Source organism: Dendronephthya gigantea, unplaced genomic scaffold, assembly GCF_004324835.1.
Source record: "Dendronephthya gigantea isolate DGI-Jeju-01 unplaced genomic scaffold, DenGig_1.0 000081F, whole genome shotgun sequence".
Lineage (NCBI taxonomy): Eukaryota > Metazoa > Cnidaria > Anthozoa > Malacalcyonacea > Nephtheidae > Dendronephthya > Dendronephthya gigantea.
The window spans coordinates 751,213-874,598 of record NW_021163091.1 but is presented as its reverse complement, the minus strand read 5'-3'; the positions used below and the strand labels follow the sequence as shown (position 1 = coordinate 874,598).

The 123,386-nt window shown below is 37.4% G+C and overlaps 10 protein-coding genes, 4 long non-coding RNA genes and 1 other non-coding gene across 18 annotated transcripts; 11 read left to right on the top strand and 4 right to left on the bottom strand.

Annotated features, from left to right (window-relative positions):
• Window positions 1-5,752: 5,752 nt before the first annotated feature.
• On the top strand, window positions 5,753-6,823 carry LOC114532864. Its single transcript, XR_003687987.1, has 3 exons — window positions 5,753-5,905; window positions 6,348-6,653; window positions 6,739-6,823. It is a non-coding gene; the product is annotated as an uncharacterized LOC114532864 (long non-coding RNA).
• Window positions 6,824-11,285: 4,462 nt separating this feature from the next.
• On the top strand, window positions 11,286-19,249 carry LOC114532862 (luc7-like protein 3). Its single transcript, XM_028554459.1, has 9 exons — window positions 11,286-11,464; window positions 11,574-11,640; window positions 13,057-13,096; window positions 14,598-14,736; window positions 15,454-15,540; window positions 15,654-15,752; window positions 16,728-16,892; window positions 16,981-17,618; window positions 18,959-19,249. Exons 1-9 carry the CDS (start codon window positions 11,366-11,368, stop codon window positions 18,987-18,989), a joined length of 1,365 nt encoding a protein of 454 aa, XP_028410260.1. The 5' UTR covers window positions 11,286-11,365; the 3' UTR covers window positions 18,990-19,249.
• A 1,287-nt stretch (window positions 19,250-20,536) lies between these two features.
• Window positions 20,537-20,609, bottom strand: Trnaa-ugc. The gene has a single exon. It is a non-coding gene; the product is annotated as a tRNA-Ala (tRNA).
• A 21-nt stretch (window positions 20,610-20,630) lies between these two features.
• LOC114532874 lies at window positions 20,631-21,714 on the top strand. Its single transcript, XR_003687990.1, has 3 exons — window positions 20,631-20,962; window positions 21,343-21,373; window positions 21,645-21,714. It is a non-coding gene; the product is annotated as an uncharacterized LOC114532874 (long non-coding RNA).
• A 33,054-nt stretch (window positions 21,715-54,768) lies between these two features.
• Window positions 54,769-56,387, top strand: LOC114532831. Its single transcript, XM_028554424.1, has 3 exons — window positions 54,769-54,882; window positions 55,316-55,907; window positions 56,254-56,387. Exons 2-3 carry the CDS (start codon window positions 55,331-55,333, stop codon window positions 56,385-56,387), a joined length of 711 nt encoding a protein of 236 aa, XP_028410225.1. The 5' UTR covers window positions 54,769-54,882; window positions 55,316-55,330.
• A 6,236-nt stretch (window positions 56,388-62,623) lies between these two features.
• On the top strand, window positions 62,624-70,546 carry LOC114532829. The gene is made up of 4 exons (XM_028554423.1): window positions 62,624-62,750; window positions 64,292-65,800; window positions 68,202-69,280; window positions 69,567-70,546. The coding sequence occupies exons 3-4, from the start codon at window positions 68,305-68,307 to the stop codon at window positions 70,544-70,546; spliced, it is 1,956 nt and encodes a 651-aa protein (XP_028410224.1). The 5' UTR covers window positions 62,624-62,750; window positions 64,292-65,800; window positions 68,202-68,304.
• Window positions 70,547-74,643: 4,097 nt separating this feature from the next.
• Window positions 74,644-86,692, top strand: LOC114532842 (E3 ubiquitin-protein ligase RBBP6-like). 2 transcript variants are annotated; one of them, XM_028554436.1, is made up of 3 exons: window positions 74,644-74,778; window positions 81,340-81,401; window positions 81,483-86,692. In XM_028554436.1, exons 2-3 carry the CDS (start codon window positions 81,377-81,379, stop codon window positions 85,895-85,897), a joined length of 4,440 nt encoding a protein of 1,479 aa, XP_028410237.1. In that variant the 5' UTR covers window positions 74,644-74,778; window positions 81,340-81,376; the 3' UTR covers window positions 85,898-86,692. The 2 variants fall into 2 exon arrangements, with proteins under 2 accessions (XP_028410237.1, XP_028410236.1); XM_028554435.1 differs by having other exon boundaries at window positions 81,340-86,692.
• Window positions 86,693-86,701: 9 nt separating this feature from the next.
• Window positions 86,702-87,234, top strand: LOC114532828. The gene is made up of 2 exons (XM_028554422.1): window positions 86,702-87,083; window positions 87,165-87,234. Exons 1-2 carry the CDS (start codon window positions 86,839-86,841, stop codon window positions 87,232-87,234), a joined length of 315 nt encoding a protein of 104 aa, XP_028410223.1. The 5' UTR covers window positions 86,702-86,838.
• A 112-nt stretch (window positions 87,235-87,346) lies between these two features.
• LOC114532848 lies at window positions 87,347-88,569 on the top strand. Its single transcript, XR_003687982.1, has 3 exons — window positions 87,347-87,436; window positions 87,621-87,716; window positions 87,839-88,569. It is a non-coding gene; the product is annotated as an uncharacterized LOC114532848 (long non-coding RNA).
• Window positions 88,570-88,946: 377 nt separating this feature from the next.
• Window positions 88,947-90,035, bottom strand: LOC114532827. The gene is made up of 3 exons (XM_028554421.1): window positions 89,700-90,035; window positions 89,298-89,612; window positions 88,947-89,213 (listed from the first exon to the last, which is right to left on the bottom strand). The coding sequence occupies exons 1-3, from the start codon at window positions 89,949-89,951 to the stop codon at window positions 88,947-88,949; spliced, it is 834 nt and encodes a 277-aa protein (XP_028410222.1). The 5' UTR covers window positions 89,952-90,035.
• A 116-nt stretch (window positions 90,036-90,151) lies between these two features.
• Window positions 90,152-91,948, top strand: LOC114532826 (the record flags this gene model as incomplete). The annotated part of the gene is made up of 1 exon (XM_028554420.1): window positions 90,152-91,948. A coding segment is annotated over exon 1 (1,704 nt), but the record flags the coding sequence as incomplete, so codon positions are not given.
• A 35-nt stretch (window positions 91,949-91,983) lies between these two features.
• LOC114532853 (ubiquitin-like-specific protease 2) lies at window positions 91,984-93,849 on the top strand. The gene is made up of 10 exons (XM_028554451.1): window positions 91,984-92,065; window positions 92,161-92,241; window positions 92,356-92,542; window positions 92,638-92,724; window positions 92,831-92,914; window positions 93,008-93,040; window positions 93,128-93,199; window positions 93,273-93,345; window positions 93,453-93,524; window positions 93,596-93,849. Exons 1-10 carry the CDS (start codon window positions 91,984-91,986, stop codon window positions 93,737-93,739), a joined length of 915 nt encoding a protein of 304 aa, XP_028410252.1. The 3' UTR covers window positions 93,740-93,849.
• LOC114532825 lies at window positions 93,741-94,717 on the bottom strand. Its single transcript, XM_028554419.1, has one exon. The coding sequence runs from the start codon at window positions 94,650-94,652 to the stop codon at window positions 93,741-93,743; it is 912 nt and encodes a 303-aa protein (XP_028410220.1). The 5' UTR covers window positions 94,653-94,717.
• A 2,210-nt stretch (window positions 94,718-96,927) lies between these two features.
• Window positions 96,928-115,890, top strand: LOC114532867 (protein CIP2A homolog). 3 transcript variants are annotated; one of them, XM_028554462.1, is made up of 24 exons: window positions 96,928-97,152; window positions 98,587-98,746; window positions 99,425-99,480; window positions 100,669-100,763; window positions 101,247-101,343; window positions 101,752-101,874; window positions 102,967-103,112; window positions 104,201-104,276; window positions 104,561-104,761; window positions 105,144-105,300; window positions 105,776-105,914; window positions 107,111-107,186; window positions 107,450-107,473; window positions 107,607-107,725; window positions 107,938-108,199; window positions 108,399-108,461; window positions 108,784-108,894; window positions 109,211-109,273; window positions 111,594-111,635; window positions 111,801-111,892; window positions 112,197-112,310; window positions 112,876-112,958; window positions 113,521-113,660; window positions 115,083-115,890. In XM_028554462.1, exons 1-24 carry the CDS (start codon window positions 97,045-97,047, stop codon window positions 115,272-115,274), a joined length of 2,739 nt encoding a protein of 912 aa, XP_028410263.1. In that variant the 5' UTR covers window positions 96,928-97,044; the 3' UTR covers window positions 115,275-115,890. The 3 variants fall into 3 exon arrangements, with proteins under 3 accessions (XP_028410263.1, XP_028410262.1, XP_028410264.1); XM_028554461.1 differs by having other exon boundaries at window positions 99,362-99,480; XM_028554463.1 differs by lacking the exon at window positions 96,928-97,152 and adding an exon at window positions 97,826-97,886 and having other exon boundaries at window positions 99,362-99,480.
• LOC114532869 lies at window positions 112,137-116,266 on the bottom strand. Its single transcript, XR_003687989.1, has 3 exons — window positions 116,111-116,266; window positions 115,078-115,224; window positions 112,137-112,290 (listed from the first exon to the last, which is right to left on the bottom strand). It is a non-coding gene; the product is annotated as an uncharacterized LOC114532869 (long non-coding RNA).
• Between the last annotated feature and the right edge of the window lie 7,120 nt (window positions 116,267-123,386).

Here is a 123,386-nt window from a genome sequence, read left to right as displayed (position 1 = left end):
GCGAGCAAACTAATGCTATAGACCGTCGTATTCGAAAAAGAACAAGAGCGAAAACGAGGCTAGTCAGGTTTTCTTTTGCCAAAATTAGTCCAAAATTATTTGTTTTTTTCTAGATTATGATTGAAAGAAACATCGTTTTTGTAGCTTCTGACTGGTCCAGCGGAAATTCCGAAAATGAAAATCTGACTAGCCTCGCTTTTGTTCACCTCTTCACAGGCCTCTTGCTCTTTTTCGAATACGTCTATTCGTTGAGAATGTCTGCATGACACGGGGGTCACAGGGGTCTATATATATAGGGCCTGAGATCACCCGCGTCTACGATCATATGTATATATATAAGTTTGCGAAAGCCAAATTGAGATAAAATTGTATTAAAAATATCTCGTTACGGTTTACCTGTCCTTGGCCTTCATTTCTTGCTTTTGCAGCTGCTTTCTTGGTTCTGTAGTAAGAAACGTGTGACATTGCGTAGAAATAATTGGAAAAGACAAGATGTGTCTATATGTCAAATTGGACGTAATAACAAAGGTCGTCCTGACTTCAAATACAAAATTCTCACCGTATAGCGTCAGTGTCGTCGACCCCGGTTAGATCATGTTTTTTCACCCCCTCAGAGATATTTCCCAGCAACTTTGCTGACGCTATCTCCATTGCAACATTAGCAGTTTTCTTCAAAGCTGCTGCTATAGAGTTTGAGCGCTCGTGAGATTGCGGGGCTGATGCACCAGCTGACACATTTTTTGCCAATCCCCCCAAAGTCGTCCCAAACTTGGCGGCTCTGACAAATTTCGACACGGGTGTTTTTGGTTGCATCTCAAACCTGCCTTTGTTGCCAGAGGTTTTCTTCTTAGCGGCATATGCAGCGACCGCCATGTCGTATAACGCACGATACTGCGGCACTGGCATGTGTTCAAAATAAAGGAAACTACATTTAAGGCTAGTTTCCACTCAGGAAAATTCTCCTTTGGATCGGAAAAGACAGGAAAGTTTCCTTTGTATAAATGCCGCTTGAGAACTCACCGACAAAGGAAATTTTCCTGTCCGTTCCGATCCAAAGGAGATTTTTCCTGAGTGGAAACTAGCCTTTACTGGGTATTACTTTTCACAATCAGGAAATTCCGTTATCGACTGAGAAGGAATACGTTACACGTCTACTCACTTACTGCCTTATTACTCATAAGTGCGCATATATGAACAAAAGCCAGCGTAATGCCAGCCAGTGTGACATTTATATGAGTCACTATGACTTTTATATTGCTGAACTCATATTACTATAGACCAATCCATTAGTTTCCCAAACAGTAGTGTTCCCATTTAACAATTAGACAACGAGTCCGAGTTGTCCATGAGCGAATAGTCAACGAAGGCGAGTTGTCCATGAGCGAATAGTCAACGAAGGCGAAGCCTGAGTTGACTATTCGCTCATAGACAACTCGGACTCGTAGTTTAATTGTTTTAGTATACACCCTGTGCCTAGATATATTAATTTCGAGACACCGCAATTACACTGAAAAATGATTTAATTGATTTAATTTTATAAGGTCGCGCGAGTGAATTTTTCCCAAACGTTCACCATCACGAATAGACAATGGTTGAGTAACCAATCAGAATCTAGGAATGGAGGCACATAAATTATGATGATCATCTCTTCATTAACGTTTCCACGTTTTGTGTTTGGTAACCCCTTAGTGGTATGAGTACAGGGATACAGAACGTACCTTGCGTACAACGATCTGCTCTACTACCAAGCTTGCATAGAACAGTGTTAAAAAGAAAATCAGAAATCCCCCCATCTCGTTTCGCCATTAGTCGCTGTAACTCTCCCAGTTCCATATCCATGACCAATATTTCGGTATTCGCCAAAGCTGTAATATGATGTTTCGAGCGACCGAGCACAAATTCCACGTCACCAATTATTTCGCAAGCCCCTAAAGTGGCCACTGTCACATTTTTTTGCTTCAAAATTTCCTCAGCAGCTACATAACCTCGCTTCATAATTTCCCGCCGTTTTTGGATTATCGTAAGTGGTTTCTGGTCACCACCAAGTTCGTACTGCTGGTTCAACATTTTTGGATTCATTTTTAGCAAAGCCTCCCCCCGGCAGATAATGGTAATACTCTTCACAAGGTCCCCTTGGCGCACGATCGCACTCCCATAATGCAATCGTCTCGCTCGCATTTTCTCCAGAAGCGTGACGCGGTAGTCGTAGGGAAAACCTGTCGAGTAAAATGTGTAGTAAAAAGGCGGTGCCCCCACATCACAACATGTTTTCTAACTCACAATAGTCTTTGTATATTCGTGATTAGTTGACAAGCTCTCATGAAAGCCGTTAACTAGCCAGCCTTTAAAGTAGGATTTTCCTAACATTTTTGTTAAAAAATAGGATTAAGACCCTCATTCAGAAGAAAATGATCGCACTGAAAACCGCAGCACGAGCTCCATATAAGCTTCAATTAGTGTTCTATAAGTACCTTTAAATAACGGTGAAGTCTGCATGAATCGAAGTTGGTCTCTCATATCCAAATATCTATCCGCCAGTAACCCCTGGTATACCTTACAATCCACTATCAGCAGGTGTAATTCGTCAGCAATTACGGTTGCATTTCGTTCCTTGTTTGTCTTGTAGAAACACAGATCGCCAAATTTGTCGCCGCTTTTAGCACGGCAACTTCGGCGCCGAATTTTGAGCGCTCTTTGTGATTTTGACGATGGTTGTTCGCATGCCTGATTCGTCATGCACCAGGTTGTCCAAATCTTCTGTTCGTTTTGCATAAACTGACACAGTTCCCTTTAGTATAATGTAACAGCTAGGAATAGATTAATTCGTCATGCGTTGCAAGTAGTACCGACAACCAATATGTGTGGGGGAATTTTAAATTTTGATTAGTATTGAATACCACAAGTCTCACGTCAAGATTTTACCTATATAACCTTATAAAACCATTAATAGACTGACTTTTTTCTCATAATGACATCAAACGCCAGATGCAAACATCACACTCATACACAAAGTCTGTTTGGCACCAAAAAACTAACGTGCAATCAATTAAACTTTGTGTAACGTCAGGCTTTCTACGTTTGACATCATTATGCGAAAGGTCTATTATTAAGTTCAACTATCCATCAAGCTTATTATATGTAATTTAGCTTGTAGGTATACCCCACGTAAGTATATTTAATACTGCAGTATTAAATACTTAGGTGGTGTACCTATACAAGCTAAATCACTTATCGACTGCTAGTTGTCACCATGCAAAGTGCAAACATGCAAGAACATAACCTTCATTATAGTTAGATTTTTAGGTTCGCATTGGTTCCATTCTGTACAATGCACTTAATAATTCATGTATAAGCTAATAAAATTAAATCAATAGTTAGACAAGTATCGGCCCACGATCATCACGTTTAAATGCTGTCTTACCAGTCGCCAACATCGCCCTGCCGCACGATAACATGGTCCCTCTTAATTGGCGCATAGTCAGATTTCGTTATGATTTGCTTGACCGCCTCTACGAAAATCAATAACCAATGATCATAATGATCATAACGCCATCATGAAGATATTCAGTATTCCATGCAGTGTTCCATCAGCGCTAATTTAATGCATAAACCGCGGCTAGATCAGACTAAGAAAACCATTAAAACATGTATAACAGGTGGAATTCCTTCAAAATGACCACATTGAGTGTATTGATTTTATTTATCTTGGCTGCTTATTCAGAACAAGTAACAAATCATCATAATTATTGCTACTCTTATTTAATTATAATTAATCACCACACAAAGATTACATTGGGTCGTAAATGTATAATCAAAAGTAGCGATAATTGCGATGGATTATATACCTGGTTAACTTCATTAATTTCAATTCGTTGAACAAATCATGTTATAATCTTTCCAACTTTGTGGGTTTTAAACGAGCCCTTTCAAACTGTTGAATGTATTGATAATAGGAAAGCCATGGCAAATGATTAATCAATTTAATCGGGAGTTACGTCGCGATTTTACTGTTAAGCTGGTTTTCTACTAGCCATATTTTTCACGCGAAGCGACTTTATTCTTTTGTACTTGGGCAATTTGTTCTAGATGGTTGCAGTTGAGTTCTCTGAAACAAAAATAAAATGTCGCCTCGCGCGAAAAATATCGCTAGTGGAAAACCGTTCACGTTTTTGGGTTATGTTTTGACTAAGACTAAGTCAAAAGACCAGGAACCTCATTACATTATTTCATGTGTGAAATTTCTTTTCATTTTTATTGATCAAAAGTTAAAAAGTTAAAATCAAAAAACCGTTATTTTTTGTGAGTGTGTTGAAGAAAATTTTTTGACATCTTTGCACATAGGTCTAGAGAGTAAAACATGAAATCCATTTCCTTTCGCTTATTAGGTGGTTTTAGGTGGAAAAAAAGAAAAATTTAGTTTTGAATTTGTTTCGTAAATTTTCGACAATCTAAAATAATTGCTAGTGATAAATAATCAAAATTGGTAATGTACAGTATACTAAATAATATAGGAATATTGCAGATACGAAATAATGAATTTAAAAAAGCGATCCTGAATTCAGTTATTCGTGAAATAGACGCCGATGTTTAAATACTCGCCTTCTTTAACTTGTTTAAAACACTTCACATGTTCGTAAAACCAGGGCAGAATTCTTTCAAGCTCTTCATCGGATTTTTCCAACTGGCACAGCAAATTCTCGACATCTTCCCAAGTAGTCCTTTTCGAATAACTAGTTTTCATTTTGAACTTATATGATTTTCATCAGATTGGAGTAAGAACAATTATTGCAAAGTGGGGGCATAGTGATTAACGAGCGTTTGATCTAATTTGAATTAATTATGCGACGTAACAATGGGGAGTTTAATCTAATTGACACGTAGAAGCCCCTAGGGGCTTACGGGACTCGTTCCATCATTATACAGGGTGTCTCAAAAAAACGCAACCACTTAAATATGCAAGAACATTAATACAGCTCTAAAGTGCACCTCTGGGAATTGAAAATGGCTCTTAATCCTTCATTTACAATGCTAAAAGTCATTTTAGCTGATACCATAGATATCTCAAATATGTATCTATGGTGCATACCCGAACAATATTAATATTCTTGCATATTTAAGTGGTTGCGTTTTTTTTTAGACACCCTGTATGACTGTACGTGAATGTACCAAAGAGCACTGATGGTCTGAAAGCTGAAGCAAATAACCAGGCTTAGTAGCATTTTCGATCACAAAATTCGGTCAAAACCGGTCAAATTGACTGATTTGTTAGTTTTTTTCTCTTTCTTAGAATATTCACATTCGCCAGTACTGGCACTATGAAAAACTCTAGACATACTCGCAGAAAAACTCGATCCGTGAAAAAAGAAAATTAAGATGAAGTCTCCTTTAAAAGGTCAAGTTGCGCCGTTTTTAATTATGCGAATTTGAAAAAAAAAATAAAGTGTAATGAATTTATATTGTAATTAGACAGTGGTATATATTAAAGAACTCAACACAAAATTTTATAATGAGACTCATTCCGTTAGCTAAGAGAAAAGCTTTATTCTAAATAAAGCAAAAGGGAAGTTTGAGAGAATTTAAGCTTCTCAAGACAAGAAGAAGCTCTTCTCACAAAAAGCGTAACAATACGCTATAGTTGTATTAGATAAAGTACCTCTAGAAATTTGTAATTTCCGCTGGTCCGAGAAATGTAAGGATTGCTTTTTCATCTCGACTCGACACCCGTTTCGTCTGTTTCCATACGGCTATTAGCCGGTAAAAAACACCCCAAACGGACGGGCTGTCAGCCGTGTAACGTACGTCTGTTTGTACGCTGAGTTCTGCCAATTATAGTTTCTACAGAAATTCTTTACCTAAATCTGAAGTTAAACGAAAAATTACGTTTATAATTTTAAAGAATGAAGTGGTAAGATACTGAACTTTAGAAGTACATGAGATTCTGCTGGAAAATGCGAATATTTTTATTTGTTATGAATTTAATTCTGGAATAAACGACGCCATCTTTTACAATTACAAGATTCTAATAATGTTTCTTTGGGCTATGAGTCAGTCAATTGGAAAGAGTTTACTCTTATAACAGTTTTTAACAGTTTTATTGTGGTATTTTTCTTTAATTTTTCAAAGTAAGGCAATTTTGTTAGGCATCTGGCTTGATGATATAACTAGTATGGGTACATATTTATTTTGGTTTCTTATATCAATGGTTTATATGAATTATGCAACTTTGCAATGATTTTAGGTAAGGACTGCAGAAACTGTAGGTCAAATTATATCAAATATGTACCATCTAAGTGATATTTGCTGATATGTGTAAAAAGTTGCCTAATTCAAGCCTTCTGTTCCTGTAGTCATTCATCATCATGATGGTCTCACAGAAATGGAGAAGGTTGCTCAGCCTACAAGGTTTTTACAAGAAAGTAATGATGATGAGATACATGAGCAAATTATATTTTCTGAAATAGAGGATGAAGGATTAGACGAGAGGATCAGTGAAGTTGATAGCACAACTCCTTATCAAAAAGCCCAGAGAAAACAAAAAGGCTTAGGATGATATCAGAACAGAAATGTTCACTATAGAACTGATCATGGAAGTAGAGATACTTGTAGCATACTTCGTCATGCAAGAACCATGCATATGCAAAATAAAAGCTATGGTACTTGCATGTATATATATGTTATTGACATATATGTGTCAATAAATGTTGAGAAGTATTTTAATGATTTTATTTTTATCCACAGGCATTCTTAGTAATTGTAGTGTGGACTGTGCAATCTTCCTCAGATTGTTCACCTATTGCAGTTTGAAGATACAAGCAAAGAGAAATTTTAAATTAATGTCATATTTCTTTAATCCTATCCTTTCTGTTATGCAAAATATATGTAATAAATAAACCATTGGGTGTGTAGTGGTGGTATATTGTTGTCGATATTGTTCTTGAAAAAGCCTTTAATGCAACCATAACAAAACTCTATAGCTCTATAACATATACCTATGCTGTATGGTACATGGTGTATAAATGCTGATATTACATAGTTTGCAGCATGAAATCATATTCACGGCTGGAAGCCGTATAACGTACGTCTGCTGTATGGTATATGGTGGTTGAATGGTGATATCAGAGAGTTTGCAGCATGAAATCATATTCACGGCTGGCAGCCGTATAACGTACGTCCGCTGTATGGTATATGGTGGTTGAATGGTGATATTAGAGAGTTTGCACCATGAAATCATATTCACGGCTGGCAGCCGTATAACGTACGTCTGCTGTATGGTATATGGTGGTTGAATGGTGATATCAGAGAGTTTGCAGCATGAAATCATATTCACGGCTGGCAGCCGTATACGTACGTCCGCTGTATGGTATATGGTGGTTGAATGGTGATATTAGAGAGTTTGCACCATGAAATCATATTCACGGCTGGCAGCCGTATAACGTACGTCTGCTGTATGGTATATGGTAGTTGAATGGTGATATTAGAGAGTTTAAACCATGAAATCATATTCACGGCTGGCAGCCGTATAACGTACGTCTGCTGTATGGTATATGGTGTATGAATGCTGATATTAGAAAGTTTGCAGCATGAAATCATATTCACGGCTGGCAGCCGTATAACGTACGTCTGCTGTATGGTATATGGTGTATGAATGCTGATATTAGAAAGTTTGCAGCATGAAATCATATTCACGGCTGGCAGCCGTATAACGTACGTCTGCTGTATGGTATATGGTGGTTGAATGGTGATATTAGAGAGTTTGCAGCATGAAATCATATTCACGGCTGGCAGCCGTATAACGTACGTCTGCTGTATGGTATATGGTGGTTGAATGGTGATATTAGAGAGTTTAAACCATGAAATCATATTCACATCTGGCAGCCGTATAACGTACCTCTGCTGTATGGTATATGGTGGTTGTATGGTGATATTAGAGAGTTTGCAGCATGAAATCATATTCACGGCTGGCAGCCGTATAACGTACGTCTGCTGTATGGTATATGGTGGTTGAATGGTGATATTAGAGAGTTTGCAGTATGAAATCATATTCACGGCTGGCAGCCGTATAACGTACGTCTGCTGTATGGTATATGGTGGTTGAATGGTGATATTAGAGAGTTTGCAGAATGAAATCATATTCACGGCTGGCAGCCGTATAACGTACGTCTGCTGTATGGTATATGGTGGTTGAATGGTGATATTAGAGAGTTTGCAGAATGAAATCATATTCACGGCTGGCAGCCGTATAACGTACGTCTGCTGTATGGTATTGGTGGTTGAATGGTGATATTAGAGAGTTTAAACCATGAAATCATATTCACATCTGGCAGCCGTATAACGTACCTCTGCTGTATGGTATATGGTGGTTGTATGGTGATATTAGAGAGTTTGCAGCATGAAATCATATTCACGGCTGGCAGCCGTATAACGTACGTCTGCTGTATGGTATATGGTGGTTGAATGGTGATATTAGAGAGTTTGCAGCATGAAATCATATTCACGGCTGGCAGCCGTATAACGTACGTCTGCTGTATGGTATATGGTGGTTGAATGGTGATATTAGAGAGTTTGCAGTATGAAATCATATTCACGGCTGGCAGCCGTATAACGTACGTCTGCTGTATGGTATATGGTGGTTGAATGGTGATATTAGAGAGTTTGCAGCATGAAATCATATTCACAGCTGGCAGCCGTACAACGTACGTCTGCTGTATGGTATATGGTGGTTGAATGGTGATATTAGAGAGTTTGCAGCATGAAATCATATTCACGGCTGGCAGCCGTATAACGTACGTCTGCTGTATGGTATATGGTGGTTGAATAGTGATATTAGAGAGTTTGAAGCTATAAATCATACTCACGGCTGGCAGCCGTATAACGTACGTCTGCTGTATGGTATATGGTGGTTGAATGGTATATTAGAGAGTTTGCAGCATGAAATCATATTCACGGCTGGCAGCCGTATAACGTACGTCTGCTGTATGGTATATGGTGGTTGAATGGTGATATTAGAGAGTTTGCACCATGAAATCATATTCACGGCTGGCAGCCGTATAACGTACGTCTGCTGTATGGTATATGGCGGTTGAATGGTGATATTAGAGAGTTTGCAGAATGAAATCATATTCACGGCTGGCAGCCGTAAAACGTACGTCCGCTGTATGGTAATATATGGTGTCTCATTTTATTTAAACCAAAGGTGATGGTGGTAAACACTCATGGTGTGGATGTAGAAAATTTCGCCATTCATACACCATATGCCATACAGCGGACGTACGTTATACGGCTACCAGCCGTGAATATGATTTCATGTTGCAAACTCTCTGATATCACCATTCATACTCCATATACCATACAGCGGATTTACGTTATACGGCTGCCAGCCGTGAATATGATTTCATGGTGCAAACTCTCTAATATCACCATTCAACCACCAAATATCATACAGCGGACGTACGTTATACGGCTGCCAGCTGTGAATATGATTTCATGCTGCAAACTCTCTGATATCACCATTCAACCACCATATACCATACAGCAGACGTACGTTATACGGCTGCCAGCTGTGAATATGATTTCATGCTGCAAACTCTCTAATATCACCATTCAACCACCATATATCATACAGCAGACGTACGTTATACGGCTGCCAGCCGTGAATATGATTTCATGCTGCAAACTCTCTAATATCACCATTCAACCACCATATATCATACAGCAGACGTACGTTATACGGCTGCCAGCCGTGAATATGATTTCATGCTGCAAACTCTCTAATATCACCATTCATGCACCATATACTATACAGCGGACGTACGTTATACGGCTGCCAGCTGTGAATATGATTTCATTCTGCAAACTCTCTAATATCACCATTCAACCACCATATACTATACAGCGGACGTACGTTATACGGCTACCAGCCGTGAATATGATTTCATGGTGCAAACTCTCTAATATCACCATTCAACCACCATATACCATACAGCGGACGTACGTTATACGGCTGCCAGCCGTGGATATGGTTTCATGCTTCAAACTCTCTAATATCACCATTCAACCACCATATACCATACAGCCGACGTACGTTATACGGCTGCCAGCCGTGAATATGATTTCATGCTGCAAACTCTCTAATATCACCATTCAACCACCATATACCATACAGCCGACGTACGTTATACGGCTGCCAGCCGTGAATATGATTTATAGCTTCAAACTCTCTAATATCACCATTCAACCACCATATACCATACAGCAGACGTACAGTATAGGGCTGCCAGCCGTGAATATGATTTCATGGTGCAAACTCTCTAATATCACCATTCAACCACCATACATCATACAGCAGACGTACGTTATACGGCTGCCAGCCGTGAATATGGTTTCATGCTGCAAACTCTCTAATATCACCATTCAACCACCATATACCATACAGCGGACGTACGTTATACGGCTGCCAGCCGTGAATATGATTTTATGCTGCAAACTTTCTATCTTTCCGAAATAAATGCGATATCTGAGTTTTTCACCGGACGATTGTGCCATGTTGAGTAAAGCTCGTTGATAATTTGTCCCTTTGCCCCTGGTGATAAAAGGCTGCACGCAAAACTGGGTCTATTCTATACATGGGCGTAGGAGGCATCCAGAGATTTGGGGGGCTTCCAGGGGTCTTTTTTGTTAATAAAAGGGCCTTTAGGGATGGATTGATTGCCAAAACTTTAAGGACACTACTAGCTAGTGTGGTATATATTTATTCTCTATTTTCTTATATTTTCGGTGGGGGGAGGAGGGGTGTTTCCACCCGGTTCCTAGGTACATCTTTATAGCACGCGTATGATGTGAACAGTCTCAGTATCTCGGGGAAAAGCCCGCATATTTTCGTGTGTTGTGGCGCAATACTATTTGAATTATTTATCGATTATTAGATGCAAATATTTCGGAAATGAGCACTTTTTCTGTAACAAAATTCCCTCCAGATATTTCACCTGGATATCAGTGAAAAATTCCTTACAGCAAGCCAGACAACAGAGGCCAGACAAGGGAGAAATGCCGGACACAACAGCGCACAATTACAGATCAATTTAATATTGATAGCTAGTTCACTGTAGCTAGGGAAAGTGCCCCAGATTTTGCAGCCTAGTCCCAGGCCTTGTAAATGCGCGCTGCAGAATTTGAGCGCATCATGAAGTCTGGGGCGACCGGACAAACGGACGTACGTTACACGGCTGCCAGCCCGTCCGTTTTAGCCTTTAAACACGGCTATCAGCCGTATGACTTAGATGAACCGGGTGGACTCGAATCATCCAAATCAACATGAAATGAAAAGTATCGTTTGATCTGCACGTTTTTCCTTCTTCTTGGTTTAAAAATGCTTTCTCAAGCGCAATTACTGGACGAATTGATGGGCAGAGACCGAAATCTGGCCCCTCAAGAAAAGAAGTGCAGTCTTCATTGGTCCGATCCAAGTGTAAGTAAGAATTTCGTTAAGATTTACCCCGGTTATTGTGGTATATATTTAATAGCTTGGTTAATATATGGGCTAGTTTTGTATATACTGTTTTCGACAATTTTTGTAGGTTTGTAAAATGTACCTGGCTGGTTTTTGTCCACATGATTTGTTTACTAATACGAGATCTGATTTGGGTAAGTTTTTATCTTCTATTTATAAATAACGAGTTATATGCTTTCTAGCAGAGTCAAAGACTGATTGGACGTCAATCTAAGCTATGGTCTAAGGGATAGGGATTTGGGATGAAGATGAATCATGAATGTAGATTTTCTTGTCTATCAACAAGTGAAAAATTGTAGTCTAGTGGTTCTGGAGAACAAAATGCTGCCAAAAGTTTAGAAACAACATCACATTTTTTCAGTTTCTAAAAGAATTAGGTATCTATTTTACGAAAAAAGACAAGTTGTCATTGAAATATTTAGACAGGTTCCATAACTGGTGAAATTTAATATTGAATGAAAATTTCTTTGAATTTGTTACTGTGGAATTACCATGTGAAAATAACAGAACACTTAATGATTCACACTCATAAAATAGTGAGTTTTGTTTTTCCTTAAGTCCCATTCTTTCTTTTGATGCCAACCTTACAATAACTAGTTTATACATTTAACAAACACAATCACCTCGCAGTGATAGACAAATAGGATTTCATGAAATAATATATCTCATAATTTCTTGAACTACAAAGGTATACAACTTCAGAATGACTTTTGTTAGCTATTGTATAGCTAAAAAAGGACACAAATTTTGTGGTCTTCTATCAATATGGCCTGAAATAAAGTGTGTGTGGGTATCTGAAGGCTTTACCAGATAAAAAACTATGTTTTAAGGAGGAATTCTTTTGAAACTGTTGAAGCATTTTACTTTCAGGGAAGATGACACATTTTTCTAAGCTATTAAAAAAAAATGTTAAAGTTATATGAGTTTTATCAGTTCCAATTCATCCAATCAAATTTGTCATTATGACTTTTTAAGGTTTGACATTATCACCGTAAGGTGATAGGTTTATCACTGTAAGGTGAATGTTTATCACTGTAAGGTCAGTGGCGTAGCCAGAACAATAATTGGGGGGCCAATATTCATATATTCGTGATATGCAGGTTTAATTTCTTTTCAAATCAATTGTCTTTACAGTCTGTTAACATGAATATATGAATATGGGCCCCCCCAATTATCGATGCTGGCTACGCCACTGTGTAAGGTGAATGTTAACCGAATCCTTGTTTGGGTTAGCAAGATTTATTTTCAGTTTGCAGCCTGTCACTAAATATGTAACTAATTTAGGTACAAACATGTCATACAAATGTATACAAATTTTGCATGGATATTTTTTTCTGTACTTTGAAAACAACATTTTGTTCATTTGACTAAATTTAGCATGCTCTCTCTAGAAAATTTTTTTTATCACCAAAATAAAAAATATTTTCGTGCAAAGAAACAATAGTCACGTTGCAATTAAAGTGATTCAATAGTATACTCTTTACAGTATCCCTTCAATGTACCAATGAAGAAAAACTGTATCCTTGTTATTTATTGTTTTATATTTTTAGGTTTTTGTGAAAAACTGCATGATGACAAATTACGTGAAGAGTAAGTAATCTTACAAAATATTAATTGTGTATCAAAGTAATTCAGATCCAAATTTGGCTTCTAATAGTTATAACACAGAACTTTTTAAACAAATTCAGTTAGGTTTTACACCATTGTTATTGTCAAATATCTTGTTTTATTTGTCTTTAGTTGGTAAATGAGGAAGTATTGGTTTGCAAAATAGTTAATAAAAATAATTTCTGCCAATGGAGCCTTTTCTTTAACTGTTGCTTTGGAATGTTAATCATCACTGAAAATGAAAGCTAAAATTTAACGAATCTGTACTACTTTTATCCAAAACTATATTGTCAGTAAGAGGTTTGCTTCGTTTTTGGGGTGATACTAAAAAAGATCTGCTGCATTACCTGACCTACTAAAAAATCAGAACTTACTATTTTTACATCTTTTGGAAAGAAAATTATTTACTTCCAACAATGGTCTCATTCCTGTGTTATTCTGTGGTCCTCTGAGAAAAACGTAATCAGCTCAGAAAGAGATTTCTGGAGGCACTTAAGGTGGCTCCCTACAATTTTTTGAAATATTGAAAACTTGTGGTTTTGATTTAAAATTTTAGCACGAGATTTCTTGGTAAGGAAAAGAAATTTCCCAGATATATTAACCAACACTCTAACAGTCAGAAATTGCCCATAAGCATAACGTCATTACCGTTGTTATGGTAACAATGGCGATTCAATATGGCCGACATTTTACCTATTCATGCATTTTACTCGAAAACAAGTTCGGTTACCCCAATTTTTTATTTTATAAAAATTTTTCTTACAAAAAAATGGAAAATATGAACCAGTTAAAAAAAATTCTATAGAGCCAAAATTATTAAAAATGAAAAAACGTGATTTTTCATTATAGAAATTTTTTGGCTCCATAGAATTTTTTTAAACTTGCTCGAATTTCCCATTTTTTTGTAAGAAAACTTTTTATAAAATAAAAAATTGGGGTAACCGAACTTGTTTTCGAGTAAAATGCGTGAATAGGTTAAATGTCGGCCATATTGAATCGCCATTTTTACCATAACAACGGTGATGACGTCATGCTTATGGGCAATTTCTGACTGTTACAATGTTGGTTAATATATATGGGAAATTTCTTATACTTACCAAGAAATCTCGTGCTAAAATTTTAAATCAAAACAACAAGATTTCAATATTCTTAAAACTGTAGGGAGCCACCTTAATGTATTATCTTGTACTGTACGACCTGAAAACGTTTAAACAGAATGCTAGAATCCTAAATCGTAACAAGTGGGACTTGGTAGATTTGTTGCGGAAACTGCGGTTTTTGCATTTATTGCTACCACGCGATTCTTAAAAATATTAACAATGATGGATGTCTTTTATTACCTGTAGTACAAATTGTATTGTTTACGTTTTTGGTAGTGTATATTTTCAAACTTTCGTTCGAATTATTTTATTATACTCATTGTCTTTACGATCTGAAATAGAATTAAAGTATTTGTATTTACTATTCATTTCATTCATTTTAGATACAAAACTTCCAAAAGATTTGGTACCATGGGATATGAGGATGATTTCTTGCGTTATTTACAATCGCTTTTATCCGATGTTGATCGTAGAATAAGACGAGGTCATTCCAGACTTACAACCACGCAGGAACTTATGAAAGTATGCTTTACAAATATCAGAGACTTTTAATAAAATGTACAGCATTAACTTGTACAATGAAAAAACATTAGAGCTGCTCCCGATAAATCATTCATTTTTTTTACAAATGATTTTACCTCAGAGTTATCGGATAATATACAACACCATGCACAGTGCAGTATTGTTGCGGGAATGCAATTTCAGTCCGGATTTGAAATATTCTAAAAGATGTTTCGTCTAAGCTTGTAAGCTCTTTCTAAAAATACATTGGTAAAAAGACTTAATGATTTTTAAAAATCTTTGTAAAATGTAAACACCAAAATATAAAAGTAGGACCATTATGTTGAACTATATTTTTTCTGCCGTTTCATACATTTCTACAGTTTTGTTTAAGCGCAGGAGAGTGCGCGTAGAATCTACAGATGTGACAACGTTCATTTTCCACTCAGATTCAAAATGTTTGCACTGACTGGTATAACCCGCAAATATTTAGTAAAAACGTTAATTACAAACCACTATTGTGACATATAGGTCAGTGACGTCCTATTTCGTTGAATTATATAATAACACAATTAGATCGATTAGATCGATTTATGCCACGATTTGTTTTACACAACGATTAATCGATTTCGCTTTTAAATTGAATGGGGCAGCCCTAAAAAGACTTGTATATGGAGGTGGGCAAAAATTGGAAATCTCTTTTGTTGAAACTCACATTGCATCCATCAAAACGTTCAGGAAAAGCAATTAGGAAAGTTGAACACAGACACCGAAAGAGAAAAGGAGGCCCAACTTACAGAAAAAGTTAATTCTCTCGTGGAACAGGTAACGTATGCATGCGATTACTTTTAAATAGACTTTATTTAATTTTTGGAAGCCAAAATCAGCGTTAGTCAGTTATCAAGCTCTTTTTGAAACATCTTCATTTTATCATTCAGGCGGAAAAACTTGGTTGTGAGGGAAAAGTTGAAGAAGCACAGGGGGTGATGAAATTAGTGGATCAGTTGAAAGAAGAACGTGATCAGCTTACATCTAAGGTAAAGGTTTTGGGAATGTATTTTAGGAACTAAGTGTATTTTTTAGTATTATTTGAAATCAGTAATAACAGATTTTGATTGTTTGATATGCAATGCCACACCCGTGCACACAGCTAAAATGAAGCAGAACTGCACAATGTTGTATACTGCACCCTGGAGCATATAACAACGAAATAATTTATGTGTTTATGCGCTTAGCTGAGCCTGCACGTGGGTTCTTTTTTGCTGTACCAAGTGAACTGTATTAAATAACTGGAACGATACCTCCTCATTGATTTTGTGAAGCCAAAATTCGCGGGACTTTACTTCCAGACACTAGCAAAGACGACCGTCTTTCTCCGCATTTCCAAAAATAGGTCCATTGAATGCATTCTACTGACATCACGAATGTCTCAGCCGGCTGCGAGTACCAATAAAATAAGATCTTTATCTCCCTAAACATTTTTTTGTGAGTTTTTATCAGATTTTACGAAATAACAACAAAATCGTTTTGTTTTTGCCTTGTTTGTTTTTGCGTGTAAAGACTGGGGGTGACTTAGTTTCAACTTCCCGTCAGAAGGTAGTGTTCCAGTTAATTATTACAGTTCACTGGTTGTGCCAGAGTTCTCCTAATTGGTATTGGTGTACATGCATGGTGCATGTAAATATTAGTCACCTTCATGTCAGACCTTATTTGACCTCCGGAAGGAGTGAACCTACTTTCTGTACGATGCCGGTAAACTGCTCTGGCTACATTCAGTATTCACCCTCCGCGAGCAAGATTCATTTGTGACGCGCACCATCACAAAGATTTCCCATCAGTTTAACGTTGTAGTCTCGAATGATAACAAGTTTTAATGAATGTATCGGTGCATTTGTAAATATTACTGTTACCATTGCTTTTCGAAGTCTTTATATATACTTTGGGGCTAATACTGTTATCGGCGCAAATATCGCTAGTATCAACATTTTAACAATGTACATTTTAAATTACAGGTGAAAGATCCAAGCTTCAATGGTCAAGAAAAATTGATGGAAGTGTGTGAAGTTTGTGGTGCATTTCTTATCATCGGCGATGCTCAGATCCGTGTTGACGATCATCTGCAAGGAAAGCAACATAAGGGCTATGCACAGATAAAAGCCGCTGTTGAAGAACTTAAGGTAACTTGTGTTTCTAATAGCGATTGTGTAAAGTGCTATTGTAGGATTGACTTTATACTGTTTCTTTATCAGTGAAATGTCTGTTTAGAACCGTCCGTGGCTAAACAGAGCTAAATCTAAAGATTCAGCTGAGGGGGACAGGGAAAAGAATTCTGATCGTAAAGATGCGCGCTCCGACGATAAACGTTCAGATAGGGACCGCGAACGACGCCGGGAGCGTGACGGCGATCGCCGAGATCGCGATGGAAAGGATCGTGACGGTGATCGCCGGGTGACGGGTGACCGTGAACGAAGAGATCGTGACCGTGATAATGATCGTGATCGGAGAGATCGTGACCGCGATAGACGGGACAGGGATCGTGACCGACATCGAGACAGGGACCGCGATAGAGATCGCCGTCGTGATCGGAGCCGAAGTCGGGACCGTGACCGTGACCGGAAGCGAAGTAGTCGTGATGATGCCCGAAGTCGTAGCCGGGAGAAAGACGACAGTCGCCGACGAGGTGACGATAGTCGCCGAGACAGTGGGGAAAGTCGCCGGCGTGATGACGACAGCCGCCGAGAGTGTGACGAAAGTCGCCGAAGAGATGATTTTAAGGAAGAGAAGACTGAAGGTAATGAAATACAGGGTCAAGAAATAAGTTCTTCGAAAGATGAAAAAGTGGATAAAGGTGCATTAAAGATGGTGGAGGATAAGATCCCGCAAGGTAGTCAAGATGACACCGGGTAAGTTGGTTGTTGTGTTTAAACTTGTAGCCAACAGAGAGTTGAACAAGTCTGCTGGGGTCCGGTCTGCTCTTGGCAAATAAATCACTCATTAAAAAGAAGGTGCTGCAGGTATTACTTTTTCCATTTCTTTACTCATTGGATCATGCTCTCGAGGCCTTGGTCAGGAAAAATTGTAGAAAAATAAATTCCTCTTTTATTACTGGGGTTGACTAGTGATAACTCTATAGATACTATACGTATATGTATTATGTAAGCCAAGACGGCATAACTTCCAGTCTTCGAAATTAATTGCTGTATTCAAATTTGGAAGAGAAGGTGCTGAGTTTCACATGGAGAAACATCGAGTTGTTCAGCCGTTTGTTCTCCGAGAGGTACAAAATTTCCAAAACTTTTTTTTGGGTTTAATGTTTTAGGCTATATTTAGATGTTTACATGTAGTGCTATTTTTTCGACCTACGACATTAAATGTTCTTTTAATTCATGACAAGGTTGCGGAAAACACTTAGAACAGAACACCTTCTGATTCCGTGTCAAAAATTGGTTACAAGTATAAATGCAATCGGGATTACAAAATGTCCTGAATTTTTCTGCTATAATTTAGTTATACCATGATTTTTGAAATATTGATTGTGATAACATACTTAATGGTTATGACTAGCTTTATAATGGTAATCATGCAATGTTTAATTTCATACCAAACAGCATAATAAACCAGCAGTATTTTTCAAGTCAATGGAATACTCAGGTATCATAATTTTATAATATCACCTGATTGTTTACTACAGGAAACGGGAGGTTTTTTCTGTAGCGTATGAAACATTATATGTAGTTAAGCTGATGCTAGTAAAACTCCGGGGAATTATTTTACTCTGCTTATAGCTTTTCATCCCTTCCTTCAAGAGGAAGCATGCAGTTTCTCGTAGCTTCGTCTCTCTTCACTTGCAGTATTTTGTCCAACCACAATCTCCGTCAGGTTTGGTTGTTCAAAGTTGATAAGCAAACGGATAAGCAAAGTTCTAAGCAAACGGAAAATTTATCATAATTGAATTGACCCAAATTTCCTATATAGAGCCTTCATTTTTTTCGCATCTCTTTGTGATCTAACTGTTCTAACCTGTTGATTTATTTAAATCGCCATTTTAGTTTTCTTTAGTAATCAAATTGAAAAGAATGTCGGATATGAAAATATTCCTTAGCAAATGCTTGTAAACATTTGGAACAACCCAACTGAACTTGCATAGAAACTAGGAACACTTGAACAAAGAAATGAATAAAATCTGCTTCTAGGATTTACATGTAAAAACTAACTTAACCTCAGATATTTGTGTTTCATTTAGTGTACCAGAAGGGCCCAGCGACGACATGTAGAGATGACGCTTTGTGGTTCGATGATGTCTTTTTCTTGAAAACGTCGTTATATAATCCTCACAAAGTTTAAAGAACCTTAGAATGTTCGTGATTACTCTGTAGTCCCTAGGTTACCTTGATTTGCTGTAATCTGTCATTTAGATTTGGGAACCGGTTCGTTAAGTGATTTTAGAAAGGGACAAGCTTACCGCTCATTCAAACACCAAATGCATTTTAGTGTTTACATATTAATCATGTTTGCGAAAGTAATATCACGTTTATGGGTTTATTTTTTATTGTTTTCATATCTTCCACATCCGCGTAAAACAGCAATACAATCTTATTTGATTTTGACGTCACCGGATGTGAATTTGGAAAGAAACTCACAAAACGTGATATTACAAAGTATAATAACCGCCTATTTGATCCACGAGAGGCAGTATTATTAATAGTATAGACTGTTAGCATATGTACCTTGTTCGATGGTCTTGTGATTTCTATTAAATAAGAATTGTTCCTTAGTGGTGTTTACTAAATATCATATGCTTGGCGACCATTTTATAATGATGTATCTTCAAACACGCTTGAAATATTCTAGAACTTTCACCTTTAACTTGCGCGATGCGTAACATGTAATGATGGTAAACTCGAAGTGACTTTGATTATTTTCACAGTTGATGCAGTTGGTCTTTTAGAAGATTGAGCTGAACATAAGTTTTATAATTCGTACAGGTAATCATTCGATGGCGAGTACATGTCGGGATTCATAGTACGATCACGATTAAAATTTGTTTGTATCCACAAATGATTTTAATTACCAGTATTTACACTTTATAAATATGGATAGCAATATTTGAATTTGCAACTTATATAAGCACCTTCGACTGAAGTCCCTCTTCTATAGCAAATTTAAATTTTTTGTATTTAGCATTTTAATGGTTGTTGCGTTAAGTCCACTGAGCTATATAATCAGTGGTTAAGTCCGATTTCCACCAGGCGAATCTTTCGCCGCGAAGAAGTAGAATCGCTTCCTATACTTTTTATCTGTTCGTGCGAATATTAAAATTCGCCCAGTGGAAAACAGGCTTTAATCGTTTCTGAAAAGAACATTCTGAATTCTGAACACTCGACAGTCAACACTATTTATAAATGATCATTTGGTTATCGACTTATCGATACTATATATCTTTTCGATGGAATTGGGGCCGTGCAGGCAATCTCGTTTCCTGAGCCCGCGATTCCTCTGACGAGAAAACAAAGGCTCTGAGATAATCCAAATCGGAAGTTCCGGTTTGTAACGGTATTTTGTATTTCAAAACTGAAACGGCGTGAACGACCAATCAGATTTCGATCATCCCAGAGCCTTGGTTTCCACGGCAGAGGAATCGCGGGTTCGGGCAACGAGATTGCTTACTAGGTAGTTTTTGTCCCTGGGTACAAGCTTCGCTAACATTGGTTAGCATATAAATTTCTATAAAGACAGCGGTTTATGCTATAAAAAAAGGGTTTTTCTTGAAAAAAGACCCTATACTTCTGTGTTGAGGAAAATAAAGCAAAGTAATGAAATTTGGAGGATGCGGGCATCGATCCCGCTACCTCGCGCATGCAAAGCGCGCGCTCTACCATTTGAGCTAATCCCACTGAGCTATATAATAATTCCTGGAGGACCGGCTCGCCACCAAAAAGCGTACCAGAAAAGATGGCGGATTTTGAGCTTTGCTGACGCCACATGGTCCCCTTTGCCCATGGTAATTACCACTGACATACCGCGATACAAAGTCAAAAACGTGTCCATCACCCTCCCGATTTTTATGAAAATATTTTCGGTTTTCGGTATTGTTTTCGGCATATATTTTCTCCGCATTTCATCTAAAAAGACTCTTTTTCCCTGTTCAACAAGTTAAATGGAGAAGTGATTTCTTGTGGAGTTCAACAACTTAAATGGAGAAGTGAATGGCCTAATTCACCTATCGGGAGATTAATTTTTACCTCAGGTAAGCTAGTTTTCATAATATTTTTGTTTTTCGCCTTTGGTATAGACAACTACCAAAGCGTCTGTTGCAGTTATTTATTTTGAAATTAATGTTAAAAACGGCAAATATGCTGCAGAGTGCAGCCTTTTTGATCAATGGTACATGACTTAGTTACGCTATTAAAAACTATATTTTATGAAAAAGGATCAATAACTGATCTTTTGAGTTTTGGCTATGTTTTGGCTTTTGAATAGAACTCTTATGGGATTTGCACTGGAGCTTTCACTCATATTTAATGCCAATTCATGAGTATTTTCAGTCAAACAATTAAGATGAATCAATATTCAATCCTCCCAGTGAATCTACTAGTCTCTCTATTGATCCTTTTTACTCTATTGTAGATGAATTTAAAACATTAAACATGATGACTGTGTGAGTGCTGATACAAAATATTTTTCTGTCAGATTTCAACAGTGGTTGTTAAAAGTCTAGTATGTTATCTTGTTTGCCTTGTCAAATGCAAAGTCAATAATCATGGCTAATAGACTTCTTGGCATCTTGCACCTTGTTGATCAAGCTACAAGCTTGATTCAAGCTACAAGCTAGATTGTTAATTTGCAATGGTTTTTACTCCCCTCTGGCTCTGTCCTCTGGGTGTACTTTATAGAGTACAGTTAAACTTGGTCTGATCTCTCTTTTTTAGGATAAAGATAATATAGAATTTGGGGATGGCTTTTTGCAAATTACTGGAACTTTAAACTGTTAATTTTACCATTTTGACTTTGTTAGTTATAGTTACAATAGTATTTAAATGGAAAATAAATTTATATAAACAATGCATTGACTGAGCAGTTTGTTTTCAATTTGCAGCAACTTTTATAATTTTCTGGAAAGTTTTACCCTCCCTACCATTACAAGGAATATTATCATGGGGCTAATCAGGAATTGAAGGTTAATAGATTATAGACTAATACAGGAATGAATAGGCTCAGTTGCATTATCATGAATTCATGAGACATTTGTTTAATAGCACGACTAGTACCATAATCTTCTTGGTACCATATATAATCAAATTTTTGTTATTTACCATAGCCTTTCTTTGCATTATCTGGAATATGATTCCACTCAAATTCTTGAGTCAAGCAGGGAACTATTTGAAAGTGGAATAGTTGGGATACAGTAAGATATGGATAACTTATAGCTATAATGACCTAAATGAAAATATCCTATGCAAATATATCTTGAAGTACTATTACTAATCAGCTGCCAAGCATCTTGCATGAGGTTTGGCCTTTGTTTCCTTGAGTTATGCATGGGCTGATATGCAAAAGCATGATATTCTTTAAGGAAAACATCACATAGCCACATATTTTCTGCCGGTAACCTTTAGTCGGCGATTGATATCCGAAAGATAATCCAAATTTCTGACCAGACTCGAAAAATATTTTCAAAAATTTTATACAGAAATGTATGAATAATGAAAATAAATAAATAAATAAAATAACCTGTCAGCTAATCGTACATAACAATTTTTCGTCCACATTTTTTTTTACGTTTTAATATTAATTTTCTTTGGCATTGGCAAAACAGCATCCACGATTGTATAGAACTGAAATGAACGCCTTATTGCAACGCTTTGTAACACAAAAATAAATCGAAAAATACAAAACAACAAGGTTTCCAACATGTTTCACGGCAAAAAAGATATTCATAAAAAAACCAGGGGGGAAATACTGTTGTTTAGATAAACCAGGGGGGAGCATCTCTTGTAGCGGGCTCAGATTTGAGCCTGGTCAGTGGTAATTACCCTGGGCAAAGGGGACCATATGGCGTCAGCAAAACTTCTGCGCAGTGCGCAGAAGGCAAAGTCCGCCATGTTTTTTTCGACAAAAAGATGGCGGCGAAGTTACCGAAAAATGACGAGCCGGTCCTCCAGGAATTATTATATAGCTCAGTGGCTAATCCCCCTGACGGCTGTAAAGATGTCATATTCAATCAAAATAATTCTGAAGATGAAGTTTTAAGCCCTAGTCAAACGAGAATGAGAGTTGATGAGAAGCGAGAGTTCGCACGAGAGTTTTCCACACATTTTGAACTATTGTTCTGTCACAAGTCAGAGTCTAGTCTGCTACCAAATGCAAACCGCTGGCGGTTTTGCAACTCTCATCAACTCTCATGACCGATCAAACGCGCCCAAACTCTCATCAACTCTCATCAAAATTTGAACCAGTTCAAAGTCGATGAGAGTTGATAAGAGTGCACGAGAGTGTATGAGAGTTCGCGGTCAAACGCAAGCGAGAGTTGCAACGCTCATCAACTCTCATCAACTATCATTCTCGTTTGACCAGGGCTTTACATTAAGAGTACTTTACTGCAAATTCTAAAAGTCTTCTAAAGTCACAAGGAAAAATGTGGCTGCGGTGCTACAATCTCAAGATAGATAGATAGATAGATAGATTTAATTACGATAACACATGGCAGCCTATAAGGCTGAATTGCGTGCTATAATTTACATGGATTAATAAAAATAGTTAATTAATTTTTACTCTATTTACACATTTTTTTAAAATACATAATTGTAGGATAAAATTACGCTAATATAATAGTTAAAAAGATCTAAAAGTTAGATTTTATCATTAAAATGTCTAACGCATGAGGGTATAAAAGTGTTTTTAAATCTATTTGTCTTGGTTTTTTGAAGGACAAAAGTTCTTGAATGTCTTAGATTGTAACTTGAAAGGCATCTAGATGGTATGATATCGTGCACGTTAGCCTCAGGTGTTGTGCTGATTTCAGTAAAAAGTTTCTCGCATGCATCGACACGCCTGTCACTCAGAGTTTTGATGCCACATTTAGATAAGCTATCCGTATAACTTATCTGTGGATAGATTATGAATAGAACACGCTTTTGAATCCGTTCCAGGGAGTTTGACAAATAAGAGGGTAGAGCAAAGTGGAATACTTGGCAGCTAAATTCCATAACTGGTCTGATGCAGGTGGTGTAGAAGTTTAAAACCATTAGTTTCAGGGACGTGGGCCCGTTTCAATTGAATGATAAAATAGATACGTTTGTTGGCTTTCTTAATAATGTTGTTAATATGTTGGTTCCACTTTAGATCACTGGTTATTGTCAGTCCTAAGATTCTGGCATGCTTGACTACTTCGATATGACCTGAGTTAATCTTTAGGCGAGGGAATTCTTTCTCAACTTTAGTGAAACTGATTACGATTTCCTTGCACTTCGAAGTATTTAGTTGCATCTTATTTTCTACCGACCAGTTTTGAACGCAATCGACTGCATCTTGAATATTACTGGATGAGTCTCTATGAATAATTTCTGATGCAGTAGTATCGTCAATGTATTTCCAACGCTCGAAATGAGGAGGGCGGAGGTCATTTATCATAAGAATAAACATCCAGGGTCCCAGTTTGGTTCCCTGAGGGACACCGCGGAAGGGATATCAATCCATTCGGACTTACAATCTCTTGCTAATTTCACTCGTTGTTGTCTGTACATGAGGAAGTCGACCACCCATCGCTTGATGAAAGTTGGCATAGGTAAATTGATGACTTTTTTTGCTAGAATTTTGTGGTCAATCAGGTCAAAAGCCTTTTTGTAATCAAATAATACCACTCTTACTGCATTACCTGTTAAACAGTGGCTTGAGACCAAGAATGAATCATAGAAATTAAAGCTTTGGTAGCAGAAGATCGAGGGATGCCACCAAATTGAAAGGGATCTATTACCGTAAGCACAGCTGGGGCGAAGTATTTTTCCACGACAAATTCCTCCGCAAGCTTAGATAGGACAGGGGTTAACGATATAGGTCTAAGGTGTTTGTTTATGTCCTTAACAGGTTTCTCCTTTGGAAAGGGTGTTATATTAGCCTGTTTCCACGACAAGGGAAGCTTCTTTTGTTTGTAAGAGGAATTCAATAGGTTTGATATAGGGGGGCAAGGATTTCGGCATAATCTCGAAGAATCCAGTTTGGAATGTCATCGGGACCTGGGGCTTTGGATGGATTGAGGCGTTTTAATTTTTTAAACACCATTTCAGTATCAGTCAGGTTCATAACTAAATCTGGTGGATCGTCAGGGATTCCTTCGAACAGGATTTTTACGTCTGAGGCATCTAATGGACTGTAAAAATTCATTGGTTCTAATAGGCTATTGTTGATTAAATCTGAGAAACCTTTATGTGTTAGATGTTCTGTATCCTCGATATGAAGTTGATTCAGCAGGCAGCTGGTTACTGGTTTCATACCTGAAATACGTTTAACTTCCGACCACCATGATTTCGGGTTGGACTTTTTTAGATTGGCAACTCTGGTAGCAATATTTTCCCCTACAGGATTTCCTCATTCTGTTCACTCTATTCCGATAGAATTTAAAAAGTGAAGTGTTTTTAGACGAAAAAGCACGTTGTCTCAGTTTTATCAGTTGTTTCAATTTTTCTGTGATCCAAGGAGTGCCGTTGTGATGGAATTTTACCTGCTTCTCTGGCATTAGAGTATCATAAACAGATTTAATGATGGAACATAAAAAATTACATTTATCATCGCAGGATATGGTTGAGTTTACAATATGCCAGTCGATGTTACACAGGAAACGACCAAGTTCATTCTTACGTGACTGACGAGTGTCTCTTTTGATGACAGTTCTTCTACTTGAGACACCAACAGGTCTTCTAGTTTTGGGCTCAACAATTATAACATTATGGTCTGATAAACCTAGAGGAGGCAATACAATAGCTGATTTTGTATCATAAAATTTGTACATGTTCGTAAGTATGAGGTCTAGGGTATTGGTGCCTCGCGTTGGTTTGTTTACCAATTGCCTTAACTGAAAGTCACGACAGAGGTCTCTGGTATCGAACTGGTTAAAGTCACCGGCAATGATGATGCCACACCCTGGGAAAAGACTATCAATTCGTGTCAAAGATTCAGATAGATATTCAAAGAGATCTGCATTATTAGAACTTGGTGTGTGGTAAACACATGCTGAAACGATACAGTTTATTCCTCTTGGTAATCTAGGTGGCCTAACATGTGTCCATAATACCTCAAAGTCTGGTTGTTCGATGTCGGGTAGTCGTTTAAACATAATAGAGTTCTTTATGTACACGCAAACGCCGCCATGGGTGCCGAAGACGCGATCTCGCCTTAAAGCCTGGTTCACACTTGTCGTAAGAATCTGGGATTCCCTTTGTCTGAGGTCACTGATGTGCAAGAACCTTTGTCTATCGGAAAATAATACAATGGATCCCCGATTCTTAGGAGCTAGTGTGAATCAGGCTTAAGAGGTGGTAATCAGTTAAGGTCACATGATTGTCACAAATGGATTCTCGTAGCCAGGTTTCAGTAACAAAAATTAAATCGAAACTGTTTTCAGACGTTAGAATACGTAACTCGTCAATCTTGGGGACTAAGGACATAACGTTAGTCAATAAGATTCTTGGGGAAAATTCTGACTTTTGAGCCGGTAATAGATTCCTATTGTCTACATGTGAAGTAATACTGGAGTTTGAACTGCTGCCGATGCCACTTTCCAGGATGGGAGTATCAGCGGGAATACTCTGCCTCAATGTAGTTCCCGTCGAGGGTCAAATTTGTTTTCCGTTCTGTGGGATTCTTAACATGCAATTTCTCTCGGTCGCCATGGTTTACACCTAACGAATTTGGGCCAAAAGTTATCTTCTAGCACTTGTGAACTGACCGCTGAGGGAACATGGATCTTAAATTTCGCTTTCTATTGACTGCAATAAAGCCCTCGGGGTCGCAAGATGACTCAATGCTATTATTGATTTTACGTTGCGGAGTATCACCAGTTGTATTTATATTGTCCGTATTAGACTTTTCATTGATGTCTTTACAATTACGGGATGCCACTACATTTGCATAGGTCGGTTGATGTCCGTCTTTTGTTAATTGTTCAGCGCTGGTCGTGTTGTTATCCTCTGTTGACTCATTTAGCACTGAATATTTCACGCCCAATGTTCTCAATAGGGTTTGTGAATTCATTCGAGACAATAGAGCTGTCGAAAGCTGGCGTATTTGCATTAACACTTGACTTCACTAACATCAGCCGATTGCACGCTTGATTGCCGGGTGTCTGAGATAGGCGATTCGTCTTCGTCGAGTTTACAGATCTCCTTACACAGTTCTTTCATAATGACATTCGCTTTTCCACCATTAAAGTACAAAAGGTTCTTGTTCTTTCTCCATAAAATAGATGAGTCGTCAAACGTGAACAGCTTTTTGTCACTTGCGGGCTGCGACCAAATTCCTTCCAATTTTAGATTTTCACTTACAAACAGTTTTAATGATTCGAGGTCGCCCGTCCATGCGAAGCTCAACTTATCGCTTAATTTGTTATCCATAAGCAAATACAAGGCTTTTGAATAGTATAAGCCTATATTCTTGATTGGTATACAGACTTTATATGGTATATATTTGATAAAAACGAGGAGCTCGAAAACTCACGTCATGCTCTGCCGGTGGTTCGGCATTTAATGACTACTCGCCCCCATAATGACTACTCGCCCCATATCTATCTAATTGCAAATTTAAGCAACTGCCTATAAAAAGGTAGAAAAAAATAAACCAACAACACGAACAATCAACATCTGAACTTTCTCTGACATTACTCTCACCATCCTTCTGGTAATCACCCTGATCAAAGACACAGTGGTCTAGTTCTTTGTTATCAAAAGTTGATATGCACTCCTTCACTTTTTGACCACCTTCGCCCATGTTTATGGAATGGTTTAAATAATCTAAAACAACCACCATACAATTTAACTTGCACATGAAAGAATATTGCTGATAGCAATATTAGTAGGAGATGTTTGAATGGATTCTAACATTTCAAGTATCCACCGAACAGCGAAAGATTCTTGAACCTTTGCCAGGACACTATAGGCGATTGGTCTTAATTCCTCAACATGCGTGCATGGTACAGATTCAGGCATTCCAGATTCCTTTTTCCAGGTCTTATGTAAGACGCAAAATTTTTGAGATTTGCTCCCCCTACATCCCAGGCATTATAATACGGAATTTTTACAAGGACACACATTGTCTTTAGGTTCAATAATCACTTAGTCTTAGAAATTACAAAGTGAAATTACAACGCAAGAGACGGTCCGTCAGTCTCTAGCCTTTTTTAATATATAATATATTCAATAATGTCAACCAAAAGACGGTTTCAGATTGTGTCCCCTTTCTTCCGCTGAAGCGTCGATCTCGTCATCACCAACGCTGTTTTTGAAAAAGACACCATTAAACCATTTTTGAAAACGCGTCTCGGCCTCTAGATCATATAATTTTAAACCCCCAACTATCCAAGCGTTTTTATATACTTTAAAATAGAGACAATAATTATTTTAAATAGTCAAATTTTTAGTTACACACTTTTCCATTTACAAGGACACATTCGCCTTTTACAAGGACACAAAGTGTGTCAAAAACACGCGTATTATAATGCCTGCTACATCCTTGAAAATAGCAATTTCAGGGCTTTACCCCGGTTCTCAATAGTAAACATCGGCGAGACTTAACATGATAATCAATCTTTTATTGTACACTAGCGGTCAAAAAGAACTGTTTAGATACAAATTCATAAAAAAGAAGCGAATATAGTATTCTATTTCCCAATGCTCTCGCTTGCACTCATTGTTTGAGTATGGGATCAATGATCGAGCGCTCAGGTACAGGTGAGAACCTGTAAAAGGGTACCCCACGAATTTTCCACGAATCGGGTAGGGTGGGCGGGCCGTTCCGCCATCTCCCCGGGCGCTTGATCAAATTTGAAGTGTTGAATGCAGCGAGAACCACCTTATTTATAGCTATCCCATTTCCCAGGAGCCTACACGCTCCATTAAACCCTATTATTTACATCAATTAGTGGTATTTTTCATTCATGCTTTATTTCGAGCATTGTGAATAGTATTCTATTTCCCAATGCTCTCGCTTGCACTCATTGTTTGAGTATGGGATCAATGATCTCGACGCTCAGCTCTTCTGTTAACCCAAATAAACGGACAGCCGTATAACCGCAAGACAGGCTACATATCGCGATCTTTACCTCTCAACAATTCCCACAGCCTCCCCATTAAACCCCCACACTATACACCCCAAAACTGTTTACCCCAAATTGAACGAACCTAACTCCCAACCTCGAAATCAACCCCGAATCTACATTCCGCAAACTCAGGACACATTCAAATGTAACACATGAGGTTTCAGAATGAAATTTATTGGGAAACGGTATAACAGAATTAGTGTTCGAGCGAACGCTTGGATGAAGGGTGACTTGGGAAGGCCGACACAAACTGTCTCAGCTCATTGGCATTTTCCCACTCCTGCGAACGGTTGATAAGTCCACTTGAGCGAGCCGTGCCGAGGCGCCCGCAGGGTTAAGAACCTTGGCCAGCTTGAGGTAGTATAATGCCGTGTGTCTCTGAGTCCAACCTACATGGTCCATCACTTCTGAAAGCTCAACTCCGGATAAAGCGAGAGTTATGGCACACCCCGAGCGAAAACCATGAAGGGTTTCCCCAGTATCTTCACCCATCTCCTTGAGATAAGCCTTAAGTCTAGCTTCGGCAGCTGATGACGTAAAGGGTGCATTCACTATTGCACCTTGGGGATTGGTCGGCCTGAAGAGATATCCATCTTTCAAATTGACGTTCATTTGTTCTGCGATCGCTATATTGCTCTATGCCACGTACCGGACAAATACTAGTCTGAGGATTTCGTTTGATACCAAAAATATTAGAGCTGCCGTCGCGCAGCGTTTTACCCCAAATATGGTTAAATAGGAATCCGTCGTTATTGGGAAACCGAAGAATCTCCGGCACTTTAATTGGCCCATGTCCCCAGGTCTATCCCCACTGAAAAACACCGCTTTGAAATAAGCCTGATCTCTTGCGAAAATAAAACGCTGGGATGGGGTGATGTTAGGTGATTTCATGTGCTCTTTAATGTGGCAGACAAGTTTGTCCAGCTTATCAATGAAAAACGGGCTCGCCTGCTTTGGTTGTACGCGTGCTTGTAGTTGTTCCATTGTGAACACACGAAGGTAATCCTTCACCGATTGGTCTGCTGCGGGATTTCCCAAGCCAAGCCTCTGGTCCCATTCTCCATCCCGGCCAATAGTATGGAAAATCGATCTGAGCTTACCTATATACGAGTCAACGGTTTTGTGAGAAAGCCTCAAAGGGCAACCACATTCATGCAGTCCTTTCTCCCCCAGAAACGAGCATCCATTCTTATGAACTTGTGTCTTTCCATGTCTGTCTTTAAATACTAGAAACCTACATATATCGCGAGGGGTAGCATTGAAAAGACTCGGTGAACCAGGAAGGGTTCCGAGAAAGTGTTCTAATTCTCTTTAAGCGAATCCTTTTGCTTCGAATAACTAGTTGCTTGTGAAAATAGGGTAAGTTGGCGAAGCCGTTCATCAATTTCCTGCAATTTTCCGGGATCCATAGCAGTCGAGGAGTGTTTAAAAATGGATTTTCTTTTATATCCACAGCATTGACAAAAGCGAAAATCAATGTCATTGGCGTGGTGACAGGTGGGGCATCCAACGGAGGGAACGAAAAGCTTGGCCATGGCCGAAGGTGCTGCCGATACACAAAGAAAAACACACAAAGTATTATAACAGATCACACTGTAAATAAAAGAATCTTCACGTGAAGGTGAGGGAAATGCCCAGAGATCTCCCGGGATACGAGAGTGAGGGACCCAACCACTCCTTGATGGCACCAGTAGAACATTCTGTTGATCCTGACGTGCCAAACGCATCGATTTAGAAGAGTACTTGAGTATCAACGGCCACCAGTATTTCTTGGGATAGGTCACAAGAGTCACCAAAGTAGCATTCGTACGTGTATGCAGAAGAAATCGGAGAACCGACCCCACCAGGACGAGTGGCGGGAAAACATAGGGCCGTGTAAGGAATGTGACGTCATCACCAAGGTGTTGGGAAAACAGGTTAACTCCAGAGGAAGCTGGAGAGGGGAATGGTGTGAAATGGGGCAAAGGGTACCTTTCAAATCCCGCATAACGTTGCTGTCCAAGGCCATCAAATCACATGTGTGACCACCACTACCGCCAAATTCATTCTGGACAATCTGCCATATATCTGGATGCAACTGACTGTCCAAAACGGAGAGCCGGCGTGAAGGGAAATCTGCCGGATTCTGATCCGAAGGGACAAAATGTAGATGGAGAACGATATTCAGTTCAGCCGTTGTGAAAAACAGTGCCTTCATCACCTTGTTCAACGCTACACTCCTCGCTCCATTCGGCCAAGCAGATACAACGGCCATATTATCAACCTGTGCGTCGACCCAAGCATTACGTAACATGTGGGAAAAAGATATCAATGTCTTATGGAGAGCTAAAGCTTCTCTGACAACTATGTCGGAAGACCGTTCTTCGTCACTCCAATAATCCGAAATGGTAACCATTTCCTTGTTATGGACGGAAGCTCCCCAACCCGAACCGGATGCATCGGTGGCGAGAGATATTCTGACGTGACGTTCATCTCTCCAGGGTAGCGGTTGATCCCAGGTTTCAAGAAACAACCAATGGTGAAGTTCCTCTCGGAGGTTACGATCGATCTTAATAAGACGATGAGTACGCAATCCTCTGGCAATAGCATGGTTCATTTCTCTAGTGAACATTCGTGCTCCTGGGACCGCTAACGAGAATGAAACACATTTCCCCACTAACTTTTGGAGAGTCCTAACTGAGACAGTTGATTTTTCCAAAATGTCACGTACAAGCTGAAGAAATTTCTCTTTCTTGGCCGGAATGAGCAAAAACGCTTGGCGAGATGAATCCGAGAGAAAGCCCAAATATGAAACAATCTTAGCTGGGATCAATGTTGACTTAGAGAGGCCCAAAAAATAGCCTAAGTGCACTAAATAATATGCCACAAGAAAAATGGCTGAGTTGGCCGCAGCGAAATTACGAGCATCTGTCGTAGGTAATGCAGGATATGCTCCGGAGGTGAAATCTACCTGCAGTTGGCCGTTGTGACGGTCATCGATGTATAATGAGCACGGAACGCCAATGGTACGGAAGAAATTTGTGGCCATGAGACCTGTCGAATGATATACAAACGGAGATATCTTCCAGCCAAACGGGAGAGTGTTATACACAAAATACCACCCACCCCACTGGATACCAAAATACATCCGGCTTTCTTCGGTTAACAAAAGGTGATCATAACCAGACTTATCGTCCAAAACTGTTTGATAAGTATCTTTGCCCACATATCGAGGTAAATGAGTAAGATTATCTAAGTGAAATGGGGCATCTTGCATCCATAAGTTGAGAAAACGTGCGTCATGGCATAATCTAGGTTTATTTGGCTCAACCGTCAATGGTAAGACTAGATGTGGAGCAGAGGTCTCTCGTACACGTCCCACTAGTGAGATGGCGCCCGTTTGGATTCGTTCTAGTAGAGTTTTACGAATGAATTCTGTAAAGGGCGGCAAGAAGGGTTATTTGGAAATTGGGCAGGTGGAGGAAGAGCTGTATCATAAAATTGTCCCTTAAAGTTACCCCGAAAAGGACAAAAGTAGTCAGTAATGGAAACTTTTTCCCTTATCCATTTCAAAACTTGGACCTGTTGTGGGCTTGGGACCTGATCAAGTAACTTTTCCCATTCAGCAACATTGTTGTGTAATTCACCAGCACGAAAGTGAGTAGGGTCCCTAAATTGTAAATCGTCAAGTGATCCCACGCGCTCCCCATGAATGATCTCGTTGATCTTTATTTGGGACACAGTCATCGGCCCCCCACTGGTCTCAATGGGGCCCGCCAGCGAATCGACCCATCGCAGGCGGCGTGGTGGCAGCTGCGCCGTAGCTAGAAGATTTTCGTCAAAAGTAGGATCCAACTCCCACTCCCACGCTAACGACGAGGGAGCCTAAAGCAAACATGACAATAAGGATAATAAAGCAACGCAGCTGTGAAGTAAAACAACCAGGCAGCCCCACGGACCAGCAGAGGGCGACAACTGTGACCCAGCATGGCTAGGAGAGTTGATTTAGGTGCTCTGTTTTCGCAGTCGCCACACCCTGCAAGCCGTATAACCCGGGATAAAAAATATAATACAGCAGAGAAGAAAGCCATAAACGAGCGCAACGTATATGATATGTTTATTATAGCCTGTAATAATGAGCTATATACAACAAGAGAAGATGACACAACAACGAAACATGCAAATACACTGATTTATTTACTTTGACTCGCTTGATTAGACGAGTCACGATCTTTGTCTCGTTTTAGTTTAAAACATGTGGCCTTTGTATGACCAAATTTTTGGCAATAAAAGCAGCGAATAGATCTATACGGAGTGTCCTTCACGCGGTTATAACTAGCACCCGTTAGTACATGCTTTGTCTGTCGACGATCATTCTTCTCAACCTTGGCCACAATATCTAAAATTTTTTCCTGGTCCTTATCCCCCAACAGTGGTAATAAGAAGGCTCGGAATTTCTCATCGGAGCTGGAATGTAGCTTCGAACGAAGAGTTTCGTATGTCAATCTGTAATAATTAGCCTTCTCGTGCTGGTTGTCCTGAGCGGAATTCTTGATGGCTTCAAGTATATCCATCGCTTCAAAGCGCGAGAATTCGGCGCTCGGACGGGATGCGAGATTACGAATCTTCGTAAGTAATGTGTCTACAGACGATTTCGTCAAAGAGTCGACTTTGTTCTTTAACTCCTCATACTTTCTTTTCAAAATCTAAATTAAGCGGTCAACACTTTAAAAACATCGGAGAACGAGTAATTTCATTTCGAACCGAATGAACCATAACTGACATTTAGTAAATCGTGCATGTCAAATTAGCTAAATTTTGCAAGTATATTAAATATCGACATGTGCCAGGCACAAATTAAATGGTGATCATTAAGCGGTCCCTTGCCGACAAAAACCATTTCATTGTGGGTAAGTCTGAAAACATAAACTGATATAATCATCCAGAGCTCAAACACATTCAGAAATCGACTCCCGTTAGTGATCATTAAGCGGTCCCTTGCCGACAAAAATCATTTCACTCTGGGTAAATCTGAACATAAACTGATATAATAATAATCCAGAGCTCAATACACATTCAGAAATTGACTCCCGTAAGTGATCATTAAGCGGTCCCTTGCCGACAAAAATCATTTCACTCTGGGTAAATCTGAACATAAACTGATATAATAATCCAGAGCTCAATACACATTCAGAAATTGACTCCCGTAAGTGATCATTAAGCGGTCCTTTGCCCACAAAAATCATTTCACTCTGGGTAAATCTGAAAACATAAACTGGTATAATAATAATCCAGAGCTCAAAATAGATTCAGAAATTGACTCCCGTAAGTGATCATTAAGCGGTCCCTTGCCAACAAAAATCATTTCACTCAGGGTAAATCTGAAAACAGAAACTGGTATAATAATCCAGAGCTCAATACACATTCAGAAATTGACTCCCGTTAGTGATCATTAAGCGGTCCCTTGCCAACAAAAATCATTTCACTCAGGGTAACTCTGAAAACATAAACTGGTATAATAATAATCCAGAGCTCAATACACATTCAGAAATTGACTCCCGTAAGTGATCATTAAGCGGTCCCTTGCCAACAAAGATCATTTCACTCTGGGTAAAGTCTGAAGCATAAATTGATATAATAATCCAGAGCTCAAAACACATTCAGAAATTGACTCCCGTTAGTGATCATTAAGCGGTCCCTCGCCGACAAAAATCATTTCACTCCGGATAAAGTCTGACTAAAAACCTAAACTGACATAATATATAATATCCGTAACGCTATACATGTGGTAACCATTAACAGTGATCATTCAGCGGGCTGTTTTGAACCGAAATTATTCCACCTCGAGTAAACTTTGAACTCAAATGTTATGGAATTGAAAATAGTCTACTTCGTTTATCGTATAGGCCAAGAAAAAGCTTCCCCAGCCGACATATGTAAACATTCAAAGCTTACACGTGCGCCGGCGTAAAACAAATTCCCATGAAACCAATCCCTCAATTGAGGAGCTGATAGAGACGGCTGAGACGCCAGACCCTGACACAAAACAAATAAGGGTGACAACTTGCTCTACATATAGGGGAAATTTGGTCCAACGACAACGGGTCTTATATGTTAGTAGCTATGAAAATTAAAAAGTTAACGAACTGTACAGTTATTATACCTCCAAATTCTCCTGTTCGGCTTCAACGGGCTCAGGGACAGGCACAACATGAGGTTCAGCATCGACTGGAGGTTGATTATCTTGTACCACAACTTGTTGTGGCATTTGAGGCGCTTCGGCCATAGGAATGCTTCGCTGGAAAATTCGTGGATAAGACCGTAACAGAATCTCCCCGGGCGCTTGATCAAATTTGAAGTGTTGAATGCAGCGAGAACCACCTTATTTATAGCTATCCCACAGCCCTACACGCTCCATTAAACCCTATTATTTACATCAATTAGTGGTATTTTTCATTCATGCTTTATTTCGAGCATTGTGAATAGGAGAGAGCTTCATTGGCATTTTGTATAATTCTCTTATTCCAAACAATATTTCAATAACGTAATGCAACCTGCCAAAGTTCCATGCAAGATATAGTCAAACAATGGTTTCAGGAAGAGGGAGTGACAGAAATAGATTGGCCTGCACAGTCAAAAGACCTTAGCCCTATTGTAAATCTGTGGGACAATGTCAAGGGGATAGTACAAGAAAGGAATTCATTCATAAAGCGTCCATGATTTTTGCGTTGCTGTAAAGACTGTCCATAGGATGAATTTCTTTTGACTGTGAAGATTACCACCAACAGAAAGCATGCCACGCCGGTGTAAGGCCGTCATCAATAATAAGGCCAAAGGAGGGAAGACAGAATATTAATATTTCATATAGCTTAGCATGTAATCTAGTCTATATTTACTCGTATATATTGTTAGAGGGACAGTTACGTTCATTTGAGAGCATTTTAACTTGTTTTGAGCGGTTCCTTTTTGACCGCCAGTGATGCTCGGTGATGTGATGGCTATAGAATTGAGTGGGAGATTCAATGTGTAAAAGTGTCTAAAAAGTGCATTTAGACATGAAAATTGAAAATACATGAAATCATTGTACTGTGTATTATGCGAACAATTACTGTGAAACGCTTGGTTGAACGCATATATAATAGACTGAACACTATTCCAGAACAATATGTGGATCCATTACACACATTTCTCGCAGTATTCTGAACAGGTGGTATGCACGTTTCGTCATCGTCGTCATGTTGGATGATTTTAACAAAGGATTTTCTTCTTTTGCAATTCAAATGTCATCAAACATGGCGAAAATGTTCTTTTCCTTATAAGTCCCACGAGAATAGATGGAGAGTGCCAAGACTGTGGGTGAGTCGCATTTCTTGTCGTTTACAGCTATCGTACGTGTTAGTACCGGAAATTGGACAGAGGACTTTAATTTTCATGTCCGTGACACAATGATTACCAGAGGTAAAGTGTCTGGCAACAGGCTTGGTGTTATCGTGGTTCGGTGGTTGTTAATCAACTTACGGTGTTCACCAAACCTTACCCTTAGAGATGTTCCAGTTTCACCGATCTATAGTAAACTACATTTGTTGCTTGAGATGCAATAAATGAGGTTGGGGGAGAGGCATGTGAAATGGTGCCTTATGAAAAACTGTGAATTGGTAGCCGAAATAACAGTGCCAGAATCGATAAATGAGCATGTTTTACATTCCGCTCGGAGATTAGGAATTACATCCGGAACCCCGGAGAACATAATCGAATCCAAAGTCGTCCAAATTCTATGTTATGGACGGTCGACGTTGGGTGGTTTTGTAAGTTATGCGCATGCGCGAGTAACATCGCTAGTCTCATGTTTCGTGGCAAAGTGAACGCAGCTCTACGTTTGTTGGATGAACAATCATCTGGTGGAGTTCTTCCTCTTCAATGACGTTGTGTACAAGGACCTCTTGCAGAAACATCCACCTGCACAACCTGAGGACAATTCCGTCATGATTTATGGTGAAGTTCCGTATGTCGATCCAGCGTTATTCGCCAACATCGACGAGGCAGCCATAGCAAAATCAGCATTGAGGACTCAAGGTGCTGCTGGTCCTTCAGGTCTTGACGCACTTGGATGGCGGCATATTTTGGTGTCTCGCAACTATGGAAATGCTGGCAAAGATCTACGATCGTTATTGGAGCAGATCAGACCACCAGCTTAGAGGCCTTCTTAGCGTGTCACTTAATACCTGGACTTAATAATCTGGACAAGAACCCTGGGGTCAGACCGATTGGGATTGGAGAGGTTCTACGACGGATCATTGGAAAATCAATTGTCTTTGCCATCAAGCCACAAATTATGGCTAGCGCGTGAGACTTAGAGCTATGTGCAGGACAACACTCAGGCTGCGAGGCAGCTGTTCACGCCACTTCGGAGATTTTTGAAGAAGAAGAAACAGATGCTGTTACTGGTAGACGCCACCAATGCGTTCAATTCCATCAACCGGAAGGTCATGTTACATAACATTCAGTACATTTGTCATAAACAGTCGCAATGGCTGTTTATACGTTCAATTGTTATGTAACAGCTTCGAGATTGTTCGTGCAAGGTGGTAAAGAAATTGCATCAGTGGAAGGCACCGCGCAAGGTGATCCGTTAGCCATGCCGTTATACGCCGTCGCCATTACCCCTCTCCTGCTCATGATTAAATCTGATGAAGCTAGTGATATAAGGCATGTTGTGTACGCGGATGACCTTATTGGTGCAGGTAAGTTGATGCAACTGCGTGCCTGGTGGGAGAAGATTGCCGTGCATGGTCCGAGTCATGGTTACCGACCCGCGAGCTAATAGGTCCTGGTTGATTGTGAAGCCACACCTAGAGCAGACTGCCATTGAGATCTTTGCTGAAACTAATGTACGAATTTCAAGTGAAGGGCATGAGTATCTAGGAGGATATCTTGGATCGGATGACGGAGAAGATAAGTATATTAGTTCATTAGTTCGAAAATGGTGCCAGCAACTTCACGTTTTGTGTGAAATGCCAAATTCCAAACCCTAGCAGCATACACGGCTTTGTTTCTTTGTTTTTCGGCACAGATTTACTTACCACATTCGTCCCGTTCCAGGTATCATGATGGCGATGCAGCTTGTTGACGAAACCATCAACCTGAAGCTCCTTCATGCGCTCCTCGATAATCGTAGCTTGTCCATCCATGAGCGACAATTGGTTTCGCTTCCAGCTCGTGTGGAAGGTCTTGGTATTCCGATCTTCAACGACATCTTTGATGAAGAGCATTTGAACTTCACAACCGTCTGTCATGTTCTCTCAAGTAGAGAGAAACACCATCAGCAGAACATGGGAATTCCATCCACAATCTTCGCCATGAGATCGCAAAACAACGTCAAGCTGGGAGCTCGTTGCTGCTACAGAACTTAAGATCGAGCATACGTGAAGAGCAGATTCGAGCATATGACCCCGCCCAGTTGAAAGGATCCTCAGCTTGGCTAACAGCTCTGCCACTTGCTGATGAGGACTACATTCTGACCAAGCGTGATGCAATCTACATGCGTTATCGATGACGAATATCGCTCACGGTGGATCATGCCCTGCCGTGCCTAAAAGGAGGTTTTATCCATCGAAGACATAATGAGATCCGTGATCTACTTGCAACAATCACATGGCAAGCATATTGACTTCCGGAAATTAATAAATATAATTAAAATTCTAAATTCTATTCAATGATTGGTTCGAAACCCTTGAAACCCGAAATCTCATTTTAGCCAAACAGGTTATATCTTGCGAGAGGCAGTGAACTCTAATAAGACTGGAACGATAACTCAACAATAAAGACTAGTCATTGGATGAAGCCGATTTGAATACAATTTGCTGATTAAGGTGGGAGCCGCGCGAGCAAATCAAGCCTTCAAAAGAACTGGGGAGAGTGAGAATTCCGTAAAAATCGTATTTTTTGGAAAATAATTGCCAGAAAAGTGCAATTTTTATTTGACCACTTCAACTTTAAACAACAAATTTACCCTTTTTTGATAGACCTACAGTAGGAGGCAAAAGTTTGAGTCCAGTGACTGTATTTCTTTGTTTCAGCAGCATATATTAATATTCTACAGAAAACCTTACCGATAAGTGAACTAGAAAAAAGTAAACAAGTAAACAGAAAAATACATGCTGTACAACAACTATGAGATGTTATGATATTCATTTTTACGTATTTTAATGTGCAAACATGCATTTACATGTCATTGCTTAGTTCCCTCTTTTTTGCTCTTGAAATGACCTTTATTCTTGCTCGCATAGATTCCATAGGTTTTTTAATGTCACACGTTCAATACCTTGCCAGCATTCGTTGACCACTTGCCTCAAGTCAGCCTGGCTGGCGGGTCTGTGCCTCGCCCTCTTCCGGTTAAAACGGTTCTACAAGTGCTCCATAGGTTTTAGATCTGGAATATGAGGTGGAAAGCCATGACAACGAGATCACCAGAATGAGTTTGCTTCTAAACGATTTCTGGCACATAGAAGATGTGCATGTGCTTAGGGTGATTATCATGTAGTTAGACGTGCGATCATCTTTGTACCAGATGAAATTCCATGTCCTTGAAGAATGATTACTTTTCTTAATTAGGATCCTATTATATCTTTCAATATTGCCAAACCGAGCATGACCAAAGCAGCTAAAAGTTTGCTTGAGTAGGATTTAGTTTCTTCGAACCTCTCCAAGGTTAGTTGCATACCACCTTTTTAAATTCTCACTTCTTCTGCGATCTTACGAGGAAAGAATCCTTCAATACTTAATGGAACTATTTGTCCTTGTGCACCATCACTTTGCCCTTTTTCCTACCCATCTTGGGCAGTGTAAAGGAATGAGAACTTTATTTTGTTATAATTTAGATCATTAGGACCAAAACAGTGTGCAATTAATATAGTTTACAGTACTGAAACACTAGCACGCATGTCTTAACTCCAATACGCTGCCAGGATTTAATACTGGAATTCTACAACGACTGGACTCAAACTTTTGCCTCCTACTGTAAGTAATCCGCATCATCTTACTGTAAAAACCGGCGAGGTACCAGCTTTGTACTTGAAATATTTAAAGAATTTGAACGGGCCGAAAAAAAACTTCGCCTTCAACTCGCAAAAAAAATACGTTTGCACCTTTTCACGTTCATAAAACTTGTTTTTTAGTAAAATCTAAGTGTCAATGCTTGTTTTAAGCTTTTATTCATGATCAGATGAGATGGATTTGTGTATAAAAACCGGCGTTGTTTTGGTGGTGTAATTTCAACTCTTGGCCTTCATGGCGGCCATCAGTGCTGGCTTCAAAGATGGCGGCCAAGTTATCGTTCCAGTCTTTTTAGAGTTCACTGGCGAGAGGTGTTACACATTTGCTGAATTTGCAACCTCGTACCATAGGCAGCCCAATGGCGACTCGCGTGTTCAGGCAATGTAGGCATTATCATATGGGCATTATATAGTATATATATATCCTAAGGTAGGCAACTTCAATCCCAATATTCACATAGACACATGCAAACAATCCGAAAATACTTCAATTAATCCCTAAAACTAAACTAAAATAACAGCAGAAATGAAATCTACGATAATTTTACCACATACTGGCTATATCGTAATATTGAAAACAAGTTATGGAAGCAAGAAAAATGCGGAAAGCTTTTGATATTTTACTCATTTTTTGAATGGGCCGATGCTGGACCCGCGCTGTTGACTTTTGAGAACGTTGAAAATGACGAGTTTGTAATCTGATTGGCTGTCACAACAGCGAGAACAAAAAGCAGCCAATCAGATTACAAACTCGTCATTTTCAACGTTCTCAAAAGTCAACAGCGCGGGTCCAGCATCGGCCCATTCAAAAAATGAGTAAAATATCAAAAGCTTTCCGCATTTTTCTTGCTTCCATAACTTGTTTTCAATATTACGATATAGCCAGTATGTGGTAAAATTATCGTAGATTTCATTTCTGCTGTTATTTTAGTTTAGTTTTAGGGATTAATTGAAGTATTTTCGGATTGTTTGCATGTGTCTATGTGAATATTGGGATTGAAGTTGCCTACCTTAGGATATATATATATATATATACTATAATGCCTACATTGCCTGAACACGCGAGTCGCCATTGGGCTGCCTATGCTCGTACCCAGGTTCTTTACTCGTAGGGAGAAAAGACACTGGGTACAAGGTTGCTGATTGCTGAATTAGTCAGGGCCACTGAGTGGTCAGGGCTCTCATTTTTAAGGAAATTGAAGAAAACTATGCTCTTTTAAGGAGACTTTTAAGGAAATAGAAGTTTTAAAGAATTTTTAAGGAAGTTTGAAACCGGGTAATTTTTTTAATTTTTAAATTAAAAACATCCCCAAAACAAAGAATTCTCAAAAATAACGTTACTTATTACAGTGTTTTGTCACACTGTTTTCATTCCTAAAAGATAATTCACTGATCATTTCTAGTTCAATTATATATTTCTACTTTTATTTTACGATTTTCGCCTTTTTTGGAGGACTTACTTCTGTTTCATTGCCTGATTCAGAACCGCCATTTTGCAAATTGCAATGCTAAAAACTATTTTCACGGGATTTTCAGATTTTGAGGAATTTTTTTCTCATTTAAGGAATTTTTACAGCCGAGTCTAAGGAATATTCGGCATGACGTTCTGACTTCTGAGCACTGAGCTATAATATAATTCCTGGAGGACCGGCTCCACTGAGCTATAATATAATTCCTGGAGGACCGGCTCCTAATGTTTTGAAATACAAAAAGTGAAGCAAAAAACATGGCGGATTTTAGCCTTTGCTGACGCCAGATTGACGCCACTGGTTCTTATTTGCAATGGTAGTTACCACTGACCAACCGCGATCCAAAGCATGAAAAAATGCGAGCACCCTCCTGGTTTTCGATAAAAACAGGATTTTGTTTTTACGAAATTTTTTGTTTTTGAACAAAAACATGGATTTTTTTCCTTTTTTGCTGGTTCTTTTCAACTTCTACAAAGAAGCAGCTATTTGCTCTGCTTGTTCCTACCGCAATTTACTCATTAAAGAGGAAATTTTTGGCGATTTGCACTCAGGTAAGAGTTTTAAAAAGGCTTTCGCAATTTTGATGTTTGAACTCTGAACGTCAAGTAAAAAATATAGCTTCGTAGTTCGACGGCTATGAAAGATCTGAAAAAAGAAATGATAAATTTACTAACATTCAATTTGTTTAACTAAACATATTTCTATTATATTTGTTTATCCATTATATTTTACACTGATTTAAATCCATGTAGTTGAGCCAAAACTAAGGTCTAACCAGATCAATCATCAATGTGTCTATAGCCCATCTTTTCATGAAAAATCATACAAGATATATTAGATCAAAGTATATAAAGGATGCAATAGGAACAAAAATATAATCTGAAGGAGCAAGGTCTGAGAATAACTTGCCTAAATTCACTCACACTTCCAACTGAGGCATCATCATGGCCTCAGTGGCTGACACTAAATTATCTGTACTAATTTTGTCAACACTTACAGGGTGTATTATACATACAGTTAATCTCTGACATATCTTTCTTTTTGCAGGGATAACATAGGGTTTGGTAGATCAAGTGGAGGCATGTTATGCAAAATTCTGGAGAATTAAATTGAGACAACCATACTATTATACCCATGAACTACACACATTCTTAAATACAGAAACTGTTTTATTATTTTTACAACTTACAATGTTTTATTAAAAGAAAATAAATATTACAATTGGTAAGCCTTTGTTTATTTCATTTCCAAAGAACCTTTCCAGTCATTGCAGGCTAATCTGACAGAAGCTGGTTAAGCCCCTTTTGCATATAATCAATAATAATTACCATGGCTATCTTGGCCTATAAACATCCCTGGTTCTAATCTTCCTTAATGCAGCCTCTGCATTATCATTTGCAAATATAGAAAAGCATATGACCTGCACAGGGGCCATAATTATTGGTTTTATACCATGGAAAGAGCATAGCCTGTGCAGTCAGACAATTATAGTGTTGACCACTGCATGGTGCTGACTCCTGGAAGCTTTCAATTTAATAGTTCATCCTTATAGGTTTAAGCTAATAAGCTCATCAATATACAATATATGCTGATATAGTTCAGTACAGAAAAACTATTTCTTCTGGCTAATGAAATCCAGCTAAACAAATAGGCAGGCTACCCTTGGTTGAAATTGCACATCTTCATCCTCCCAATGATTCTTAGCCTCTGTTTCTTTGGACTTGAATTTACATTATGTTACCTTTTAGCGTTCTTTGGAAGAAAATGCCTGTAATATATGTATGTAATATGTAAAATAAATTACTTCCAAACTATAGGGTAATCTTTTTAGTAGTTGTTCAAACTTCAAACTATACATTTGACTTCTCGTGCCGCCGTCTTTTGGTCAAATATTAAAATATATAAGCAACGACATCTATCTAAAGACTGTTAACGAAAAAAAATGGTGAAATTTTATCGAAAAAATGAAATTTATGAATATTATATTTACCTGTCAGTCAACTGCATTTTCGTTTCGGCAAATTTCTTGAAGTTTTATTATATATCTGGTATTTGTTTCCTGTTTTTGACAGAAGTAACGTGTACGACTTTCATATCTTCACAAAAACGTCGAACGATATCTGATCAAAAAGTTTTCAGTTCAAAAATATTGACTGACGTTTAAATTTTTTTCGGAAAATATAATAATGAGAACTGAATACTATTTTTAACAAAAACCAGGGGGGAGTGCATTTGTAGCGGGCTCAGAATTGAGCCTTGGTCAGTGGTAACTACCATGGCGAATAGGAACCAGTGGCGTCAATCTGGCGTCAGCAAACGCCGAAATCCGCCATGTTTTTTGCTTCACTTTTTGGTCGCGAGCCGGTCCTCCAGGAATTATATTATAGCTCAGTGACCGGCTCCTAATGTTTTGAAATACAAAAAGTGAAGCAAAAAACATGGCGGATTTTGGCCTTTGCTGACGCCAGATTGACGCCACTGGTTCTTATTTGCAATGGTAGTTACCACTGACCAACCGCGATCCAAAGCATGAAAAAATGCGAGCACCCTCCTGGTTTTCGATAAAAACAGGATTTGGTTTTTACAAAATTTTTTGTTTTTGAACAAAAACATGGATTTTTTTCCTTTTTTGCTGGTTCTTTTCAACTTCAACAAAGAAGCAGCTATTTGCTCTGCTTGTTCCTACCGCAATTTACTCATTAAAGAGGAAATTTTTGGCGATTTGCACTCAGGTAAGAGTTTTAAAAAGGCTTTCGCAATTTTGATGTTTGAACTCTGAACGTCAAGTAAAAAATATAGCTTCGTAGTTCGACGGCTATGAAAGATCTGAAAACAGAAATGATATATTTACTAACATTTAATTTGTTTAACTACAACATATTTCTATTAATATTTGTTTATGCATTATATTTTACACTGATTTAAATCCATGTAGTTGAGCCAAAACTCAGGTCTAACCAGATCAATCATCAATGTGTCTATAGCCCATCTTTTCATGAAAAATCATACAAGATATATTACATCAAAGTATATAAAGGACGCAATAGGAACAAAAATATAATCTGAAGGAGCAAGGTCTCAGAATAACTTGCCAACTGAGGCATCATCATGGGCTCAGTAGCTGACACTAAATTATCTGTACTAATTTTGTGAACACTTACAGGGTGTATTATACATACGATTAATCTCTGACATATCTTTCTTTTTGCAGGGATAACATAGGGTTTGGTAGATCAAGTGGAGGCATGTTATGCAAAATTCTGGAAAATTAAATTGAGACAACCATACTATTATACCCAGGAACTACACACATTCTTAAATACAGAAACTGTTTTATTATTTTCATAAATTACAATGTTTTATTAAAAGAAAATAAATATTACAATTGGTAAGGCTTTGTTTATTTCATTTCCCAACCTTTCCAGTCATTGCAGGCTAATCTGGGAGAAGCTGGTAAGCCCCTTTTGCATATAATCAATAATAATTACCATGGCTATCTTGGCCTATAAACATCCCTGGTTCTAATCTTCCTTAATGCAGCCTCTGCATTATGCCATTATCATTTGCAAATATAGAAAAGCATATGACCTGCACAGGGGCCATAATTATTGGTTTTATACCATGGAAAGAGCATGGCCTGTGCAGTCAGATAATTATAGTGTTGACCACTGCATGGTGCTGACTCCTGGAAGCTTTCAATTTGATAGTTCATCCTTATAGGTTTAAGCTAATAAGCTCATCAATATACATGATATATGCTGATATAGTTCAGTACAGAAAAACTATTTCTTCTGGCTAATGAAATCCAGCTAAACAAATAGGCAGGCTACCCTTGGTTGAAATTGCACATCTTCATCCTCCCAATGATTCTTAGCCAGTTAGCCTCTGTTTTTTTGGACTTGAATTTACATCATGTTACCTTTTAGCGTTCTTTGGAAGAAAATGCCTGAAATATGTATGTAATATGTAAAATAAATTACTTCCAAAGTATAGGGTAATCTTTTTAGTAGTTGTTCAAACTTCAAACTATACATTTGACTTCTCGTGCCGCCGTCTTTTGGTCAAATATTAAAATATATAAGCAACGACATCTATCTAAAGACTGTTAACGAAAAAAAATGGTGAAGTTTTATCTAAAAAATGAAATTTATGAATAATATATTTACCTGTCAGTCAACTGCATTTTCGTTTCGGCAAATTTCTTGAAGTTTTATTATTATCTGTTATTTGTTTCCTGTTTTTGACAGAAGTAACGTGTACGACTTTGATATCTTCACAAAAACGTCTAACATATCTGATCAAAAAGTTTTCAGTTCAAAAATATTGACTGACGTTTAAATTTTTTTCGGAAAATATAATAATGAGAACTGAATGCTATTTTTAACAAAAACCAGGGGGGAGTGCATTTGTAGCGGGCTCAGAATTGAGCCTTGGTCAGTGGTAACTACCATGGCGAATAGGAACCAGTGGCGTCAATCTGGCGTCAGCAAACGCCGAAATCCGCCATGTTTTTTGCTTCACTTTTTGGTCGCGAGCCGGTCCTCCAGGATATTATAGCTCAGTGACCGGCTCCTAATGTTTTGAAATACAAAAAGTGAAGCAAAAAACATGGCGGATTTTGGCCTTTGCTGACGCCAGATTGACGCCACTGGTTCTTATTTGCAATGGTAGTTACCACTGACCAACCGCGATCCAAAGCATGAAAAAATGCGAGCACCCTCCTGGTTTTCGATAAAAACAGGATTTGGTTTTTACAAAATTTTTTGTTTTTGAACAAAAACATGGATTTTTTTCCTTTTTTGCTGGTTCTTTTCAACTTCAACAAAGAAGCAGCTATTTGCTCTGCTTGTTCCTACCGCAATTTACTCATTAAAGAGGAAATTTTTGGCGATTTGCACTCAGGTAAGAGTTTTAAAAAGGCTTTCGCAATTTTGATGTTTGAACTCTGAACGTCAAGTAAAAAATATAGCTTCGTAGTTCGACGGCTATGAAAGATCTGAAAACAGAAATGATATATTTACTAACATTTAATTTGTTTAACTACAACATATTTCTATTAATATTTGTTTATGCATTATATTTTACACTGATTTAAATCCATGTAGTTGAGCCAAAACTCAGGTCTAACCAGATCAATCATCAATGTGTCTATAGCCCATCTTTTCATGAAAAATCATACAAGATATATTACATCAAAGTATATAAAGGACGCAATAGGAACAAAAATATAATCTGAAGGAGCAAGGTCTCAGAATAACTTGCCAACTGAGGCATCATCATGGGCTCAGTAGCTGACACTAAATTATCTGTACTAATTTTGTGAACACTTACAGGGTGTATTATACATACGATTAATCTCTGACATATCTTTCTTTTTGCAGGGATAACATAGGGTTTGGTAGATCAAGTGGAGGCATGTTATGCAAAATTCTGGAAAATTAAATTGAGACAACCATACTATTATACCCAGGAACTACACACATTCTTAAATACAGAAACTGTTTTATTATTTTCATAATTACAATGTTTTATTAAAAGAAATAAATTTATTACAATTGGTAAGGCTTTGTTTTATTTCATTTCCCAACCTTTCCAGTCATTGCAGGCTAATCTGGGAGAAGCTGGTAAGCCCTTTGCATATAACAATAATAATTACCATGGCTATCTTGGCCTATAAACATCCCTGGTTCTAATCTTCCTTAATGCAGCCTCTGCATTATGCCATTATCATTTGCAAATATAGAAAAGCATATGACCTGCACAGGGGCCATAAATTGTTTATACCATGGAAAGAGCATGGCCTGTGCAGTCAGATAATTATAGTGTTGACCACTGCATGGTGCTGACTCCTGGAAGCTTTCAATTTGATAGTTCATCCTTATAGGTTTAAGCTAATAAGCTCATCAAATAACATGATATATGCTGATATAGTTCAGTACAGAAAAACTATTTCTTCTGGCTAATGAAATCCAGCTAAACAAATAGGCAGGCTACCCTTGGTTGAAATTGCACATCTTCATCCTCCCAATGATTCTTAGCCAGTTAGCCTCTGTTTTTTTGGACTTGAATTTACATCATGTTACCTTTTAGCGTTCTTTGGAAGAAAATGCCTGAAATATGTATGTAATATGTAAAATAAATTACTTCCAAACTATAGGGTAATCTTTTGTAGTTGTTCAAACTTCAAACTATACATTTGACTTCTCGTGCCGCCGTCTTTTGGTCAAATATTAAAATATATAAGCAACGACATCTATCTAAAGACTGTTAACGAAAAAAAATGGTGAAATTTTATCGAAAAAATGAAATTTATGAATATTATATTTACCTGTCAGTCAACTGCATTTTCGTTTCGGCAAATTTCTTGAAGTTTTATTATATATCTGGTATTTGTTTCCTGTTTTTGACAGAAGTAACGTGTACGACTTTCATATCTTCACAAAAACGTCGAACGATATCTGATCAAAAAGTTTTCAGTTCAAAAATATTGACTGACGTTTAAATTTTTTTCGGAAAATATAATAATGAGAACTGAATACTATTTTTAACAAAAACCAGGGGGGAGTGCATTTGTAGCGGGCTCAGAATTGAGCCTTGGTCAGTGGTAACTACCATGGCGAATAGGAACCAGTGGCGTCAATCTGGCGTCAGCAAACGCCGAAATCCGCCATGTTTTTTGCTTCACTTTTTGGTCGCGGGCCGGTCCTCCAGGAATTATATTATAGCTCAGTGCTTCTGAGAGCCCTGGAATTTATAGTTGCTGGTAACAGCTGGGCATTTTGTTGTCGCTGTCTAAAAATTGCGGGCGCATTTCTTCAAGAGAATTTAATTCTTCGAACGCCAAAAACATGTATTTTGAGGAGCTTTTTCTCCTTTTTTACTGGTTTGTTCATGAAAATAAAAGGGTGTATTCAAAGATTACGTTCCCGTGCTTGCATACAAGGGTATAACGACATTCTCTCGTAAATATTTGCGAAGGATTTTTATTTGCAAATGGGCGACAAGTTGAAGTATTTCACTCATTGTCAAAGTTTCAGGACCTGGTTACAGCAGTATGCAAACAACGAATTAACCCTATTTTACTCTTGACAGAAGCTGACATATTGTTGTTTCCACTGGTGTGTTCATTAATCTATTTGTCCCTTCTCACGCGAAATAATAAGTACCTTAACATGCATTTTTCTATAGAAATAACACCTTTTCCTCTTTCGATTTCGTGAAAACTGACCTTTGCCTTCAGTTATAAAGTATATTTTATGAAAGTTAAATCATGTTTTGTTTTATTGAAACATTAGCCACTCATGGGAAAAATGCTCTAGATGTTGTAATTTCACAAACCACTTATACTCTGAAAATGCCATATTGTAACATACTTACGAACTTCCTTCTGCATGAGTTTGTTATGATGTAAAAATTGCTGCAAAAGTGATTTTAATATGTCCAAGTATTGGTTGTTATGAATTATGAAAAGTCCTGTTGATTTGGTAAGTTTTAAGAATCTAACCGCAAACTTTAATATAGCCATGCTTGCTTTGTGAAATTATGTGATGCTGTGGCACATATATAAAAATATTTTAAAATTTTTACCAGTGCCTCTCTCCGAAACATGACTTAAAACTATCCATATTGTTCAAACTTTATAAAAAAGTTAGTGGGCATGCTGAGAAAAATGCGCACAATACTTATTTTTGTCTGTAAACAAACATATAAATTAGCCTGTGGGATATGTTACTTCCTATTTCTGATCATTTAACTAGAGTATAATAAAATTATTTGAGCAAAAATTTAGTATAACATTGCTTGCATCAAAATACAATAATGGGGAATCTTTAGAACCTTTCATTTTCCTAAGGGAGGTGGAAATATATATGTTTGAGCTCAATTTGGCCTGAGACTGTTGCTATAGCTGTCCATATTTCACTTTTTTTTTATAAAAATTATTAAATAAATGATGTAGAGGAGTCGAGATTGTTTGCATAGCACAGTTGTATATATTTTATAAATTGATTAATATGGAAAGATCAACATCTGATAAAATGAACATAACTATTTTGGTTTCAATACTCTCATGCCATAGTCCCACTGTGAAGATTCTGGTGGCTTTTTTAAGTTAATGTCCAGCTGAAAGCTGACAAATGACTGAAAGGCTTAAGCTTCCTGCAATAAATGCTTCCTTAACTGCTAACTAACCAACGACGACCACATTGTGACTGAAATTCTTAATTTCCACACGAAAGTGACGAACAAAGTTGTGAGTGTGACAAACCAACATATTGTTTGCTAATTTAGATCATTCAGATGCTTTCTCAATGCCATGTTTTGTACCACAAGATACAACAAAACCAGCAGTTACACGTACATGATATTCTTCTTTTCGTAAAGTGCCGAATTCTTTCTTTTACTGCAAAAGATATTCAACTATCTTCACTCCTATCAGCCGCCATTATTTAAATTTAAATATACGAGGTCTTTCCGAAAACTACGAAGGCGTTTCGTGTGCGTGGATGCCAAGTTCGCGCATGCTCCGTACAAAATGCCCAGCTGTTGTTGCTGGTTAGATTATATAAACTGATAAAGTAAAACCGTTCTGAATTCTTTAAAAATATCAATTTGGGAGTCAACTAGAATCTTCTGATTAAAAGAATGACAATGAAGCTCTCCAGGTACAAAAATAATCATTAAAGTTCAAATTTTGATTGTTAGCGGTTGTTTTGTTCTGTTTATAGAATCACTGTTCATTGAATTAAATGAACGACATATTTATATTATAAAAGCCTGTAAAATGCCGTATTAAATAGCATCTTCGGAACAAATATTTTAATTGGTATAGAGTATAGAGTAAATGTGGTAAATTCACATTAAAAATTGTTATAAAGAAGCTTGAATATTTTTTGTTAACGAATTCGTCGAATTGTAGGATAAACTCGATTTGTTTACAACGTATGGGGGAATTTTATAAAAAACAAGACGCCTGTTCTGGCGTTAACTCCGGCGCACGTGCCAGTCTTTAATATAGAGCTTCTGAACATAAACAATACAATTCATATTCGCATTTAGATGCCTTACGAAGCTAAATGTTCGATCGCGAAATTCAGCAGCACATCGTACTTTAAAAAATATAGAAGTTCAATTGTTCGAAAATATAAACAAACCGCATGATACATTCGCTTTGTCTCACATTTAGCCTTTGGAATTTGCGCTTATATATTATATCTTCAATCCTGTGCAAACTACGACGTGTCAACGCGCCCATACACGACCACATCATCTTGTTAAACGGCGAAATAGCAGCGATATTATTAAAATAGGACCAGAATCTACATGTATTAAATATATTCTTACTCCAATTCAATCTAAACTTAATCGAAGAGCATGAAAACAACGGTTTATTTGTTCCTCTTGAAAGAATTGCCGTATCATACGAGCGAAATCGAATCGCGCATCGGAAAATTAGCCAAAGCTGTGCACCACAACTCTTGGGAGATAAGACTGGGACGTAAATAAATACAGTCACATACACACTTTAAGTACTAGAAAGTTTCCCGCCATTTCAGACTTGCGACGACGAAAAATAAAAAAAAAAAAAAACAACAAAACAAAACCAAGGCGAATTTTCAACTCCGTCGCTGACGCCGGAGTAACAAGTTTCGACATGTTACGTATTTTGCGGTGAAAGTTCGACCCATTTCATTCTCGAACTAGTATAAAATGTATTGATGTAAATTTAATATTTCATCAAATTGTCTTCTGGTAAAGGTTTTTAGGCAACTGGTAGTGGTGGGTTAAATTTCATATTATATTACAGCAGCTTCTACGCATCGGTTCTGCTCATACGGGGGACTTCATGATTTAGAAATTTTCGATGTTTTGCATTTCTTTGAACATAAACTGTATCTCTTATCAATAGTTAACTAAAATGGTAATAAATATTCTGATAGGGCAGGATATTTTAAGAGATATAGCGATGCAATATGTAAACACAGCGTTTGTTTATGTTACCGACTGTAATCTACCTTTACAGATGAGACCAGGAACTATAGTCTTCCATAAGTATTGTAAATACATGTATAATTTTTATACAAACAAGAAACAAATTTAATAGAACATTGAATAAGGCCTCCACTAGCAATGTATTTACCTTGTGTTTGTCCTTGTACATTCTACCAGGAGTATAGACTATATGGACTTCATTTTTAAAAAAGAAGGATTCATTGATTTTGTTCATTGCTTTATCTGACCATACCTAAAAATGATTAAAATTGTTTTAGGCCTGGTCCAACAAAGCAGTGGACATTTTTTTAAATTTAGACCTCCCCAAAAAAGTACTGTGCAACTTGGGGGGGGGGGGTGTGCATAAGCCCACTTTTTACCCAAGATAATCTTTTTCAACCATTTCTTATACTTGCGGCAAAGTATGTCAGACACCAGGGCGAAGTGAGACAGACACCATTTAAAACTTTTTTTTAACCATGGTGGATTACCAGTCAACTCAACTCTTAGCTCCCTAGGTTCAATTTCATGGCACTGTTTCACTGCCCATGTAACACATATCTAGCATAAATGAACAAATGCGGATTTACCAAATGCGAAACTATTTCAGCTGTTTGTTGAAAATTACGCTCTCCCCGGTCCCGGATCTTTTTTTCGGTCAGGCAATAAAATTAAGCAACATAAAAAGGAAATCCTTAGTTTGTAGACCTGTATACATGCAGCCTACTCTTATATACGCTGTGTAAGTTTATTCTAAAACTATACTCGCAGAGCTACTTACATGCTATATGAAGAATGGTAGTTATTCAAATCATTTACCTCCATTTTTAGATTGCATAGCTGGGTTAACACAGACATTTTCAAATTTCTCACGAATTGGCTGTACTACCGATGGTATTAAGTTCACTTTTAGTTCCCACGTCGTCCATAATGTCCAAGGACTGCAAAATTGTATTTTTGACCGTTTGTGCTACGAAGATGAGCGATGATCGTCACAAAAATTACCATACTTGCACGTTAAAGAAAATTATACAGATCATAAATGGTTTATTAAATAATAGGCATGGAGGAACGTTGCAAATAAATTATGATGTACCATCCCCACCTAAAGGCCACAAAGAAGGGTCACTTCGAAGGATCGAGCAAAAAATATGTGAATTTACAGGAGTTGCAACCTTCGTGTATGACATTAGGATTGAAAAAAAGAGTGAATTCATGCAGATCATTGTTGCCCCGTCAAGAACTAAATACCTATACACATTGAAATACAATTTATATTTACCTACCGATCAACAAGTCGTCGAAGTATCAGCCAAAGATCTAGTTGAGAATGTCAGCTATATTTTGCGCACAAACAAACCATCTCCAGAAGCCGTTAAACCAGGTTCACATCTCAAAGAATTTACATTAGGCGCGTCGGTAGGTTCGGGTGAATCAAGGGTCGTTCAGTTCAAGTTGCTGTCAACAGACCGAACAAAATCCACAAATCTTGCTCAAAGATTAATTAATAATAAGTTCAAGCAATATGTGTCTGCGTTCGCAAATTATAGAGGTGGCCATGTCTATTTTGGTATAGACGACCAGGGGGTAGTGCAAGGAGAAACGATTACTGAACAAGACCGAATAGAGTTGAAGAAGACCATCAGTAAAGCAATAAAAAATATGATATGGCCTGAAAATAGTTTCAAACAAGGTGAGGAGGAGAAGAGATGGAAGATTGACTTCGAACCAGTGAAACATAAAAACAGCGAGGAATTTGTTGCTTCAACTTTTGTAATCGTCATCTATGTTGCTCATTGCCCTGGTGGTGTGTTCACAAAAAGTCCTGAATCTTATGAAATACGAGGAAATGAAGCAAAAATGATTGATTTTAATACTTGGAAAAGAAATATACTGGGAGGTTTAGAGATAGAGGAGGGTAAGATCTCTACTACAATGTTAAATTTAGTATTTTATAGTAGGTATTTTACTCTGTCGACACAACGTGCACGTCTTGCTTGAATAAGCTGACTGTTATACAAGAATTTATAATTCATCATTAATTTTAATGAATACATAAACGAAACATGGTCAGAAATGATAACCTCCATGAAAAAAAATATATTCTAGATTTTTTTAAGTAGCCAAAAAAGACTCAAACTGAACCGCTGCATGCCGGCTCTTACGAGCCGAAGATTTAAAGTTTTCGATCGTTCCGAATAACGGAATAATTAGGCCCTGTTTACATTATACCGGTTCGCATGATCAGGATTTCCAAATTAGTCATGTCAAAGCGAGCTTTAAGCCTCGTTTTCAAATGTCGTAATTCATCAGCGATGGTCTACGATCTATTGTCGGTGATCAATGAAGTATATAATTTTTTTCGATAGACAAAGCATTCTATGCATCAATAACCACCGAAAATAGTCAGCGCCGATGAATTACGATATATAAAAAAAGGCTTTACCCCAAAAGTATGATAGCATGATTGGTTTAATATATATGATTAGTTAAATGAAAAGGTTCTGGGGACAAGAGATAGTTGTACCCATGCTTGAGACCCTAATCTTTTGTGAACTGAGCCCGCAATTTCTTTATCCAGGTGGGCTGCGCGAGGAATCAGTGAGAGCTAGTGAAGCGTCGTTCGAAGCTAACACGGACAAAATATTGACAAAACATTTAAATGACGACTGCGAGTGGAGAGTCTTGAAGAAAGCTGCCGAAGATGCAGCATCAACCAACGACAGTATCAACGCCAAATTGATCTGCTTGTCGAAGTTGATCAAGTTCTGTTTGAGAAAAGGCTATAATGAAATCGCTGATCAAAAGCTTGAAGAATACACGAAATACAAGCTTGCCTTGCCGGAATCAGAAAACTTAAAGTTTTATCTTATGGAAGACTATCTGAAGTGCTTGAAAGAAAGATCTCGTGGTAACTGTGAGGAAAGCTACAGAATCGCAAAGAAATCGTTGGAGAAATTAGAAAAGATCGAACCTGGTGTTTTCTCAGCAGCATATTTCGTCCTCATAGCGACAGTCTTCAATATTATCGCAATGAAGAAAGAGAATAAAACTAGAAGAGGATTTTTCATAACGAAAGCATACGAATTTTATGATGAAGCTGAAAATCACTTGCAGGACCTGTCGCACGAATTTAAAGCTGTGGAAATGGATCTCAGGCAGAAAATATGCTTAAATAAGGCGATGCTTTTGTCAGGAAGCTCTCTTGACGGCAGTATGGTTTCGGATTATACTGCTTCAGTTATCAACACAGATATGGCAAAACTCTACCTTGAGGAAAGTCAACTTATCGTTACCCGCGAAATGTCTCCGCTTACTAACCTCCGTGTCATTCAGAAACATTTCGCTCATTCAGACCTATTTTTCCGAGTGGGTAAGTTCTACATGGCTGAGAATAATAATGAAATGAAAGTTCAAATGATGATGGGTGCTTTAAAGTCAGCTGAACGAGCAGAACACTCTGCGAAAGAGGCTGGTTTTAGGGAAATGCAACTCTACGCTGAAAATCGCGTTCAGGCGATCATTTCGATACATTTCACCGATTTACATTGACCGATTACATTTCCATGTGATATAATTACTAGTCCAATTTCAAATGCAAAATTCAATTTTAGAAACATATATATATATAGGTTAGGTGCACAAAGGTTAGGTGCTTCGAAGTTACCAAGAAGCCTTTTTAAATGAAAATCACATGCATTTGGGTGATACAAAATAATTAATGATTTTTTACCACAACAATTCGCGATCACATTTCCATGTAATATAATTACTAGTCTTATTTCAAATGCAAAATTCAATTTTAGAAACATAAAGTAAAAATGGAGCAAAATGGAGCAAAATCTACTAGCGGAAATAACGAAGAAATCCTTAAAGCCTTAAGACCTGATGAACACCTTACGGAAACAGATAAAGTAGATATTGCAAACGAGATAAATGATTCTTTTCTTTCCCCAATGGCTGAATTTACTCCTCTCACTCCAGAGAATTACCAAGATCTGTTATTTGGCGCAGCTAATGATTCTACTGTCACAATTGCTGCAGGAGACGTATTTAAAAAACTGTCAACGCTTAATCCAAGGAAAGCCCACGGCCCTGATGGAATACCAACATGGGTGTTAAAAGAGAATGCTGATTTATTGGAACTTCCAGTCAAAGAGATCCTAGATAGTTCTTACCGCGAATGCCGTATTCCACAATCTTGGAAAGAGGCCGACATTATTGCTATCCCTAAAAAGAAACCCATAACTGACATTAATAACAACCTACGTCCAATATCATTAACACCTATTTTATCAAAACTGGCCGAAGAATTCGTGGTTGAACAACACCTAAAACCTGCGGTATTAGCCACAATTGATAAAAGGCATTCGGATCCATCCCGAATTCAAGCACTACGTATGCCCTTATCAGCATGTTGCATTTTTGGAATAAAAACACGGACGGAAATGGCTCTACAATCAGAATTATGCTTTTTGACTTTCGTAAAGCTTTCGACATGATAGATCATCATATCCTCGCACGAAAACTGTTAAAATACAACATCCCAAAACCTATATTGCATTGGATCTTAGACTTCCTCACTGATCGCAGTCAGAGAGTTAAACTTAGCGATGACTGTTTTTCCGAGTGGAAGGCTGTGCCAGCGGGTGTCCCCCAGGGGACAAAATTAGGCCCTTGGCTTTTCTTAATCATGATGGACGACCTTGATGTTGCTGATAACAAAACCTTTGGAAATACGTAGACGATTCAACTATGTCTGAAGTCATAAATAAAGATCAACCTAGTATAATGCAAGCGTATGTCAACGAATTCTCTTCAAAATCCAGAAGTGATGGTATGCAGTTAAAAAGTCCAAATGCAAGGAACTTCGAATAAGTTTCTCAACTGTAAAGAGAGAGTTTGATCCTATTATTATCAACGACAAAAACATCGAAGTAGTCCAGTGTGAAAAACTACTCGGTTTAACCATCTCCGACAACCTCAAATGGAATAAACATATTGAGACTGTATGCAAGAAGATTTCAACTCGTCTATACTTCTTGCGACAATTGAAACGGGCAAAGTTACCATCCAAGGATCTTCTCTTGTTCTATGTTACTTGTATTCGGCCGGTTGCTGAATACGCGTGCGAAGTATTCCACGATTCCCTTACAAAATACCTGTCAGACGATCTCGAAAGATTACAACGCCGAGCTTGCAGAATAATCCTCCCCGAACATTCGTACGAGGATGCACTTAATCAACTAGGTCTCTTGTCACTGTTCGATCGAAGACAAAATTTGACCGATAAACTTTTTCGGCAAATTGTTAATGATCCGCAAGACAAATTACACCATTTATTACCAGCATTAAATTTATCTGAGGCATCTCTGAGAGAAAGAAGAATATTTCAAGTTCCAAACTGTAGAACATTTAGATTTAAAAACGATTTTATCAATTTCAACTCTAGTAAATACGTATAATATATCTGAGACACTAAATAATGTAAATAGATAGTTTTACCAATTGAACCTCCACTTTTATGGATTTTAATAACATAGATCATACTTTTTGTAACACTTAAGGTTTTTCAGCCGGAGCCTATTGCCGAGGCTGCAAGTTTTAAGTCAATAAACCATCTATCTATCTATCTATCTAAATAATTAAAGAGGAGTTATTTAGCTTTCTAGCAATATTTTTTAAGCAATAATGGCAGGAAATAACTATATGAAATAAAAGCGACTTGTTCATTGTAAATACACAGCTAATTTGCCAGTTTTTCAAAATATACAAATTGTATAAAACATGTAAGACTTGGATGGTTATGCAATACATAAGGCTTGTCCAATACATATACAACTTGATACGTAACTTGTCCAAAAATGTAAAACTATCAAATTATATAGAGGAATGCATGGTCCGTATATATCGCTTAAATTTAGTGCAACGGTATAGTCTCCTACAATAAAGGCATATTAAAATTTTATTTCATAGGGGTAATAAGTTAACCATGCATGCACGCACGAAATGACGGAATTGAATTTGTGAAATGTTTACAACACAAGCGACAGTAAGCAGCACAGCGTGACTCTTAAATTTTGGATGTCCCCTCAGAGTAAATTGTAAATGCTAAATGACAAATGCTAAATTACAAATGCTAAATTATTCCCGTCTCCTGCCCATTATCTTCGTTTCAAGTTTACGATACTTCTGGTAAAATCCTCGAATCTCTTCCTTCCTAACATATAAAATATAGCCGATTTGTAATTTGCGGTTAGGAAATAAGGGACTGGGTTCAAAGAGAAAATATTTCGTGCGGGTAACATGACATTACCAAGCGGGAACCCTAGTTGTGTAACAGCAAACATCCGTTGTTTAGTATTTTGACTCTCGAGGACTAGTGGACGTTTACCGATTACTCAGTGGTATCGATACCGATTGTTTCCAGGCTTAAGGTAAGCTTATAATTTTGGAAATACGAAAAACTCGTTTAGATTTAAAATTTTGGCAGGAGATAATAATTTAATGACTAAAGTAATTTTGAGTAGAGACTTTTGGAGATAATTAGTGGTTTTGCACGTTTTGGGCTGTATTGTTTGTCTGTAAGAGTACTTTATTCAACTGATTACTACAAATTCTTAGAACTTAATAGTCTTCCAAAATCGCAGAGAATGGCCGTGGTGTCACAGGCTCAATGATTACACGCCCCATACCTAATTTTCGGCCTTGTCATAGCGAATAGGGGGTGCATCAGGACCGTTGGCAGAATTTTTTAGTCGGGGGGCAGTGATGTTTCTTGGGTCGGAACAGTGACGATAAAATGAACCGTGGATCTTTTTTATAAACATGACATTACAAACAATTTCTAGAAAATTGTAAGTTGAACTGTTTCTAGGAAGTAGCTGTCCCACCGCTGTGTACGGCCTAGGAGTGTGGTGTATCACCCTACAAAATTTTCGGTAAATTGGGAGATTTGTAATTTTGTTGCGAAATTAGACATAAGGTACTTTTAAATGTAATTTAATTAGAGAGATTGATCTGTTCAGACAAAACACTATGTAATCGCTCCAATTATCATATTTAACTGGTACTTAACACCCTACTGGTTGATAAGAAGGTGCTAGTTACTAACTAGCACACTCACTACTGGTAAGTAGAAAGGTACTGGTAGGTAAATCCCAGGCTAAAAATAAAGAACAAACAACAACACGAAAACAGTCGGCAGGGCTGCAAAATGTCCGACAGCGTAAATTTTTCATAAATATTTCTCGCAGGTAGCCTCCGCGGGCATCTCTTATGTATTTATATTAGGCATTTATATTTGGCTTGGGTTAGCTGTGTCGGGGAAGGCGAGGAAAAAAGCGGGAGAGATTTTTAACCCTGGTTAAAAATGCCTAACCCAGGGTTAAATCTTAAATCTCAGTTGATTTGCGTTGCACAAAGGTCGGTTAGCGTTAACCCTTCTAGCTAGTGGGTTAACTTTTTAATCCTGGGTTAACTTCGATTCAAAATGGATGAATAAGGAGCGGAGACACGTAATCACGTATAATTCTTCATGAATTAAACACTTTTGAACTGTTTTACTAACAGTTTCGGACCGCAAAGTTTAAGAGTGGCTTCGTTTTATTTCAGCTGATGTATTGATTTATTTATCTTCGCTTCAATTGCAATACACGATAAATAAATACAACCGTACAATTTGAAACATCGTAATCGAAATATTTGTTTGAGATGCCAAAATTCGATTCTCTTTATTTAGTGGCAGAAAGTGGTAAGGCTACGTTTGTTCCTGAATATAATAATCAAAGAATGCCTGAAATTTTAAGATAGATTGTGTATAATTTGCTTAATTTTATTTCACATCGACATTGTTTATCACAAAAAAGGCCTTTCATTTCGAATCTTTCCAAAATTCCATGCACGGAAATTGCAGTTCAATACAACGTTACTGCCCTCACGGCATATAATTTTTCGACTGACAATATTTGCTCGTCGCCGTCGGGTAAAGTATGAGACTACCTTAAAACCTTTCAAATGTGGCATTTATTGTAGTTGTTTTTCCTGAGCCGGTTGATCCAACGATCTCTAGTTTAACCAGTTGATCTGAGATCATGCGCATAGAATCATTGTCCCTGTTCTGCCAACTATTAGTATATAAAGGGCGATAATTTTAAATTCTAATTTAGAGTTAAGTGAAAAACAAAATGTTTTACATGCCATTGCCAAAGCAAAAATAAGCACACTTATTAACTTTCTTTCCGCTAATAAAATTTAAAATTTGAAACGACTAGTTGCTAGATTTTTATGTTATTCGGGCAATTAATAATAGTGTCCAGCTTATTCCATATGCATTAATATAATAAATCACTAATAATTAACAGCTTGTAAAATAAAATATTGTCATTGGTATCAATTAACCGAAAAAACATACCATTCGCACGAATCCTTTTTTCCAGATTGAGGACATTCTGAACATTTAACACTATATAAATTAAAATTTTTAGATAAGACGCTGTTGATTTACAGTTTCTATGACTCTTTTTGAAGTTAAAGCAATGATGCAAAGCCTTTAATAGTCGGTAATGTCTTTGCAAAACGACATACCAAGCTCATATATACTTGTAGAAATAAAATAAACTCTTACAGCAAATACGGAGTAAACAAAATAGACACCAACCACTTCAAAGATTAGTAGAATTATGAACAATTATATCTATTTACAAAAAAACAAGTTTACAAGTTCAAGAGTGGACTGGATCTGAGAATTGGATCTGAGTAGAAGGAGAGGAACAGAACTGCGCACTATGACAGTATGTTTAGAGAATGTTTATATATACCGAGTTGGAAATAAGAAGGCTTTGTGAATGAGCAGTTTGTCAGGAAAAGGGCATAAAGATCGAATTTTGAAGTCGTCTAGCAAAGCAGTATGACCAGTACTGCTAAGGCGAGAAAGGATACTGACTGGGGCATGATGAACGATCTCCCCATAGGGTTGAAGGGTACCGGTCATGTAATATTGACCAACGTTTTCATATATCAGCGTATAAAAACTACGCTTTTACTTTTTATTATTTATTTTATTTTGCATTTTTACAGTGGATAAATTTTTGAGTAAAACTACTGTTATCAATTTGCGATGACAATATATGGCTGCTTAAACCTAGTGATAACTGAATAACATACAGGTTTAGGAAATTGGTCACCACCGGCATAGTTGGACCCAATAAAATTTTAAAATTCAAAATTCATAAATGCTAAAATAAATATTGTTGGTCAAATTTATTTACATTTGCTGACCAATAACATAGGAAAAAAATTATAATTTCACTAACTTTTTATCATGATGAACTATTGACTATTGAGGGATATTGGATAACACAGGTTACTGCTTTATAACTGGTGAGGACAGAAATACCCATGCAAGTGTTCAGATACTCGTGTGTGTAGGTGACAGACCGTTTGGCCCAAATACCTTTGCTGTTCCGCACCAGAGCCCACAGCTATATAGGCTCGCATAAAGGTTGAACGACAGCTGAAGGGTAAGGAAAATGACTAACTTCGGAAGATATAGTAGTTAAAATACATGCATAAGTGAGCTGATATCACCCTTAGGATTAATATCTAATAATTATATCCTCTAATCGTATCACCTCAGTAATTGCATATCATCCGTCCAGGCGTATCAGTAGAAACCGAAGTATAAACACAAGACGAATTATCTAGACGAACTATAGACGAATTACGCGGATAATTGGTGTTGACGGATGATCCGTCTGTTTGCCCGCATTTATACACAGACGAACTAGAAGACGAACTATCTTTCGCTTGCCCAAGTTCGTCCAGACTGATGATCCGTCTCTAGTATTAATCGGGCCAATTATAGTTAAATATCGCTGATACATGTTTTACAAACGTAAACAAATATCTGCGAAATTACGGCGATTCAAATAAAACAATGTTTTCGCAAAATCACCTCGTTTTCGGCGAGGTTAATCATTATCCCGTGTATTATATAGGGGCCTGTTGGCCTGTTCATATGAGACGGGCCAGCCCTGTTTAGCCTTGCTAGCTCGGCAGTGCTGGGATGAGTGGGATTTCGCTTCACATATTATTTCACTATATTTGTGAGTTGCATTTACTGATGGCCCATATTGTATGGGCCCGGTCCCATATGGGACCCGGCTCTGTCAGGATCCAGCCTAAACGAAGCGAGATCTCGCCTTTAACGCCATTAACGGGCTCATTATGAAAAATCCATGAAGCGGGCCAGCAAAAGCGAGCCAGCGGCCCAGCCCGCCTAAACCGGGCTGGCTAAGGGCGCTTCCCTTTATAGGGGGGCTATTATAGGGAGTCGGTCTATCCGGAAACCGCCATATTTTTATCCTCTTTCACCGTTAATCGTCATTTTTTCTTCGAAAATCCGTAACCGCCATTTTCCTGATCGACATAAAATTGGGTTTCTCTTCAAAGAACCATATGGACAACACATGGCATAAAAGAAACTCCGCACAAAAGAAAATCAAAGCTTTAAGATCATACGAAAATCTTTGAAGATACCTTCCATTAAAACTTCCAAACATTGATTTTAAACCCGAAAAAACAATGATTTTTCGCTTCCGTACAATAATCTCTTCATCGTAAACCGCCACGAAAACGTAGATATATCCGAAATCCGATCCTTGATGGATTAAGGCTACTCTCCATTACCGTTCGCTTCACCCGCGCGGGCGAAGCGGCTTTTGAAAATCTGTCCATGCGACCGTGACGGGTCTGAAAAACAAAGCGCGCTCCCGCGCAGGCGGAGCGGAGGTAATGGAGAATCGCCTTAAAGCAGCCTAACCGCCAGATTATAATAGCCCCCCTTTTCACGGTAAAAACGGTGGACCGGGTATTTTTAGAGTGTTTGAGAAATCTGCATTCAGATCTAGATAACTAGATTTAACATCTGATTAGCAAGGAAAATGCAGTTTTACCGCTATATTTTTAACGAGATACTCTATATCAATTCAAAATACGACCGGTCTGACCATTTTGGCCGCTTAATGGAGCGCCCCGAGTCTGAAATGAACGGGCCCTAACTCATACGTGTTTTATCCTCTTCAAGGAACATTCTCGTATAGGGAATTCCCAATTTCAGAAATCAGAACAAATCAGAACCTAACGTTCTCTGGCTAAGCAATTTGGCTAAACACTGTTTTGGCTAGCAGATATATCAGCTAGAATATAGTAGATGAATAGGTTGAAAATGGAACCATCCAGGTACGAAAATAATATTTTTTGGCAGAGTGGCAGCTTCTCTGTGATCGCGATCGGCATATATGGATGACGTGTCCTAATGTAACAAATGTATATCACCCTTATGTATCTTGTAATCTTGAATTAAGATAAACAGTACTCGCTATCAGATAGAGAACATTAAATATCAAAAAATTATAAATTATTCGCCGAAGGCGAGGTGAACAAATACTTATTACAAAGGTGATTATTCCAATGTTTTGAAAAACAAAGTTGATGTAAACAAATGTCTCAACTATTTTACAATTTAAATAAAACGACGTGTTATGCGAAATAAAGTTCAGCTGTGTTCTAGTGCAATTAACGTGCTGAACGTAGTTTATTTCCTAGGCAATTTTTTAAGCTATGTAAGATTGTAATACAATAATAAATAGTATTAAAGGAGGAGTCCAGCCTTGAATGCTGGTGGTCTTTAATTAAGAAACATTATAAACCTTATTAGGGTAATAATATTTAATGTCAAAGAAAAATTAACCAGGAAAAAACAAACATCAAAGTCTAAAAACATTAAATTTCTGAGATTGAAATATGCTAAAACAATTTCTCACAGAGCTAGCCTGAAACCTATACAAATTACAAAAGGATGATATATATGCTTTATACAAAGCATATTTGAAGCATTGAAGACCTATTTGAAAAAGAGCAGAGACCTGTTACAGGTTTCACAAGAATTAGCCAAAATTTAACATCTGTTTACTTTTCAATTTTTTTGAAAAACATTTTGAACTTTTGGCAGGAGAAAACCTGGCCTCACTTTCTTGTAACTTGTCAGTGGATAGTTATGCAAAGTGAAAATTGTAGCCATTTTAGATGTTGACAAATCACATAACATCTGGTTTATTACATTATAAACTTAATGTATGCTCCCGAGGAGAATAAGGAGTTTTGTTTTCCCAAGAGTCTGAATGTTTCCCAGGACAAAGTCGAGCAAAACATTGAGACTCGAGGGGAAAAAACTCACTATTTCCAGAGGAATTGTACATTAAGTGTTTTGTTGTATGGGAATATAAACATGCATACATGTCACACAACAATTTCATTTAAAAAAAAACACACATTACTTTGTCTTTGTTATGACAGTATGCGGGAAACACTGCATTTCCCTAGCGGGAAACACTGCATTTATTTAAAGTCATGTGACTACGAATGAACCAATCACATTTAAAATACACAGCACCTATATAACAAAATATGTTATATAAAGTTCCCAATATAACTCTCCTGCTTAATGACTACATGTTTGAATTAAAATGTCAACTAAAATACACAAAGATCTAACTGTCTGATTGTTGCTAAATGTGCCTATATAACACCCAACATTTCCCTAAATTTTTCAAAAGTGTTTCTTGGCAAGACTTTAGTCATTACATCACCTAACATACTTTGAATAGCAATATTTACAGACACTACATCTAAATTAACTTGTTCTCTAGCTTATAAAATGATAAGAAATATCAATGTCCTTACCAATGTTTTTTTCCTGACCAAGAGCTAAATCTTGATAGAAATCTTACTGCAGATGATATATCTGGTCCGGTAGCAGTAGCTACAATTGCCATCTGATATTGTTGCACTGAAAACCACTACCAGCAGACAATTTGATAAAATACAAGAAAAAACATACTCCACTGGTGTTGCACTTCCACTGGTGTTTCATCTTTTGGTAAGAAAAACAAACTTTGATCATTCCAACTTCCATGGGTGTAGACATTGTAGACAATTCTCCATTTGAAATCTCTTGAGTATCCCTTCTGTATACTTTGGTTGGTTACTCACGAGTGTTTTGGCTTCACAATCTCTTCACTTCACTGTGATTCCCAGAATGTAGTTGATTTCTCCCAAATCCTCTTTGTCAAACCTTTGTGCAAATGCAACCTTTTCTCTTTTTCACATTTCGGTATTGTTGGAGAACCATAACATATCGTCGACATAATGACAAACTGAGGGCAAGATCAAGAATGACAAAATTAATCTTTTCATCTTTGAATTTCACTGACTTGGTATATATGCATGGATCTGATCAGTTTGATTTTTTGTGACCATTTGTCGTAGGGGATGTATTCACAGAAACATATAGATTTTATCATGTAATTCTCCTTGTAGAAATGCTGAGTGTCTTTGTATCCATTTGGCCAACGAACAACGAAGACCTGATTAAAGTGTTAACCCGGTTTTCCACTACGGCACTAGGCGGAATTTATTTAATTATTCATATATTTAAAAAATTTATGTACATGAATAACCACGACACATACATAGGCAGGTAACAACAGGGCTATAATTACACCCTAGCTAAGGCCACCCACCGCTAAATAATAAGGAATATTTCGATCGAACGAAATTTTTCGCTCAATTTTCTTTTCAATTGTCAGAATTCAACCGTAGCGGACTTCCTTCACCGGTCACAATTGAAAAGAAAATCGAGCGAAAAATTTCGACAATGGTCTTCCCCGCTGGAGGAGAAACAAGTTCCAATGTCTCATTCTGCATGAGGAATTTATACGCAGTATCCATCGCTTCTTTCCATTCAACAGAATGTTTACAATTCAAGGTTTCCTTAATGTTTGACGGTTCATCAACATCATGATCAGAAGTTACATTCCCAGCAGTTAGATTCTTCACATAGATTCTCAACTTCTCTTAGAAAATTTTCCTCAAATGTTACTCCCACTGCAGGTTGACCTGGTCCTATCTCTTCGACATTCATCAGGTCCTGAACGCAAGTTCAAGTGGTTGTTCTTGAACTTTATCCGACAAAATATCTTCTTCAGAAAAATCAAATGAGACTTGTAGAAAAACTGTTATTTAACAAAAGAAACATCCCTTCCACGCAAACCTATTTGATAATGGTTCAAAGAACTTATAACCTTTGGGCTTTGGTTCCATCGGGTAACCAACAAAGATAACTGCCTTCTCATCAAACCTCCGTCGATTCTCTTTTGGAATATGAAGAAAAGCTAACTGACAATCCCTGTTGTGGGACTTGTAGATGCAGTTGGACTTCGGTTTCGAAGGTAGGCAGCAGTATTAATAGCTTCAGGACTGCACGAGTGCTCTATTCATCCTTTCAGATACACCTAGCATGGGACATCGTCCCGTTTGTTTCCAGCCTTATTTGGTTATTATTCTCGAATAAAGTTGTTAAATTGAAATTAAATTAAATTAAATTAAATTGAAAAAATTAAATTAAATAAATTAAATTAAATTTTGTGCAGGATAGTAAGGGGTAGTATATATACGTTGATGGCTGATTGTTCTCTCCTTCAGGTATGATTTAATTCATTTGAACTCATTAAAGCAGTACTCACTCCATTATCCGTGTGGAGAAATTTAATTGATATTCCTTTGAGATTAGTAGCATGCTTACAAATTCTCTGAATTTTTTAAGGACCTTGTCCTTTCTCTTGATGAATGTATAACGAGAACAGTCATCAATGAAAGTTACAAAGTACCGTGAGCCGCCAAATGAGTTGACCGACATTAGTCTAATGACATCACTGTACACCCATGACTTCAGATGCGGGCTTTCCTCCTTCTTTTCGATATTCAGTTCTATGTTGTTTTCCCAGGATACAACCTTCACATATTAAACGTCCCTTGCATTTCTCTTCACAGCTCATTTCATCAACTATATCTCCTTTCATCAATTATTTTACATTGCCAGTACCTAAATGACCATAACGATAATGCCACAGTTCCACATTAGAGTCCTTTCGTATACCATATACACATGCTGATCTTCTATTTGCAACAAATAGAGCTTTCTTTCCAATAGCTAGTAGGTTTCCATTTCTTCTTATACTTCACAGAACAAATACAAACGCATGTTGAGGGACCAAGAGCGGTAATTCGAACCATACAGTTTTACGAATCTCAGTGTGTTCATATTGTCAGCCATGTTTCAGTGAAATATCTGCAAAATTTGAACCAGTTCAAAGTCAATGAGAGTTTACGAGAGTGCATGAGAGTTCGCGGTCAAACGCTAGCGAGAGTTGCAACTCTCATACACTCTCCTATTCTCGTTTGACCGGGGCTTAAGTTTCGTAAGAATGAGGGTATAGTCAAATTTTTTATGATCATCCGTTTATTTCTAAATTTTTACCAGAAAATTGCAGTCGTTTTCCCCGTGTGTATCTTGTAAAGCGCGTACAGAAAAAGAATGAAAATATTTTTGCATTTTGTTGGAAGAAAACCTGACTTAAAAGAAGGTAGAAACATTTAAGTTTTAAGAACTGACCGCAGAGGCCGAAAGTAATTTAGGGCTGCGGGTGCACAGTTTTAGAAAAGGGCACATTATTCTACCTCGGCAACCACACGAAGAGGAAACGTAACTTGCAAGTATATGCGGACTTGCTGACCCACGTGTTAAACAACTCCTTTTATGTTGTCTTTCACGTCATCTTTCACGTCTTATGTTATCTTTCAGACCGAGCAGGATCGTCGGAGTCGTATGGGGAACAGCTCATAAGTAATTAAATATGATAAACCAAACGACAACTTTGCTTTCTTCAATTTATATTCTGCTATTCTCTTACTGCAATCTCATGTCAACTTTTTACATACGACTTTAGTGCATTATTGTTCATTGCGCATTGTGCATTGCGTTTTCACTTGTGCAAAGTGTCAACCACGTGCAACCCTTACCTTTCTCTGTGCATAAGTATAATCAGTTCTTTCCATTCTCTAACACACGGGAGAACGTATGTTCAATGATAATATCGATCAATTTCATCCCAGTTGTCTAACCACTAAGCTATGGAGAACGTTGCTTGTGGTGGTGTAAATTCACGTATGTACAGATGTATGGGGTGGTGCAGGTTGTATATGTCAGGGTTCATTGAAAACAATTTCTGAAGAATTGAATAATCATAACAAAAGTGACGCCTACCAGGTGCCCCCCAACCCAATGGCGATCAATTTTCATCCCTAGTCGGGCGGAAGTTGATAATCCTACGGTAAATGAAGCAATCGAGTCGATTTTAAAACTGAATTACTGTATCGATTTATACGGAAATGACTATAGTCATGAGCGTTTGCCGTAGCAAACTGTTATGAGCTATATTCTTTTTTGGGGTTCCATTTCAATTATTCGATGTTGAATTAAATCATAATTGCTTATCAACATAAACATATAATTAAATTCTCGCGAGTATAGAAAATACAGACAGAACCGAAACTTCCTTCCTTTTTTAACCGGTTTGCGCGAAGGCGTCAGAAAGTCAGCATAACGGCTTAGACAATGAATGATTTTGCATGGTTGCCTTAAAAAGGTAACTAAATAGTACAAACCTTTAGTTTTCATGCAAACTCTGTACTGATATGTTACTACTCAGCGTCAAGCCATCCATTATTCTATAAGAGCTTAGTAGCAATGAAAAATAATATGAAAATAGTGCTTATTTAATTGATTTTCAGGTTGCACATCTGGATGACCACTGACAGCCAAATTGATAGCAAATTTCCAACAAATTGGTTGTACTACCGCCTGTCATTAAGTTTGAAATAATCATCTGTCACAATGCCAATATTTGTCGACTTGTTCGTTTGTGCCACCAAGATGAGCGAAAACCGTAACGGAATTTACGAAGCTACCGTAATAAAGAAAATTGTACACATCATAAATGCTTTATTTAATGGTAGACTTGGAGGAACATTGCGGATAAAGTTTGATCCAACTTACGCACCTAAGCGACACATAAAAGAGTCGGTTCGAAAGATCGAGCAAAAAGTATGTGAATTTACCGGAGTGGCAACCCTCGTGTATGACCTTACTATTGTTAGGAAAAGCGAATCTATGGAAATCACTGTTGCCCGGACAGACATCAACTATATCTATACTTTGAATTACCATTTATATTTACCAACTAATCAACAAGTCATCGAATTATCACCGAAAGACCCCATAAAGAAAGTCAGGGACATTTTGTGCAAAAACATTCCTTCGCTAGAGGTTGTTACTCCAGGTTCACATTTTAAAAACTTTATATTGGGCTCTCCAGTTGGTTTTGGTGAGTCAAAAACCGTTCAGTTCAAGAGTTTACTGGTAAAGCGAACGAAAAGCTCCAATCTCACTCAAAGGTTGATTAAAAATGGTAAACTCCAGTGTTATGTCTCGGCATTTGCAAATTATAGAGGTGGCCATATCTATATTGGTATAGACGACGATGGGATAGTGCAAGGAGAAACTATCACTTTGCAGGATCGACTTGAACTAGAGACTGAGGTCAGTAAAGCAATTAAGAATATGATATGGCCTGATAACAGTCAAACGGATAGAGAAGAGAAGCAATGGCAGATGGTTTTCGAAGAAGTAAAGTATAAGAACGGGGGAAAAGTTGCTTCAACTTTCGTAATCGTCATTTATGTCGCGCAACGTCTTGGAGGTGTGTTTACGCAGTTCCCTGAATCTTACGAAATGAGAGAAAATGAGGCAAAAATGATCGATTTTGAAACTTGGACCAAATATATGGTGGAAGGTTTGGGAAGGGCGAAAGGTAAAGTTTTGAATTATTCATAGACTTTACTCTGTCTAAGCTTGTTTTCCACTAGGTGAATTTGTTCTAAAATCCGGTGATGTGATTGGTTTGCGAAAAAAGTTGCCGCGAAAAAGTAGAATCGCTCCCTACTTTTTATCTGTTCGCGCGAATTAATAAATTCGTCTGGTAGAAAAGAGGCTTAATGTCAGACAATTTTACTAGAGCTGTTAGCCCCATACAGGGCATACCGCATAACAATTTTGATGAATAGCATTGTCAATGAAAAAAGACTGTGTTAATTTAGATGGAAATAATGAGGAATCAGACGAAACAAGTAAAGCATCGTACGAACTTGACATTGACAAAATGCTGACAAATCTTCTAATTGATGATTGCGAGTGGAGCGACTTGAAGGAAGCAGCTGACAAGGCACGAGACCACCACGACAGCATCGACATCAGATTGATCTGTTTATCGAAGTTGATAAAATTGTGTTTGAGGAAAGGTTATTTTGAAAAAGCTGATGAAATGTTTAAAGAATACAAGACAACCTTATCGAAGTCTGAAAACGTGAAAACGTTCGAGATCGTGGGAGAATATTTGAACTGTTTAAGCGAAAGATCACGTGGTAATTTTAAAGCAAGTTGCAAGATTGCCATGAAATCATTACAGAAACTAGATAAGATTCACCCTGATATCGTCTCAGCAGCTTATCTTCTCATGGCAACAGTCTTCAATATTACAGCAATGAAAAAAGAAGGTAAAACTGAACGGAGTCCATTCATCACGAGAGCAAAAGAATGTTACTGCAAGGCTGAAATTCACTTACAATACGTGTCGCCTGAATTTAAGGCAGCGAAAATGGATCTCCGGCATAAGATTAATATGACCAAAGCAATGTTTTTCTCAGGAAGTTCACTTGAAGGAACAATGCTTTTAGATCGCGATGTTTCAGTTATAAATACAGATGAGGCGCAAAACTGCCTTGACGAAAGTCATCACATTGTAATCCGCCAAAAGTCTGGGCTAAGCGATCTTCGTTCTATTCAAAAACTTCTCGCCCAGTCCGACTTGTTTTACCAAGCAGGAACAGTCGCTACAGCACTTAAAAAAGAGCAGGTGATTTCGGATGCTTTGAAGTTTGCCAAACGAGCTGAACACTTGGCTGAAGATGCTGGCGTTCCTGAGATGAGGCAGTATGCTAGAAATCGCGTTATGGCTATCGAAAATCATTTACGAACTTTGGAAACGTTGGAAAGCCATCCATGCATCCCCTCACCATAGCTTTGGACATTGTTATCGAACTTCGTTCAATCAATCAATCCATCAATTAATCAATCAATCAATCAATATTTAATTAATCATGTTATCGAACTTCGTTCAATCAATCAATCAATCAATCAATCAATAATTAATCAATCAATCATTATCAATCGAATGAAATAAAATAATTATCAACGAATCAAATCAAATCAACCAATTAATTAAGCTAGTATACTACGATTAAATGAAGTATGCAATAAGTATTACAAACTCGAACGATTATCTCAATTTACAAGTATTGTAGAATATTCTAGTTTAAAAAATTACTATTGTTGTAGTTATGAATAAATACTTTATAATTATTAATAAACACAATAGCACGGATTGATTCAGGCAGATTATCCTATTAATACGCCGCGCAATAACTAAGAGACTGCTTTGAGTTTCTTCCTATGAGTGGAAATATTGTCCCCCACCAGCTACATTCAGTAATGGCTGCTCGCACACCCAGACCCCATTTAATTCATTGCATTCAATAATGAAAATAGATCAACCAAGCGAATTCACCTTTTATATCGAGAAGAAAATTAATGATTTGCGATGGAGGTTATAATAGCAATACCATGCAATCGACCAATCTTCCTCTAAACTAAATTTAAAACTTTACGCGCGAAAAAATCCTTACCACGTTTTCTATAAACAATTGCCAATTTCGCACGGCGATATGTTTAAACATTTTGCAACCAAACTTTTCATTCTTACTCATTTGGGGATATCCCTTCCAACTGAACTGGTAATTTTTTCTATAGTTTTAAATTTAGTTTAAAAAGAGAATAGGTCATTATGACTTGCTGGAGAGTAAACAGCACTTTAGGACATAGGATAGTATCACAATCTCGCCAAAAATTATACCACCTCCATGATTATGATAATCATGGCGACTAAATACGGCTGATTTGAAGCTATTCCAACATTCTAACATTTATTTTCTAGATAATATTATAAAGTGTTCTACACAACTCGTAGCCACCAAATTCTGATGACACACTATACTATATATAGCCGTAATAATCAAAGTGAACGGTTATAACTAAGCAAAATTCAAAAATTCATTTGTTACGCCGGATAAAATGTTATGAGACTCTGACAGTGGTGGTCAGTTTTACCTTTAGTTAATATATTCATAAACAATAATTAGTGTGCAGTTCTGTTTTGCATAGTTCTTTCAACACAAACTGAATGCTTAATAAAAGGATCAATAAGTAAAAAGAGGCCGTCAGCTTCAAATGTGGAGCCAAATACTAGCATCCTTGCATAGATCTCGCGTTTGAATCATTGTATTTTTGTCGGCAATATTATTTTCAGCGATATATCTGTTCTATATTTGTTCGAAAGTTCGAATATCTGTCCTGAAATTTTACAAAGTCTTTTAAAATAGCGTTGGTGTGGTACCACCTCTCATGCATCTTCATCGCTATAATAAAGCAATATCCATGGCCTTTATATTTATAAATAGGAACTGTCGCTTTAGACTGAATATCTGCACAGTGAAATACTGAGGTAGCGACACATGCATTGAGGTCGACGAGGACAAAATAACATGCAACCTGGTGGGAGATGCCTGGGGCCGGTTGTATGAAAGCCGGATAGCACTATCCACCAGATAGAGTGATTTTTTCAACCTTTCTAAAAATGCTTGAAAAGCAATGAAATTTCAGCATTGGAACCAAAAATTATTAAAGACGATCCCCGATATAGGAATAAAAAGATTTAATCAAAATTATACCAAAAACGGGCGCGATTTTGAAGCGATTGAAAAAACCACTATCCGCTGGATAGCGCTATGGTTAGCCACCTACAAATACTTAATTCCTGGTATTTGTAATTATGACGTCAAATTTACAAATAATTTCTGGTATTCTGTAATTGTGACGACATATTCACAAATAATAGATTCTTAAATAGACCTTTAGACGTGAGAGTAAAACTTGAAATCCATTTCATTAATGATCTAAATCTAAAACGTTGTGATGTTAAAATGTTGTGATGTGATTACCGAAAAGGTCTATTTAGACTATAGCATTCGTTGCCGAGTCTGTACGGTGTTATCAGCAACTATACTAAAGCCCTGAAATTTTACAAGATCTTACCAGTTCAACATCGATCCAATGTTTCAAATAATTTGCACGACGTCTTCACGTAAAGAACATGTACCTAAAATGCACACGAGTTCAAGAAGGATGTCGTATAGAAGGATATTTCATATCTTTGCACGTCGCTCGTGGGAGTAAACTTGAAATCCATCTCATTTAAGGTGGTTCTAAATTTAAAACGATAATGTTGTCACGTAATTATCGAAAAGGTCTATTAGAGGATGCTTCGTGAAAACCTGAAAAATAGATATAACATCTATATATAGATTTTACGCCAATAATTATCGCGTCTTTGCATATTAAGACCAAATTTTAATATAATTTTAGTTCAACTTGCCATATTCCATTCACTCTCAGCTTCGAATCCTCTTTTCGATAAATGAAAAAGTTGAGCAATACGTGAAAAAAATAACAGAAAATGTCGAAATGAACCTGTTGCTGGGGATATACTTATTATAGAAGATTTTCAGATGCGCAAGCTGTTATTGTTTGACTTCTCACATTCCTATATAAACGATCTGAACATTGAATGTGTTGATTGATATTGTGCAGAATTGTAAAATGGGTCCTTGAGTTGGCGCCTTACCACCATTAAAAATCATATTTGAAAATCAGTAATATTCACACAATATAGAGATACGTTCCACAGAAAAGAGCCTAGTTCATAATTATTGCATCATGTGGAAACATCACGTTAGCAGTTATATTGACTTGCAGGAAGACCGTACAGTAATGAGTGTTTCCCCAAATTTGAGAAGATTTCATATACCTATAGAAATGATAAAAACAAATTTTTAATTATATGATAATGTCATAATGAAATTTTTATGTAGGAAAGAAAGCAAAAATGATTCAATATCAAAGCTGCTAAAAGATCGTACAATTATTTACAATATACTGTAGTTGAATTGAAAAGCAATCGCGTATGTGTTACGTTGGTTACGTCTGACGTCTGAGAGTCGACCACTTCAACACCGTCCTGGATAATCAATTTCTCAATAAAATCAACTGCTTTATTCTAATTGCCGTCAAGCATTGCATGGATAAGCTACTCATCTCTCGTAAATTTCTAGTTCAAATGCAAAAATTGGAGAAAATGCTTTAAAATTAAATTAAAATAAATTAAAACATATTCCACTTTTGAGTGATTGAAAACACTGGAATATCATAATATGCTGCCTATTAGGAGGCCCATTCCGAGGACGAATCTCCGGCAGATCGCGGGCCGAACTTCACAGTGATACAGATATATTGTATTGCCAATGATTACTGTGCGTAGGCTATGATTATTTCGACTTCTGTATACTCTCTGTGTTTTTTATCTGCATTTGCAATAGACCTTTTCGGTAATTACGTCACTAAATTTAACGTCGGTTACGTCACAACGTTTTAAATTTAGAAGTACATTTTAAATGGCTTCAAGGTTTACTGTCACGAGCCACGTGCAAAGATGCAAAACACATGCATGAAAAAGATTTTTTCATTTTGACCAAAAAATGTGTAAATTATCCACAACGCGAGAACGAGGCTCAGGGGCTAAAACAGCGAGCCTCGTTCTCGCGATATGGCTAATTTCCATACTTATGTGTCAAAATGAAAAACTCTTTTTCATGCATGATGCATGTGTCGAAGAAGGATGTTCTGCATCTTTGCACATAGCTTGTGAAAAACAGGAAATCCATCTCATTTAAGGTGGTTCCAAATTCAAAACGATAATATTGTGACGTAATTATCGAAAAGGTCTATTATTATTTCTCTCAAAACTTTATCCATTCCTTCCCACGGTTGAATCTCTCTACAAGATTAACAAGAATAATTCATAATTGACTGAAAAGCGACTATTCTGCACAAAAAATAGAACTACTCAATGAGGAAATGATAGGGGGTGAACGATTTAGCTTCTGAGTTCTGATTGGTTGAATGGAGGATTTGCAACTGCGGGCTCCTGAAACATTATGTCGCAAATATAAATAGCACGTGTAAAGAAAGGTAGCAGAATTTCGGTTTGTTACTCGTTTGTAAGAGTCTGTATATTCCTGATTTGATCGAAAATTAAGAACGAACTTGAGAAGCTGTATGGGCGAAGACAAGAATTGGAAGGTAATTTACTTTTTGAGTTGTTATGATAAATTCTTTGCCACCACATATTCAGAAATAATGATCATGATCTGTCATCAGCGTTTGGCCGTTTGCCATCCAGGGCCTCCAGGCTGACTCCGCTTCCAGACTATGAAGAATATCCAATGATAATTTAAATTTGTGGGAGTCGATTCGTAGATCATGAACGTATTCGTAGCCACCCAATGAAAAAAAGTAAAGAATTTTGAGTGGCCCCCTACTTTATGATAATTGAGCATGAAATGTACCACAGCAATATGTTAAATACATTTACATACTTTATCCCGGATAGTCCTCGGCACATAAAGTAATCTTTTTATATTGATTAGTTCCACTGCTTTCAGCAGTTCAAAACTATATCAGCACACTTTCCCACTGGGAGAATAAAAGATAACATTACTGCCATTTTTGCTCATGAAAGTGTATAGATCTATTAAATACTCCATGCACCATAGAGCCTATTTCAAAGAGACCTACCATGTACTTCTGATTAGACAGACCTGAAGTTGTTAGCCTCATTTATATTTTTCTCTTAGATTAATTTGCTAACCCATTCTTTCATTTACACTCAAATACCACTAAATTGCTACATTAGATAGAGCAAATTAATACATTTACATTATTAGAGCATTATTATTATTAAAAATTACATGCATTATTGCATTGTTATTGCAACAGTGCCACCGTGTCAATTAGTCTACTTTTGAATTCAGTTTGTTACCTTTTCTCAAGCTCTATATTTCACTCTTTCACTTTTAAAACTTCATGCATTTCCTGTTTGGTACAATTATCATGTAATCAAATGCAATGGTAGTTAACCTTAGAGGTTTTAACATGTAAATATGCTGCATAGGAGTGAACATATGACACAAAATTTTGTATGTTTGCTGTACTAAACACAAGCAACAATATTGCCAGCCCTTGACATTTTGCTGCCAATTGTTTGTCCCAGGTTGGGTGGTGTCTTCATTATTATTATTATTTGTTATTATTATTATATCTATAGTTTTAGCCTGTAAAACACATTTGATCATATCAATGCATGATTGCATGTTAAATTGCTCTATATAAATAAATTATATTATTATTATTGTTCATATGGTTATTTTTTGTAGAAATTTTAAGTACAAAATATGCCATTTCCTTCATTTTTGGGTGGAAAATATTTCACAGTTGTATGATATATGGCATTACTCTTTACTAGGACTATGAAATAAAAAACTTTATTTCAAACAATAGTTTATTTTATTTAGTTAATTGCACCTTTTGCCTTGCACCCTTCTATCTGGGCAACCCTAAGACCTGAGTGTATTTCTGCTTTTCAAGAAAACAAACAAAGTTGTTTTCCTTATTTAACTGCATGGCAGGCAACAATAATAGCATAATCTCCTTCTACATATGTTATACATTATATATATATATATATACAAATTCTATATACTATGTTATACATTCACAGTGGCGTAGCCAGCATGATGATTTAGTCATGCTATGCAAATTTTATGTTATTATCATTTTCATTTCTTTAGAAATTCATTGCTTTCACAGTCAATGAACACCAAAATATTAGCATAGCATGACTAAATTGTCGGACTGGCTATGCCACTGTACATTTAAATTGTCCAATATTTGAACTAAATGACCAGTCGATTTTTCACGAATGCAGTGGCACATTACTATAATTGTGAAATTGTCGTGAGGGTGCTAAAACTGATATTACCAAGCCTATATTGTGCTAACCTGCTTATCACATACTTGCACCTTTACCTATAGTCCAGGAATAAAAATGGCACATAAATTACATTCATTATTCAAAAGAAAATTGATTTTGAGCAGTACTACGAAATGGATCTCTAACAATGTCAATGCTCAACTAACATATGTTGAAACAACTGTTTATCATCTCCATTCACACAATCATTGCTTATTGTACGTGACAATTCGTTGTGTTTGCTATCATTTTGGTGATTGCGTTCATATTTCTACTGAAATCTACTGATCAGTTTAGGTACAACATATGCGATATTGTTTAATCCATTCGAACGTTTCTGGAGGGCAATTGCCCCCCGCCAGTATTCGATCCTACATTGTTGAAGTTTTTTTGAGAAAACGAAGGCAGAATTTTGAGGCATTTTTAAGACCCAATCTGGAACGTCGCAAAAAATACAACATCAGTCCTCCGGCAAGAATCAAACCTACCCAATACCTTTAATGTATCGTATTGCATTTAAATTTATTGTATCAAAGCGTTTTCAATGGTCTTAAATGCTATCTAATTATTTTTTCACGGCACAACAATTCTTAGATATGAAAGCTGATCATATTTTTTCTACAACCCGTTTTGTTTCTATGAATACTATGATTAGTTGTGTCATGAAAACCGCATAAAGCTTTTCTTATGTATTTTACTCGTTAAAATAGATAAATGCTACCAGCTCTGAGACGTGACTGCTCGAATAAAAAATGAGAATGAAAACTATATTATCTAGACTTTATATGTTGTTTAGAGTCTAGACATACCCAAAAAAGAGATTTACACATTTCATTTAACACTGTTTTCAACAACCAATTTTGAGCACAACATTTAGATCCTGTTAAATCGGCGTCGCGCTGTTCATGCATGGCAAAATACTATGGATAACGTTGAGTAGTCCAATTCCGCAAAGAAGAATACAAATCAGCTAGCGGACGTCGTGGGTTCATATCCGCGGCAGATGCAAATTCGACACCCGTTGCATTGCTGTGAGCACTGAGCCACGGAGCGAGCTGCCAAGAGACAACGTGAGATTCCTGCATGATCAAAAAATAAGTGAACTGTAGACAATGTACTGTACCGTTGCCCGTATTTCGTGCTGTTCTTTTTGCAGACGGACAAAGAAACTAGAAAACCCTTTGTTCAGTTTCAAGTGGTATGAAGGCAATTATTACAAACTGTTAACTCAATGCGTTCCCAACTAATCCTGTGAGTCGTACTTCTCTGAAATTAAACAGTCAAGAACCTTAGTAGTAAAGTGATGACTCGCTTTAATAAAGCGTGGACTGTGGAGATAAAGACAGAATTGTTATAAAATCGTTTTGAAAGTTATTGAGGTCAGCCTAAAGGGTCCGATCATTAAATGAGGAGAGGGGGGGGGGGGTTACAAAAAAATCCTGGGTACGAGGTTGAGGAGATAAGGGAGAAACTCCAATATTTTGCAAATGAGCAAAATCCCTTGCAATACATCTATATTTTAGGAAACCTTTGGTCATTTGAAAATTCACCTTATTTGCAACTTGCAAGCTTTTTCCTACTGTTTTCTACGTTCTCCGCGCTCATATTTTTGCCTATAAACGCTCAGAAAAGTTTCCAAAAAAGAAAACCAGTTTGCAGTATTTGATCGATGATATATTTTGTTATTTATGAAAATTTTTTTGGCATGTTTAGTTATTAAAAAACTATATAGCTCTGACATAAATTTCAAACTAAAATAAATATATTTCAAGAGATATTAAGGTGGTTTTATACCAAACAAGACGCCTGTTCTGGCGTTAACTCCGGCGTGCCGGGCACGTGCCAGTCTTCAATGTAAAGCTTCCGAACATAAACGATACAGTTCATACTCATTTCGATGCCTTGCCAACCTAAATGTTATTCGATCGCGAAATTCAGAAGCACATCGTACTTTAAAAAGTATAGAAGTTCAATTGTTCAAAAATGTAAATAAACCGCATGATACGTTCACTTTGTCTTACACTTTGCCTTTGGAATTCGCGCTTATATAGTTATATTAAATCTTCAAACCTGTGCAAACTGCGACGTGTTAACGCGCCCATACACGACCAAATCTTGTTAAACGGCGAAACAGCAGCGATATTATTAAAATAGGACCAGAATCTACATGTTATATACCCCAATTAAATCTAAACTTAATTTAATCGAACAGCATCAAAAGAAGGGTTTATTTGTTCCTCTCGGGAAAATTGCGACGACGCAAAATAAAACAAAAACAAAAGAAAGCCGAGTAAAAATCACGATTTATCCTGTTTTAAAAATTTCGAGGGATGCAAACTTAAACGTCTTCCTAATCCATCGTGAATATTTTTTCTCAAAAAATATGCGAAGAACGAAAAAATGAAACGATAATTTTTTTAATTATGGTTTTACTTATTAGATGGGCTTATTCCATTGTTTCATTGTTCTATTGTATTGTTCTCTATAATTTATAAATATATGCAAAACATTTTTCGTCCCCTTTTAGCAAACTAAAATTCCCATTCCCCTTATTTTCGTGCGCAATAATTCAAAAAGTAATAAAGCTAACTTAATAAAATTTTCATGGTTGACTTTCAAGACAATTAAGTCTATATATAAGTAAAACAGCGACTGTTTATTTTAAATAGATCGTAGAAATTTTATATTTATAGCCTGCAAAACGTTAAATACTGGAAAAGTTTATTTATTCTAGGTTCAGCTCCGAGGCAAAAATATTTACAACCAAGCGAAACCAATTCTGTTGTTCTAGCGTTAGTTATCGAGTTTATCAAGCTAGTTAGTTATCGTGTTTATCAACCTAGTTAGTTATCGAGTTTATCAAACTAGTTAGTTATCGTGTTTATCAACCTAGTTAGTTATCGTGTTTATCAACCTAGTTAGTTATCGTGTTTATCAACCTAGTTAGTTATCGTGTTTATCAACCTAGTTAGTTATCGTGTTTATCAACCTAGTTAGTTATCGTGTTTATCAACCTAGTTAGTTATCGTGTTTATCAACCTAGTTAGTTATCGTGTTTATCAACCTAGTTAGTTATCGTGTTTATCAACCTAGTTAGTTATCGTGTTTATCAACCTAGTTAGTTATCGTGTTTATCAACCTAGTTAGTTATCGTGTTTATCAACCTAGTTAGTTATCGAGTTTATCAAACTAGTTAGTTATCGTGTTTATCAACCTAGTTAGTTATCGTGTTTATCAACCTAGTTAGTTATCGTGTTTATAAAAATCGTTTATTTTCCACCATTGGGTGTGTCTGATCTGGGTAACTATAGTGATTGCAGATTCGTACAAATCTTTTTTCACTGAGAGCAACTTCCCTTACAATATGGCATAAAAAGATTTTATATTTTTCAAAATAAGGGGAAAACAATTTTTTGGTATAAGACCAACGTAATTTGTTTCCACCGAGAAATGGATTTCTATAATTTAACAACTAATCTGGATGCAGTATGGCTGATCAGAAATAAGTCTTTTAATGAAGGGTGATGCATGATTAACTTATATGCATGGGACACTGGTTTATTATACCAAATATACTATGAACATGTCTTGTATTATTCAGAGTTATTGCCAAAAATCTTCATTAGAATACACAGTTCTCTAAAAGCGGTCTTTCTAGGCTTGTCTTCCCTATATCCACTCATCAACTATATATACTCTTTAATAATGATAGTGAGTGTGGTTAACTTTATTATAATGTGGCTGATCAATATAGACAAATGAACAATTTTATTTAATTTTTGTGTTGACTTACTACTTTTTATGTTAAATATAAGAAACTAAAATTCATATCAATTCTGATGATGGAGTATCTTATACATCTTCTTGGTGGTTTCTATACTAGTATATTATAGCAACTCTAATCATAGCAATATGAGAATACCTATTTTGGTTGCCCGTGTAACGACAAACCATTCAGTTGGTGAAAACCTGGTGCCCCCTTTTGTTACACGATGCAATATACCAAGAATTTATCTTGTTTATATATCTCAAGAATTTATATCTCAAGAATTTATCTAGCAAAGTTTATGCTGTATACATGTGCCATGGTCGTATAGACTATAACAATTTGGTTGTGTTCGGTGATCGTTTTGTGCAGTTTTTGATGTGATTATTACATATCAAAGTCTTATCCTATTTATTTATATAATTGAATGAAAACACGAGTCCGCTGTCTATTCTTTAACTAATGCCAAAGTATAGTCTTGTACCTACAGTGTTTATCACAGTCAACTTTAAATACATTAATTCAACAATTAAAACTAAACAAAACGAACATATCGTATCCTTAAACATGCAGTTTAGGGAAAATTTTTCGACTGTAAAAGAATGGACCACTTGCGTAATAGACCAACTTTTGATTAAGGAGACAAAAGGGAATTTTCGAAAAGAACATACTAAACTTAGTATAACTGCCAAGTTTGTCTGGGAAATATTGTGAAGTACCGAAGATTTAGCCAAGCGAATTTGGCAAATTTTGTATACTTTTGTATTATGGTCGGAAGAGTGTAATTACACACAACCGCCCGTAATACAAAGCATACCAAAATTGCCTACTTCACATGGCTATATTTTGCGTACTACTTCCGTATGCTCTTTTTAGCAGTATTAATTTCTCCCTTCTTGTTAAGTTGGTCTGGGTCCATTGCAATTCGACCGGCTATATAACTGCAAACGTTGATTTTATTACTGTGGCTGTCTTAGAATTACCGTACATTGAATTTAAAAATATATATAAAACTAAAATATTTATTTCATCTATTTTTTCATTTTATTCTATTATCTTTTTACAGGAAGGGACGAAAGATTAAACCTTCACTAAAAGCGGAAATGGATCAAAATGTGGGAGAATTAGGTAAAAATATTTCAGTAGAATTAGATGATAAACTTACGAAAGAAAAGAAAAGCCAAGAAGAAAGCAAATTATCCCTTACAGAAGTGGTGCATAACGAAGCTGTCTGCAACGATATGCCAAGTTCTGGCTTAAAAAAGAAATCAGATAAACATGAGAAAACAGAAGAAAAACCAGAAATGGATATACAATTAGACAACTTAAATGCCAAGGAAAAAAGCGATCAAGTCATAACGAGCAACGCGAAGAGCCTCGGACATACAGATAAGAAAGACAAAAAAGAGATACCAGAAATAGAATTACTATCAGAGGTCTTAGAGCAGATATCTGGAGGTGAAAAGGGCAAGGAAGATAAAGATGAAAATCGAATTGTGATGAGCAAGGATACACCTGCTAATGGTTTTGATCATACTAAGGAGTCTGGCGGTCACAGGAAAAGAAAAAAAGCAAAGAAGCAAGAGGATAAGAAAGATGAACAACAAGAAGATAAGAAGAATGAACAAAAAGAAGGAGAAATAGCCGTTAAAGGAAGTATACATGAAATACAGACTGGCGGGGAAGTTGTCTGTATCGATGTGCCAACATGTGGGCCAAAGGAAGGGCCAGTTAAGCATAAGAAAGCAAAAAAACTAGAGAAACAAAAACCTGAAGTTGATATGGCAATAGAAAACATAAAACAAGTGTCTGTGGGTGAACAAGGCGATGCAAGTGAAAATAACGATCAAGTTACAACGAATGAGGATACATCCACGAAGTCCGTTGATCTTACTAAGGAGGCCGGTCATCACAAGAAAGGGAAAAAGGCAAAGAAGAAGAAAGACGAGAAAAAGGACAAACAGGAAAGAGAATTATCGACTGACAAAATTGAAGATACGACAAATACCGCACATGAGACGGTGAGCAACGATATACCAACATGTAACTTAGAAGAGAAGTCATTTACGCATAAGAAAGAAGAAAAACAGAAATCAGAATTGGACGTACCTCTAGAACGCGTTGAGAGAATGTCTGGCGGTGAAAAAGGCGAGACAAATGTTGTTGATCAGGTTACAACGAACAAGGATGCGACCTTTGGTATTGATGTGGAGTCTGGTCATCAAAAGAAAAGAAAAAAGGCAAAGAAGAAGAAAGACGAGAAAGAGAACAAACAGGAAAGAGAATTTTTGACTGACAAAATTGAAGATACGACAAATACTGCACATGAGATGGTCAGCAACGATATACCAACAACATGTATCTTAGAAGAGAAGTCATTTACGCATAAGAAAGAAGAAAAACAGATATCAGAATTGGACGTACCTTTAAAACGCGTCGGGAGAATGTCTGGCGGTGAAAAAAGCGAGGCAAATGTTGTTGATCAGGTTACAACGAACAAGGATGCGACCTTTGATATTAATGTAGAGTCTGGTCATCAAAAGAAAAGAAAAAAGGCAAAGAAGAAGAAAGACGAGAAAGAGAACAAACAGGAAAGAGAATTATCGACTGACAAAATTGAAGATACGACAAATACTGCACATGAGATGGTCAGCAACGATATACCAACAACATGTATCTTAGAAGAGAAGTCATTTACGCATAAGAAAGAAGAAAAACAGATATCAGAATTGGACGTACCTTTAAAACGCGTCGGGAGAATGTCTGGCGGTGAAAAAAGCGAGGCAAATGTTGTTGATCAGGTTACAACGAACAAGGATGCGACCTTTGATATTAATGTAGAGTCTGGTCATCAAAAGAAAAGAAAAAAGGCAAAGGAGAAGAAAGACGAGAAAAAGGACCAACAGGAAGGAGAATTATCGACTGACAAAATTGAAGATACGACAAATACTGCACATAAGACGGTCAGCAACGATATACCAACAACAACAACATGTAACTTAGAAGAGAAGTCATTTACGCATAAGAAAAAAGAAAAACAGAAATCAGAATTGGACGTACCTTTAGAACGCGTTGAGAGAATGTCTGGCGGTGAAAAAGGCGAGGCAAATGTTGTTGATCAGGTTACAACGAACAAGGATGCGACCTTTGGTATTGATGTGGAGTCTGGTCATCAAAAGAAAAGAAAAAAGGCAAAGAAGAAAAAAGACGAGAAAAAGGACAAACAGGAAGGAGAATTATCGACTGACAAAATAAAAGATATGACAAATACTGCACATGAGACGGTCAGCAACGATATACCAACAACATGTAACTTAGAAGAGAAGTCATTTACGCATAAGAAAAGAGAAGAAAAACAGAAACTAGGAGGGGACACACGGTTAGAAGCCGTAGAGCGAATATCTGAGAGCGAAAAAGGCGAGGCAAATGATGTTGATCGTATCAAAGCGAATAAAGATGCATCTGGTGATCACAGGAAAAGAAAAAAATCAGGAAAACCAGAAAAGGAAAACGGCCAACAAGGAGAAATATTCGTTAAAGAAATTTTATATGAAACTGGGGCTGCAGGGAGCGTGATCTGCAACGATATGCCATCATGTGAATTAGACGAAGGGTCAGTTAAGAATAAGGAGAAGACAAAACAAAAGAAACAGAAATCTGAAGCCGATACGCCATCAGAAAACGTGGATCAAATGCCTGACGGTGAAAAAGATGGTGCCATTGAGAAAAGAAACGAAGTTAAATCGAACAAGGATACATCAGCAGAGATTTCTGATCTTAATGAGAGTCATCATAAGAAAAGGAAAAAGGCAAAGAAGCAGAAAAAAGAGAAGAGAGACCAGCGGGAAGGAGAATCCACCCTTGAGGAAATTGGAAATACAACATATACTGAAGAGGGAAATGTCAGCAACGATGTACCACCATGCACCTTAGAAAAGAAGTCACTTACCAAAAATACAAGTCAGATGCTTGAAGGAGACAAAAGTAGACCGTTAAAAGTCACAAAGCTGGTGTCTAGTGGTGAAAAAGGTGAGGCGAGTGCAGACATAACGTTAGAAGTCGCAAATCGAACGTCTGGCGGTGGATATGATGAAGGCGATGATCAAATTACAGCGACCAAGGATACATCTATGAAGAGCTTAAATCGTATGGAGGGGTCTGACAGTCACAGGAAAAGAAAGAAAGAAAAAAAGCAGGAAGAGAAGAAAAAACAGAAAGGAGAAATATCCGGTAAAGAAATTCTACATGCGATAGTGACTCCAAGTGAAATGGCCTGCAGCGATGTAACACCGTGTGATTTAGACGAAAAGACGGTTAAGCATAAGAAAAAGAAAAAACAAAAGAGTCGGAAATCTGAAGTGGATCTGCCATTAGACAACGTAGATCCAGTATCTGCAGGTAAAAAGGGTGATGCAAGTGAAAATAACGATCAAGTTAAAACGAATAAGGATACGTCTACAAAGACCTTCGATCTTCCCGATGAGGCTGGTCGTCATAGGAAAAGGAAAAAGGAGAAGAAGCAAACGGACGAGAAAAGGGAGAAGCTGGAAGGAAATTTGTCGACTGACGGTGAAAAGAAATCTCCCTCATCAGAAGAGGTAAAAGTGAAAAGTGAAGGTGATGAAATGTCCCCTAGCATTCTTGCCTCTATTCATGATTCGGCTAGTGGACAAAAAACAAAAAAGATGAAGAAACGAAAATGTGAAAGTGATATATTGCTTGAAGAAACTGAAAATCATGCTCAAAGCGAGGAGAGTCATGAGAAAAAGAAGAAAAGAAAAAAAACGAAACACAAAGATTCCCTTTCAGAAACCGTAAAGGGAAAAGTCGAAGGCAAAGAAGAAGACGATAGAGATGCACAGTGTGGTGTAACTGAGGAGTCGGGTAGTAAAGGAAAAACAGGAAGAGTTGAAAAACGGAAGCCTGAAACTGAATTATTGCCTGAAAAATTAATAGAAGAAGCTGAGGGCAAGTGTAGGCAAGCCAGTACTAATGTCGATGTTGATATTGTTAATAGAGATCTGATCGGTAAAACCAGCAATGCCGGGGCTCCGATCGCTTGCGATAAAACACCTCCGGGTGGTAGTGGTGTCACTGTTAGTGATAACAAGAAAAAGAAAAAGCACAAGAAAAACAAACGTGAAATTGATGCGAGTCGTGTTATCACTGAAGAAGGGGAGAAAAGCAAAAAACAGTCGCATGAAAACCCTCAGGACCAAATTCCCATTGAACAAAGCAAAGTTAACGTGGATTTAAAAGATGGAATGGCCACTGCTGTTTCTGCTAGTTGTGAGTTCTCTGAGCAAACTGATAGTCACGAAAAAGACAAAAAGACGAAGAAACGGAAGCATTCAGGCGAAGTTATTTCTAAAAATACTGAAGAAAAAACTGAAATGAGTGACAGTCAATGGGCAACTGCTGAGTTTTCCAATGTTGAACGAAAGGAAAAATTTCTTCGTCTAATGGGAGCTTTCAAGCCGTCGTCAAAAGAACAAAAAACAACCTATTCAACCAAGGCGATGAACGAGCAACAACAAAAAGCATTTGTTTCTTCTCTGGACGAACAGTTTTCAAGTGCTCTACAAAGGAGAAAAGATAAAGGTGTTGGTTTAGGCTACCATTGAAGAAAAGACTCGTTTATTTTGGTTTTGACAGACAAGTGGGACAAGTGTTGACTAGGGATGTGGATTTTGTTGTTCAGGTTTTATGCACTCTTAGGCCCTGTTTACACTATACCGGATTGCTTCCAGGGTGGGTCACATTTTGTAGCTGTTAAAAGGCAGTGAAAAATTTTACTTTTTCAGAGAAGTATTTACTTCTCACCATTGCCCTTTAAAGGCAAACGAAGATATCGTGACAAGCGAATCCTGTACAGTGTAAACGAGGCCTTAGAAATTTGTAATGTAAATTTTGGTCAGAGGAGAATGCGTATTGATAAAAGTTACATAGCGCCGTCGCTTTTGCGTTTGTTTACCCCTCGTTGACTTTGAATCAGGCTTCCAGAAAGTTTTAAAGGATTGACCGTTATATTCACTTTTCGGTGCGTCCTTACAACACGCCCTAATTTGCATTCTCGTTTGACCAGAGCTTAACACTACCGAGTTCCGTTTTTAAAATTACGCGATCAGCCCTAAAATAGTTGAGCTGAAGTATTTTTATGTGATTTGAAAGAAATCCCGTAAGGTATAGCAAAGCATCCTGCATATATCCCTTGAATGTTGGCTTAACTGTGCGCCAAAGCCATGCCATGCTATCCAAAAAAGTAATTTGCGTAAACATTGAAGTAGACTTACTATAGGCTAGCTACTTTTCTTCGCTTGACGCGTAATTTGAAAACGGAAGGTTGTTACGCGCAAATTTCTAAATGCTAAATTGACGTTAAATATATGTTATGTTAGGGTTTTGATATTCACGGTTGCATGTTAAAGTGGCTGTCAAGTCCGTTCTGCGCATGTTCGCACATTCCTTTCTGTGGGCCCACAGAAAGGAATTTTAATCGAATTATATCCCTATACGCATGCGCATTTAGTCAGGAGCAAGCTGACACAAAACACATGCGTTCAACATGGAGGACTCCGAAAGCTCTTCACGCGTTAGTGCCGAAAGCTCTGCGAATTTTAGCCTCCCAAGCAGCGAAGATGCAAAGACTAAACGCAAGGATTACATCGCTAAACGAGATTCGACGAAAGTAGCTCTTTACGAGCAATTTCAGCGTTGGCGATCTCTAAAAGAAGAGCTGGACTTGAAGACAGACAAACAACTGGCTGAAATGCTTTTAGATAATTACGAAAAAGGTGCCCGTATTTCGAGGTGAGAAATTTGAATTATTCATAATTTGGAAACGCATATACATAAATTACGTTCTTCTGAATCTGAACCAATTTATTTTAGTGACGCGGAGACACAGACAAACATTGAAAGCAGAGCTGCGGATTTGGTCAGCAATGCCTATGGCCATTAGCCCAAGTAAAGTTTTATATCGACATTCAATGTCACTTTAAACAAGGTCTTTAAATGAATGGTGATAGGTAACCCATGTTTTATTATATTTTCCCTTTTAGTTTCATCATCGACCCGCTTATTCATACAAGGAGGCATTCATCTTTACCTCCCGTCGCTACTAAACGGAGACGTCTGTTACTCGGGTCTACAGACGCACTAAGGTATTTTTTGACAAATGTGTTTTGATTCTTATACATGTATGTACCAGCGATAAATCATACATTCACGCTCAAATACCCAAGTACCTTTGAGTAACAATAATAAAAGAACATGTCGATGTATATTGTAATTACTACCCAATGGGGAATTAGATTATAACATTGTTATTTCTGCTAATTATTGTAGGACACAAACTGTAGATGAAGAAGAAACACTGTCAGCTATTGATTCTGATGATAGTGAATTGGAGGACAATAGTCAAATATCATTGGAACATCCAATGTATGTTTATAAACTATAATTTGATGATTTAACAACCAATCACAATTTATCACATAAAATGTAATGACTACCCAATATAGCATATATCACTTGACTATAGAGCTTTATATACTATTATATAGGGTTGGAATTGATGACATTGATAAGGTTTCCTTGGAAGAAGAGGTATTAGATACCACAATCAATGGTCACAGTGATGATGATGCTGATGATGATGATGATTGTGATGATGGTGATGATGATGATGATGGCACTGAAAAAGCCCCAAAAAATAGCAAACAAAGTTTTGTTCGTCATATACCATCCACTGATGTTCCAAAACTAGAGTTATGCTTGGCATCAACCACAATAATTTTGGAACTACTGAAGACACTGCATGGTCCTGTTTGTACAAGAGTTGGATGTAGTCGTCCATTGAATTTCAGGAATTCATTTGTTGGAACATGCCTAGTTGTTAATTGGGGTTGTTCTGCTGGCCACTTTGGTGGGAGGTATGTCTATTTCCAACTTGTCTATTATCACTGCAATATTTGAAAAAAGAAGAACAACACCTGGCCATGTTACACAGAAGTTAGGTCTTGCTCCAGATGACCCCCGGAACATTGCCAGGAATATTGCTGTGGTACCCCAGCCTCCAATGGAAGAGCTTCTGAGACAACACAAAACAAGGTTTTGATATGAGGGAATACCTTACTTGTGACACTATAACTTGATGTCACACATCCATGGACTATATATATGTAATTTTAGATGATTTGTGGGAATTTAAATATTGGTAGGGGAGGCATGCATAATATTGTGTGCAAGTATCTTATAAATTATAGTGAATGAATAAATTTGCATAGGTCATGCCATGCCACTAGTGAAGTGTGTCAATAATTTACTACACATGATTATGTACTCATTAACTTGCCAAAATATCAGTATTACAGTAGTTTTTACATAGTCTTCAAAGTCTAGCTGGCCTGAATCCTACATACAATCCATTTGGTGAAGGATACCTCGCTCTTATTTTCAGCACACAGCAACTTGGCACAACAACTCTGTTACCTCTGCCTAGACGTCCATATTGCCATAAAACGTACTGTCTATAAGCAGCATGACGAAAGTTTTCGTTATTTCTTGCATGGTCAGCTACAAGTACATCCTCTCTGTACCTCATAGCAATGTCTAGTACATTGCCATCCAAAACCAGTTGGAGGAAAAGTGGACTGGTTGTAATACAAGGCATTACTCTACGGCAGCAACATTTGTTTTCTTCTTGTGTTGGCATTGGGATGCAACAACCACAAAAGCACCAGTCTGGACTATCTGCTGGTGGGGGTTAGGCTGTGGTGGAGCTTGTGCTGGTGGGGGGTTAGGCTGTGGTGGAGCTTGCTCACCTCCTGGGTTTGCCAACTCTCCATCAACCAAGTCAGCAAACGCTGCTGGCTGTCTTCTCAGGAGTTCCAATGCCAATCTCCTTACTGCTGCCTCATCAAGTTGTGCAACCAAGTCCTGAAATTGTATTTTATTTCAAAATTAATTGCCCTATAATTTTACTCTGTAGTTAAAAGAACAATGTCAAAAACATTTACATGCCTGCAGTTGTTGGTCATGAGCCATAACGCGTTGTTGAGAGTCGCCTTCCTCGACTAATCTCCCTCGACCTCTTCCCCTACCACTTTCTCGACCTCTACCCCGACCTCTTCCGCGACCTCTTGCCCGACCTCTTCCTCGACCACGACCTCTTCCTCGACCTCTCCCACGACCTCGACCTCTGCCTCGATTTTCGGTGGCCTGTCCTTCATCCTCGCTTCCACTCGCCCCGCTAGTTCGCACACGTTTTGCTGATCTACCTCTAGACCTTGTTTGGACAGAGTCACTGGACACGTCTTGTAATTCACTTTCATTGTCCTGGGATATTCGAAAGGGAAATATATAAATATTTACAGTGTAACAAAATCCAGAAGCTCATGAAGAACTCATTAAAACTTTTCCTACCTCGTATTCTTCAGATGAATCTGAATCGCTTTCGATGTAATGACGGCGATTCCTACACGTAAACGATAGTCCATCGTGGCACGCTAAACTGCAATACTGTCTCGCCGTTTTGCATGGGCAAGCATTTCGTCCTATTTCGCGCAAACACATACCACCGCAGGAACACGTTGTATTATCATCTAAGTTAGCGACCTGGGCAATCCCTTCAATTTGTAATCGCTCTGCATCCCCAACGTCCAAACTTTCGTCCATATCGACAAGTAATATTGTCCAATTCAACGGTGTAGAAAAAAATCGCTGTCCAACAGTGTAGAAATCAGAAGATATGAAATCGACACCGTATAGTATGCAAATTTCATACAATACACCTTTTACGCAATGAAAAGCACGTGTAGTATCACGTGACATTTATATGTAAACAAAGCGTAATGTTCGGACAATGAAAACGCGCGCAATATTTAAATCGTATAGAAAGCCTGAATATATATTCGCATAATATTCATATATAAAGTAAAAAGTTGTTTCGTTAGTGCTTTGTCCGGATTATGGATGCTACTCGCGAGTCCGATGTCTTTAAAAAGATGACCGTAGTTCAAATTAAAAATTTTCTACTTGCAAGAGGAGTCAGTGTAAATGGCTATGATAAAATTACGCTGATCAAAATAGCTGCTGCGGTTGAAAGAATGTGTATTCCTCTACTTCCAACCTTAACAAACGATCGAAAGAATGGTGCTGCAAGCGATGAACGTTTGATTATTAATGATATGGAAATCGAAAACCCCTTTAAAATGTCTGTGATGAATAACTTCATCGACTCTCCATCTTTCGGTTTGTACGACATATTCAACTATTTGATTTTCCATTCGACTGCGTACGATAAGCAAGGTCTAGCTGCGTACAAATCCTTCGACGACTACAGTCTATTTGAAGATGGCCATGTAGAATCGTTAATGACTAAAACATTGAACAATGAAAGGCTTCATGTCTATGTAGCTAAGGTGCGACCAGCTATGAAGGTGAAAACTGATGATGGAAAACCTTGCTACGATCTTTGGTTTATCTTGGAAGGTCATGGTCCCAACCGAGGTAGCGTTTTGAAGGCGAAGTGTATGTGCAAAGGAGGCCGTGATGGGGGATGTAAACACATCGGGGCCGCCATGTATTCGCTGGAAGAGGTGCTGAACACGCGAAGTAAAGATAGCGTGACAAGTGGCAGTTGTGTGTGGGTCAAGAAAGCTAGCGCTAGTACGAAAGCATGCGAAGTATCTGACCTAGTGATTGAAAAACCAAAATTACCTTCGTACAAACTGAGGAAGAGGGACCACGCATATTCTCAAAACATTGACGTGGACGTAAGAGCTCATAAGGACCAAAAGCCCATAAAGAAAAGAAAGCTGAGAAGACTTACCGGATTGATGAAACTAATGAAACAACGTCCTGCCATTCTGCCAGTACTCCAGAAACGATACTGCGCACCAAAGAAATCTCCAACACTATTGACCATTGAAAATGGTGACAAGAGTACAAGTGGTACCAGTTCAAGTGATGGGATCATGAAACGTAAAATTTCTATTTGCATGGAAAGCAACAAGCATGCCACAGAAGATTTAGTGTTTCAAAAGTTATCATTCACAGACAAGGAGATTGATGATATCAACCAGGCTACGGTAAAACAGTTCCAGTGCAAAGAATGGTATTGTGAAAAAGCTGGTTTCATTTCAGCATCGAAAGTTAAGCGTGTTGTTACCAGACAGGCAACTATTGAAAAGAACAGACCAAAGAAGACAGATGTCAGCTGTCTGGTAAACATGATTACAAATCCCAAAGTACCACCAAACATTGTTCTGCCACAACAACCACACAACTCATTAACATGGGGGTTAGTTCATGAGACAAGTGCAAGGGATGCTTACTTACGAGTTGAAAGGCACAAACACCACAATATAAAGTTAGTGTCTAAAGGCTTTCTCATTTCAAAGAAGAGAAAATTTCTTGGTGCCAGTCTCGACAACATAAAGACATGCCAGTGTTCCAGTAATTGTCCAGATGTTGTTGTCGAATATAAATGTCCATGGAAGCACAAAGATATGCATCCCAAAAAAGCGTTTTTGACACCAGAAATTGGTGGTATTGAAAAAGATAAGACCTTCTGTCTTACCAAAAGCAGTGCATACTATCACCAGATCCAGGCACAAATGTTTGTTTCTGAGCTTTTTCATTGTGACTTTGTTGTTTGGACAAGTCAAGGAATTTTTGTTCTGCCAGATCATATGATGCTGCATTTATGGACCATGTTTGCAATCAGTTGGAAGCATTTTGGAAAGCAGAAGTTCTCCCTTGTATGATGGCAGACTCAAACTTGAATGGTAATTATGTTTATTTGTCAATATATATCACAGAGTTACAATTTCAGATTGTATTTCAAATTGTGAAATATATGTTTGTTCTGTTGCTTGTCTAGTTGCTAACACAGTAACTGGGGACAATCTAGATACAAACAAAGAAACTGCACCTAGAGTTACAAACAACAATGGGCATTCAGGTGAGTCAGTGCAGTGCACTGTGCTTAATTAAATTACAATTAGTTGTTCAGCTAGATAGTGGTTTACTAACTAAGTGATCACAAATACATTCTATGTTATCTATATTTATTTAGTTTCCCCTATGGTAACCCAATTACCTTGCAATGAACCTTGCAATATGCAAGTTATGGATTGTGATGGGAACAATTCCACTACAACAACATCATTCAAATTTCACGGTATTGAAGTGTATGAGCAAGATATTACAACCCTCGAGCCAGGAATGATGCTTAATGACACAGTTGTAACTGTCTTATTTGAGTAAGTGTATAAAAGCTTGTGATATTCACTTCATGTAAAATTCATACACAGAACTGGTTAAATTAATATCACAAAAAAAACACTTCTTATTGTAGAGAACTTGCTTGTCCATTCCCAGTCATCGATTCTCTTTTTTATTCTGTTCTTTGTGGGGAACAAGATGTAAGAAAAGCAACAAGCAGGTATTTCTCAATTACTGCATGCATGCACAAGTATTTATTATTAAATTGGTCATGACCATGCATATACATGTCTATCTGGTATCAGATTATGTTTTATGTAATGTAGGTCTGAACGAATCCTATCAGCCCAACCATTTTTCAAGGCAGATATTTTGAAAAATGACTACATAGTAATTCCAATCAACAGGAGGTATGAAACAACCTGATGATTACTTAATTTAAATGTAATCCACAATAGAAAATTGTTCTATCCTAAATGAACTATATATTCATTTACTTGCAGGCTACACTGGTTACTAGCCATCATAACCCCATGGTATTATGTGCAGTATTATATTTTTTGTCTGTAATTAAGTGTTAATTACTTATAATTAATAATGTTGTATTGCATTACATTTTACAGGCATGTGCTTTTTTTGGACTCTTTATCCTGGGAAATTTCTAGCAAAAGAGCTGAAATGAAGTATTTAATCAGGTGGGTTTGTTGAGGCCAATATAGTTGTGCACATGCAATTAATATTGTATTCATGTGTCTTCTTTTTATATAGTTATTTAGATCATATGTCTAATATATCAGGGAATCCCAATAGATGCACAAGTTTGAAATGCCATGTTCTAAAGGTTTGTGATATATATGTGCTATATATCTTGTATTTCCAAAGTGTATTAGGTTTAACCTCTGTTCAGTGTTCTTTTAGATGCAACCATTTTTTGTCTATTATATATAGGTTCCAAGGCAGGATCCTCATACTAACAACTGTGGGATTTACATAGCAATGTTTCTCAGTAGCTTTGAAAAGGTAAATGGTATTCAATATGTCAATTGAATAGTTTTCTATTACTCTACAAAAAGTGCTTTCTCTAATTACAGGACATTGAAAAATATGAGGAAAATCCTGATGAGTATGTCAAATTGACTCATTGTTGGTTCACAGAAGATGAAGCTGAAGAAAATAGAACCAGGATTAGAAACCAACTTACAGGACTGAGTTTATTGGCAAAACATAGAAAATAATTTACAGCTCAAGTCTACAGTATTCTTCCTCCTTGTTTATACAACTGGGCTGCAAATTTACTAATGCAGCACAAACAGCAATTATTGAGTTTACATGAGGCTTCATTGTTAAAGGGAAAGCACCTTTCAGAATAGTAAAACATTTTAGTTTTCTGATCATTCTTTCAATATGTACTCTTATTGTGGCCACACGTCGAGTTTGAGTTGATGTTACAGCAGACACATTTCCTTTCCTTAAAAGAGGTGGGGCCAAAAGCTTTGCTTCTTTGAGTGCTAGCAGGTCTTGAATATTAAAACCTTTGTCGGCCATCACCACATCACCTGCTTCAAGATGATCCAAAAAACCACTTTCTTTTACGATTTCTTTATCACTAATACTGCCAGTGAAGAGTCTTGAAACAAAATTAAGATGAGGTAAAGGAGACATTGAGATCAACAACTTGAAGGTATTGGTGGACTTGTACTGGCTGTAGGTGGTTCTTTGGCAGTGTGGTCTCGAAGGTTTCTCTACATAGAATTCAGTGCAATCAATGATAGCTCTGAGGTTCTTTATACCTCGAAGTGCCGTTGGAAATTCAATCCCTTGCAAATCATTTAACGTTGAGAAGGGCACAAAACATTTTAGTTCCTTACTCATGAAGAGAATCCAGGTTACAAAAATCCGGCTACCAGTCCCATTAGAAATGCCAAATATACCACTTAACATTTCAATACTGACATTCCTTCTCAACCTTATTAATGTGAACAGAAACTGTTCCCTGGTTGTGAGTTTGCACATATCATACTTCTTCTTGATATACATACTATGGCTGGTCGTCAACTTCGTTCTCTTTTTACCCCTCCAATAGTGAATTCGTTTTGCTTTTTGTTTTAAGATTTCATTAAAAATCGTATCAAGGCATTCCTTGCTCATGCCTGCAAAGACAATAAATAGTTGTAATAAATCACGTCACACAGCTTGTTTTAAAACAAAACTAACTACTCACCTGTATAGTGCATCGTTTTTTTGGATCGTCCACTTTAGCTAGGAAAAGATGCTTATGCATCTCAGCACTGTCTACCAACATTTTGTCTTGATATGGGTTCAAATGACAAAGCTCAACGTTGGTCTAAACATAAATGTGAACACTATCACCGAAATTCACGCGCAAAACATTCAGTACTGCTTTTATCAGCTCACCTGCGTACTACAAACAACTGATTGTTCAATCTTGTCGTCTACAAACGTTTCTACGTTAGAAGTTTCGTCGATGCTAGGATGATCTTCGTTGTTGGATTTGTCGCTGCACAGATTGCTGCAAGGGCCAACAGTCGCAGCACTATTTGCACTAAACGACAACAATATCTCAGCGACATTAAGTTCGGTGTCGGTCTTGCAACAATTCGTCGGTGCTTGGGCTAGCATTAGCAGCGAATTTGCAGCAGATTTTACATCACTTCGACGAGGTTTCTTCACGGGCTTCTGTCTGGCAACAGGGATTTTTCGTTTACGGTTCATCATGCGCTGCTGCGTATGTAAACAAACAGTCGATAATAAACACGAAATGTGGGCTAAAATCTCATCATACTTAAGATAATATTGTTGTTACTAACCTTTTCTTTACTTGTTGTTGCAGATATAGGATCAGGGTTTTCTTTTGTGGGCCCATTTTCACCCACAAAGTGAACACTGCAAACGTAACTATCCTTGTTACAATTGAATGAGTCGCCACGTTTACATGCTTCAATCCACCGTTTTCTCCTTTCTGGACATCTCTTCGCTCCAGGAAAGTGGAAAAATGTCACAGGATCACCTTCTACATTTTTTTGCATACGTTCAGGGTAACGAGAGTCGTTTTTGCACGTACCCCAAGCACATCTTTTTGTGGCAACCATAGTTCGATATTTAAATATTGCGCGCGCTATCATTGTCCGAACATCACGCTTTGTTTACATATAAATGTCACGTGATACTACACGTGCTTTTCATTGCGTAAAAGGTGTATTGATAACAGAGACGCGCTTAATTTTCAACATTCTCAAATTTCGTGAAAACCGGAAGTAATAGGCGGAAAACGTCATGTAAAATATATATAATAGTTCACGATGTAAACAAAACACGCGCGTGCGCAAAACGGACTTGACTGCCACTTTAACCATTACGGGTTACTTTGGGTTGGTGATTTTTGATGACGTTGCATGATAAATAAACATTTGATGATAAACATTTATCAAGAACTTCAATTCTTGGGATTATAGCGTGAACAAGGACTGTCGTACTTGCTGTGACATTGAAATGATTAAACACTATATTCATAGAAAATACAAAAATATTATACTGTTAATCAAAGAGCAGTTTTATGTACTTCAGACTATAGACCGAGATCGAGGCAAACAATGTAATCATTGACATTGTTAGTCGGATAGTTTTCATTGCCAGAGAGCATAAATCAATAACCAAAGAAGCGTTTATTCAAGTTTCGTAAGTTTTTCAGGTCAGGTTACCTGGTAAGTACTGAAAAAGCATCGAGCTTAGATTTGGGACCTTAATTTTGATTTTATATGAAATGTTATATGTTCAACATTCAGCTTTTTTTTTGTATGACTGTAATATAATATTCAAAAAGGCGCGTGATTTTTTGAAGGCGGACGTGAAGACGGACGTGATTTTTTGAAGATGAACGGAGGGTGGATGCGGAAATTGAGACTAACTAGAAGCAAGCAGGTATAAGCTCTCTAAACAAACGTCTCCAGAATTGCATGACCTTACCAGTGGAGCTAGGATGTTTTTTATTTTTATCATTTCAATTGTTAAGTCACATACACATTTCAAATACTAGTATATTTCGCGCCATTACACACTTGCGACGACGAAAAATAAAAAAAAAACAAAATAAAAAAGACAAAACAAAACCGAGGAGAATTTTCAACTCCGTCGCTGACGCCGGAGTAATATGCAGGGAGCTACCTTAATTTTTTCTCGAACATGTAATTTTCGAGTGGATGTCACATCTTCCAACACCCCTGGTCGCCACGCCTCAGGGTAAACGAGTTTTACGGTGTATATACGGTATTCCGTATTTATTTACGGTTCCGGTGTCCCTGCCAACCACTGCTGCCCGTTACGATACGAGTCCCTCATTTGAGTACAGTTTTTAAAAAATGCGCAGATCTGATGCGCACACGTCCCCCGCGAAGGCAGACGAAATATTTGAATCTTGGATTTGATTTCAAAATGTTGGAAATTGTTCACACTTCGCAACGTTGATAAGAATTTAATACCAAAAAGATTTTTATTTGATGCATTATATGAATTTTTTTGAAAGATGTCTTTGGACATAAATGCATGTCTTAAAGCATTCTCAGTCGCGTGTTGCCAATACCGTAGCCATCCCAATGAACAAACGCTCAAATATGTTGAACGGCAGATGGACGTAAGTTATATTCGTTATATTCGATAATTTTGAAAGTTGTTTTGAAATGCACTTAAAAGCTACGCTAAAACCGTAGATTAGGTGCACAGGAAATAGTAAATACCTCAGAGGCCTTGTAGTTGTATTGAGAAAACAATCAAAACATCTCATCAAGTTTATGTGTGTGAACTGCTCAGACTCTGAAATATGATTTATTATTAAATTTGCACAGACGAATAATTTAACAAACTGTGCAGATAAGGCAGATATGACCTCAAGTTGGATAAGCAAACATGTACAAATGTAGATATGTTCCAATATATTAACTAGTCTTTAAACATAAACAAAAACTTATCTTGATGTTTTGACCTAAATGAGAGTTATAGTCATGCTAACTCATCTGATGAAGGCTTTAGGTTAAAACATCGATATTTTGTCTATTTTAGGCAGCTTTTCAACAATATACCACATTAAATGCAATGTACATATGTAGTTTGAAGAGTAATAATTATATCCATACCAGCTAGGGTGCATTCTGTGTACCTTGCTGGAAATCTTTAGTGTGGAGTTACAAAATTGTAATGTATTTTGTGGTAAGGCCTGCAATGTTGGCCAATGCTAAAAAGAACAAGCACAATCCCATTTATTTGGCCTAATTTGGCAATAACGTCCAGGAGAGAGAGAAAGAGTGTGTGTGTGTTACATACATAAGATAGTATGACATAACCACATTGACCGGGCTGCCTATAAATTTTGTAAGTATATAAACTAATTTTAAACACAAAGAAAAGCAAATTTGACATTTCCATGCTACGTCTTGCATCACTTTCAATTAAGTAATAAATAAATCTACATGACTGCACTGGTTCAATGGTCTAAAAGACTGTCAATTATACATAATGCATGTTAATTGCAATTTAAATTTCTACTTGCATGCACTATTACCAGCGTATTCTAGATTATACAAACAGAGTTATACTGTATATATGCAAAATAATTCACAGACCAGACACTAAAATATTACAACAACATGCAAGGGAATATTAAAAACGTATGAATTAAATAGTTTAGAATGAATTGAGTCCAATTGCGTATCAATGTTGATGTAGATTTACTTATTACTTGAAGTGATGCAAGACATAGCATTGAAACGTCATAAAATAAAATTGCTTTTATTTGCTATATTGCTTTTATTTGTGTCTAAAATATTCTCTATAAATTATTAATATTTAAACATGAAGTAAATTTTTAATAAGATACAGAAAACAGTAAATCAACTAGTGTCAACATTAATGTCAACCAATTAAACCTTAAGCATTTTTTAATTATAGTTGGTGACAGGATTCACCAATTAAAATCATGTTTTTATTAGTTCTTGATTAGTTGATTTGTAAAATTTAAATTTTTTTGCACTAATTCACTGTTTAATGTACTAATTTGTTGATCTTTCCCTAGGTTCTTATTGGCATCACATCAAATGACAAATCATTGAGTGGTTTTACAGCAAGAGAATTGCTGCCAACAGAATGTCTTACATCACTTGTTAGTATGCTAAGTGAAATAAATAACAAACCAAGACTGACGAGCAAGTGCTTGTTGCTCCTGTATAGCCTAGGTATGTGTGCTTTATTCATTATCATTGCATGTGTAAAAGTTCAGCAACCTAATTGCAAGTTTACTTTATCAGCCAAGTTGTAATTAACATACATATTGATATCTATAAGGTTATCCAACCTGCCATATGGGTTTAAATTTAATGCCTATAAATACCCATTTGGAGACTGACCTCGGGGTATATTTGGTTGGATGGTGCACTTTTATATTAAAATTGAAATTAGAGTATGTTTAAACTGATTGGGAGATGTTGTTGTAAGAGAAGTGTTTCTATTGAACATTTAAAGATACATATTAAGATGGTTAATTCAATGTAGAGATGTCATCATTCGTAAAGTATATATTGTTTTAGAAAAATATCCCTATTAAGGCAGGTATTGATATATTAGAAAGGAATTATGTAAAAGTTATGTTATGTGTGTAGGATATAGATTCCATGGTTTGTTTATTGTAATAGTTCCCTTTATTTTTGTTTACAAGAGAGATGTCCCGCATCTCCCTTGATAGTACCAGCGATGGTACAGTATTAAGGACATACCCTCTACTGGAGTCAAAACCAATATGTTACAATAAAAGTTGTTTTCACTATATGTTGATAAGGTTTGTTATCTTTCAGCTTTCGACAATGAAACTAGGATTATGCTGCGCGACTCTTATCATCTCACATCCACATTAACAGGACTGCTACTTGAGCACAGTTCTCATTCATCATCAAATGAAGGCATTATATTCCAGGTGTGGTAATATCTCTTTGTTCATATAATTTGAATTTTTACAATCAAAATGATATTGCGGGCGGACTATTTAAAAAGTTCGGTTTTCTTGTTTTTCCGGCAAAATATTCGGACATGCTTGGCAAGCCCTCCAACGTGAGAGCCATGGTACGGTTATATGCATGCCTACAGTACACGTTGTACCATATAATAGCCTGCATGGTAGCTAGACGAAAGGGTCCTGTGGATTTTAAAGTTATCACTTTTCGCGAGCTATTACAGATTGTTCTCGAGACTTCATCAAGAAATTTGTATCGTGTTCAAATAAATCGGGCGTTGTTTTCAAACGGAAAAAATGCAAACGGGACGCGAGGTCCCATGCAAGGCATTCCTCCGATTCCATGTACAAAAACAAATAACACACAGAAGAAACATAAATTATATAGCTACACGCATCGAATAATTAGCATAATGCCACAAGCTCGAAAATCAAAGTTGTTGTTTTTTGGGTTTTTTTTGCAAAATATCTAAATTTTTCGGAAAGAGATAGTTGCCTAAGATAATTTAAGAAACAACTAAATAATTTAGAATCAGGTAATAGCATAAGTTCTCTTCGCATGTTAATCAAGCTCTATGACATGAACAGGTTCTACGCAATGACCATGTACAGGGCATCGACATAAGACACTAATAAATGTAAATACGTTCTTGAGAGAAACGATTTGAACATTGCCAGGCTACGTAGGTCTGAGGGCTGAGCAGTTCTACAAACACAGTTCCAAATAGGAACGATACAATTAAAAAACGATGATTGGAATGTACTTGTTTTACATGAGGGTACTTTGAGCATTAAACTAGGGTTTAAACTGCAATTACGAGTACGACCATAAGTAGCCCAGAAATCTGTTTGTACTCAGTCTTCGACCACATTGTTTACGCGCGCGGTCAGCTTCTACTGTCTGTACTAATTACTGTATTATGTACCCATACATATAGCTTTAAAAAAGAATGTTAAGTCCTTTATCTCTCTATTGTAAGATATTGGAAGAATATTGAGAGCTAACAAACGTTCTTTGTAGACAAGATTCCTCCCATCTTTACTTGCATTAATATTTAGATCATGGACCTATGCGACTTATATGTAGGAAAAGCATGTAAATTGTAAAGGAATATAACGGAGGGGAAAACGATATAATTTTTTCTCTTGCAGTGTTTACAGTTGTTACAACGTGTTACATATGATTGTCGATATCCTCTGGCAGTTGCTCATATTCATGATCTGGTCAAATTTTTAGTTAATGAAATGTGAGTTTGTGAGAGCAGATAACAGATAGAAGAGGTGTCATCCACTACCGTATTTGTTTCCAAAATATCAGTATTCAGCCAAAAACATACACTAGCTATTTTCGAAAATTTCAAAACGTCTTTGTAGAAGATGCAAAACCACTGCGAAGGGTGATGTTTGTACAGCCTCGTACCCAGGCGCTTTAAACAACTATAAATGTAGACACACTACAGGCTTTTACTCTGCGCGCTCACTCAGCTTAGCCACTGATCCATGTAAAGCCTGTATTGTGCCTATATTTATAGTTATTTAAAGCTCCTGAGAAGGCTGTTGTAGGTATCTCTTCGACATAGGATGTGTGTGGGTCAAGAGTTTTCCCTTCACTGACAGCTCTAATTATAAGCGTATACGTATTAGAACTAAAGATATCTCTATTAGGTAGATACCAAAACCCCTTTCTGTATGGAGTTATTGATGGAAAATTATGCATTATTTATTTATAGACAAGATGTTGAATGTGAACTAACCATGCCTTCATTAGGAACATTAGCCAACCTTTGCCGGAACAATATTGCTGTACAAGCCCAAGTAAAAGCTTTGGTGTGTAGCGTAACGTGTTAGATGATTTGCATTTCTTTTTTACTTGGCACTAAGAAACTAGATTTTCTTAAACTTTAGTGTACGTATGAGATATCTGAATATAATTTGTCGTTCAATTGCCTTTTTGGTCACTGGTTAGGTTGTAGCCTAATACGAAGAAATAACCAATTGTATTTAACCCTTGCAGAGATTATAGGCCCGTTTACACAACACTCAATTCATCGGAACAGCATGGATAAAATAAATATACCCATTTCATCAGTGCCCGCGGCTTTTGTATTTGTACCCTGACACTGACAATATCGGGTACCAATCTTAGCCGTGCGGTGGCTTATTAAATAAGGGGTTTTTGGAGAGGCGCCATTTGACTATTAATAAGTAAAGTAAAATTATTCTGTTCAATTTTAGGACAATATTAAATACATCTACCGTAGCTTGGTGAAATTTTTGTCACATCATAACTTGACAGTGATTGTGTATGCTTTATCGCTTATAACAAGCCTGGCTTTAAAAGAACAACTTGGCGAGAAGGTATTGTTGAAACTTTCTCACTGTTTATGCTACATAAAGCATTATGAGTTCTATATATATAAACTGTTATTTCTTTCTTTTTATACATAATTAATGCCCAGTATAGTGGCTCTAATGTCTTTCGCATCAAAGAAGGGTATAACATGCAAAAAAAAGACAACAAAATAGACAAAAACCATTCAGGTCGAAACGTCTGGAAGTGTTTTTGTCTATATCTCAGGCAGTTGGTATTATGCCACATCTGATGCGAAGATATAATTGGAAGACATTGCCTAAAGATCCTGCCTGGTTGTACAGGTTGTCTCGAAAAAGTATACTCTTAGTCCCTGATGATGCACTGTGGTGTAAAGGCCCGTTTAGTGTTTATAAACAAGTGTATACACTTGCAATTTTTGCTACGATTTTTAAAATGTGCGATTTTCTTCTTTTGCTAGATGTGAATGAGTGAATTATTAGTTACGGATGTTCAAATAAGAGCTCTTATACATCAGACCATTCGTAACTAATTACTCATTCACAGCTATCAAAAGAAGGAAATCGCACATAAAATCGCGGCAAAAATCGCAAGTATAAACGGGCCTTTAAAAACATTTAGCAAACCTATAATCTATATTAAATACTTTCTTGTTTTCTGGGATAGCTACCATTAAAATTGTTTGAGATCCAAACCTACATTTCTTGCCATTTTTTAGAAAGCCGAGCAGGTTTCTTTGCAGAATCTGAAACTAATTTAATGCATGCTCGAATGCTTGTCTAAATCAAAAGAAAAAAATGGCAATTCATTTCCTATGCCTAGATTTGGTGCCGACCGGGACACTCTTCTCTAATAATTTTCTATCTAAATCTTCAAATACTCCTAAAATTCTATAATTATTCCTATTGTACTTTCAAGGTGTGAACTGCACGTGCACCAAAACAACTTGACAGTCAAAATGTATCGTGAACAATTTTAATGTTAGAGGTGCGAGAGAATTTTTTCAAGAGAGACAAGCGCGCGTCGTATTTAGGGTATACTTTTTGAAACACCCTGTATTAATAGTATGTTTTTATATTATTCATACATCCCACCAATCAACATCTTGTATTCTTTAGCTGTTCAATCATAAGAATATCGACCAGACCTTTCAACTGCTCTTCAACATTCTCATTAATGGCGAGGGAATTTTGGCACGCAAATACTCTGTGGATCTGTTTGTTGACTTGTTGCCGACTGATAAGATCAAACACTTTCTTTCAAGGTACTGTTTTACATGCTATGTAACGGAGTTCTTCATTTACGCTAATTACATCTACCAATGTTTGCGACTTGTTATTGCCCAAGTATACAGTCTGCGTTCTCTATACAGTCTGCGTTTCCTTTACGGCTCAAAATACTGACATAATTTCGTAAGCTCATGCATAGCATAATGAGAGAACTTGATGGACCACTCAACGGTTTATGAATATGCTTCTCACCCAGCGTGTTTATTGCCTAAAAAGATGGCAGATAATATGCGTAATGTGACATGCGCGAGGATATTCACATATCAAAGTTCTTCTAGCCCTCTCATGTTCTATGGTAAGGCAGTGGTGGGGCCAGGGTTAGGGAAAATGAATTACACGGCTTAACCTAAATACCTTATTAACCACGCTATTGGTTATAGATTAGAAAATAGTGTTTTTAAATATTACAGTTGCAGTAATTTATTCTACCTTACCCTGGGGCTGCTACTGCCAAATTCCACAAAAGATTATTGTGACAATTGTTCGTACGAAGTTAAGAACACTTAAAATTAAGCAAGGAATCAGGAAATCAAGCTTGGAAATTGATGCTTTCGGACGGAAAATATCCATTCATTGCAAAACTTTTGCTTGAAATTTAAAACTCACTTTTTTACTCCCTGATTTTTCTTGTGCCCGCCTTAATCAGCTATTAGTATTCAAATCAGATTCAAACCAGCTCCACAGGGGCGCTGCAAGAACGATAATTGAGAGGGGATATATTCATATATTCCTAATACTGGTCGTCCGCCCGCTCCCAGTTATCGTGCTTGCGTCGCCCCTGCGGCTCCATTCAATCATAGAATTTCCTGATCATATCGAGCTTACGTTAGTCACTTATGCCATGCGTGACGTCATTAGTCACTAATCCATAAATTAGCAGGAAATAATCTTTTGTGTGAGCTCTACCAACTCAGCTACGAGTCATGAAGGTTTCATATGCATCATGGACAAAAACATGTGGCAAACTAAATGTTGTGCATATTGTTTCTAACTATAAGGTCGGATGAAGATTGCTAGGGGTAATTACGGTATTAATTATAATAATTTATGTTTTTTATTTTAGTTATGATCATCTCGCTTTTTATCTCAATCAGTCTTTGGACTTGCTTTCAAGATGTCAGCCAGATGAAGCGCAAAAGGTACTCATAAAATATACTTGTTTGAATATAATTGAAAAACTTCGTTTCATTTCAAACTTTTTGCAATGGTTAAAAACAAACAACATCCGACTAGAAAAGCGCCTCACAGCCTTCGTACAACTATGCACCCTATAGAAAATAGTTCTATTTACTCGATAACTGCAAATGTAGTTGTACATAGTAAGGCAGTGGTATACATAGTGACTATCATAACAGATGAGTGGCTTTTTCGCCCACTGCAAGGGCTATTGTTTCTCTGTAACTTCTAGTTTTTGACTCTACAGATTTTTCAGTTTTTGCTGGCGTTTTGTGGCGTATCTGATCTTCGTAGTATTGTTCATCGTGTATTTGAATCAAGCCAATCATCCAATGATACCTGTGAGCCAGACGATGCTTTTGGTTGTGTCTTGATCTGGGTGAATGTAGACACTGAACTGCATCTCGTTTCAATAAAAGCTTTGGAATTTTTCAAGGAAATGTTCGAGGTACAGTATGTTGTACTGGAGTCTAAGGGGAGAGGGAGGGGGCAGTATGGATGATAGGGGAAGGCGTTCGACCAGGATGGGTGCAGTATGGATGTTAGGGGAAGGCGTTCGACTGGGGGGGGGCAGTATTGTGGGACCGATTATACTGATAATTATGGGGGCAAACTGAACAATAATATTGAAATTAATTCGACTTATTAAGCTTCTAATATAATATAAATAATAGAAATTAATTAATATCCAGGGGCCGGTTGTATGAAAGCCGGACTGGGGACTCGAGTTGTAACTTGATTCTAAGGTGTTTCATTAAGCTCAATGTTAGTTTTTTTCATATGTGTGTTTTTTAATATGTGTGTTGTATATTTATTGAATTGCAATACAGGAGGCTATTGCAAACGGCGAATCTGAATATGTAATGTCACGTGTTGAGAATCTGCTACCAAGCTTGATCAAGAATCTCGAGGCCCCAACAAACGTTGCTGGTCATGCAACGGAAAAGAAACTCGAGAAGATTGTTCACGTGCTTGATGTTTTAGCAGGTGAGTGGAGTTTTTTTGGTATGCCCTCACCTTTTTAACATAAAATATTAGCCCGCCGCCTGCCTTCTATTGAGTATTTTGGGTAAAAGTACAATTTCTTCTGTAGTTGTAGTGTATATATACAGTACCTCCAGAAATAGCCTAACACTGCGGTTAATTGCGGTCCACCGATAGAAACCGCAGACGACCGCAAGAAAAAAAATACCTTTGAAGTTGCCGTTCGCTTCCGAACGAAATGTTATGAACAGCTGAGAACGACAACACAATAATCAAAACGAAAAAATGTTAAGAAGGTCTGCCAGACCAGATGCTATAGCATGATATACTCTTGTTCGAAAAAAAACCAAATGCACATCCTGCGAAAACAATGGCAATGTTTATTTTATAAAATTTTGTTAAAAATTTTATTAACAGCTTTCGGCGACCATCTTAATAACCTTCCGGATTACTTTTTTTCTATTAAATGTTCAATTAGTGTTAGCCAGAGAAGAAGAAATAGCGAAGCATCTTCATGAGATCATTCCGTTTGATATATTGCTGCATCTAGTGGAACAACAGTATAGGCTAAATGATATTGCAATGAAGGATAGGCTCAGTTTTACGGCAGATTGGAGGTAAGATATACAATTATTGTACACTTATGTTAATTATACCTAAAATAACGTAATCCGGTACCATTTCATTTTTACAATATATTCTGCTTTGAATGTTCGTTCACATGGGATGGCAAAGTCGCAATGACGTTTTGCAATCCGGACATGTTGAGATACTGTGTATGTTGCTATTATATTTAATCACTTAATGCACCGTTTCGCGCGTATGACAACGGACTTGTTTTTTGCCTGGCGTTATTACTTCCGACGGTTTGTGTGACTTGCTCAAGCAGGGCGACATGTCCTCACAAGCGTGTATAGAACACAAAACAAGTTCTGTTTTAATTAAGAGTTTATGCTACGAATTGACTTGTCCGTGGTAAATCTAGGTGACAGCTTTATATTATATTAACATGCATATATAGCTTACAAATGTTATATTATACGGTTTAAATTTACCTATATGTACTAACCTGAATAAGAACTAGGAAGAAAGTTCTAACTACTTCCAATATGGAGGTTATTTTAACCTGTTCATGCAATACTCATGTTCACTTTGGACGTACGTTATTGTTGGTAACTCTAAAAGATGAGAACCATTTTCTTTTTGGGTGGAGCTTTGGCGTTAGGGAGAACATTTATAAAAGTTCATACAAAACCATGCATAGTTCGGCGAAGTGCGCAATTTCCCGCATTGTGTGCATGATTAGCTGCATGGATTAGCTGCATTAATCCGCATTGTGTGCATGATTAGCTGCATTGATTAGCTGCATTAATCCGCATTGTGTGCATGATTAGCTGCATGGATTAGCTGCATTAATCCGCATTGTGTGCATGATTAGCTGCATGGATTAGCTGCATTAATCCGCATTGTGTGCATGATTAGCTGCATTGATTAGCTGCATTAATCCGCATTGTGTGCATGATTAGCTGCATGGATTAGCTGCATTAATCCGCATTGTGTGCATGATTAGCTGCATGGATTAGCTACATTAATCCGCATTGTGTGCATGATTAGCTGCATGGATTAGCTGCATTAATCCGCATTGTGTGCATGACTAGCTGCATGCATGGACTGCCAAACATATAGCGACATCAAGAACATGGCCCCTTTAGCCCCTTACTTATGTTGCTACTGGTTGGCTCATTCTGTCGTCCAGTTTACGGTTGTTACCTCGCCATTTTCTGACATTCAGAACAACCTTTGCCGTTTTTAGTGAGATCGGGGTTGCGGTGGCTTTGAAAACGTTGGATCTCATGATTAAAATAAAGCCAAAAGACAAAAATATCAGGGTATGTGCATGTATATGCATGTGTCAAATACTTAATTCCATGGTAGATATTGAGGTTATTCATTAATAAACCCCTACTGCATGCAAAAATATGTTAATGCTCTCTTTTTCGAATATGCTGTGATCGAGAAATTTTGATTGTAATTTTTTATAACTCATTTCGTTGTAATCAACCAATATGAGATGATAGAAGCGGTAGATCTATCTATGCAGTTGATTTATATATGCTGATGATTCTCATTTTTTTATGTTTATATTTCACAGGATAACTTGGGGGAACTAATGCAGGTAGTAGCACATTATTGTTTTCTGGGAGTGTAACTTTAATTATGTCTGAAACGTATAGAAAGGACAGTTCAAGAAATAAATATGAGTAAATAATTCACTGATCTTGTTTAATATCCCCATTTTTGCTGTGTAGGACGAACGTCTTGTGTCATTTTTGGCGAACACAATCTCCAATGGCCAGAAAGATGACATTCAAACTGCCCTTCGTGTGCTCCAAGAATCGTGCAGGAAAACTGATTTTCATATTAAATGGTAAGGAAATCGATGGATTATAAAAATTTCCGTGTTGAAAGCTATTTTCTTCTCAGAAAAACTATAGAAAAATTATGTTACGCTTTAAAAAAGTATTTTTGTCCAGGATTGTAAACATTTTATATATGCATGCAATCAGTCATTGTGTAGGAAGAGATTAATTTTGTTTCAAAGTTATGAATATGGAGAGATTATTCTCAACTTCCCCCCAGGCTTGGTGAACAGATCTTTGGAAACAATCGGAAGAAAGAAGAGGAATTGAAGTCATTGCGTAAACAACAAGATGATGTCAACCTTTCTCCATTGTCGGAGTCAACATTCGAGCCTGGTTCGAGCATCTTGTCAAAGGATCCACTGAAATATTCGTTAAAACGGCGCGACCGAAATCATCCGAAGACGAGTACCTTCGTAAACAGCATGCTAGATGAAAGCACTATTGAAAATTTAATCGATAAAATGAAGTCGGGAATGGAGGTACCTAACTATTTTCGGCGACTTGTCGGCAGGATATGTTTGACTTGGAGCAAGCTTCTTATCAAGTTGTTGCGATATTGTTCGCTATCAAACTAGTTGAACTATATAGGTTATCGCTAGTTATTTTGTAAAAAATTCAGTACAGTTTTGCATTGAATTGCTCTGCATCAAGATATAATGTAAGATTTCTTCTTTCCAGATAAAAGATACGAAAGCATCAGAAATTATGGATGTTTATGAAGCCAAACTTAATTCACTTCAGGTGTGGTAAGATTCTTTCCCTAAGACTGCAATGTCCTTTGTAAAACATCCCAGTCATTCATTTAGGATAGATTTAAAACATTGCACATGCAGGTGATCAAAATCCAAACAACGTACATGCATTTTAGAAGCACTGTACCTATATCAATCGTTTTTGACTTGCAAACTTCAATTTAATGAGCGTGTAGTTGAGTTGTTACAGGATGAAGATCATATTTTGAAATGCTTTGATATCATCACATGCAATATGTATTCACACAAGATTTGGGTCCATAGGAATGGACCCAAATGCATTTTTATCTATATTTCGAATTCTTCAACAGACAAAGGAAAGTCATTTACAAGATCTGCTGGAAGCAAAGACGTTGGCTCTTGCCCAGTCTGACCGCATGATCTCACAGTATCGATGTAGAAGAGCACAGTCTGAGGCGGAGGTGATTACAGTATTTGTTGTATAGGTATCAATATATTATATGTAGGCAGTACAAGTTAGTCATAGATATAGCCAGTATGAGTTTATGAACAATATGAGTATTAGAAAGGATGGAGAAATATCCTGGTGGAGTACGTCTAAAATATCCTTTTTAATCTTTTATCCAAACTCTGAAGTTAAGAAAATTTCTCCATCTCTGCTCTACCTGACACAATAAAACTTGAATGGTATTTGACCAAGTAAAGTATTAGAGAAGGACATCTAGTCTCGCTGTTGTTCATTAAGTTCTTCAAAACCCGACTATTATTGTGTTGCAGTGCACGAAGCTACGGCATATGTTGCAAGAGACAGAAAAACGTTGTGAAGCCCAGGTTGAACAGGTATACATAAAAACTGAACACACGATTGATCTTTTGTAGAGTAACTAAGCACAGAAGAATATAATATATACTCTACCCCCACAGAGCAGAGCCCACAAAGAATACATCTGGAGCATATATGTAATGTTTTATCACATCTGTACTCTCGGGGTATGTCCAAACAAGCCGAACACCTGTCTTCATTGCACGATGCAAACACATGCATCACGCATGATAAAGATTATTACATGATTACATGATTAAGATCTTTTAATTCGACCTATAAATATGGAATAAGCACGGAACAATGTGATACATGCACGGAATGTGCTGTAGAAGCCTTTGTCCTAGAATCGATATTTGTCTCTGTAAAAGTTGTTCAGAGAGACTAGGGGCGTACTTTGTGAGGAAGGAGGCCAATTGGGGAGAGTGGCCGTTAGGGAAACTTTCCTACGCGACCAGACGAATTTGGGACCGCTAGAATTCCGGTTCAGGTGACACCGCAGAAATTGGTGTTTAAGACGTTTCAACCCGAAAATCTAATCGCTGGTTCACAATTGTGCATTTCTGTATCGCCCTATCAAAGAGAAACCTTTTGAATATCTTAAAAAAGTTCAATTTTTCTTCTGAATACGCATTCTGCAATCTTTTGACAGCTCATCATACACATCTGACCGCTGTGAAATGGCCATTTTGAGGCTTAAAGTATACACAAGGTTATTAATTCAGACGATTCGTTTTTACCGTGAGCAAGCTTCAAATCTTTTGTGCAAGACATATTTTCTTGAATATTTATGAATCTTTTTCCTCACCAAGTTTGAAGTCTAAGTATCGAGAATTGCGGCTAAGCCTATACCAATTTCCGCGGTGTCGGTTCAGGTGTTCATGCAATCTTGTTTTCCAAGCCCGCGATCCTCTAGCGAGGTAACTAGGTTATGGAATCTAAATCGGAAGCCAGAAACTGATGCTGATACTGGGAAACATTTGATTGATACGATTGCAAAAAATTAAACGATATTCAGTCGGTTTTGTTTTTTATTACTTGACAATTTCTGTTTTGTATTACAACATTCCATACAACAACCAATAAGAATCATTTCTATTTTCAATAATCCCAGTGCCCTTGTTTCCTCGCTGGAACACCGCGGGCTCGGAGAACGAGATTGGTGTTCACGTGGTAGGAGAAATAAAAATTTAACCGGTTCTACGTGTTCTCACAAGCAAATCGGAAGATATCGAGGACGGTCCCAAATTCGTCCGTTTCCATGTGGACGTAAAGAATAAAGTCTAAAGCCCGACGCACACTGGAGGAAACAGCTAGGCAGAGCGTCACTCGTGACTGTTAGCTGAGGTGTTTCCTCAAGTGTGCGGTGTCGTATTCTGCATTTTCTGGCATGCGTGCTATCTGCGTCGGATATTCAACATGTTGAATAATTTTGTGCACGAGTGAACATTTCCTCACAGTCCCACACCGGGTGCGTCCTGAGCTATCGGCTCAGCAGTTGGAGCGAATGCGAGTGTGTTCTTTATTTGAATTATTTTCACAACCCAAGTGGACGCAAAATAACTTAATAGTTGCCGAATCAGTACTGGAAAAAAATTAGCGGTTTTTGGTCGATTATGCCTGTCTATACGAGGTAAGGTGTCTTGAGTTACTCATTTTTTCGATGCCGTTAAGTCTTAAGTGATTTGTTAACTGCTAAAAAGTAATGAATGTAATGTTTCTTAACTTTAAATGTGTTTGAACCCGCTGTAAATTGATTTTAGGCGAGTATCATTCGCCCCAACTGCTGAGCTGATAGCTCAGGACGCGCGCACACTGTGAGGAAATGTTCACTCGTGTACAAAATTATTCAACATGTTGAATATCCGACGCCGATAGCACGCGTGCTAGAAAACGCAGAATACGACACCGCACACTTGAGGAAACAGCTCAGCTAACAGTCACGAGTGACGCTCAGCTCAGTTGTTTCCTCCAGTGTGCACTGGGCTTAAGAGAATGGTGCGGCCGTCAACTCATTCCCAGGACATTTTGAACGTGGCAATGGAGTCGGCCGGGGTCATAGTACCATAAAATATACTGGGTGTTTCAATTTTACAATTAGTGCATATCTTGATTGTTTATTTGAATACTAAATAAGTGGTTAAGAGTCTAGACAATAAGGTAAAATATCCTGGAAACGAGGTTTATAGGACGTCTCGAGACATAATCTTCTTTTAAAGGACTGTTGAAAAGCTAAGAAACCTATTTTGCTATTTCTTTTTAGAAACCTTTCCATTTCATTTTGTAAAGTGCTTTCAAGTACTCACAGTTGTTGTTACATCATGCTCTCTTTTTTAGATCAATAGGTTTTTGGAATCGGAAAAAGAATCCTCGGAACAGGTATATAATTTAATGAATCTGATGTTTTGGGAATTGCATCTGAATATATCTCTTCTTACTGCATGGTTTTTGTCTGACGGTCTGCCGCTTCGATCATAAAATAGAAAGGAATTTCGAGCGTATTTATTGCCGTAACTGATGAGTGATGTGTTTTCATTTCTTCAGATAAAGAAACTTCATGATCACGTTAAGAATCTTCAAGTGACTGCTGGTGAATACGAACAACTAAAAATCGCGTTTGCGGAGCAAACAAACAGGTGACTACCGGAAATAGAGTCTAACTTAGGTTCCATAATTACAACTGTGATAATTACTGTGATAAACTACTATATTTGCACATTTCCCATTAGACACTTTGTACAAAAAACAATAATTTATTCACAAGAAACAGGCCTTCAGCACTCAAAAATGAGATTCCCAGATTATGAAGACTGTTGGGGCATAGTCAAATTTTCCTTGAGCATTCATTTCATTATAACTTTTATCACCAACTGTGCTCAGTAAAGTATCAGGTTTTCAATTTTGCTATATTCGTTTATTGGTTTATATGTTGACGTTTAGATCGGAGACTTTGAGGGAAACTTTGAATGCCGCACAAAAGGAACACGAATCTTTATCTGAACTCAGTGAAATGCTCCGACGCCATAATGATAATCTAAAGAATCAACATGACTGGTGAGTATCATTTATTGCGAGAAAATACGAATTCACGGCTTGTTATTTTATATACTCTTGTCGTACTCTCGTTTGTTTTAGCTAATTCATGCATGCCTTATATTACTCGATTCAACATTGATATGAATATGGCGCTATTATTGCTACTCAGGTTTTAAATAACGAAAGTGATCATCACTCGAAGTTCATAGTTACAACCCAACATTTTGACACTCTGGTCTAGTGTCTTCATCGGGGGTTACATTTTCAATATAAAAGACCAGATATAATAAAACTCCTCTTTATACGTGCATCTCACCGAAGCTTCCCGCCTATATATATATATATATATATATATATATATATAATATATATATATTTATATATTTATATATGTTATATCAATAAGGACTTTTAACTGAAACTTTACTAATGTTAAAAGAGTTGACACTTCCACCTGATCAGTTATCCCTTGGAAGCTACTGTTACCTTATTTTCCATTTCCAACATTGATCTCTAACTATTCCTAGCCTGCATGCTCAATTCTTGACCCTTTTCCTAATGCTATCCCTTTTTTTTAACCTAGTGCAACCCGCCAGTTGCATCAATTGGAAGAGGAAAGAAAGAAAATCATGCAACAGTTGCAACTGAAAGATCTAAAAATCAACGGTATGCAGTTTTCTGTTTTTAAGCCGGTTTACGGATAAGAATTTCCACTGGTGGATTCTATGTGTGTTCCTTCATAACTGAACGAACTGCTCTCTTAACAACAGGAGCAAAAAATAATTACCATTTGTCTGACTGATCATTTCGTTTTTGTGGGTAGCCCGCTCGCGGTCTAACCACTATGTTACACGCAAAAAACGATGAGCGATGATGCATGTCTGTCCGCCGAGTTTGTTTATCTACGAAAGAGACTAGGCAGAGCCGAAATTTTGTCAGCCTGATTGGTGTAAACTGGCCTAAACTTTAAGACAAATTAATCGTAGAAATGGTATTTCATTGGTATTTCATTGATTATTCTTATGTCTTAACAGTATCCAACTAGCAAACTGGCCCATTTTTGCCTTTGCGTATGGCATTAGAACGTAAAACTAAGCATCATGCAGTTGATTTCCCCGCCATTATTGCGGCCTGTCATTTGACATTGAACAAAACTTCAAAATCTTTGCCAATGCTTTGGAGGCTACCCACATGTATGCATTGCATACCTATTTTTATGGTTTCCTAGAGTTGTCGGAAACCCTCGAGGCCCAGGCTGAAAATTTGCAGAACAAGAAAAGTGATATTGAGAAGCTGGAAGAATCATTCGCAGTTACAAAGTCAGAACTCGCCAAGAAAGAGCAAGCAAGAAAGGAGTTGGCACATAAGGTTGGTTGTTTGGTCTCAAGGTGCATGTACTTAGGCATACTTAGGGTTAAGATCGGCTTCCGCTACGAGTACCGATACCAATAATCAGTCACGCGCATGGGCAGATGTAACAATCGTCCAAAATGTGACAAGACTGGAAGTCGCGAGTACCGTTTTGGGGCTGAAAATGGTAGTGGATAGGTAGGCGAAGTACCGAAATATATTTACTGTATTATTGTCATTTTCTGCAGTAGTTTTCTAATAATATTATTTAGCTTTTAGTTGTATAATGTTTCTGCTTTGTTGGTGAGACTTAAGGATTGTGAGTAGAGTTTTTGATGTGAATACAGCCGCTATACTCCGCCATGTTTATTTACTTCTTACGGAAGTCACAATCTTAACGCTTTAAAATTTCTGCGCTGCCAAACTGTAATACGTCATGTATTTTCGTATCGGTACTGGTAGTGGAAGTAGATCTTAACCTCCCTATTAACTTGACGAGAGCGGATTTCGTTTCCTGGTCTTCGATATAAGAATGCATTATAGGGCTGTTCACATGAGCCCAGTTATACCCGAGATTTAAAGAATCCCGAGATTAATTTGAGTTATTGAAATAAGTAAATAACATGTGGTGCAGTCATTCTAACAATAGCATGTGTTTGCTTGGTTTCAATAATACCTAATACCTCAAAATCGATTCTCCCGCTTCGTTAAATATCGGTTATAGCCGGGCTCATATGAACAGCCCCTTAGTTTGATTTCTGCGTATATTCCAAGCTCAATTATCTTTTGGCCAGCTAAGTTTCTGGATGTCCCTGGGCATACTTCTGGGAAACATGTTTCAGTTTGAATTGTCCCTATTTCCCGTTTTCTATCGCACAATTGTGTTTCTAAGAACTGCTCTCTTGTGTTCGTCTCAAGGGAAGGCTAAGGTAGTAGCCACTGCATGGTAGGGTGCCTCCGTTATCACTATAGTAAACATATAGAAACCTAAGCCAGGGTGAAGGCGCTATATTATACTCGCTATAGTTTAATGTACTCTATCAGGCTTCATTAATATGCGCGAGCGTCGCTTGTAGGCAAATTTAGCTTTGCTGGTATCATTTCATCACTTTTACACCGTGATACACGATAATTAGTCTGTTGTCATCGTAAAACAGCACCGTGCATAAACAGTTCTCCCTTGACCCTGCTGGTAAAATTAATTAAAATGCAAGAAGGGAAGCTGCTCCTACTGCCCCCTCCCCAGTCTATGACCGAAAATTCAAAAGAGAAATGAAAAAGAGAGGTATCGTCTTTTATGTCTTTTGGGGAAGGTGTCTGCATGTTAAAAACAAATCCGCATTCGAGACTGAGTTTTGCATGAGCGTCTACACAATGGACTGAGTGTAGTTAGATATGTAGCTAGAATGAGCAGTTGAAATGAATCGCTCTTTACTTCAGGTTGCCTCTCTGGAAGTGGTATGTAGCCAGCATGAAAAGGTGGTGAAGGAGAAAGAACAGCAATTAAAAGATCAACAAGGACATCTTGATAAATACGCTCAAATGTCTGCCATGATTCACAGTCTAACGAGTGGTACTGTATCTATAGTTAAGAATGAAGAAAAGGCAGTGACAACTAGTAAGAAAAAATAACCAATGTATCCTTGGAAGATTTATTATCTTAAAACAGTAGAGTAATTTATACTCTGTAATAATACCCTGATTGAATCGAAATGGGCTTAGATTGACGTTTACAGCAAACGACTATCTTTTGTGGTTATTTCTTTCTCCATCCTACGCAGGGGTGAAAGGTCGAGCACAATCATAACATCCGTTTATATATATCCTATAGGTTTTTATTTTCTTCTGTATACTGCAAGATATTTGCGAACAAGTATATCAATATGCAAACAGGATCGTTGGACCATGCAATGAATAATCCTGACGCAAAGATTATTTTGAAAATGAAAAGATAGTATATGCTCTAGCATACATACACGTAGCATCAACAACGATGCATGATACATCGTCATACTTCTGTCACGAGGAATGATAAAAAACGGCCTGTCTGAGGAGTCACCTTAACTATAGTTCTCTTTCCGTATTGTGACGTCGCGTAAATAAATCTGATTATAAAACAGTTTATGGTTAGGGATGTTTTTGTTCGCAAATATCTCCAGAAAAAAATTTAAAGAAGGTTCCATTGTTAGCAAATTTTGTAAGAGAGCATTTTTTGAATTCCACTTTCCATTCTGTGGTTAACTCATGCCTCAGCATTGACGCAAAGCTCATCATATATAAACTTTTAAAAAAATGGTGTTGATCTGAAGTTAGCGGTTTGAGTAAACGTTAATCTTAACCTGCCCAATATCCACACACGCGAACAATATTAGTATTCTTACTCTTTCCAAATTTTTAGAATAGCTTTAATTGAATGATTTAGGGATTTGAGAAACGTCTAGTGTATATAAATTTGACTATAATCTTACCTTGCCATTTCGAAATATGATTGTCGGCATCACCAATGGTATTAACAGGCGGATGTGAAGTATCTTCTAGTGGGAATAAAAAAGGTTTTGGCGTTTTTTAATAAGAATTTTGTATGGATTTTCGCTATTTTGTTCTTTGATATCAAATTCGGATTAGTTAGAATTTTTTAGCATGACCTTATTATGAAATTGGCCCCATAAATACTTAACTAAGTTGTCCTCCATTAAACTTGAACATTAAACGACCAAAGATTGATGGTTATCTTCTTACTTAAGGTATTTTGACAGAATTTTACATTGCCACTATTCAACCATGATGAAAATTATGACCCACGTATCAAAAACTACCTATCAAACTATTTACTAATTTAAATCTATTCGGTTATGCTAGCAATGACAGTGATATATGTCACATCGGTTAAGAGTGGTTGGCTATATCTATTGAAGTGTTTTTGTGTATGCGAAGTGAAATTTTCTGTCCAAATATGAAAATTTACCACAGAGAGGTTTTTATATAAAAATGTACCTATATATTTTCTAGTTCAATGATACTTAGTTCGATCGTACTTTGCGCGCTCAAAAATGTTCCTGAAAGGCAACTTACATACATGCATGGTGATAAATCTCCTTTACGAAGCTTGTCTTGAGGACATTCACAAACACGTGGCTTCCTCACGTTACGTATACAACTAATAAGACATCTCATGCGTTTGTTTTGTGTGCTAATCGTTTTGTAAGCGGCTTTTGCAACGAATTTGTCTTCAGGAAATTGATCTGAAAGCCCTTTCCGTTTTGGTAACTAGATAAGGTAACTGTTCCTCAGAATGTTTATACTAACTTATCAACGAGATTATGTCGTCTATTTTCTTTATATACACACACTTGTGTTTTTACGAGATATATGGTTTTAGTCAACGACTGTAGTTTTGGTAGTCCTCTTGTAATTTTGCATGTCAAAGAACAACGACACGAATTATCAGTTTGTAACTTGTAAGTCACCATGCACGTATATTTTTATTCCTACATGCAGTTGCACCGATGAAGACCAGAGTTGGCGTCGAAAACTTTGCAGGAATAAACACAGTTGGCATGCATGTATACCTACAAACCGATAATTCAGGTTATAGGCTCATTTCCATTGGCGGTGAAAGCCTAAAAATATTATCAATGAATATGCATGTACAAATGATACAACACGTAATAACAAATCCGTAGGGTTTTCATTGCTGAATTTTCAAAAATGCCAAATGTAGTGTGTGCAACTATACTATATATGATATATACAATTTCTGTTATCATATGCCTATGATATATAATGAACTTTAGTTTTTGGTTGGAGTGTGCAGAACACGAACTCTAGTTTTGCGGCAGTGATCGCGAACACGAGCGTGATCGCTGATTTTAAACATTTATTGTATAGTACGTCGAATGCCGTAATCCCGTCGTAATTCATTGTTATTCCCAGTCCGTGATCCAAAAACCGGATTACGGCGAAATGCACCCGAACTTAACTTATGGTAACAAGCCCTAAATCCCTTTATAAAGAATATTGGAAGGTTAAATTGGATAACTATGCATAAGTATGAATGTAAAAACCAATGTTAATTTACTTACGACTATTTTTTCAACCAAAACCGTCTTTCAATACTTTGCTGTGACGCAAAACAGTGTGGGTTCAAAACATAGACATCGCATTTTATCCACTTATAAATGGAAAGAGGATTTTGAGACAAATTTCCTGGTATCATTGTTGGAAGTTTGCCTTCAATTAGATTACGGACCAAACGCGTGGTTTTCAGTGAAATTGATTATCAGATGTCTCATCGTGCTATTCATAAGTTAGAGTCTTTCTTGTGAAACACCACCAAAATTGATAAGTAATATACAGTATACTTAATCTTGTAGTCAAATTCCATACTGAAAAGTACCTCAGAGGTGGTAAAATCCTGGTCTTAACTCGCCGGCAATCAAAATCCTATATTACTTGACACAATCTTGCGTTAAGCATGGTTTTCATCTGTCGTAATTCATCGGCGATGTTCTACGATCGTATTTATTTTCTTCTATAGACAATGGATTCTATTCGTCAATGACCATGCACCAATGAATTACCGCGATATATGAAAACCGGCTTTATTGTCATGCGGATAAACATGCATGCACATTCAGTGCATGTGCACAATTTTATCGACGAGAAAGGCATCATCACATTATTGACCCATGCAGCTACTGAGCTTCGAGTCCCAGTTTGGTGTTATTTTTACAGGTTTAGGAATTCGTATTCGTATTATGGTAATATGAAAGATCAGTGTATAATTGAAGCTATTAAATTTTTGAAATTTTCTTGATTACAGTTGCACTTAGAGAGCCTCTTTTGTATGAATAAAGTTCAAATTGCAGGAACAACATTTCTGTTGTAACTGAAAATCATCTGTCAAGAGAGAGCGCGGGCGTGGGAACTTACAAATCCTTCGGATATTTTATATCGTATGTTGGTCGAATTTTATACGCAACATCTGCTGTATACGTTTGCTAAGTGATAGCACATTATACTATTACTCATCGATGTTGTTCAAATAAGTGCTTGATAACGAGTTTATACATTTTTTACGACGAACCACTTCGTATTTTCCGATCCGCGCGCCATTTTGCGATTTGATGAACTGGTCCAGGAAGTTATCCATAGTTAAATATAAGCTCCGTTTGCACTCAATAAAAGCTTTTAATAATTAGTCATTGCCTGGGTATACTGCATGTTAATCTTATTTTAAAGTTACTTATATTGCTACCTGTCCAGACATAAAATATTTCCCAGATTAGAGCGGCCATCAGCCAGCTTCCTTTTAAATTTCTGACGTATACTGCGGACCAGCCTCAGGCTTTTTTGCTATATTCGAAGTTGAGTATTAACAGAACGCAACCGCTAATGTTGTTGTGCGCTGTTCATGGAAAAACCCAGGCAATAAAAGCATGCATGCGCGTGCCTTGCAGCACAACATTGATGGAATTTATTCGAAAATAGGTTAGTGTCAATATTGAGTAGTCAATTAGAGGTCAATTACACTGCATTGAATATATTTTTCTAGATCCGTGAATATTTATATTGATTACAACTGCATGATGTACTGAATAATATTTTTCAATCGCTCTGAAATTGCCCGTTGTTAGGTATAACCTGGATTAAACCTTATAGTGACAGTTTCTAAATTCGGGCTTCTCTCTAATAGCTGTTTAGCTTCAAATCTGTGGTTTTATTGCTTCTCGAGCATGTTTATTAAAACGCTATCTGGTGTTCAGCGCCATTTTCGCCCATTTTTAAGCTTTCAGAAAATACGTATTTAAATTAAACAGCAATATCCCAGATAAAACTGTAAAAAACAATATTAAGATATAATAGCTCCTTTATTTCGATATATGCAATCAAACCTGAGGTGATCGTTTCTCAGGTTAGGCCACCATACATAGTCCATGTAAATATCATATGGAATCGTAGGCCGTATTCTCTGGCACGAAAAGTCGCTTAGAAAACGATTTTCGTTGCCCCCCTTCGGGCACTACTTGAAAACACGATAGAAAATTAGGATAAATTATAGAAAGTCTAAATTCACTTGTTTTCACCTTCACAAACCTGCAGTTTTCGAGCATTTCATCTTCGAAACATCAGTGAATTTGCATGTTTTGCAATACACCGACGCCATTTTGATTCAGGAAATGTCGAGGATACTTGGTGTAATATACGACATATATAGCAGATTCAGCAGTTTTATACCGGTATTTAAATGAAGTTTCCTACATTTTTGCTGTGCAAGCAGGTTTCAACAAGGAAGCTTTGAGTGGAGTTTTACGAGGTTTTTCGCAAATTTTCATAGTTTTTCAAAACTGAATTAGTCAGAGAAGAATTGGACAACAATTAATCGGAAAACATCCGCCAATTTTGCATACACGCATCAAAATCATCCACGAGCGTTTTGTTTCTAGCCAAGTTATATAAAATAATTACTACACAATTCCTTTCCAGCAAACCTTTGTTTTAATTAACTACTTTTATAATACACACGTTTTCTCAGCAAAACTATTAACAACATCTCAGTTTTTGACAAAGTTAATTACCAACGCCTTTATCTTATTATCATCAATCCACTAAAAACGAATTTGTTGAGCGAAAACCCAGACATCTTTACGAAGTTGAAAAAGAACAAATTTCAAACATTTTCCTTATGAAAACGTGTGAGGACTTGTGAAAACTGCCAAGTTGGCCCAAGTCTAAACTTGCTGAAGTATTGGAAAATGAATCTGGAAATCCAGAAGTCAATGTTTGTGCATTTAACAACAATGCACTGATTGTAGATGCTATGGCAGTTATTCAGTCGATGAAAGGAAAATGGAAAACATTTGGCGATGATGCTCTTTTAAAAACCTCAACACGCTAGCACGAAAGTATAATTCCAAATGATTAGATTGTTGCAGACAGGTATCCTTAGTTGAGCATAAAGAATGCAGAGAAACAACGAAGAGCTGAAGGAGTCCAGAAAGTTCAAATCTTCGGAAAAGATCAGAGTGTTCCAAAACAGTGGAAAAAGTGTTTAAGATGCGGTGAAAACCAGAAATCCCTCATATCTTTCTTATGTGAACACTGGAGGTCATGTAACTCCTCCCGGTGGTTTTCCATTTCAACTATGTACGTAACTGCTAAAGAAAGATGCTATGTTTTATATCCCGGTGATTCCCCGAACGATATTGTTACAAGTAATGAGGTGTTTTCGCTTCATAGCACCACGAAGAAGCAGACACTCGTTTAATTCTACATGCCAACCACGCAGCAGCAACGTACGATAAAGTTATTATCAAAGGCCCTGATACAGATGTTCTTATACCTGCGATTGCCATGCAACAACAGATGCAGAAAGAGATTTTCTTTTTGACTGGCACGGGAGATAGACGTCGTTGCGTATTTGTAGCAATTATCTCGAAATTCTTGGGCGTGGATGTTGCACTTTGTTTACCAGGCTTTCATGCTTTTACCGGTAATGGCATTAGCAATCAAGCAGCATCATGGTATCAGTGTTTAAGTGCAGAAGTCGATCTCCCATCACTGGTTGGCAATGGCTGGACGCTTGACGATAAAGAGCTGGAGATAACTTGGATGACACGCCCACCCGCTCCGCGATCTTTAATTGAGTGTCAGTTGAGTGCAAGTGCAAGACTGGATGCTCGACCATGCATGCGTTGTTCCTGCAAAAAGGCTGACTTAAAGTGCACCAACCTATGTTCGTGTGGTGATTGCCAGAATGCAGTAGTTGAAGATTGTAACGACGATGACAGCAGTTATGGCCTGGCTCAATCTGATGACGATGATGAACTTGAAGGATCAGGATCTAATCTGGATTTCGGAGATGACGTCGATGATGAATTGTGGTATTAGCTGTCCGATTAAAAGGGTTGAGTTCAACATTTTATTTGTGTTTTAAAATTATAAGGCGCTCGTAATCTCCCACGATGGTATTATTAAAAACGTATCAATATCAACCTTGGTATGCGTGTTCAATATTTTTAACATGTACAGTAGTTGTACGTTGCAATCACAAACAAAGGGTATGCTGGAAAAGAATTGTGTAGTAATTATTACTCCGCCTGCGTATGCGCAGCGGAGTCTTAAAATGCCATGGTCTTTTTTCCTTTTCGTCGTTTTGGGCGACAGAAGTTGGCATTTCTACAGGTAACCCAAAACATTTTGACCGAGAAGCCCTGAGTTTCACGGTCCACGGATGAATTAGGTACATCAGTTGGCATGCAGGCGGAGTGAACGCCTTGAGCAGGCGTCTTGTTTTATATAAATTGACTAGAAACAAAACGCTCGTGGATGATTTTGATGCGTGTAAATAAAGTTGTTCTTATTTATTTGTAAATTCCAAGGCAGAATGCTATAAAAAATCGCAAATTGGCGGATGTTTTCCGATTAATTGTTGTCCAATTCTTTTCTGACTAATTTAGTTTTGAAAAACTATGAAAATTTGCGAAAAACCTCGTAAAACTCCACTCAAAGCTTCCTTGTTGAAACCTGCTTGCACAGCAAAAATTCAGGAAACTTCATTTAAATACCGGTATAAAACTGCTGAATCTGCTATATATGTCGTATATTACACCAAGTATCCTCGACATTTCCTGAATCAAAATGGCGTCGGTGTATTGCAAAACATGCAAATTCACTGATGTTTCGAAGATGAAATGCTCGAAAACTGCAGGTTTGTGAAGGTGAAAACAAGTGAATTTAGACTTTCTATAATTTATCCTAATTTTCTATCGTGTTTTCAAGTAGTGCCCGAAGGGGGGCAACGAAACTGAACGATAATCGGCCACAGAATACGGCCTATCGCGCGAGGGCTAAAGACTTGCTACCTGCATAGCCTTTCGTGCAAACAATGGTCAATGGCCAGAACGCGGTATTGGTTTCAAATAATGACTCGATATTCGCAGGCCTAAATATTTTATAGACCAACTAAGGTGATGAAGTAATCATCAGGAACTACTTTTTGCTGTGAGATCACATGACAAACGTTACAGTCCTCGGTGGGGGAGTGGTTTATTGTGTCTCAACACTGGCGTGCTAAGCGTTTATTTTGTTAGCAATTAGATATCCCGCACATTTTGCTTCAGAAGACAAGCTGAATGCGCTTTGCCTTTGGCACAGAACTAAACCTCGCGGCTGGATGGATTACTAGCTGCTATACCACTTCACGAATTTCGTCGTAACAACAGACCAAAGTTCGAAGCGAACCTAAGTTGAAATTCGCGGGAAAGTCCTAGTGAATTGCATGGACATGCTCAATCCCTATTAAATCTACGCAGGTGCTTAAATGCTTTAACACTGCAAATTAAATTATGTTAAAGTCTTAGAGGACACACGAAAATAGAACGTAAACATAACCAATGATACAGCAAGTACCAAGTATCAAGTACCACATGTTAACACCTCCAATTTAACGAAAAACAATGGACTTGGCAAATATAAATAAGCTAATCTTTATAGGAAAGGATTTTCATCTATCGGATATAGAAACATGCATGTTATTCCGGTTGGAGGTGTTATTAATTGACCTTAGCAGATGTACTTACGTCACATGATTTTCGAACAAAAGAGAAAAACCAAATTCCGAGTTTAATAAAAAGTCGCATGACGCAAGCACGTCCAACAGTTCGACCTATTAAGATTTTATCAACAATAATTAGCTTTGTCAACATACTGCGACCTATTGATGCAAGGTTACTATAAAGAGGT

Bases quoted from the DNA above. Each gene is read 5' to 3' on its own strand.
- LOC114532867 (XM_028554461.1), top strand. From the start codon at position 97,045: ATGTCTTTGGACATAAATGCATGTCTTAAAGCATTCTCAGTCGCGTGT. The intron at 99,481-100,668 runs GTGTGGTAATAT...TTTCTCTTGCAG, and splicing joins ATGAAGGCATTATATTCCAG to TGTTTACAGTTGTTACAACG. The intron at 101,875-102,966 runs GTATTGTTGAAA...TGTATTCTTTAG, and splicing joins AAGAACAACTTGGCGAGAAG to CTGTTCAATCATAAGAATAT.
- LOC114532825 (XM_028554419.1), bottom strand. From the start codon at position 94,652: ATGAGCAAGGAATGCCTTGATACGATTTTTAATGAAATCTTAAAACAA.
- LOC114532853 (XM_028554451.1), top strand. From the start codon at position 91,984: ATGGACCATGTTTGCAATCAGTTGGAAGCATTTTGGAAAGCAGAAGTT. The intron at 92,242-92,355 runs GTGAGTCAGTGC...ATATTTATTTAG, and splicing joins AAACAACAATGGGCATTCAG to TTTCCCCTATGGTAACCCAA. The intron at 93,525-93,595 runs GTAAATGGTATT...CTCTAATTACAG, and splicing joins TTCTCAGTAGCTTTGAAAAG to GACATTGAAAAATATGAGGA.
- LOC114532827 (XM_028554421.1), bottom strand. From the start codon at position 89,951: ATGGACGAAAGTTTGGACGTTGGGGATGCAGAGCGATTACAAATTGAA. The intron at 89,613-89,699 runs GTAGGAAAAGTT...CGAATATCCCAG, and splicing joins ATTCATCTGAAGAATACGAG to GACAATGAAAGTGAATTACA. The intron at 89,214-89,297 runs GCATGTAAATGT...ATACAATTTCAG, and splicing joins CTCATGACCAACAACTGCAG to GACTTGGTTGCACAACTTGA.
- LOC114532829 (XM_028554423.1), top strand. From the start codon at position 68,305: ATGCCAATATTTGTCGACTTGTTCGTTTGTGCCACCAAGATGAGCGAA. The intron at 69,281-69,566 runs GTAAAGTTTTGA...GTGTTAATTTAG, and splicing joins AGGTTTGGGAAGGGCGAAAG to ATGGAAATAATGAGGAATCA.
- LOC114532828 (XM_028554422.1), top strand. From the start codon at position 86,839: ATGGAGGACTCCGAAAGCTCTTCACGCGTTAGTGCCGAAAGCTCTGCG. The intron at 87,084-87,164 runs GTGAGAAATTTG...AATTTATTTTAG, and splicing joins AAAGGTGCCCGTATTTCGAG to TGACGCGGAGACACAGACAA.
- LOC114532831 (XM_028554424.1), top strand. From the start codon at position 55,331: ATGGAGCAAAATGGAGCAAAATCTACTAGCGGAAATAACGAAGAAATC. The intron at 55,908-56,253 runs GTATGCCCTTAT...GGAAATACGTAG, and splicing joins ATCCCGAATTCAAGCACTAC to ACGATTCAACTATGTCTGAA.
- LOC114532842 (XM_028554435.1), top strand. From the start codon at position 81,377: ATGGATCAAAATGTGGGAGAATTAGGTAAAAATATTTCAGTAGAATTA.
- LOC114532862 (XM_028554459.1), top strand. From the start codon at position 11,366: ATGCTTTCTCAAGCGCAATTACTGGACGAATTGATGGGCAGAGACCGA. The intron at 13,097-14,597 runs GTAAGTAATCTT...CATTCATTTTAG, and splicing joins GATGACAAATTACGTGAAGA to ATACAAAACTTCCAAAAGAT. The intron at 16,893-16,980 runs GTAACTTGTGTT...ATGTCTGTTTAG, and splicing joins CCGCTGTTGAAGAACTTAAG to AACCGTCCGTGGCTAAACAG.